This window comes from Calonectris borealis, chromosome 3, assembly GCF_964195595.1.
Source record: "Calonectris borealis chromosome 3, bCalBor7.hap1.2, whole genome shotgun sequence".
NCBI lineage: Eukaryota > Metazoa > Chordata > Aves > Procellariiformes > Procellariidae > Calonectris > Calonectris borealis.
Window position 1 is genome coordinate 99,399,608 of NC_134314.1, and position 144,179 is coordinate 99,543,786.

At 39.8% G+C, this 144,179-nt stretch overlaps 4 protein-coding genes across 39 annotated transcripts in view; 1 reads left to right on the forward strand and 3 right to left on the reverse strand.

The window, feature by feature from the left end:
* CAMKMT (calmodulin-lysine N-methyltransferase) overlaps positions 1 to 3,417 on the reverse strand; it is a 226,806-nt gene extending 223,389 nt beyond the window's left edge. Inside the window, exon 1 of the mRNA XM_075146891.1 lies at positions 3,176 to 3,417. Coding sequence (XP_075002992.1) covers positions 3,176 to 3,274 — 99 coding nt within the window. The 5' untranslated portion in view covers positions 3,275 to 3,417. The remainder of the gene's footprint in view (positions 1 to 3,175) is intronic.
* Positions 3,411 to 27,281, forward strand: PREPL (prolyl endopeptidase like). 10 transcript variants are annotated; one of them, XM_075146881.1, is made up of 15 exons: positions 3,411 to 3,806; positions 4,427 to 4,669; positions 7,359 to 7,553; positions 8,079 to 8,145; positions 8,809 to 9,015; positions 11,102 to 11,225; positions 13,531 to 13,747; positions 14,320 to 14,505; positions 15,963 to 16,166; positions 16,913 to 17,088; positions 18,536 to 18,752; positions 18,943 to 19,092; positions 20,052 to 20,178; positions 21,212 to 21,318; positions 22,229 to 23,871. In XM_075146881.1, exons 2-15 carry the CDS (start codon positions 4,451 to 4,453, stop codon positions 22,307 to 22,309), a joined length of 2,277 nt encoding a protein of 758 aa, XP_075002982.1. In that variant the 5' UTR covers positions 3,411 to 3,806; positions 4,427 to 4,450; the 3' UTR covers positions 22,310 to 23,871. The 10 variants fall into 10 exon arrangements, with proteins under 10 accessions (XP_075002982.1, XP_075002988.1, XP_075002990.1 ...); XM_075146887.1 differs by having other exon boundaries at positions 7,362 to 7,553; positions 21,236 to 21,318; XM_075146880.1 differs by lacking the exon at positions 3,411 to 3,806 and adding an exon at positions 26,411 to 27,281 and having other exon boundaries at positions 3,821 to 4,669; positions 22,229 to 22,343.
* On the reverse strand, positions 23,895 to 46,784 carry SLC3A1 (solute carrier family 3 member 1). Its single transcript, XM_075146890.1, has 11 exons — positions 41,311 to 46,784; positions 38,764 to 39,250; positions 37,362 to 37,541; positions 36,063 to 36,217; positions 34,907 to 35,032; positions 31,526 to 31,645; positions 30,380 to 30,504; positions 28,860 to 29,058; positions 27,907 to 28,053; positions 25,331 to 25,447; positions 23,895 to 24,490 (listed from the first exon to the last, which is right to left on the reverse strand). The coding sequence occupies exons 2-11, from the start codon at positions 39,188 to 39,190 to the stop codon at positions 24,050 to 24,052; spliced, it is 2,037 nt and encodes a 678-aa protein (XP_075002991.1). The 5' UTR covers positions 39,191 to 39,250; positions 41,311 to 46,784; the 3' UTR covers positions 23,895 to 24,049.
* A 7,814-nt stretch (positions 46,785 to 54,598) lies between these two features.
* PPM1B (protein phosphatase, Mg2+/Mn2+ dependent 1B) lies at positions 54,599 to 116,625 on the reverse strand. Of its 27 annotated transcripts, XM_075146898.1 has the most exons (11): positions 101,468 to 101,743; positions 100,658 to 100,773; positions 98,328 to 98,425; positions 90,364 to 90,508; positions 89,802 to 89,894; positions 89,241 to 89,350; positions 78,069 to 78,932; positions 76,017 to 76,134; positions 68,499 to 68,610; positions 64,391 to 64,448; positions 57,229 to 58,312 (listed from the first exon to the last, which is right to left on the reverse strand). In XM_075146898.1, exons 7-11 carry the CDS (start codon positions 78,912 to 78,914, stop codon positions 58,007 to 58,009), a joined length of 1,440 nt encoding a protein of 479 aa, XP_075002999.1. In that variant the 5' UTR covers positions 78,915 to 78,932; positions 89,241 to 89,350; positions 89,802 to 89,894; positions 90,364 to 90,508; positions 98,328 to 98,425; positions 100,658 to 100,773; positions 101,468 to 101,743; the 3' UTR covers positions 57,229 to 58,006. The 27 variants fall into 27 exon arrangements, with proteins under 27 accessions (XP_075003010.1, XP_075003011.1, XP_075003007.1 ...); XM_075146899.1 differs by lacking the exon at positions 89,802 to 89,894; XM_075146896.1 differs by lacking the exon at positions 89,241 to 89,350 and having other exon boundaries at positions 101,468 to 101,742.
* Between the last annotated feature and the right edge of the window lie 27,554 nt (positions 116,626 to 144,179).

Genomic DNA, 144,179 nt, shown 5'->3' on the forward strand with positions numbered 1-144,179 from the left:
AATATTTTAGGTTCTGTAATAAAAGATTCTCTTCCAAAAATTAGGTTCCTTGAAAGAAAAAAACACCAAGAACAATAACAAAAAAAACCCCAAACAATGCAAGCTTACATTTTTACCTTGTGGTTTTCCCTCTCTCAAACTTGCATCATCTTTCCTCTCTAACTTCACCTAGAAATATAGAATTCTAAGGCAATTCTTTCTTCATTAACACACAAGACATTAAAAAAAAAGCATCACCAAACTCTCTCTTGTTTTAGAAAGATTCTAGTAAAATATTACCACAGATCTCAATTGCAGGGCCCTTGGTATTTAATGACAATATTAGGACCATATTTAGGACTCCCTATAAAACTTAAAGATGTTTGATATCTCTTAAACAAACAAACAGACAAAGAAACCTATGGAGAAAGGCAGTCACCTGAAATTCCCTGTATTTCTTTGTGTATCTCATTGTGTATGGTCTAGCTGCTCTAAAAGCAAATTCAGTAACAGCTGATAGTCTACAAACCTCCGCTCAGTTCTATGGCACTGACTGGAACACGGTATTTTGTACACACAAGAAAGTTTCTACATATTCAGCTATCAGCATAATCTATAACAACACCATCTCTAAATATCATCAGTAGGACTGTGCGTTATTTATTTTTACAAATAGTTTATTTACCAAATTGTTTTATTCAACTGTAAATAATTTACAAACTCAAGACTAACAAAACCATGGAAAAAGATCTGAAGCATAGGCACCCTTCACAGAGAGAGGAGCAGGAAAAGAAGAAAAATTGTTTTAGAAGTTGTTCTGTTCAGGAAAAAAAAAAAAAAGTCACTTCCCTATCCTCACTTTAGCTTTTATTTTTCAATTCTGGGAGCTAAAGCACATTGGCAGGTGAGCAAGGCTTCTGTGAGAAGAGGAGCAAAAGGAAGGTAACAGGCAGGATAAACATAGAAAGCTTACGGGTTTCAGGAAAGTTTTCATTAAACTTTCTACAGGGAGCAACTGTACATACAGGGAGCAATGTCTATTCCTCTAACTTCCCTGCTAAACACTATGGACTGGATAATGCCATCAATTGCATAGACTGGCAGAGCTCAAAACACAGCCTTAGAGAATTTACTCTAGTCATTTATAAATGCACACTACATATGAAACTTACCTTAGCTTATTTTTTTTAAGCAAAAAATATTTTCCTTGATTTTGACAAGGTAAGTTTAAAAATATTGCCAAACTTCAAACTCAGTACATACATAAACATTTTAGTGATAAAGAACACATAGGTAATAATGCAAACCCCTGGTTCTTTATGCTAGTTTCATAGGATACCTGATAAAAGAGCTTTTTTCCTAATTAAATCAGCGAGCACGCACTCAAGCATCCTTACCATAGCAAATCAATTTGTGTGAGCATTGAATGAAAGCAAATTCAATATATAAACACACCACAAAACTGATTTCACGTAAGGTGTTATTATAAGCAGTATGAAAAGCGTTTTTAAAAGCACTGTAAGAAACACTTTGACAGTGCTCCTTTAAAGATGGATATAAAGGAAGGTTGATACCTTCTCCCAATCCATAGATAGATCTGAGCATCACTGTAGTAAAGAGTACAGAAGTGATTTTTACTTCAGATGTACCAGTAAGATTAAATTGATCCTTGTTCATCGTACCATATAAAAATCAACAGAAAAGCTAAAGAACATGGAAAAACCCAGGGAATCTGCAGAAGAAAAGGTCACAGATACATGTAGTTTGAGGAAGAAACAGAAGCCTTCTCCCCAAATACCTACACGCACCCCTCATACCCCCATTCAATGGTTATGAAAAGTTCCTTATGATTTTAAGAGACAGGGATATGCCAAACGCAGTATGTTGAAAAAAAATAACAGCTAGTATTGCCGCAGAGCGCAGCTTGCGTAGTCTGCTAGAACAGAAACCTACAAAGACAACCCTGATATTCCTACCAACAACTTTGACATTTCCTGCTTTAGAGTATAATAAAACAGAAGTTCGTCTCATTGAACAGGACTGGCAAATTTACAAACCAAAACCACAAAGAAACACACAAAGAAAAGGTCAATATTAACCTCCCCACACCTCCCCCTCTGTTACCCGACTGCAGCCAGGTGCCCCTTTCAACCCAGCTGCCACCATCGGACCCACTGCCACCACTCTGCCTTCTCGGGGAGAGCTCGCGATGGGCAGCTCCAGGCATCTATTTGCACAAAACTAAACATTTCAGTTGGGGCTGTAAATATCACGTCTGATAACAATAACAACTAATGAAACTGATTCGGGTTTTTAAGCCTTTACACATATGCTCATCTGCAGAGGAATCCTTTCCAACCTTGCACCGCTCCTAAGGGGTCCAAAAAAACTATGGAAGGCCAGAGCTGACAAGCTGTTGTTCAGCCGGAGCGCAGGTGTAACCACTTGCTGCTTCTTCCTCCTCACCCTCGTCCAGGCACGGCCCCACCGCTCACCAGACCGCCAGCAGCTGCAGGTGAAGCGCAGTTTTCACTGCCAGGTGAGCGGGGTCTCGCCCCAGCTCCCCATGAAAGGCAGTGTGGAGGGGATCAAAGCATCTACGATAACCAACTCCAGCGACATCGACAGAAGGTGTCAAACCACAGCCTGGAAATGCCAAGCTAGTGCCCTCAGGCTGCAGGGTGCCAAGGGGGTGCTGGCCCTCCTCCCGTAAACACTGCTTGTAAGACTACAGGCTGCTTTGGGGATCTATTGAAGGCACACTTTAAAAAGCCGTGTGTGTGTATATATAGGTATATATTTTTATTATTACTATTTTTTCCTGGAGGAGGACTGCAAACCTCTTTGCAAGCCCTGGCGTACTATTCTTCGCAATCCTCCTGTCAGGGGTGCGGGCAGCTCTTCGCAGCTCGGCTTTCCGCACGCCTCCAGCGCCGGCAGGATTCCCCGCCGCCCCCGGCACCGGCACCCCCACCCGGGCGAGCTACCGACCACACAGACCCGCGACCGCCCGCCGCCCCCGGGGACGCGGCAGCCCAGCGCGGAGGGGCGGGAAGGGACACGAACCGCCCCGGCCCAAGGCGCCGCCGCGTCAGGGGACGGGAACGCCGTTCAGCAGACACACGCTCCCCTGAAGCTGCGCCGCCGGCCCGCCCCGCCGGCCCGGCAGCCCCTCCCGCCCGCGGGCTCCCCCTACCTGTCCGAGCAGCCGCCAGCGGGCTCTCGCCGCCCCCGCACCGCTCGTCTCGCACCTGCCCGCGGCGGGGCGGCGCGGAGAGCCGGCAGCCTCGGCCATGCGGCGGCGCGGAGCACCTGGAGCTGAAGCGGCGGGAGCGCGCAGACCCCCTCTCCGCGCGCGGGACTTGCCGCCGAGCCTCCAGCGGCTGCCAGGACCGGCCGGGCTAGGGCTTGAGGGGGAGGAAGTGGGTGGCCATCTTTGCTAAGGGCAGCGCTGAGGAGACGAGGAGCACGCTGCCGATGCATTATGCCCGGCTCTTCAGGCGCACCGGAGGGGCGGGAGCGCGCCTCAAAACGGGTCGCCTGTGGCCTCTGCGCCCGGGGGCGAAACTGTGTGTGAAACGGGAGCGACTTTAAGAAGTCCGCGCCGGGCACCGTGCCAGCCCGCCCGGCATGCGGCCGCCCGCCGCGGCTCCGCGCCCCGGCGCTGACATCAGCGGTGCTCGCCCGCCGCGGGCGGCTGAAGCGCCTTGCCGCCATCTTGGCTACGGGCAGTCCCGCGAGGGAGCCGGGAGCTGCTCGTGCTCGCCTGCCATTTTATCCCGGGCAGCCCTGCCGGAGGGAGAGCGGGTCCAGCCCCGCCTGCGACGGCGAGTCCTTGCGCGGGCCGCGGGCGCTGCCCGGCGTTGGCACGGCCTTGCCGCGGCCGTGAGGGGCAGGGCTGGCGGGGAGCGGGGCCGGGTTGGGGCCAGGCCGGCTTCTCTGGCCCTCGCCCGGGTGGGACGGGGGAACGGGACCGCGGGCGGTGAAACACGTGGGGCCTTTCCCCCCCGCAGAGCTGCAAACCTGTCAGTTTTCCTGCGAGCGGGGTTTAGCTTTTGCTGTCAAGTTACCCTTTTGAGATAAAGTGATTTTATTGTTACATGATACTTCTAAAGAGGGGGAAGACTTCCCAGAACCTTCCCGGTTTTTGGTTCGTCAACATTTAAACATGCACAGTTGCAGCTTCCTTTCTCTTCATTGATAGTTTCGCTAGAGTTAAACTTTCAACGCCAGGAACCACGTTTTGGGGTAATGTAGCAGGTTAATATGCAAGCTAAGCTGTGTGTGCCAGTTCTTAAGAAACAGCTTAAGTTTTACTGTTTCTTCTCATCTGATTTACCTAATGAATCAGTCTCATTTCTTTGAAAGAGAAGAAGTTTTACCTTCAGTTTGTGTTATGTATATTTCACATATACAGTGTGAATGATCAGCAGTTTGGGATTTTCAGAAATTTCAAGTTGACTGTCAAGAAATGAAGGTTAGGACGTCATGTGTTGCGCTGCGAAATCTTCTCCAAGGGCTGAGCTTCAGTGTCAGATACTACTCTAAGCATAACCATATTCAGACAACGTGTCTTTATAGTAAAATAAAACCAAAAAAATGCCACATGCTGGACTGTTCAGAAGGTACATGCACACACAAGACTCTGCCATCTGGAAGCATCCTGCCATGGAGATTCTTTTCCTGCAAGGTATGCTGCTTAAGTATAGACTTAATGTCAACAGTCATCTTGGCCCATCTGTTAAGCAAGCCAGCCATATTTTTCAAATGTCGAGGAAACTAAAGGGTTTGAAGCAGGGGGATAAATACTAGGATTTCAGTTGTGTTCAAAGTCATCTACCGTTGTTCAACTTTCCTATGCTGTTTTGATGTAAAGCTGCATTTTGGTTGATTTTCCTGCTGTAGCAATTTTTTAAAAATTGGTATTTTCCGGAAAGATTCAGATAAAGTGTCAGGGGAAAGCTGCAGGGAGAGATCAGCTAGAGTAGAGGCGAAGTGTCCAAACTGATGATGCCAGACTTAACCACTGTGAGCTGGCTCAACAAAACTTGACCTTTTCTGTGCTGACCAGCAAGTCGTGGTTTGCACCATATTAAATACTAAAATATTCTATTGACTTCTCATAATTGTATTCGCATGTGATAAACTATACTTTAAAAGGTACTTGGATTTATTTCTGTAAGTATTGTATAAATTGGTGGCAATGTATCATGCACAGAGTCAGAAAGTAGTCTGAAATAATTTCAGGTCTTCTGTTCCTGTGTTTCTAATACAGAGTTTGCTAAAGCTATTATAAAAGCTTACTGCAGTATGACAGCCTGTAAACCAATTTATACGCATAATGCATAAATACTGTTTAAAAAGATTGGTGTTTTGGTTTATTTTATCTTAAACATGTTTTCAGATGGATGTGTGGTTGTTCTAAAATTGACAGTGTTTCTTCAAAGGTGACCCAAACATCATCTTGTTGTAACCCTCTTATTTCTAACCATAATGTAAACAGTTCCTAAGTCTGTGTCTGAAATGTAAACAAATGTTTCAAGGAGAACATAGGAAATCTTGATGGATGAGAATGTGTTGTTCTGTTTATTCATTGGCAGTTCACTAACATGGTTAGAAAAGCTGGTCTATGACGCTGGTTCCAGGATACAAACAAGTGGTTTTCACCTGAAAGCAAGCTGTGCCTGTTTGCTTTGGAGCAAATGTTTGCAAACTGATTGTCAATGCGATCCTCAAAATCTTTCTAGATGCTCTTCTAGATGACTTGTTTTTCCCTGGGCAGGGAGGTGTACAGTAACTGTAATATATACCTACACTATGGCCACCAGTTCTATGTAATGTTTCCAAATAAATACAGTGGGAACCGTTGAAAACAAAAGGAGGGGAATCGTCGAAAGATTCAGTAAGTGTGGCGGTTGCCAAAATAAGTTGTGGATGCTAAAATTTTACATAGGTACAAGGGGAGATGATACATGTACATGAAAGAGACTTTTTAAATATCCAGAAACCATATTCAGCTCAGGAAATTCCTGAGCTAAAATCGTTGAAGGCTGGGGGAATACCTGTTGGGGAATATCATCTGTGCTTGTCCCATTCTTATGCTTCCCTAAGTATGCATTTGTGGCCACTGTGGGGTTTTTGTTTGCTTGCTTCTGGTTTGAGGAATGGTGTTTTCTTACAGCAATTTTTCCAGTGACTGTGGTACTACTCACACATCCTGCAATTTCTTTACCTTGACCAATTACATGGTTGCTCCAGAGCTTCTCTAAGGGCTTTCACGGTTTCTTTGACTTGTGCTGCTGATTTGATATACTAGGCTAGAAGGACTGTTGGTCTGAACCAGTAACGAACAGTAGTATGCTCTCATGAATGATGTGGTTTATGTTCATAGGGAGTTTGGTAACTGGAGCAGATAGTTTCTCCTCCTTTCGAAGTCTACTCATAACATTCACATTTTAGATCGCATGCGTTTGTGAAGACAAACTAGGAATAAACCACCAGTTCTTGATGCAAAGTGAGGATGGGGTAAAAAGTATATGCTGCTTTTTAAGTTTAGACGCATTCACATAATACATTGAATGTTATAAAATGCTACTTTATGTGATCTGTGCAATATTATGTACTGTAATATATGTTGTTAAGCTTATCTGATCAAACGATTTTACAGCAAGCAGAAAGGAGTAGCATTGTGCTAGCAATTTTAACACATTTCTAACATTTTTAAAAGAGAAGACAGCTTTGTTGGCACTGAGATAGCAATAGTCTGCTCATGGATCATGGAAAATCAGATCCTTAGGCTTATTCCTGATAAAATTGTTGCAGAACCCATATCAGTTTACTGCTTCACTTCATTCTGCGCCTTATGAACGTTTATACTAACACTTTTGAGGAGGTGGAGCAAGAACCTGAACAAACTGCTAGGACTCCTAGGTACAGGGACAGAGGTGTGGGCAGCATCGTTGTCTAGGAAAGGAAATGAGAAATGATACTCTTAAGATAGGAAAATTATGAGAAAACACATCTGAAGAAGGAAAAATAACAGAATTCCATAAAAATTAACTAAAAACTAGTTCTAGAACAAGAACAAACATATTTACATATAATCAATTAAGAGCATACATTAATAGTACCCTAAATTTTGAAGAGAAGACTTAAATAAATGTGTCAAGGACAGTACATTTGACAATGCCTCCCTAAAAGATCAGGAAGAATTGAAAAGAAAAACTTATTGCAGCTGTGGTTTTTCTTTTTAATGGCACATACAGTTGTAATAACGCAAAGTTGGTTTTGGGTCTGTAGCTCAGGAATTACTGCCTCAATATGTTCATATTGGCATACAGAGTGCTGGCTTGTAGCCATTGTTGTCTTTCCTTACTTAGCAGGAAGGAACAAAAATCCCTTCCAAAAGGAAGCAAAATACATCCATAGTATCAGAGCTTTTGTACAAGAATCTTCTGAAATCAGAGCAAGAAAACTGGAAAGACATTTCAGCAAGGTACAAACCTATGACAAAAAGAATCAAGGAAAAATTAGAAGAATTGCACAAGTATACATTCAGTTCGGGAAACCCAAGGGTAAGTGGCAAAAAATACAAACATTTCTCATCACTGAGTGCAAATAAAAGGCAGTGAAGCCATTTCTGCCACAAAATGCTGTTCTACTGATTATTTTATGGTGGTAGTTTTCAGTTTTGAATATTTTAATAATTGTGGATAGTAACAGTATGGTTTAGAACCGCTTATACCTGTTACGATAGTGTATTTACGTTAATTTCTCCATAGGCAAAAGCAAGTAAAGATACAATAATCATCTGACTTTTTGATAAAGAATACAAGACATTGTAAGTTACAAGAGCAACTGCAGGTGGTCTGAGCCTTTTGTTAAATTTAGAGCAGACATAGGTATCTTAAGTACCCTAACTTTGAAAGAACCTTTCTGATGCGTGCAATTCCTTCCTTAGTATCAAATGTATGTGCTATATTCTGTCATTTGTGTATGTTACAATTGTGTTGTACAGAACAATGATTGAATATATGGATTCTAAAGAAATAGTCTAACTATACGTTGGACTTGAAACATGTTTGTTTTGTATTTAACAGATCAGGTTTGGAGAGAATGTGTACTTTGAAAAGAATGGCTGCATATTTCTTTCAAAAGCAGATGATGGTAAGGGATTTCTCTTCCTAAGTGGTACGATTGTTAAAAAAGTTGTGCATGTATCACTTAGTGTACTTTTCTTACATTAAAGCTTAATTGCTCTGTTTCTTAAAATAACTAAACTAAAAATACTTTTATAAAATTCTTTAATGATTGATTAATAATTCTAGAAGCCTGAATCTGAAAAGATGAGGTGAAGAGAGTTAGGGAATAGTATATATTGATACTAAGGCAAGTTTCTGGAAAGCAGAGAGAGAAGTCACTTCTTTTCAGAACCCTAACTTAACATTGTGAAAAAGGAAAAGCACATTCATGCTTTTTTATTTCTGAGAGGGTGGAAAAAAATTACTAATTGTATTTAGTAAAAACAACTGTGCTTTATCTGAACTTTAAAATGTAATACATTTACTAGAAGCCAAGATCCATCCTTTTAAAATATTTTTAATAGTAACTACAAGACTTTTTTTTTTCCTGGAACTGTAATTTTTTCTTTATTTTTACAAAGTGCATTTACAAATATCTTGCAAGGCAAATATTTGGTGTTAATAAATTCCAGTAGTATGCTTGTGAATACTGCAGGCAGACTTGTTAAATACAGGTATTAACAACCACTGTTCATTTTGACAGTGCCTTAATTACAAGATTTTTTTGCTATCTCTTTTTTTTATGTAGTAAATGAAGGAAATGTTGATATTTTATTCAGTACTGAAGATCTTGGCTTTTTTGATGCCTTTATTCAACGGATCAGAATTTCACCAGATCAGAGATACATGGCTATCAGCTTAAAAAGTGAAAATTCTGAAGAGGCAACCTGCGTTATTATGAAACTTGGTCATTTTCCTGTTGTGCAAAAAGTAATTCCAAATGTATTTAGTTTTGGTAAGTTGTTTATAAATATCCTGTGGATCACACCAGCTTTCAACACAACATTTTTGTTAGTTTACAAATAATATTTAATAAATTACAAATGGTATTTAATTAAAAAAAAGGAAGCAATATTTTTAGATTTAATCCTTATAGCTGTTAAATTGTTTCTTATTTAAGATTTCTTCCACACTGCACAAGTACAAGTTATCTGATGTGGATGAAAGTGACTGCTTTCATGACACAAGTTTTCCTTCATTGTAAAAGCAAGCATTTATACATGTTTGAACAGTCATGCATATCATTCTTTTTATTTAATTCAATACGCTGCTTTAAAAATTTACTGACATAACTGTTTGCAATATAAAGATCTTTTTGAGAAATGTTCTGGTTATTAAACCCTTACAGCTACTACTGAAGTCACTGATAGCTGAAGGTACTTAGCTTCGCTGAAAAGTGTGTAGGTGCTACCTACTATTAAGTACTGGCTGGAACTTCAGCTGGACTCTAGGATGCGGGTCACAATTCAGAACCCAAATAAGTCAGCCAGGCCTTGAGTCAATTCTTTCAGAATAGATTACAGAGCTTTATATTGCTGTTAAAATAAGCAGAGGTAAACTGAAGTGAATGGGAAATCTTTTTTTTTTTTAATAGTATGTTAAAGAATATAGCAAAAAAGAGTGCAATAGCATGTATACAATGTTCCACATCTTGTATTTTGGATTATATTGTTAGATGTCGTCAAGTATATACAGTGCAGTAAGCAGTTTACCTGGGGAGGGCAAGAATGTAAAACTCTAGGTAAAACTTCCTAGTTACAAAAATGAATAGTAGCAAGAATTTAATGTTGTAAGTGTTTGCACAATTTAAGTTTATAATGCCTGTTGAAAACCGGGCCTGAAAACTTGCCAGGGACATTTTTCACTATACTTGATTTGAACATGTATCTAGGTTTGTCTGGAAGAATCAGTACATTTAGGAAACCAACTCCCCGTTGCCTACATAGGTGCGACAGATTGTGGCAGATAATAACAAAAAATGACTATCAGAATGACAGAGATTACACCCATTTTGTAAACTTAGGTGTAAGTGAGGTACAGCGGTATCATGAAGTACAGAGGTACCTCAATTATGACCAAGAGAATTAGGTCTTATGACCACTTGCAAAGTATATGCTTGTATTGCATGATATGCAATAGCAGGCAGACAAATGAAAGTTCTTGAAAATTTACATCTGTGTTTTTTTAAATGCTAGGCTACAGAAGAACTTGCATTTCCCTTCTCAAGGCTTGTCTTCATCGTGAACCCTCGTCTACTTGTGCACTTTAGAGCCACATTGCTGTTCACATAGCAAATTGTTTGCTTTACTTCAGTGTGGTACTTCCTCGGATTTTGTACTGAAAATTAGTATTTATTCATAAGACAGCATACAATAACGTTTTAAAGTATATGTACTAAATATTATTCTGGTGGCTGTAGGAGCAGCAGAGAGAGCAGTAATTTGGCTGGATCAGTCAGATTATTAAACTTCAGAATAGCAAGGTTCCTATATTTACACGTTTCTAATGTTGGAGAACACATGTACCAGCAAAGAAACCTGGAGAATTTTTATCCCAGCAGTACCCATGGGGCACATGCATCATCTCTTTTCTCTAAATGGTTTGCATGCAGTCACATGCAGTGGTGCACAGCTCATTCATACCCTTTTTATTATCTTGCTGACTCCATGTAAACCTCTATTTCTCTGCTCAGTTTTAAACAGCCACACATCATCTATTTTCCTGTTACCTCCAGAACCCCCCCCAGGGTCAAGAGCTTCCTCTTCCTGGGCCCTGGAATATTGTCCTCTGCCTTTTTTTTTTTTTCTTTCTTTTTTTTTAAAATATATTATGAGATTCTTGTTCTGTGGGATTCAGAGAAAACACGGAAAAATCTTTTTGTGGCTTACCCCAGCCTCTGGCATGTAGAAGTGCTGTCCTCAGTTCCATGTCAGCTGCAACCCACCTTTTTCAGCAGTGGGTGCAGTGTTCATGGAGCTCCATTTTCTCTCAGTAATAGTATATACTGTTCCAAATTTGATATGCATTTGTCTTTTTTCCAGAATGGGCTACAAATGATGTTCTGTATTACACAAGTCAGAAGAACCTTAAATGCCAGAATGTGTTTATGACCACTTTCACTAATCAGAAACATACTAAGTTAGTTTATACAGAACAAGATGCAAGGTAATGCTTACCTAAAATATAACAAGTCCTTTACATACGCTAGAGTATTTTATATGTAAAATATAACTGGTTTGTAAAACAAATTCTTTCATATCATATTCCAAATGGTAAAAGGCATTTTAAAGTTGTGTTCTGCTGTCAGTAGTGCCTTATGCAGTCTGCGAATGTGCTCTGTTCTTCTCTTGATATGTGATCAACAGAGATTTAACTTTACTCTCTTACCTCACGAGTTCAGCTGAGTTTATAAATGTCAAGGTCAGTCTCAGGTCAGGGTGTCCTTTAATAAATGTGTGACAGTTTCATACAGGGTAAATCAGACTGTGGATTTCGTTTTCTCTGCTATTGATGTCTGATACATCTTCTAAAAAACATAGAAGTTCAGGCTAATCCTTGCTCTGGGTAATGGATGAGCAAAATCATTACAGCGTTCCCAGAGATAGAACTATTGTGACTGAATACCCTCTCAATAACCTTTCTTTAAGCAGTGGTTTAGGAAGACAAGAAGGCTCTTGCTAAATTGAGTGCAGAACTAGTTTTTCAGCCATGTAGCATGTGGTAGACATATACAGCATTCCATAAATTCCATTAATTCAAGTTACATATTCAGTAAAGAAATTCAATTATACTTTCATCTAAAAAGACGAGAAAAAAATCTGCAATTGAAATGGAGTAAATAAGATCCTTTGAACAAAAGGATCATGCATACTTTTGGAAAATCAAGTTGCACTGACCTGACACTTCCCCACAGGGAAACTGTTGGCATAATTCTGAAGGTCATAGTCATTACAGTAAATCTACTAGAAACTTACTTAAAGGTTCATGTGCTATTGCAGCTCATAACTGAACTCACTTGTTCATCAGAGATGGCAAGACATTCTTTTGTATTGCCATTGAGCAGTTCCATTCTACATCTCACCAGCTCTTTTAGGTGCAATCAAATATTTTTTTTAGAAGCTGAAAATTTCTTCACTTCCTTAAAAAAAAAGCTACAAAGACAAAAAGAAATTGTAATATTAAGGTCAGAGTCCTTGGAGAGAAGTGTAACCTGCATTTCAGCTTGACTCTCTTAGAGGTAAGGTCCGCAGAGCTGAACTGTTGGAATCTCTACTGAATGCAGTGCCACGCTCTTGCCAAATTCGTGTGTATTAGAGAGGCAGGAGGCTGATTCCTCGCAGACTTTAGGTCCCCTGCTGTGCCAGCGCTCCTAAAGATGTCAAGCGGGTGCAATTAGAAAAAACAATAGTACCAAAAAAATTTGAGTTCCTCTACTTGCAAATAATGAAAGGCATTGAAAATGCTATCTAAAGCATCCTTTCCTTCACTGGTCAAATATTTTGAAGTCTAGAGGGATCATTATTGCAGTCGTGTATCTGATCTGTATAATGTAGATTACGGTACTCAACCCTGCAATTTCTTGATGAAATCTTCTGGATCTTTGTGTTGGACAGTTTTGCTTTTAGAGGCATAAAGTCTTAAAGATTCAAAATGGCAAAGAAACTGCTATGTCCTGAGATGTGACATTTCAACTAATTAGGATGACTTACAGAAATTTGAATCTGAATTTCAGCCTGAACTTCTCTAATATTAGCATCCACCCACTGGTTATCATTCTGTTTTCTATTTCTAGATTTTAGAAGCATTTAAAACCAGTAGGTAGTTCCTAGTTTCTTAGATAGTTCCAAAACCAGTTCCTAATTTCCAGCTTTATCACTGCAACCTCTCAGTCTTGTCTCATATAGGCTTCTCTACTTTTTAAAAAAATAGTCTTTTTTGTCTTACTTGCTTCAGACAAAGTTAGGTCAGAAACACTTAGGCTTTTTATCAATTTATCTTTATAATAGCTCCTACTTTTCTTTTGTTATTGCTGTTCCCATATGATGTCCTTTATTAATTTCAATTTAAGTATCCGTTACTACTTTTTTTTTTTTAAAAATAGGATTATGAGTTCAATAAAAAGTTCTACATTTTGCCTGAATTTTAAAGCCTATATACATCAGTGAGCTTCCAGTCTATCTCAGTGATGCAAAAACCCGGATTCAGTTGGGCAACAACTGAACTGCTTTCCTTGCAGATTTCAGGTTCCACACACAAGATTGTGGGTTTTTGAATCCCAGGATAAATGCAGCAGAAGTGGGTTTGGGAACCAAGTAGTCTGGAATTCCTCCAGCCTACATACAGGCATGCTGTTCCTTACCTTGCAGATGGAAGCCCATGATTCTGAAACAACTGATGTATTTTAAAATACTAATCAAGTTTAAGCTTTTTTTTTCTTTTTTCTTTTTTTTTTTTTAATTATTCCTTACAGATTCTTTGTGGACATACATTGCACAAAAGATAGGCGTTTTCTCACTATCAACAGCAACAGCAAGACAACCTCGGAAGTTTGGCTGGTTGACTGTAGATATCCTTTTAAGTTACCTGCTCTTGTACAAGCAAGAATAAAAGGGGTCATTTACCACATTGAGCACAGAAATGACGAATTATATATTCTTACTACATACGGAGAACCTGCAGAATATAAGGTAATTTTAACTGATAATAAGATTAATAAGATTCATACAGATACCTGTTGCAGATCATAGAGGAATAGTAAGGCTGGCTTTTAATTCTGTGTTTCACAACTTACTGAAATAATTTAAGAGAATTACGTAGAGCGCTGCATGGATTTAAAGACTGATAGTAGTACATGGAGTCTCGCCTGTAGGATGCCAATCTCATTCTAACTCCTTTGGCAACATCAAGAAATGAGTATGCTTTAACAGTCATTTCCTCTTTATTAAAATTTAAGTTAGTGATGTCAATCTATATAACCAAACTACCTACAGTTCTACTGGCTGCACTGAAAGCACTTATTGCATGAAAATCTTCTATAGATTAATCTATGAGAATTGAACTTACTTTTTCAAATGTTACTGAATTTTGCCCAAGTAAAGGGAGTTTAAAACCCTCAAGTTTTAGTCAGGCAAAACTCCCCAATGCAAACCAATAATTTTTGGCAATAAAAATGTTGCATGAGATCACTTATATGTCTGTACATCTCATTTGTAACTCTTACTACATCTTAGTAATGCAAGGTTGTTTTTTGTTGTTACAGTTGATGAAGGCGCCAGTAGCGTCCAGTGGCATGGAGAACTGGCAGTTAGTTTATGCACTGGAGGAGAAGACCAAGCTAGTAGACTTGGAGATGTTCAGTGATCACTGTATTATGTTCCTGAAGAATGCTGGTCATCTTTACTTAAGTGTGATTTCTTTTGTTTCACATTCAGTTCAGTCAATAAAGGTATGTTTTAGCTTGGCTTAAGCAGCATAATATTTTTTCAGCAGTATTTCTTTTTTTTTAACATAACATTATAATGGAAGCAAAGATAAATTCCAAGACCAGAAGTGGTCTTGGAAACTATAATACTGCCAAGTTTGTCATTATGACTAATTGTATTACCTGTGGCTGTTCTTCAGGATTTCATGTGGTGGCTTATTTTAGCACTTAGAAAATTAGAGAGCAGCTATCCTATGAGTCAGTTCTTTCTTCAACTTATTACTGTCAGGTTCTTTACAGTACAGCTGATTTCTAATGTAAAATAGGACTTGATTCCTTAAACACTCTACTTAGTTTTACTGGGCCTGTTTTTGGTTACACTCATCAGTGTAGGCAAGGAAATAAGTCTGGCCCTCCCACAGAAGAAAGATTAGAACATTCAGAAGACAAATATGAACACTGTCCCATAATTAATAGGAAGAGTTGATATTGCAGTACAATTTGTGCAAAGTATTTCTTCCCTTCTCTAGTTGTTGCTAAATACTTGTGGATTAAAAGCAAGGAGACTCAATTCAAAACCATGATTTCTGGAGACCATTCAGACAAAATATTTAATTGATTTGTTTGCCTGAAAAATATAACCTGAACTACTCGCAAGTTTATTGCGATAAGCTACCACTGCTGCATTCTATAAAACTGCTACAGAAAAAGGCTTTCAACAAAGTACGCTGTATGGTCTCCGAAACCTTCATTTTTGAAAATGGTTTTAGTTTATTTATTCAGAAAGGGTCTGTAGTTACTTGGACTTTTGCTGCCATTTCAGAAGTCTCTAGCAACCTAACCCAAGTAAGCAGTGGCCTGGCAGAGGGTTTGACTATGTCCCTGCTGCTCTCAAAGAATGAATCTTGATTTCTTTTATTCTTAGCAGAGTTAAAAGTCTTAAATATAATAGCAGTAAGTGTCTGAGGGTGAACGTGCCAGGAAAAGGTTTTGTTCTTCACAATGGCTGGCACTAGGAACAAAGTTAAGAGGCAGGGGTTTTCAGTGGCTTAGCATTACTGAGCTAACTCACAGCAAAAGCATAACAACTGACATGGACTTGGCTGTATAACATGTTGAAGTAGGACTGGAAGTCAGAGGGGAAATAGGATCTAAAAAATAAAAACAATGCAGAATAATTTCAAAGAATGTTTTAATTTGAAAAAAAAAAAACCTGCACTAATGCCCATTTTAAAATGAATTTGGATTTATTTTTCTTTTTTATTTCATAGTTGAACTTGATCCAGTGGCCTTAGGGGAAAAGTTTGCCAAATTCTTTCACTTTTTGACTGTTTCATTACCGAATTTAAAAGAAATACAGATTGTGCTACATACAAACAGAAGATAATTAGTTTGATATTCAATCTTTTCCTCTGAAGGACACACTAGGCCAAATTTACAGAAGCAGTGTAAGGGTCTCACTTGAAATGCTGTTTTCTCAGCTACCTACGTGGGCCTGTGAATTTGAATTGGAATCTCATCCTGAACATACCACCAGCACTTGCTATTTTCAGCTCACCTCCCCAGTACACCCCCCTAAGCGTTTTGCATATTCATTTAAAGAAAATAATCTCATTGAACAAGCTGTGCAAGAGGTACCAATTATTACGAATTGTCACACTACACGTTTACTAGCTAAAAGCAAGGTAAGCTTTTTTTCAGTCCTTTTCCCATTCCCTTTATTCTTCCCTTCCTCCCCACCCATTTAAAGAAAATGCATTTGGCAGGTAATAGAGATTAAAAAATGTAAAGAGCAGTTGGTGCTATAGTTACTAAACAGTGGGTGTTTTCTTCAGTGCTACAGAGAAGAACAAGAAAGAGTCATGATAAGATTTTTTTTCCATTAACCTGGGTATGCTAGAGGAGATAACAGGACACGATGAGTCAAGAATCTTGGTATAGTGTAACTCAGAATTGCTAGTTGATGTATGGTATCATACTCTCCATGGTAAATGAAAAAGATGTCAGCTGTTGAAAAGAACACCCCACAACCAGCTGCACACTATAGATCAAGAAAGGAAGGTTTTAACAGCCGGAGTCTAAAAAATTGGAGATGTTAATAAAGAGTTTGGGCTGTTGTAAGTGTTAAACTATTTTGTTAATAATAGATATTCTTGGTGTTAAAGCGGGAAGGAAGACTTGGGTGCTTTGCTAGTTTAAAAACTCCTCAGGTGTTGCACTTAAATGAATTTTATACTCTGCATCCATAAGCCTACACAGCAGAGGTTCAGTCTCTTGCTTTATTTTTCAAGAGTGCTTTGTACATTCTAAGTGAAAAAAATTACTGTAATCAAAAAAACACATTTTAAAATAAATAATTGAAGTTTTCATTGCCATGTGTCATTGAGATTTCTGAAATGTCCTTTATTGTAAAATACTCCTTCATTTCCAGGATGAAACTTTGGTGCCAATAACAGTTTTTCATAATATGAATTCTAAAGAGCTACACAGGAAACCACTTCTAGTTCATGTATATGGAGCTTATGGCATAGATTTGAACATGAGCTTTAAAGAAGAAAACCTGATGTTAATTGAAGAGGGTTGGATATTAGCATATTGCCATGTTAGGTAAGTCAAATATAAAATGGAATTAAGATTTTGATCTGTGGGATATACAGATATTTCTTGATATGCAAGTGAAGAGGTAGAGAAATAATTTTTTTCATGTAGCTATACCTAATTTTTCATGCTTTTCACTTCCATCTCTTTTTAGTTTTTTTTTTAAAGTAGTTTTTAACAAAAAAATGAATTTACCTCAGGAAAAAAAAATTAGACTTTCAAGACCACATATTAAATCAGTGGGATGGTTGTATGTAACTTTTAATCTTTTGAAGTCTCATTACTTCTCATCTCATCTTTGCTCAAGAAAAATTTTGATAACATGTTCAAATTGCAATGACATGCTATCTCCCTCTCTTTCTGAGGGCATTGTATACTAATGTTCAGTCTGCGTCTTCTGAAAACCGTTTGCCTTTTACAGCAACAACTAAGCATTTAACGTGCATCTCTTGTTCTTTTATTGGCTAAATCCTCTGTCTCCAGTTTAGCTACAAATCTACTGGTTTTATAAAACCACTATGTACAATGGGCTTCACATTTTCATTGAGATAATAATTCAGTAGGTAAAGAAGATAACAAAAGAATCACTGTAGGGAGGGGAAGGAAGGGGGAGGATGAGCAATTGTTTGAAATACCAGTTCCAAAACAAATTCAGCATACAAATATATTCAGTCTGCTATATTCAGTGGCATGCATTGTGCTGTTCTTCCTCCCACTCCTCTAAGTATCTTAAGATGGAAGTCAGTCCTAGATGAAGATGGATTCTTCATACAAAGATTAATTTTGGCAGACAGACTAGTTAATTCATTTTAAACTTGAAACCTGAATAAGGAAACTTCAGCTGGCTTAGAACAAAACTTATGGTTGCATAGAAAGGAACATAAATAAATTTAAAAATTCTATACTACAAAATATAACATTTCAAGTAGTATTTGAAATTCACAAACTAGGAAAAAAAACCTAAGTCTCAGAATAAGCTATGCAGAAGACAAATCCTGAGAGTCTCAGTGTGGAGCTGACGAATACTATTTTACTGTTTTTAATAAATGCTAGTGTTAGTGATACAAGTATTGAAAATGTTTTAGATATTTTAATAGTTTCCTGTATAAAAAGATAATATTAGTCTCTGATTTTGTATTGCCTACAACGACAGTGTCATTTCCTAAAGTGGTGCTTTTCCTGTGAGTTCCAGGACACAAGCACACAAGGGCACGGAGTGCCCTTATGCAGTTAGGATTTTCACCAGTCATCATGCATGGACTTTTTTTGTTTGCATGTTGTGTATTTTAGCCATAAAGGAGGGTAAAGACAAGAATAGAGAAAGGAGGAGTTAATTGGGAAGGAAAACTATGGTTTTGCAATTCTGTGGCGGCTGCTGTCCTTTCCTTAATCTGAAGCTTTGCTGTGTAGTGTTTTGCAAAGAGACAATTCCAACTTGAATTGCTTTAAATTTCAGGGGTGGAGGAGAGCTAGGCCTTAGCTGGCACAAAGATGGATGTCAGCATAATAAACTCAAAGGTCTCCATGACCTTAAGGCTTGCATCATGCTGCTGCACAAACTAGGATTTTCTCAGCCAAAATACACAGCACTAGCAGCTGCCAGTGCTGGAGGAGTTCTTGCGGGAGCCCTGTGCAACACTGATCCAGAACTTATCAGAGCCATGGTTTTACAGGTGAGGTGCTGCAGACCTCTTATGGCTTATGATGTTAAACTGTATTTTCTGTTTCATTCTACCACTTTCAGAATTAGAAACATTCCAATTCAGAATTCACTTTCCTCGTTTGTTTGAGAAAACCTTGACCTAGGCATTTGAAGTCCTGTGTCCTATTTGCCAACTTTTTTTTTTTCTAATAACTTCTAAGGCTCCTTTCGTAGATGTTCTAAATACAATGATGAAAACTCATCTCCCACTGACAATTGAAGAACAGGAAGAATGGGGAAATCCATTAGCAGATGAAAAATGTATGAAGTATATCAAAAGCTATTGTCCATACCAGAATATTAAGACACAGGTAAAACTATACTTTCTGTGTGGAATACTACAGTAATAAAGTGTAGCAGTTTATAAGAAAACAAAAAGCGGATAACTGGAATTTTAAAAAAAAAGTCTATTTTACCTTTTCAGTGCTTTAAACCCCAGTATTTTAGAATTGTCTTAGCTGCTGCTTTGTGTTGAAATGAATCATCAATACAAATACAAACTATTTCAGTAATAGTCTTAGCAATATTTGGAGTCAGAAGTGACTACTGAAATTAACCAAACACCTTCTCATAAATAATCAATCTATTTCAAAAACTGTTTTTGTTATAGGACTGCCAGGAAGTAACAGATTATTCTATCGTATAACAAACCTCAACATGTAAAATATTTTCTCCTTTTGTGGGGGGTTTCTCTTGTTCTGCTGGGTTTTGCAGAGTCTGTCACAGGAGGAAGGAGGTATTTTCCACGGATTAAATACCTTTTCAGAGGCAAACAATGAAATGGGAAAGGAGCTTTAGCGTTGACATTGTCATCTAAGAGGAAATCTTTCTTTATTTGAAGTAATGTGTTAGCTGTGTTGCATAGCTTCATTAAGTAAAATCTTACTATATAAAACCAACTACTTTTTGTGTGTAGAAAGAATGCAAAAGTAAACCTTAACTACTGTTCTAAGGCGAACCATTCCATGATTATTACTCCCCTTTTTTTGTAATCATCAGCAAGCAGACAGATCTTGACCAGTGGAGAGAGGATGTTTTTTATTACCTTTTGCAAGTAGATGATCCCCTAATACGAAGTAATTTTTCAGACAAAAATACTTTTTGCAGTTAGAGTGATAAAAGTGCTTTTTTAAGAGCAGGAGATTATGTAATGGATGTGTTTTTAGATAAACCCTAACAAATAGTACAGTTAAATAGAGAAGAATTTGTTAGTCCTTTATGAGAAAAATCAGTTGTCAAGTATTTAACTGGTTTTGTTTTTTAATCTCAGTATTATCCTTCAGTTTTTATCACGGCATATGAAAACGATCAACGAATACCACTAACAGGAGTTTTGCGGTATGTTCAGAAACTTAGGAAGGCTGCACTAGATCATGCCAGCAGAACAAGAAAGAAAGGTAAGAATAAGAATATTACAGATACATGGAGTTAACTAAACTAGAATATTAGTAGTCATGTAATTAAACATCATAGAGATTGACTCCTCCTTAAATGCATTCATTTGTACTATACAAGTATCTAAAGCTCTGAAGTAATTTCCATTATCTGCAAAGATGAGATGTGCAGTCATACTGACAAATAGATAAACCTCAGCTTCTAAGATGCACTCTCCAGAGCCTTAAGAGGGACCAGATATCTCTGTATTGTAGACCTGCCTGAAAATAGTTAAACTCATATGTGTTAAATATAGTGACAAACCACAACAGGCTCAGGAAACCCTCTGAGATGAAAAAAAATGAAGAGTAGGAGAATATGAGTTGGGCTCAGTCTTCCCTAGGCTTCAACACACGGCGACTGTTGGACAGGGCTAGGTGAACCCATACTGTCTAGCCCAGCTATTGATACAGTCAGACTGCAGTTCTCCACAACACGTGGATAAAAATATTTTTGCTGCTCTGTAAAAACCTACTTTTCCCAGTTTACTAAAACTGCAGGTGTTAGTCCAAGGTAGAATGACTACAATGCCAAGGCATAGGCGCTTTTATACCTGAAACTTAACACTAGCTTTGGGACTGTTTCCAGCAAAAGGTGCATTCAAGCCTTTTTATTTTCTAGTACCATCTAATCTGGGGAGAGGCTTTTACCATCAGTACCAAAATAGATCTTGAATTTTCTAAATTTCATTATGCCCCTTCTCTGCTGGCAGCACAACTGCAATGGTTGAGAGAGGATAGCAGATGCTGCAATTGCTGTTGCAGTCTTTGCTCAGAAAGAAAAAAGCCCATCTTTCCAAAAAGACTCAGAAAGAGAACATGCTAAATATATAAACATTTTTCAAATATGTAGTTAATAGAAATACAAATAGTTCATCCAGCAAGCCCCTATATGATTCTTTTTTTTTTCTTAAGGAACAACAGAAATTCTGTCAGATAATTCTTATTTATCCCTAAACAATTAACTTACCTTTTTCCTCGTTCATTCAATGTCAAGTGATCGCTAGCTTCATTGTTCCAGGAAATTGGATCCCTAATATCATCTTAGACATCCAGGCAAATGGCAGTCATTGTGAATCATCTTGGGAGGATTCACTGAATGAGGTATGTTCCCTTTATTGCACACGTCCATAACATGTTGGAGGGAGGTGTCCCCTCGACTGATACTTCAACCTTAGTAGTTCATGCAGTCACTGAATGTATGTTTGAAGTATTAAAAGAAAAAAACAAAACCTACTGGAATTAAGGTTGCTTTTGCAACCTTTTACACATATTGCAAGAGCAACTGCTGGTTTTATATATATATAAAAACCAGCAGGTTTTATATATATAAAATTTTATATATATATCTCTCGACATATATATATATTTTTTAATATATATGTGTATATAAAACCAGCCAGTGACAGAGCCAGATTATTGAACCTCATTGTGCCTTCAGCCTCAAAATAGTATCAAACTCCCACTGTAATGTGCTGAGAGCTTTGAATGAAAGGTTCCAAGTTGTGCAAAACCATTGTTCCAGCAGGAAGAATCTTGCATTGTAGAGTATTAAGTGCTTAAAATTGTCATACTGGCTATTTTCTTCCATCTTCTTCATGAGTAAAACATATATGATGGGTTTGATCTTTACATTTTGAAATGCATGATCTGTACTATCGAAGGACACTACTACAATTAGGTTTCAACATTTTGCACTTTGTACAAGCGTGCACACTAAAAGCAACATACTGCCAAGATCTGCCATATTGTTACTGGTGTCTTAGACTATCACAGTTGGATACAAATTTTATTACTGTTAATTTTAACAAATCCTAGCAAATGTTATTTGGTTGTTGTGGCAGTTACTCACAAAATGAATTCTTTCAGGGAAGGCCTCATTCTGTCTTAGGGAAAGATATTGCTTAGCGTTAGCATGGGAAAAGACAAAGATGAGAATAGCTGAGCAAGAACCTGAAGGTTTATAGTGTGAAGAATTTTTTTATTTTGTAATAAAATACTTTCATTATTTTAGGTTGCAAGACACCTTGCTTTTCTGAACAAAGAATTTGAGGAAGTATGCCATCTTCAACATCATATGAAATCCTGCAAATAGCTAATAAACACATTGATCACCTGAAGAACTTCAGGTCAGATTTTTATTTGTATGAAAAGTGAACACCTTCTCCAGAGGATCTCTCCTCTTGGATCCTTGCTTTAATGGGCATAAGCAGACAAGAAATTCAAGGTCGGGTGTGGCATTGGCTTATAAACATACAAACTAAGAGCTGAAGTTTTCCCCTGCCAGATAGTACAGGAGTAGCTGCCTGCAGTAATCAATTTGTTCAGTACAGTTCTGTTCACATAAGTAAGCAGTGCAGCACTGTCAAGCAGAGCTGAAGCACAACAGTTGGTGCTTAAAGCCTAACATGTGAAGACAGGTACTTTGTACAGGCAACCTTTCCAGTTTAAGACCTCTCTACCAAGACCACATTTAAACAATGCAGTAAAACCCCCAAGAAGTATTTAATTTAAAAGTCTCACTAGGGTCTTCTAAAACTAATTCCCATACATAAGTTATGATAACTATTGCCCTTCCTAGCTACACAGCAGCAATAGTGTACTGATCATATGGTGGGATTGAACAAACTGCAAAGAAGAAAAGGACTCTCAAGAACAGGAATTTCAGCAGAACTCTTTCATTTGAGTAGATTCAAAATCTTGTAGTTACCTTAACTAGCATGGTAATCTTAAAAAGGAGGTGCCAAAGTGCCTCTGGAAGACAAGACAAACACCCCAGAAGGAGATGCCAGAGTGTGTCCAGAGGATAAAACAAAAAGAACATCCCCCACTAAAGCAGCCTGATTTGTAGCTTAGCTGACCTCTGAGCAAGGCACAAAAATGCTACACATTGCTTCTTAAGACAGATGCATGGTGCACACTTAGGAACAGCAACTGGTACAAGCAGTTGGTGGAGAATACATTATGTGGCCATAAGGTCCTCAAACCAAAACGGAGTTCCCCAGATCATCCCCCGAGTCCAAAACAGACTGGACCAAAAAGTCAAATGCTTATCCTTCCTTTGTATCACATAAGCCACTGTAGGTGCACCAAATGCAAATCAAAGCATGTGAACAAGTGTGACATTCAGTAGAGTTGTTTCAGTTGCCTACTCTGAACTAACATATACACACCTCACCTCAGCCTTAGGGTAGAAAAAGAAATAAGAGAATGCAAATGTATTCTAACTCGGGGTGGGGGGGGGTGGGGGGGGGGAAGGGGGGGGAACGGATTAATGGGAAATACAGTCCTGAGTGTAGAATTAAATATATTAGCTATCTTCTGTAACTTTGAGGATAATTGGAGCTGTTAGAGTTGAGAGAAGAGCTAAGACACCACAACTTTATATATTAGTCTTGCTTGCTTTTACCTATGTTAACAAATATAGGGCCACCCCTTTAGAATAAGTTTTACAAATCTACAGACTTCTAAAAAGTTGCTATGAACTGCCACAGGCTTTGGATTCAGGAGCTCTTAATGACTAGCAACTGTAAGGGGCAGCACCCAGAAAGCAACTGTTCTCTCTCCTCACAAAAATACACACACTTAAACAGGACAGTTTTTTATGACAGGTTTACTTTTCTTCTCCACAGACCCTAAGGGACAGTTTATACCATGCTTTTTCCATTTCATCACCAATACAAATGCAAGACAATTAGGTATCTGTTTTATTTTTCAGGATGTTTATTTTCTACACAGAATTTTAAAAGCCAAAGAAAACTGAAAATCTTTAGCATTTCCCTGAAACCAACATTTTCTAAATTAACATGACAGCTGGGTTATTCTACTCCTGCACTTAACAGTTTACATAAAATAAATTGAAGACACTGGAATAACAAGCTTTTTCTGCCACAAAACAGTTTCCTTGAAAAGCTTCCATAGTATGAACAGGCTTTGCTGTTTTATATTCGAGGACCAGGCCTTCTCCCATTTCAGTTTTAATTAGTTTGGTATTGACAGCTTTACCAGCATTATTAAAATTAGTGCTTAGTCTTATAATGGCTTCAGATGGAAGGCCAGGAACTATAGCTTTCAGGTCTACTGTCGATTCCTGCCCAAAATTGAGAACCATCATAAAGACTCTGTTTAACCCATCCAATTCCCTCACATACACAAAAACATTACTGTCATTCCAGATGTAACACATCCACCCCCGATGAATGGGTAGCTCATTGTTGCGAAGTAAAGCTAGCTCTCTGTACAAATTCAGGGTTGAGTTGGACCAGGTCATCTGGATCTGCAACAGTCAGTATTAACAGGGTCATTTCTTTGCACTGAATGTAGGAAATACTACTTACCTCTCACACCCACGCAGTCTGATGAGAACACACCTATTAGAATTCCATTTTGACTATTATCTCTCCTCAAATTTGTCTGCAAATTCCAGTGAAAAACTGCTTTTTCTCATGCACTTCCTTGGCGCTTGTGGACAGAGGCTATTAGGCAGGACACAATTTCCCCAGCACTGACACTATTTCTTCCTCCCACAGTGATCTTACAGTTCTATATACTCAGGGAAAGCCACAGCCATTCAAAGCTTGATACTGAACTTTTTTCACTGAGTCTAATCTACTGAAGTCACAGAGTTTGTTTTGTGTTTTATTTTTCCTGTCTTCGATTTATTTTTTTCTGTCTTCAATTCTGGTCAGCACTGTAGATCAGCAAAATCTGTTTGATTCACTGCTCAACTACCTTGAAAAAAAATTTTATTTTCTTATGTTAGAAAAGGTCTGTTAAGTTCTTGTTACAAGGCCAGTGCTTTCTATAGTAATAGAAGTGAAAAAAGACCAGATTTCAAATTTAAAATTATTAAAAGGATGTTAAAGAATCAAATTGCCACATCTACATTATAATTGCAGTTGCCTTGCTTAAATGAATATAGATGAATTAGACTGCTTGCTCATGCAAGGATTTCCTTTTTTAATAAAATTTATTAGGATTCAGTGCCTTTTTATTTTCCGCCCTTGAGTTTGTTCTTACTAGTTACACTACCAATTCCCACTAAGTAAAAGAAGTCAGAGCAAAATAGATACATTAAAATATTTTTAAACCATTAGTCACACATATAGATACCTACTTCAACATTTACACTTTGATAGTCAGAGTTAACGGGTAACCAGCTACTGTTGCCTTCAGTAAAACCAGCATTAACTTTGCCATCCCACTGCATGGGGGATTTCTCTGGAAAGGTCACCTAGAAAATAAAGTGATGTCAGAGCCATTACCAAGTAGTTACTTGTTTTGACTAGTATATTAAAAAGTTATCCCTTGAGTAGCATGTTTTCACATCTTCCAAATGGTCACCATTTAAGTATTGCTTTCTTTGGTTTAAGTTAAAATTTAATAAGGAGGATGTAATCCTGCTCCAAATCTAAAGAGAAAATAAGAGTCAAGATAGTTCCTGAAATGGAGAATGGATGGTCTCATGGATACAGCATCACCGGGTAAAATGTGGACTTCCCAAATGACTCTACCAGAGTTGCCTCCCCTTCCAACAGATAGTTGGATAAAAGTTTACTAATGACAGCTAGGATATTCTGATAAATATCTAGACATGCAGTGAGTGAATATGTGAGGTCATGAGTCCTAAGAAGAGATGCTGTTAAAAAACAGTAAACAACTAGTAAATGCTAGTCAGTGTCTGGTCTTTTGTAACTATCACACTTCTCACCTGAGAACTCTTTAAACTTACATTTGCAAGGGGTACAATTTGGACAGGATTGTTTGTGTGAGAAAGATAAAATTATTTCCAAGTGCAAAAAATTTATTGAAAACCAGCTTTTGGCTGATTAAAAAGTGTCAATGTAAAAAGTCTGAAGTTCTCATTTTGAAGAATTCAGAAAAATTCTGAAAAAGCTTCCTCATTGTTATTGAAGAGCTTGCCAAAAGATCTGACACTTAAATTTAATGATATAAGAGGGCATAAAATATTTTGCACATACTTTGAGTGTTTGTTTTCCATGAAAACTGTTTTTCATATAAAGGGCACTTTTCAATACAATCTGTCAGAACAGCAGCTCAACAAAGGAAATTGTCACTTTGCTTTGTGACATTATAAATAACGGGTTTCTCCTTTTAGCATGTTCTGAAAAGCAGGGGAAAAAAATCCTAAGTTTTCAGCACTGGTAACACTCCCTTTCATCTTTACCTATTTCAGCTTCTCCTGAAGTGTTTCAAATGCTGGGGCTAAAAGCTATACCCTGAGCAAATACTTTCTATCTTTTTAAGACATCCATTAATCAGGGATTCTTCCTCTCCAGACTGAATGAAGAGTGGTTTTGTGTTGTTACAAAGCCGTGAGCCACAGGGTGGCCACTAAAAGAGAGTAAACCGTGAGGAGCCAAGGGCAAGCCACTTTTCTGAAGAATATCATTCTGTCAGCAGTAATCAGCAGCAGGAGGAAAATGCAGGAGGTATTTTGACCTAGGTGTTTCTCAGGGGAAATGAGATTTCCTTTTAAATCAGAGAATAATTTCCTCATATCTGAATCAGACAAACCTGGAGATGATCCCGTGCTTCTTCAAGTATCTCTTTCCCTTTGGTACAAAACTAGCCAACACCATTGGTAACATCATCAGAGGCTGTCTCATTCCCTAACAGAGGCTTTCCACAGTGAAACCAGCGTCTGCCATAGGACCATGTTCTCATGGTGCTCAAATATGGTCATGAGAGGCAGAGCTGATCTATTCCCTTTTGGGCATGACTTTTTCCAGTCATGCCCATACATCTTGGGGAACAAGACACAACAGAAGTCAGGTATGATCACAGAAGAGACAAGAAATTACAGGGGCTGAACGTGAAAGCTTTTAAGTTATGCAGGTCAGCACAGTGTGAAAGGCACAGACACTTTGTTTTAATCCCTTGGCCTTGAATAACTTACTTCCAAAAATTTCTGTAATCTAACAAACACCCTGTCATGTATTACTTGTAGCTATGATCAAGTGAGCTAGGTATCTGGTTCCCAGGCTCAGGTACCTAAATCCTTTATAGAAAGGGATCTAAAAGACACATCAAAAAACCCTGCGTGACAAGCAGTGGCAAAAGCCACTTCTTCCCTTTCTGGAGATCCCTTCTTCAGAGCTTGGGCACACTGTAGAGGGCTGTGGCTTAGACAGGTGCCTTGGCATAGTCAGAGCAAAGCAGTCTGCAGGAAATGATGGCTGTAGCTACGGTCTCTCACGAACTCTGATTTCCTTTAAATAGCAGCCAGGAAATAATGGACTTTGACATAGCGATTAGGGTACTTCTGTGGGAGGAAGGAGATAGCGACTCGGTTCTTCTTGCCTCAGATGACTGCAACACACCTCTTCTAACCACTAGCCCAGGCCCGGTGTTGGCACTTGCTGCCCTTTCTGTTGAAGCAAAGCAAAGCCACACCACTGCAAACCATGCAAGACTCATCTGGCAGAGGACAGAAATCAGGGACCATGATGGCAGTCTAGCAGCTCAGACACACATCAAGGCCTTGGTTCTGGTCTCTGTCCTGGCCATTTCCATGTCCTGTCCAATGGTTTTGCCATGGGGAACACAGAAAACCATCTAAACAGTGAGAAGGAGTGGGTTTGGTAAATAAGACAAAAGTTCTTGTATTTTTGAAAGTTCTGTTACTCAGAACTGAACAACAGGATCAGAGTTTATACGTTCTTCACTTACATCTTCTGATGCAATGTTCTCCATGCCTATTTCTTCACCATAGTAAGTTACAGGGGTACCAGGGAGGGTTAAAAGCAGCATGTTCATAACATTGACATACTCCTTCCCTATCCGAGATGAAATCCGAGCAGCATTAGGGCTTCCAATCTGAAAAAAACATCATTCTCTTAAACACACATTATAAAATTCCATGCATATGTGAAATTGGTGAACTAATTTAACAAGGTAGTAGGTTTTTTTTTTTCCTTTTTCTGTTTCCCCTCCAGGCCTGTGAGGGCAATTATCTTTTTAATCTTGGTGCCAGTACAAACTTCTGCCCCAAATAATTTAGCACACAGGAGTCCTGCCAGCAGCACATGAGGCAGAAGTGAGGAGAGATGACAAATAACAACCCTCCACGATTGCAATTCCCTCAGATTCCTGCCATTTTCTCTGCTGTGTGAAGGTGGTGCTTGTTTTGAAAACATCTCTTGCACATCCCAAACATGCTTCATAGCAAAGACCAGGTTTTAAGTTAACTGCCCTCAAGCTGCCTGCTGTGTTCTTCCCTGGCCCTGGGAGGTTTCCAGAATCCATTGCATTGAGTCAGTTTATGGCCAAGGATAATTGTACCAATCCCGTCCCCAGTGGTGGTTTATTTAAGCCAATGCCCCATACTACATTGGAGACACCGCGGGAGAGGCATGATGATAAATTCCCTTCTGTGACCCTTGCACAGGGAGTGTAACTGTTATCGAAGGGCAGGACAGCCACGACTGTGGCCACAGCAGCTGAGAGTTTCACCTGGATAGGTACCATACCTCAGCCATAGGCTCAGGCTGCTGCTGATCCCACTGAAATCAGTGTGTACGTGTGGAGGAGCTTTCTATCACCATATGAGGAACTATCACCTATAGGTTTCTATCACCTATAGAAACAAGCCCTTCCTATAAGAGTTGGTCTAAAACTCTTACCGCCCAGTTTGGCCATTTTCCTGCAGGCATGTTTTTCATCCACAAGTTGACAGCTTCAAAAATACTGTCGCCCGATAGATTTTTCATGTTAATTAGGTTGAAATTGAAGGGAAAATCTGCTTCTTGGATAAAAGTTGTTCCATAATACATCATTGTTGCTTCAATCTCTTCCTTTTTATCACCACCAGAACCCATAAACCTACAAAGAAGTACACAAGTACCTTTTTTGACTCATTCTTGATTTGCACAGAGTGGAAGGAAGCTAGGAATGGTGTTGGACATACTTAGAAAATAACACAGCGTTAAGAATTATGTTCGCTTCCCTCCTCCCCATCAAAAAAGATTAATACAGAGAAACAATATTTTGTAAGGCAGACAGGGAGACAAGGAGAAATATTTCTTGGAAATTTCTGGAGAAAAATGTACAAGAGTCAACAAAAGGCTGTAAGTATCTGACTGAAGTCTTACCTTTCTGAATCCACATCCACATAACTCCATTGCAGCAATTTCCATGCTTTCCTTTACAGAAAAGGACCAGGAGGTCCCCCAAGTTGAACATGAGCCAGCAATGTGCCCTTGCAGCAAAAAAGGCTAACGGTATCCTGGGCTGCATTAGGAGTGTTGTCAGCAGGTCAAGGGAGGTGATCCTTCTCCTCTGCTCAGCACTGGTGAGGCCACACCTGGAGTGTGGTGTCCAGTTCTGAGCTCCCCAGTACAAGAGAGACATGGACATACTGGAGGGAGTCCAGCAAAAGACCACTAAGACCATTAAGGGACTGGAGCATCCTTCCTATGAGGAGAGGCTGAGAGAGGTGGGACTGGAGAAGAGAAGTCTCAGGGAAGGAATCTCATCAACGTATATGAATACCTGAAGGGAGGGTGCAAAGACAACTGAGCCAGGTTCTTTTCAGTGGTACCCAGTGCCAGGACCAGAGGCAATGGGCACAGATGGAAACACAGGAAGTTCCCTCTAAACATCAGGAAGCACTTTTTTACTGTGAGGATGACTGGGCGCTGGAACAGGTTGCCCAGGAAGGTTGTGGAGTCTCTATCCTTGGAGATGTTCAAAAGCCATCTGGACCGGGTCCTGAGCAACCAGCTTTAGGTGGCCCTGATGAGCAGGGGGGTCAGACCAGATGACCTCCAGAGGTCCATTCCAAACTCAACCATTCTGTGATTTTAACAATCTCTGGCTATGTTTCTGACATGAACAGTACTATTAATACTAGACAATAAATCAGCCACAGGGCTGATTAATCACAGCGTCTCTGTGGTCCGAATGGTTGCCCGTTCTGCCTACTTTTGTACAGTGCATAGATACAGCAGAACTACCAAGGCCAATTCATTTCCTTTCCCTCACACATTGGGGAAGAGGTAATACAGCCTATGCACCTCTATTTGCATTTGAGGAGGGAAACTTTTTATGGCATATTATGTTATTAAAAAAAGAAAAACATTTTATTGCTAGCAAGGGGGTGACAAATATTAGAGAAAAATTCCCTAGGTGTAATAATGATTACCTGTATCGGCCAGGTTCACTGCTGAACTGATTCATGGTTTGACGGAAGCTACGGATGATATCATGCATACCAACTTGCGTGGTTGTGTAGTCATGGTAGAGCTGGGAATAGGCTGTGATACTCTCCTTAAAGAAGAATGCAATATTTCCCACTAGTTCACCAGTATTTTAGATTTCAGAACTCTCCAAACTTCCCATCCTTTCCTGAGACAATGCACAAGTCCAGATAAATTTTAACTGAAATGAGTTTAGCATACTAACACTAACAGTGCAGAGCTGAACTGCATTTGGGGAACTCTAAAGATACGATCGCAGAGGGCTGAGTATTTTGGATCCCGTCCTTCAAGAGGGAGAGTCCACCTGCAGCACTAACCAACGGAGCCCATCTGCAGCAGCGAGCACAGCAGGTGCTGTGGCCACACACCAGGCTGGAAAGATACACAACATTGTTGTCATAACTTACAAAGGCAATGATACTTGTGGAGCTGACAAGTTTTATGCGATCCCCAACTCCGCAGGGGAACAGTGTCTTAGTGCTACCTGGGAACATCACCAAGTTCCCTATCTCAGCAAAAGCAAATAGCATAAGTAACAGGGTGCATGCTTCTGAATGTGTCCGGCCACCTCTCACTGTGACATACTGCCAATATGAGGGGTTTTTTTTTGTTTTACTCTGATTCCTACTAGCAACGTAGAAGAAATATGTGCTAGTGACTGCTACGGGATCCCAACTGGGCAAGAGCTCTGAGCTTACCTCCTGTAGCGGGCTCCCCAAAGACAAGCAATCAACTATTAAAATCACAAGACTCGTCTTTTTAGAATATAAATTGAAACGCAAATTATTTTAAACAGAAAATTCAAAGCAACAGTGTCAGAACAGAACTATGAAGTGTATATGGACAATTCTCTTCCCACCCACAGCGCTCCTGCTTGCAGGTATCTCACTGACCTACACCCTCAGCCCAGGGGCTTCTTTCTTCTATGTGCTCCTTCTGCAGAGCGCCCAGGAGCCACCTGCCTTCCAAGGGACACAACTGACTCAGTCTTCCTAAAGCCATAGTCAAGACCCAAAAGAGTAAAAACATACACTCTCTTGCCCCAGTGGGAAATACAGGGGAAAAAAGCAAAGACAGAACATATACGTTACTGGATTCTGGGACTTGTTCACTTGAGGCTCATCTCGGAGATGTGTTGCTTCTAAAAGAAATTTAACAGCGCTGAAACTAAATCCATCGATTCCTTTGCTGAGCCAAAATTTGATAATATCCTAAACAAAGGTAAAAGTTGAGAATTCCAAGTGAGCCCATCCTGTTCAAAATAGTACATACTTAAGAAGAAAACTAAACCTGTTAGTAGGTATTAATATGTAATAATTTATTTTTTTATTTGTACTTGAAATTTTACTAAAAGTTAAAGTGAATCATGTCCATCTAAGGTCAAACTAAGATCTAAATAGGGCACGTCTTCTTATTTCACCCAGTATAGTAAAGAAAAAGACTGGTCTGTAACTTCTCCCGTAATTCACGAGACCAAAGCCAGGGCATGCCTCGCTAAAAGCTGTTTCTAATCTCATCCATCAAAACAATTGAGCTCATGCTAAGCGCTGTTGTTGGTGAACACCCATCATGGCTGCACACAATTAGAATACATTGATTCAAATATGCAAAAATATGTTGTTCTGCACAGACCTTGTGCCACTAATTTTCTTTTTATACAACAGAGCTCTTAAAACATTTGTTCTCTTTTATTTGACTGATGTGAACTTTTTTATTTTATTCTCAGGCTTATTTGTTGATTTTGCAGGAACATGAAAAATTATTATCCAAGTTAACTGCTATTGATTTGTAATTTCACTATCAAATTCAAAGGTTAGTCACTATTAGTAAAATTATATCCTACTTCAGTAGCTATTATATTACTAGTTTTAATTGCTCTAGTTTTAACAAACAGCTCTAAAGTTCAGTCCTTCTTGAGTGTTTTCTGCAAACATTCTTTTAGATCAGATGCTTTTTTTCATCTGAGGACAAAAACTTTTTTTAAGACAGCTATTGAATTACCTTTTTTTTAAATGTATGAAGTACACTTGCCTGAATAGGCTGGAATAGAACTAGTCCATGCTCAAGCTTTACAGATTTTTGTTTGGCAAATAAAGACTCCACCTTACCGAGTTGTACTTTCTTGTAGAGCCATTTTGAAAGCAGCAGCTCTCAATATGGTGTCTGTCCAATACTGACTCCACCAAAAATTAATTTGTGTTTATGCACGGGCTCATCGCAAAAGCAACACCAGGTATCAGCAGTACAAATACCAAGCACTGATGTGGTACTCACTGAGGCAAGAAAGCTACAGCACAATGGCTGTTAAGTTTCATTGCTCCCACATACCCTTTGGCTAAACTAAAGACTTGAGCTTCTCTGGAAGAGTAAGTTTGCTTCCTGCTCAGTCCCACAGCCCTAACCTTCTGAAACAGGATTTTGAATTAAAATATTAGACAAAGATTATTCTTTTACATGCTGGAGCAATTAATGATGCTCATAAGTATTTACCAAAGGTTGGTGTTATCAGGCCAAACTTACTAATTTCATTTCTTGCATAGGAAATGCAGCGTCTGTTTGCTACTGGAGCTTCAGTAATGTATCGGGTACCATTAAAAAAAATTAGCCAGGACCATTGAAAAGTATGTGCAATGCTAGGAAAAAAGATGTGAGTGGAAAGACATGGTGTTAAGGGAAGTACCAAGATGTAAAGAAGTTACTAGTGGAGTTCTTCAAGGATCAGTCTCAAGAGCGGTCTCATTTCATGCTTTAGTTAAAAAGTATGACCAAAAGTGTTTTGTTTCTTCATGCACATGCAGTACCCATGGTGAGGGGAGAGGCCCCAGAGAGACAGTGAGATGTTCCCAGTACAATTGGGCAGCTGTGAATACTACCGTCAAAGAAATGCACCAAAATTCAACAGCACAAAGTAGCAAACAATTAAGGACTAAATCAAAACACTTGAGGTAGCTGATGGGGTATAACTTAAAGAAAAAAAAAAGAAAAAAAAAGAAAAAAAAAAGAAAAAAGCAGCGATTGTCAGACTCCCCATGTTCAGGCCCACTTCCCCATATTTTAATGAATTCTACACTGTCTGCTGGGAGACGTGATGCAGACAGGCATGAGGTTTCATCAGAGCACCACCTTGCCTTGGTGAAGCACTCTCGCTGTGAGGGCTGTCCATCCCTCCCCCCAGTAAAGTCATCAGAGATGTAGACAGGTCAAAACTCACTATCTCCCCCTTATCCACAAGCCCAGGCATTCCTTGAAATTCAAATCGGCATTGCCTCACTTCCTTGAAAATCCAAACATCTTTTTGCTAAAACAACATGCCATCCCCACATTTGACTGGCTAATTAACAGCTCCTTGTATCAACAGAGATAAAAAATTCTCTCCACTTGAGTGATTTAGCTCTGTTTCAGCATAGGCTTCAGTGCAAGACCCCCTTTACCTTCCAGTCAATCCTTCCATTAATTGTCCTTGATAGAACATCCAAAGGGGGCTAAGTGCCTTCATCCTTGGCTCTTGATGGAGACTAGAGCAGTTAACTGCTTCCAGGCAGCAGTCATGTTGGCTTATTAGACTACTAACACCAACTTCAAAGCAAGTAACAGCAATCTTAGGACACAGAGGGAGAAGTACCTATACCACTGTAAAAGATTCTGCCCAGATATCTTTTCTGTTAAATTTGTTTAATTCTGGCCATCTGCATTTGAGAAAAACCTCAGGCTGGAAGTGCTGCGAGGAATAAGTGGCAGCTAAACAAAGGGATGGAGAGTCTCTCACTTCAGGGAAGATTGGAAAAGCTCACCCCATTTAATCTAGCTTAACAAAAGCTGAAGAGGGATGTTGTCAGAGCTGAAAAAACAAATAAGCATAAACAAGGGTGGGGAAAGCTATTTCAGCTGAAGGACAGGTTTGGTTCATAGAGAGCTAAGTATAAACACTTCGCGAATAAGGTTAGGCTGAAAAGTAGAGGGCTCCTGAAGCATCAAAGCAATTTTAAGATAGCCTTTAGTGGGAAGAGAAAGGGAAAGGGAGCTCCTTTTAAAGTGCAATAGCCTGTTCCAAAAACTCATCAAGATCTTGCCAGGCACTTGTGAGAGCAGGGGACTTAAGCCAGCAAAAAAAGCAATAGTCATACCTTCTTAAAATCCAGAGGACTGCAATACCACCCGCTGCCAGTACTTCCACTCAAGGACAATTTTTTGGATTTTTGTTTTTTTTTTTTTGGTTGCTTGTTTGCTTTTAAATTGGAAAGACTTGAAGAAACGTAGCTCCGATACTGGAAGCATTACAGCATCAAGCTTGAATTTTGCTTATAAACTTAATGTTTGTCTAGACACCTTTTTGTTTCAATTGTTTACATATGCTGCAACCCTTGAATTACTTCCAACTAGATTGTAAATTGTGCAGCACAAATAATCAGAGAAATTAAGTGTAGAAATAGCTGCTTTGCTGTTGGCTCAGCAGCAGGAGGTTACATACTTACATGGATTTCTTGTTGGACAGCAAGGTTGTGAAAATTTAAGTCTGGCTGTTCTTTCCCAAACTGATGCAAATAACACTGCTTTCTCACGTCGTCAAACTGCCAGCTGGAATTCCCAAAGACACTCACCTGCCCATGTACAGGAGGGGGGAAATAATCAGAACTCTTAATTTAACAAACATTTACGCCTATACATACTTTAAGATGTGGTGCATTACAAGCATATAGTAAAGCCCTAAATGCCTAATCAATGGACTAAATTTTGAGTAATTTTTGTACTTGTGTTTTACATTTCCTTCTCCTGCTAGTTGCTCTCCGTTTAGCCATGCTTTGCCACGTGTATTTCTTTTTCAATGTTCTGTTTCATTTTTTTTTCCCAAGTAGATTTTCACTGGGAATTATTCAGAATAGAGGGGAAAACATGGGTGGGAGCATTTCTTTTGGAATTGTTTTTCTTAAAACTTACTAAAAATAGCTTTAGTTAACTTAGAGCTTTCTGCAGCCTGGTATTATCCCTTTGAAGCATCAAAAACAGCGTGTTAAAATGTTAAGTTTATAATCTCTGTAATAAAAGATTCCAAAAGCTAAGATATCTCTTAAGACTTTAAGTTTAAAGAGAAATGACACTAGCTGGTACAAAATATTAATTCCACCTGGAGTTTTTAGAATACACACGTTCCTAATCATGCACCCATCAGTTCAAATTTCAAATAAATATATTTGAAATAGGTGACCCACTTTCTGGCCTGATCACCTTCCAGAAAAAGGGAAAAAAAACCCCAAGAACACTGTTTTGTTTCCCTCCCCACCATCTATGATTTCAGAGGAGCTGAGATGAAGTTTCTAGAGCAGAGTCCTCAGACACCAAAGGGGGCGAGTGTGAACAACTTGTGCACCACTATCCCTTTTTTGTTTGTTTAATGAGTGAAGATATAACACTGAGGGAAAGAAGCAAAAGTAATTTTTTAAGTTCTGTCTGAAGTAGGAACCCCTCCACCCTGAGCTGGTTTAAAGCTTGATCTGCACTAGCTCATTCAATAACACCTCGGAACAGGCATTTATAACCCAGTGTACATTGGGACAACTGTTACAGCTGCTTTTGCTACATGGCAGCCTGCATCCAGCTTGGGTTTTGCACGTGTCCCCTTCCCGTGTTTACCCAGTTGTTTGGAGGAATGATGGAACCAGCAGCCTGCGTGCAGTCCTGCCAGATGTAGTAGTCTGTGTACTTCCCGGTCCGATTGCGACTCAGCTGAAACCATCGGTGTTTGTCACTTGTGTGGTTTGGTATTAAATCCATTATCACTTTTAACCCTTACAGAAAAAAATTCAAACCATAAAAAAAAAAATATTAAATTCAACATTTTTAAGACAAAGCTCACATTTTTTCTTAATGCAGTGTCAGAAGTGTTTGGGCTTCTTCCTTCCCACAGGTCTGGCAAAAGAGAAAGGCTCTTGCTGGAAGGATTTAGGCTCAAGGGACTGGTGAACACATTACATTTTGAGCCGGCACAGCCCCGTTGGCTGCTGATATGGGAATGCACAAGCACAAACAAAAAGGCTCAGACTACTGATGCAGTTAGTCTAACGAGAATCTGCAAGTAGCTGCAACACATTGTTCTGGTGCTGCTCCCCCCCGCCCATTGCTGGGGAGGGGAAGGAGGGGGAAGAAAAATCAGAACAGATTTCTGCTGTTATGAACCACTTCCACTAACTCTGACTTCAACATCTGTCTCCCACCTCCCAGGTGGGGAAGGCACTTCACCAGGCTAGCACCAGTGAACACATATTCTTCCTCACCCTTCTTAAAGACTAGACGTTTTTTGAAATCCCAAATGATTTTGGGACTGGCAAACCATTTTCCATTCAGCCCAACAGCTGTAAGGGGAAACACCTGAGCAAACATTTGGTCTAAGGCATAAACACACCAACCAAGGATGCAATGGCAGGAAGGAAGCGTATGTTCCCTCCCAGCATCATAATTGTTTTCCTGCTTTCTCCAGAAAGCAGCCATCAGTCATAAAATTCAAAGGCAGAAACAACTGTATCTCAGCCTTGATCCCATTGGACTATTGATGCCCACAGCCATATGCACCAGGCAGCGCAGACAGTATGTCAGCCCTACCACCCACAAACGTCCTTGGAGGGGACCATGCCTTGCAGAGGATGAACCGCAGCCTGATGCTGCCGTTGTAACTCCCCGCACCTTCGGTCCCGCTCCCAGCACTACCCCAGCGCCCAAGGGCAGGAAACAGCAATCACAGAGCGTGCGTTGCTGTGGAGCTCACACGCTCCCTTCACTGGCACCTCCACCTGCTTCTGCTCAACGCCACCACGGGGGAATTGCCAGACGCACAAATCGAAATCTCAGACCATCACCTAGCACTACAAGCTACACCTGTATAATATGAGTGAACGTCTTTTTCTTAGAGTTATTTTGCTCAGGGTCGCAGCTTACCTCTATCGTGTATGGCTGCAAGCAGATTCTCAAAATCGCTCATTGATCCAAACATGGGATCAATATCGTAGAAGTCTTCAGCTCCATATCCAAGGTCTTTTAAGGGAGACTTATAGAAAGAGGTGATCCAGATGGTTTTTATATTCAAATACGTGATATGGTCCAGTTTTTCTTGGATACCTGTTTAAAAGAAAAGGGCATCATCTGTTTAGAAAAGGCAAAATATTTCTGTTGAAATGTGTCTGCCGTGGGCTCTCAGTCAAAGATGGCACATAGGTCCCTTCGATACATAACTATCCTCTGTTTTCACTGGTCTCAGGTAGCAGGGCAATCTTGACATTTCTTCAGGGATAGCATGAGAATGGAAACCATTCAAAGCCACTTTTATAAGGAAGATAAAGCAGGAATTTCAAAAAAACATCGGATCAAAGCATATTTCTACCCTGTATTATAAAAAGATTTACAGTTCCATTTAATAAATTTAACACTCACTTCTGAAAACAAACTCCAGTATTTTCTTAAAATGCAGCAACAGCATTACTTTCCCATTTCAAGGAACATCAATTAATCCTCAGACCACCCAAAAGGAAGCACAATTTTGATGCAAGGATCCCAGGTTTTCCCTGCCATTAGGAAAAGTCTCCTATGGTTTTTTTTTTGGTTTGGTGGGGTTTTGTGTGTGTGTGTGGTTTGTTTTTTTTTTTTAACCCCAAATCTCTTCTATCTTCCTGACATGTTACTGTTGGCACGCAACTACAGAAACAGTTTCTTCTCTTGCTGGTAGAGTATATTACAGATAGTACTTCTTGTTTAGAAGTTTATTGTCCGTTATGGTGTTGAGCCTTCCCCTTCTGAAACTTAGTCTCAGCTAAGCTACTGGTAAGTGGCATTGCCTCTTAGTATCAGGTACCCCTTCTCAATCCACTCATAAGAGCTCAAAAACAGCCAGACCATGAACAAAAAGTAACACGTCTTTCTCTCCTCTTTCTCAGTTTTATTTTTCTCACTTTTCCTTATGGAGAGGCAGCCAACCTCACATGACAAAGCCCTCAGCACCACTCGTCCTCCTGATTGACCTCAGTTTTGTGGAGATATTTTACTCTGATGGCAGTTGTGCTGCTGCTCGCTCTCAGCCCCACCTCTAAAGATCTGTTCTAACTCCAGGCTTAGATTTAACAACTTGAGCAAGAAGCTCCTAGATGTATTAATGAGAATGTGATTTGCCATTAATGATTAGTCAGACAACTTTTATTCCTCTCTCCAGTAGGGTGGCTTTCTCAGTTGGGAGATTTCTCTGTGGTTTTTTAAGTATATCTACACATGTAGGTACACACTTATGTACATACACACACGGATTACTTCTACGCAGCTTTGCACATACCAAGAATGGAAATTCACCCACCTTTCAGATCCCCATTCCCATCCATGTTGCTGTCCTTGAAGGAACGAGGATAGATCTGATAAATAGGACTGGCCTGCCACCAATCAAGGCACTTTGGAGACAGCGCAATAATCGCAATCGTAGCGCACACAAGCACGACGGCAGCAGCGATTATGAGCCAGAAGAGAATCTCCCTGGTGACTCTGTACCGGGCTTGGCTGGAGAACTTCAGCAAGACTTCCTTTGGCATCCCCGCGTAGGGCTTCAACGCCAGCTCCTCCGTAGCCGCTGGGTCCACATCAACATTGCACGTTTTTGGTATTTCTTCTTGGCTACTGGTATTGGTCTCCCTGTCATCAAAAGCCTCATTTTGAACAAATCCGTTGTTCTCCACACCTCCCTTCTCACTCAGCTCCATTGGTAAGCTCTTAGCTTCCTCCTCAACCATTTTACTTCATGGGTCTTGTCCTGGAGACTCCAGCCACAGCAAGGAAGCGTGCCAACGTACCTTTGTTCAATGAAATGAGAAGCAGCGTAATTAGCATCTGGGTTTATAATCAATCCTGACCAACTGGTCAAAGTTCAAAAAGAGACAAAAAGGGCAAAGTGCTCCTGCTCTTCCACATAATAGGCATCTTCAGCAAGATAACAAAAGGCTACGGGAAAACACAGTCTTCCAGGGAGGCAAGCCTATTGCTCGTACCGGCCGAGCGGAGTTATGTTTAGTGTTGCTCTCTCCAGTATACCAAACTTCTCTTCCTTTTGATAGCAGCGAAAAACTTGGGATTTTTTACCAATAAAAGAAGTAGTAAATATGCAGCTTTCCAGATCGGTCATGGCCTCCCCCGCCTAAAGCAGTCTGAGCATTAATGAGTAATTTAAACACAGCCAGCAGGAACAAGGTGTTGACAACTTCTGGCCCAAGAATACAAACTAAGAAGTAAAGATACAACGCCCGGTTGTGCTTAGTTTTCACAGCTTAGAAACACAAAACCCCCTAAACTAACCCAACCCAGCCCACCCACAACTCTTAAGCAGTAACCACGATAAGGCACATACCGATCCTGCGATTCACAGCATGTGACAGGTTGCTACGCCCAGAGCTATCCCCAGGTCAGGACAGGGTAGCTCTGCACAGGCACAAGCAAGACTCAAGAGAGAAAAACCCACTGCCCACTATTAGAATCCCTTTTTTTTTTTTTTAAAATTTGTTTAAAGGAAAGCAACCTTTCCCTGCTCCCTCTTTCCCCTCTTTCTACCACTCTAGCCGGGAGAAAGCATTGCCCACAGCCTGCACAAGCGTGCACAGATGTATACATCTGCGTGCCCTAAGCTCCAGCTGCCCTCAAGCCAGCGAGCCTGCAGCCCCAAGGCAGCCCCTGCCCTCTGCCCAGGCATACCCCAAGCAAACACAAAGCAATATACATTTGCCAAGGAGCTGCCCTATCACACGTAAAAGCAAACACCTGCCCACAACCATAGAGTCAGGGTCCCATCGGCAACTGCAGTGGAGAAAAGGTTGGTGTTGGCCTCAGAAAAGTATTTATGATGCTTGCCTCAAACCATGAAAGAAGTTTATAAACTAATGACTGAAAAAAATCCAGCACGCAATATTCAAATGATACAAAAATATGTTATTACTTCAGCAGCTGAACTAAGAGGAGGCTTTTTTTTAATCCTTTTCTTCCCCTTGCTCTCAGCAGTGCCTGGCAGCAGCCTCAGCCTGTGCAGAGGCAGGTAGCTGCCGGAGCCTTTGAGATAGCGGCAGTAGTTTCAGTGCCCGTAATTCAGTATTGCCAGGAAATTATTTGAAACAGCCTCCCTTCTAATGACTCTGCCGTCTTAATATCATGGTATCAGGAGGTTGTAAAAGTTTCCAGGCAGGTGCGGTACACTCAGGGCATAAGCTTGTACTCGGTACCTGGTTTGAATGTGTCGGTCTGTTTGCTGTATACTTCATTCATCTTTTCCATAACACCAACCGCGCCCCCACCTTAAATCATTTTATTTCAGTGACTTAATTTCAGATTAAAATAGCAAATGTGCAAACACAGAAAATTTTTAGATTGCATCACGTGCACCTGGAGACCTTGGTACTCCCCGCCTTGCTTTTTACCCAAACTTGGAGTTTTAAACACGCCCGTGGCTTCCTTCCCAAAAGCTCCTTCAAGCACCCAAGCACAGCGGGAAGCAAAGCGAGTCAGAGGCAAGAGCCGAAATGCAGGCGCCTGCTGCGGACGCGTGGGTCAGCCGAGCCAACGGGGCTCGGGACAGTCGGGCACACAGAGGGGGCTCAGTGCCGGGGCCAGGAAGGTCCGGGAACAGACTCACAGCACCTGCAGTTGTGGGTTGTTGGGTTTTGTTTGTTTGGGGTTTTTTGGTTGTTTGTTTTGCGCCCCCCCCCCGCAGACCATAAGCATGTTTCTAAATTGTATGGCTGCAACAATACAGAATCAGAGTTGAGAATATGGATCTACATATGAATAGACATAAAAACATAGGCACGGAATATCTGTGTACACGTACCCCCAGCAATGCATACAACCCTCCAAAAACCCCATCACTCACCACAAGAACAAAGCCAAGTCTCCCAGATCACGACACTGTGCAAAACCAACACCTATAAGGTGAGGCTTGGCTCCTGCTGTGGTATTTAGAAAGAGAGGGGTAAATAGTATGTAAAAAGAGTTGAAGAAGGACATTCACTGAAAAAAGTCAACTAGGAGTAACACTGCCAAGTAGACTTACACTAGTTATCTAAATAGCCATGTTGTTTTGTTTCCTTATTTGCTTTTTGTTTATTTTTAAAATGCATTCCCAGCCACAGCATCGCATCCAACAGGAGCAGCCACCACCCTGCTCATTCCAAGTCTTTCCTACCAGACTAACAGGGACAATCTCCCTGCATTTGTAGAAAATACGAAGCATGTATTCATGCTGGAAGACAACTGCAACTTCTTTTCCTTCCTCCCTGTAACATCACGCCTGACACACGAACCCGCAGAGCCAAGGCCAGCCGTGCTGTCAGTTTGCTTGGTACCACACTGTGACTGCATCACGCAGAACTTGCCGCAAGTCACCGTCAGTGTCTCCTTTGAAGAATGCAGCCCGAGTTCGAGGATCCTCGCGTTTACCATTTTGCAGCATGGGCATACGATGAGGGATTTACACACTCCAGACAGATCAGCACTTCTGCAAGTCCCAGAAAGCATCTCTGGTACATCACTGGGACACAGACATGTAATTTATCATAACAAATAGCTGCTCAATAGGCAATGCTACATGACCACAACTTAAGATGCAGTTTGATGTCTAATTCACCAGCATTTAACGCTAATTTAATCAACTCGTATCCCTGACTGCTTGTTCCTGCCTTGCATTGCCCCCTGCCTCGTGCCAGGTGAAGTGTTTAGGCAGCTGTGCAGTGAACCACATTGGGAAACAGATTTGGCTGAAAATAAAAATAATCATTTCATTCCTCAGACAGCTCTATTCCTAATCTGCCTGGTCCTTATGAGACCACACAAATGCTTCTGCCAGCCCAGCACGGGGAAGAGGAGGAGGAGGACAGACCGGGAGAGGGGCCAGGACACAAAGCACAACTACTCGACTGACCAACTCGTCAGGCAAATCGCAGCCTTCACGTCTAACGTTGGTCTTAGCACATCCCTGCCTGTCCCTTAGAGAAAGCCAGGGAGCAAGAAGTCTCACAGCCACAAACACTGTTTGGAATCAAAAACAGGGAGAGGGTTTAAATTCTGTTAATGGCTTACCCACAATCACGCATGAAAGCTGCAGAGGATCAGGGACCTAACCCCACTTCACCCAAGTACTACACCACTGCTACCCAAAACACGGTTGAAATTCTGGTTCCAAGTCAGTATTTCAGCCCCCTCCCCCCCCCCGGCCTTTTCTTTAAGCCAGTAAACTTAATGGTGATAATTGCCTGCATGGACCTGTGCACTTGATCTAAAGATACAGGGAGGTTACCCTTCGTATGCATACTTCTAACAACTGATAAAGGCCAATTTAGTATTTCGGTAGTCGGAAGCTGCGCTGGTCTCCGCACGCGCGGTTGGGAAACCGTTACTTTCCCCTTATTCAAACGTCTCGCAGGGGCGCAAGGCCAAGGCCTGCCCTGCCAGCCCTGCCGCACCGGCACCGTGTCTTCGAAACAGCCCCTCTTGTCCTAGTGTACTCCCTAAGTAACATTAAAGGCTGATTTATGCCTTAAGTAGGACAGATCGTGTCTTAGTCGCCAAGGGTCCGGCTGAGGAGAGGATTGTGAGGAGAGACAGAGGCAGCGCGCACCAACCAGCGGCCAAGCGTAGACGCATCCGTGTGCACGCGGTACCGCAACCTCCCTCCAGCAGCTGCGGGGCACGCAAAGGTACAGGGACACCCTCAATTATTTTAAGGTTAAAACAGAACATAAACCATTCTGGAAACAACCAGGTCGCTGTCTTGGTGAACGTATGTTTTTTTTACAGGCAGACTGACCGTGCTTACAGCCAGACGTCAATCGTGTTTCAGACCGACTCCATGTCGGCACGCAAGCAGCGCTGCAGCACAGGCAGGGACCCGCGGAGCACAGGTACGCTTAGGCTGGACACCTGGACTTCGAATACTAAAAATTCTTCTAGAAAACCTGGGGCGAAAATACAGCCAAGGAGCTTAAAATAGGTCTGGACGATCACCTACCACAGACCCCGGAGAACAAGCCCAGGAATCTCGTACCTCCTCCTATATGTTTTTTTCCTCATAGACTAAAAATAAAACCACACAGGTATTTTCTTTTTATTACAGACCTATATTTTTTTCCTCTCCTCGACTTGAGGAGTTGCTCACCTTGAAATTATTTGATAAAGGGGAACTGTAAACTTCATCTTAAGAGAGGCAGATCACCAACAATTCCCACTGAGCTTTAACTTTTTCCTTTTAAAATATATTTTATGTATGCAGGCATTATGCTTCTGGCTTACTCTCAAGCAATTCTGAAACGGTTCCCTCCTGAGCAATTTTATAGTTTAGCAGGAGTAACTAGCCAATGCAACTGCATTAGCAGAACCCACTGAAAAGCATTAAATAGTCAAGAAAACACTTCACATTCTGTGCCAGTTATTCTGTTTACCTCAGGGTTAGATAGGGAAACAAAACCAATCAGTATGTGGGCAGTAATAGCTGCTATCTCCACACAGATTGCCATGGTTATTTCTATAAGATGGAGGGGTTAATTTCCACAAGTGTTTCTTATATGTAATTATTTAGATGCATGGGCTGACTAAGTAGTCTGCTGCTTGATGCTATACAAATGCCAAGTAGCTTGCCAGTTACTCGATACCATACATACTACACCGAAAACCATACAGAGGGGTGATTAAGCACCCTAATGTGCTAAGTGTAGGAAGATGTTTATTGTTAAAAAGTTCTCTTGCTTAATGCTTTTTCATTAAATGGTTTGTTACCACTGGAACTGGTCTGACATAATGCACTTTACTTCTAAATATAACCTCATTATTTACAGAATCAGGGCCAGCTTTACACCCATGTAAAGAGGCAAACACTATGGTTGTCAGTTTTGCCTCAGTGGCTCCCACAAGACTGCTGGATAATCTGACCTTTAAAGCTACTTTTCATTCATCATACAAGTCCTCCCTTGACACAGCTGCCAGCCATCAAGAGAGGGACGCTCTCGAGGAACAAGTTTCTGATGCGGTATCTTTTACCCTGGGCATCCCTGACCATGCATGAGGTTTCTGCCATCAGCCTGAAGTCCTGGAGGGTGGCAACATGTAACTGTGTGGGACGCCGTGACATGTGTTTTGGTGTTTTGTTGTTTTTGGTTTTTTTTTTTTTTTTAAATGTTCTTAGTCCACTAATGGACTATGCGATTAAAGGTTAATGGCGTTATAAACACTGTAATTAGCTACTGCTTGGCTCACGTGACATTTCAGGGGTAGGTTTCGGGGAAGGAGACACCTGGCCCCTGCCCCCCATGGGTGATCAGCATGGCTGGATTCTCCCACTATTTTTAATGAAAACAATTATCCTCTAATTCTTGCTGTTAACATAGCTGCAAGAACAGCAGCCCGCAGAGTTGACTCCTGGATGCCCTCCCCTACAGAGGGTCAAACACTGTATTGTCACACATCCATAGAAAAACTTACTGTAGAGTAAACTCCAGGTTTGTTGCCTCTCCAGGAGGAAGCTCACTCACATAACTGCACCCTTCTCAATTTACACTGTTACCACTCTTCCCTTTATGGCATTTGTCCATCACATTTCTGTCCTCGAGGATGACAACTTTCAAAGAATTTTCTTTTCCAGCCTAGTCCTTAAAAGTTTTGCCAGTGAGAGACCCAGACCTCAATTTTACCCTTGCATGAGCTGGGGATCTTCAGCACAGTATTAAACCCGGGAAGACTATTGCTGCAGCTTTGATGGCTCTACACGCAAGAGTGCCTTGGTGTTACTGAAAGACCTCTGAAACGGGAAATTGATAACAGCACAGCTAGGCAGCCCCACAGGAAGCCAAGCTCAAAAATAGAATGGCGTTGCACTGCATCACTACCGCGCCCATCCTTTGGGTTACGAAGAGACAGCACCCCATAGCAAGCTGCATCTATCCACGCTACAACTTCTCTCTTACAACAATTTACATTCATGGAATAGTAACATTCATGGAGCAAGTTTTGGTCTGTTGAGCACTAAGCACTTCCTCATGTGGAAGGATGAACGGATTTTCAGCGAGGAGCTCTCAGGCAAGGAATACTGTGTTCTGCAGGGCTGACACTGCATGACCACAACTATCCCACACTATACGAGCTGCACTGCTTTTCACAGTGCCTCAGTTTCCCCACTTGCAGGAATTACACACATAGTATCACACAGTTATATATAGCACTCCACTGAGCCTCACCAGAGCTTAGAATAGCAAGTTTACTCCTTCCCCGTTTCTATCAGTGCATATCGATAGGCCTTCCTGCAACTAATTTGCTTTTTTCACATGTATCAAATTGGTGGCAGGCATTTCACGATCAAACCTACTCAGGTTGTGCTCCCCTGAAATAATTTCCTGCTGAAAGAGCTCAGTTTAGATCAGAAACCTCCAATCTTTGCACAGAGAGCTTCACACTCTACTACTGAATTGCATCCCTGAAATTACAGGCTTTTACAATGCCTGTCTGTGACCAACAGTTCATTGACTCCACATGCGACCGTAACAGTCCAGCAACAGGAACGTGAGCGAGTGTGCAATCAATGTGACCATTGGGAGTGAAACCAAAGAACTGGAAGTACGCATTTCTGTAAAAAAACCAAAACCAACAAAAAACCACTTCTCCAACTCAGGTGGACTAACCTAGCACGCTGCACGGCAAGAGCTGGCGCACGCAAGGTTCTATATTCAAGGGAGGTGCTCTTTGGCCAGCACAAAGTAGACCTCTGCAAAGAAAGATTTCGCAACTCTAGGAAGCCATCTCCAAATAGATACACGTACCATTCAATGTAATAGGTGGCAGAACTTAATTTTAAATTTCACACCAGCCTGAACATACAAAGACTGAAATTGAAGACAATCCTTACTTTCCAGAAGTTAGAATAACTGCTAAAAAAACCCTGATTTTAAGTATTAACCTCTAAACACCACCCTACAAATCTCCCCACGGTCCCTTCTTCAGCCGCGTAGCACAACCTCCCTCCAGTTCCTACACGGGCGCGCGCTTTCCTTTTACACGTGACCACAGTACATCCACACCGCTGACTTGCAGCCTCACTGTCTTCCCTCTTGCTCCCCCACCGCCTCGCAGGCACTAACTCCAGGTTCTGTACGATGCCTCAGCTGCTCTACCTCTGCCTTCTGTACGTGTATAAAGCCCCTCTCAGTCGCACATTTATTGTACCAAAGTGCAAAACCAAAGGGAATACAAGAACCACACTTACACCACCACATTGAAAACATTGTCAATGCATGCAGTACATAAGTAGTGTTCACACGGTAAGCGTGTCGACAAGACCGCTGTTTGGAAAGCTCTAGACAGCAGCACACAAAAAACCTTCCAAGAGGCATACATGTAATCCATACATTCTAGGGTTTTACTACTATTAAAAAGTGTGTTTAGTTCATAAAAAAAGAAGTATTCTTGCAATGCAGTGACAGGCACTAGCCATACTTAGTTTTCTATATTGTCTTCTTTAGGGTTAATTTTTTGGGGGGGTTATTTTTCTTAACTATACTGTTTCTACATAGGTACTAAAAATATACAGAATTTTCTATGCTCAGCATGGCAGGGTTGTTTTTATCATACACGAGAAATGGCCTAATAAGGCACAAAACTCAGGGCCGATTCTCATTTCCACACCGATAATACTACAGTTCTCCCTAGGTCTGTCTCCCTTTACGAACAGCACCCTTCCCGCTAAACAACCCAGTCCACATCAGATGCCTCAGCCGTCCTATCACCTACATAAAGGTACTTACAGTGCGAGACAAACCATTGGACCTGACTTCATTTCGTCAAGGCCAAACTGAATCTGCAGTTGTAATGTCAGAACTGTAATCCTCTACAGCTTTCCAACACCGTCACAGAGACTACTGCACAGGAAAGAAGAGAACACCAAAATACGGGACTTTTAGTTTTAAGGTATTTCTCCTCTCACTGCATTTGGAAAGGAGGAGTACGGCACCACTCCTGATTAACAGATGGGGAATGGAAGTCCAGGAGCCAGAAACACTCATGAAAATATTCCCAAGTTTCAATTTGAAAATTGACTACACTTTCCCTGGACAATTGTATTTACTTAACCCAAGCCATACTGACTACCTCCCAACAGCTACCTTTCTCTTTGGAACTGTCTCAAAACCCATTCATATAATATCTCCTATAGCAAAGCCCCTATGAGATGAGTCTGCCTCTTCCTACGCTGGCTTAAAGGGACTCTGTTCTAAAAATAGTGATAAACAAATCTTGTCAAAGCAGGTTTTTTCAAGGGTGAGGTTTGGTTTTTGGTTTGTTTTGGGTTTGGTGTTTTGGGGTTTTTTTATTTTGTTTTGTTTTTAGATTATTGTTGATGTCAGTTTTCCTACAGCAAGAGGAATTTTAGATAGGTCTTCACCATGGTATATACCATTTAGGATTATGAACTATACTATAATCCTTTGCCTGGAAGTGAAATCTCGAAGTGAAACTAATAAGCTTTTATCTGACAACAGAGCTGTAACATTATATGCCATTTGAATGCATAAGCACCCCTAACAGTTTGCAGTTTTGTTTCAGAATCGCCTGGCATTCAAGGATCCAGTTATCAGGGTGAAAACAGCTTGGTGAAAGCTGAAGAAAGCATCGCCTGCAGCAAATACCAGGCTTTCCATTTTGAACTTAATTAATCCAATGAATTGCATGGGTTCTTCAGGTGCAATATCTCACATTATGTATCTGCATAAAATAGTTTCAGCACCTAGCTCGTCTATACTAGTGAACCAGAGAAAAACTTAATCCGACATTCAGCAAGTATTCACATAGTGCATTTAAATCCCCCCCGCCCCCGCCACTCAAATAGTGGAGTGACAACTACCACACATACCCATTTCCCCCCCATCCCCCGCACTGAGGATAATGAAAGCAAATGTCTGTCTTTCACTGTAGAGACCCATAGAATCATTTAGGTTGGAAAAGACCTGTAAGGTCATCGATGCACTCACTCAGTTCTCTTGCTTTTAGCTCTGCCATGCTGCCTAGGAGTCTGCAGTACCAAGTACAGTGGGACCCTAACCCACTCAGAACAAAACCAGTTTGCATTTCACAGATAGATCTTGAAAATATTTCAGTACTGAAGGCTGAATGGAAAGACAGACATACAACATCTTTAAGTCAGTGATAATACAATACCCATTTTGTACATTTTTTCCTCCTTTTCCTTAATTTCATCCAAAACCTTTTATTTAATGCAGTTCAAAGCATAGGGGCTATTAAGACCATATTAGAAGTTATATCTGCAAGATATAACTTTTGTTTTCTTTTCATTCAGTTCACAGAAGCAGCACTTGAAATATGGTATAACTGCATATAAAAAAAGTTGCTGCAATTACTCACACACTTGGATCTCTGCATTTTTTCCCCTCTAGTAAGTTGAGCGGGAAGTTAAATGCAGTAATTGTAATCTCTGAAGCTACAGTATGGAACTTGCTAAATGTTTTTAAGGTGAGGATGAGTAGGAATGAAGAGATGAATGTAAAATATATTTCACCATTTTAAGATTTGTCACCCAGTACAATGAAAAAAGGTGTCCATGACTAAAAGTAGAGACCGAGAAGTTGTTGTAAAGCACCACACTTCTAATCACCTCGCACATTGTTTGCATTAGCAGAGTATTTCCTACAACTATATCCTACCAAATTAAATGCAGATTTAGGAGAGCCGGAAAAAGTATGTTGGTTTGATTTCACACGTTCTCTGCTCCCAAAACTGAAACATTATTATTATTTTAAATACACTAGAAAAACACATCTGCTTTACATACCCAGGCCAAAATCCTTATTGCACCATTAAACTTAGATGTGTTTATGAACTGAAGAGAACCATTGGATAAAAGATCAAAAAAACCCAAACTCAGACCACATTCTCCAGTTTCTCCTAAGAAGAACAAATTAAATACTGTAGATTATTCGTCCAAGATTAAGCAGACGTCCACCTTTTTGCATGCAAGTAACCTGGCAAAACAAAAATAATATTCACAGAATGAATTTGGTGGGGATGGTGTTAAAGAAATTTCCTTACAAAAATAACGGGAAATATCTTTTCATTAATGCAATCAGACTTTAACATGTATGCATTTACTTCAAGGTTTCCAACTAACTTCTAAATGTAGGATATTTACTAAACTACATGTTCACTCCCCAAAAAAGTAGCTAAAATACATCAGTGCAGACAGGTTTTAGGTGTGTTTTCACCACAGTTTCTCTTTCAGTACATTTTTTAAAAATACAATTCAGATTTTCAAGGAGAAATTAATACTCTTGCAAGGAATTGGATATTAGGAGAAATTTCTTTACTGAAAGAGTGGTCAGGCCTTGGAACAGGCTGCCCAGGGAAGTGGTTGAGTCTCCATCCCTGGAAGTATTTAAAAGACGCGTAGATAAGGCCCTTAGGGACATGGTGTAGTGGGCATGGTGGCGTTGGGTTGACGGTTGGACATGATGATCTTAGAGGTCTTTTCCAATCTTTTCTATGATTCTATGAATATAACATACCCAAACATTTTTGGGTACCCTTTCTAAGTTCTGGACACGAACTCCTGAAAGTAGTTTTTTATCTCACAAGACAGAATTTTCATTCTATGAATATCTGTCCAATTTCATAGAATCATAGAATAGTTTGGGTTGGAAGGGATGTTTAAAGGTCACCTAGTCCAACCCTCCTGCCATGGCAGGGACATCTTCAACTAGATCAGGTTGCTCAGAGCCCCATCCAACCTGACCTTGAAGGTTTCCAGGGATGGGGCATCTACCACCTCTCTGGGCAACCTGTTCCAGTGTTTCACCACCCTCATCATAAAAAATTTCTTCCTTATATCTAGTCTGAATCTACCCTTTGCCCTGTCGCAACAGGCCCTGCTAAAAAGTCCATCCCCACCTTTCTTATAAGCCCCTTTAAGTACTGAAAGGCTCCAATAAGGTCTCCCCAAAGCCTTCTTTTCTGCAGGCTGAATAACCCCAACACTCTCAGCCTTTCTTCATAGAGGTGTTCCACGCCCTTAATCATTTTCATGGCCCTCCTCTGGGCCCTCTCCAACATGTCTGTCTTGTGCTGAGGGCTCCAGAGCTGGACGCAGCACTCCAGGTGGGGTCTCACCAGAGCAGAGCAGAGGGGCAGAATCACCTCCCTCGACCTGCTGGCCACACTGCTGGTGATGCAGCCCAGGACACGGTTGGCCTTCTGGGCTGCAAGAGCACATTGCCAGCTTATGTCCAGCTTTTCATCCACCAGCACCCCCAAGTCCTTCTCGGCAGGGCTGCTCTCAATCCTTCATCCCCCAGCCTGTATCGATACCAGGGGTTGCCTTGACCCAGGTGCAGGACCCTGCACTTGGCCTTGTTGAACCTCATGAGGTTCCCATGGGCCCACTCCTCGAGCTTGTCCAGGTCTCCCTGGATGGCGTCCTGTCCCTCTGGTGTGTCAACCGCACCACTCAGCTTGGTATCATCTGCGAACTCGCTGAGGGTGGACTCGATCCCACTGTCTGTGTCATCGATGAAGATACTAAACAGTACTGGTCCCAATATAGACCCCTGCGGGACACCACTCATCACCGATCTCCACCTGGACATTGAGATGTTGACCACTACGCTCTGGATGCGACCATCCAACCAATTCCTCATCCACCGGACAGTCCACCTATCAAATCCATGCCTCTCCAGTTTAGAGAGAAGGACATTGTGGGGGACCGTGTCAAAAGCCTTATAGAGCTCTAGACAGACTTTCACTTAAGCTTTGCATTTCTTTCCAAGTGATAAAAGCAGATCCCATTTGGTCATTTTCTGACATAACTTCACATAGAAGTTCTCTGAAAGATACTTGCTTGAAGACATCCCGTAACTACCAAACAGAATCCAGGAGCCGCCTGAAAAAGGCCAGAAAATTCAGTATTTCTATATTGACAGACCAGATGAACTTCCATGAGGGGACTCATGAATTGGACTGTTTCCAATTTTTTAAAGGTCAAAGGCAGGGTCCTTACAACACCAAACACTATTACAACATAGCCTCCACTTTTCCACAACTCACCTTAAATTCCAGAAGTCTGAGAAAGCAGAAAACCAGGGTAACAGTCATTTCCAAAACAGACTTGACACAAAAGGTGGGGGAATTATTTCCAAGAACACCATTTCAATTAGTTGCCACAAGTCTTCAGAATGTATCTTCCTACTACACAGTGTTGTTCTTCCTTTATTAGCAAGGACAACTGCTTTCACAGGAAGATTACCAAACTGATGGAGAATGGCAATGATTTTTTCCGCCCCCCCTACAGTAGCCCATTCCCATGACTTGAATCCCTATCGGTCTTTGGTACGTTTTAAACGCGGGTGCTGAGGCAATCATTAGTTGATGTTAATTCATAGTTGCTGATCACAGTAACAACACAGTAAAGCTTTTTCTGTTGGAAACTCCTAGTCAAGCTGCATATGGACAAATAAGCACAGCCAAGGACAGAAGCTGGAAGTTCTCAATAATCCAAAGCGTCTTTAAATCCAGGCACTGCAGCAAAGGACAGCTTTAAGAAGGAAAACTAAGGTATTTGGGAGAACATGACCTTTCAGATGTAACAAGCAAAGCACAGCAGCACTGATTAAGCATGTAACAAAGTGAATGATGGAAATGAGAGATGACCTCAAGCAGTGAGCTAAACACAAGACGGGGGTGCAGTCACGCTAAAATGCAAAAGCTACTGCTATAGCTGTGATCAACAGAGAAGCAGCTAGGTAGGAATATAAGACAGTACAAGCAAAGCATAGCTAAGTCAGATCTATACAGCAACAGTCCAAACAAACACGAGCAGGAGAAGATCAGATTAGCACACAGAGAAAGGGGTTACAAAGACGCATGAGACCCCAGGGGGTTTCAACTGCATAAACTGCATACTTACCTGGATTATACTGCAAAAGTTCAGTAACTTGGGTGCTTTCTTGTGGTTTTGTCAAATTGCCTTCATCTCTGGGAGCATCCCGTGCAGTTGCCCATCAGCACCAGTGGAGCTATCTCCCTCTGACTTTTTATTTTAGAGCTAAAAAACAGCTATAAAGAGCTAAAAGCAACATGCCTTCAGTAGACAACCCTTAAATCTAAAATTTGCTTTTTAGCCCCACAAAACCCAAATTGGCTGATAGATTAAAAACTGCTTGGCACTGTGGCTTTTTTGCCAGAATAGACCTGATACCTAGTGTTAGGCAGCATTGTTTTTTGCTTCATCTTCCAGAAGTAAAAATTGCCCACTAAAGCTTGGTTCAATGCTGTAACTAATCTTGAGTTCCTATTGATTTTGATTTCCATTATGAACTTTTAAAGTGTCAAAGAAAAATGACTGGTTTTCTGGGGCTAATTTTACTTTTTGTTTAAGATGTAAGCCAGTGATTATGTCTGACAGTATAAGAAAGCTCACAGATGAAGTGGCTGACTTAACTCCACTTTATACATGATACCAAGAAACTACCTAGCCACTAATAGCTAGTCTGTGATGTGTAAAAAGAATTGACACCTTACCTATTTCAAGTGTACAGTTTGTTTGGTTTTCCCCCCCCCCCCCACTCTTTCACCTGAATAGCAACATCAGCATCACTTCACATAAGGGGCATGAAAAGTATGGGTATTTTGACCAAGTCCTGCAAAGGTCGGCATGCAGGCTCAAATGACAATCCAGTCTATTAAGAGGAGACCTTCATTGTTAACCTCTCATACAAGCTTTTTGAGAAGGTCAGGATGACACCACTTATAATTGCATCCATTTCTCTATTCCCTATTCCATTTAACATGTTAATGAGGATCAGTAAAAAAAATCTTTACTTTGCTGAAGATTATCAAAGAACAGACTTGAGAACTGACACAGACTACTTTGTCTCTGTTACAGGAAAAGTCATAAAAATGAAGAGAAGAAAAGAATCAAGCTGCATTTGACATGTCAGAAGGACCCGAGGTGGAAGAGATACTCCCCACTCTAAGCGTTCTACAAAAGTATCTTTATGTTAGTTACTAGGTGGCAATATAATTAAGAGAACATAATTTTAAAACAGATGTTAAAATTGACAAGTTATGGCAAATACACAAATTTTATCGAACATTCAGACTTCTCACACTACAAAGTCAAAAAGCATAGGGTTTTTCCAGACTGCTGAAATCTGAACAGTATTTTGATTAAACTAAAAACATGATTAGAATTTGGAACTAGTGGATACATGAATGAAAAGTAGTGCTAATTTAGAGGAAAAAAAGAGGTCTTGATTTACATTTTGTTGTAGCTGCGCAAGCTATGGTCTTCTCTTTGAAAAACTTATGTGCATGCTTCACTTCTATACAATAAAAGCATAAACCCTTTTATTTCAGAGAGACTATCCACATGATGTAAAAAAACTACACGTAAGTGTTCATTGGACTGGAGCCTATGGAGTACAAGAACTCATACCAGTGGAACAAGATATTAAAATTGCAGTTCATGAGGAAAGCACTTGCAGGGGTTATGCTGTACAAGCAGATCCAACAAAAAAGCTCAAAGAACTTAGAGACTTACCGACTCATAGGTTGTTCATAAATACACCCATTCCACAGTAACACTAAGTATTCAGACAGGTTATTACCATGCAGTATCAATAACATGGAGGATTTCACTCTCACCCAACTAAACAACTTCATTAGTAAGTTAAAAAAAAAAAATCAGTACAAGTTTTACCATGCGAGCATTAATGTTAGAGAAATTTCTATCCAAAACACGATACAAAAGTAAAACTTTATAGGTTTAACCTCAGATCTTTAAGAAATTTCAAGAAATGAGTTGACTAAAAAAGTCAAATTTAATCTGAATTTTTAGACTTTAAATGAATGCTCACCCGTAGCTGGAATAAGACTCATTCCAGCTGAAGTTGGGATGGATTTGCCCTAGGAGCTCTAAATGTTGTTTTTACTTTTCTATGTGCCACAGAGAAGCCCACTTTGAGACTTCTGGCTTATTGTGACAAAGAGCCACATTCGCTATAGAACAAACACAAATCCATCACCAAGAGACACCTCATAAATCCTATTTAGTTATCTTTTTATATAGAACACTTGCATGTTCTTGATAAATCCTTCTCAAGAAAATATAAAGCATATCACACTGTTTTAGCAATCCTTTATTGAAGATAACAAGTTGGTTATGTTCACTGTATTGTATGAAACATCACAATATCATACTGGGAAGGTACTATCAGTACAGGGTTGGACCAGAGCGGACAGTCTGAACAATAAACCATTTTGCATTCTTCATTCCCTATCTTTTAACAACCCCAAAAAAACCAGTAAAGGGACAAATACCTGTTAACATCATCATTTAGAACACTTTAACTTACAAGGCTAAAATCTAATGAATAAATAAAATATACTGTGGCAATAATCCTCTCTAGACCAAGAAAAAAAAATCAGATACACAGTGACTCAAAATGATTGGGAAAGCTGGCCTTCGGCACCAGTATGAAAGAGCGTGTGGTTTTTACAGACTCACCATGGGGATAAAGTTACAGAAAACTACCATGAATTCCATTTCACACAAAACCAGTTGATGACTGTCATTAGCTTAAAACTACACACAAGGGCAATTACATCCTCGCTGAAACACAGTTTAAACAAATAGGAAAATGTTTACAAGGCATCCACAGCATGTAAATCATGTACAGATGGATACATTCATTGTTTCCCCTCCCCAATAGCTTTTTAGATAAATACTTTACTCTTCCCCATTTTCAGCATTTACTGGACTCATTACATGCACAACTCAAAGAAGTCAGAAAAAAAGTCAAGGTTATTGCAAAAATAGAATTAAACTAAGAATCTTCAAGTACCTTACATGACAGCCACTCTGTACCATGCCCATTGCTTATAAAATGAAAGGTCATTGAACCCATGAAAATATCTCTAATATTTTCTTAATTTAAAATAGATAATTTTAAGTGTATTTATAGTAATCTCAAAGTGATAATTTGAACTTTGAAAATAATGCAAACAATTAAAAATTATACCCATATTACACAAGACTTCTGTCTGTATCTTAAGCTGGAAAAAAAAAATCAAAAAACTATAGAAAACCACATATAGAACAAAAAAAAAAATCACAATTTACATTATAATAAAGGCAAATTTTCAGCATTTTTAAAAAACCTGCAGCTGTGAGAGATGTCAAAGCAAGTCACTACTAACTATAAATTCATCAGTTTGGTTTTAAAAGATTTTCTCTAGCAAGAGTTTAAGGGTGTGTTGTACACATGCGTAAAATTCTCACTGTTTTTAGATGCCTAGAATCTTCATATATTATTGCCAAATACACTTATCTTCAAGCAAGCAGTAGGCAACATATCACAATTTGGACACCGCAGGGAAACCTAACGGTCTGGTAATACAGGTAAAACTGGAAAATTAAAAAAAAAAAAATACACATCTGATAGCGTATTGCCCAATTGAAATTACTTCCAAGCCACAGAGCTGCAAAGCCTTCCAACTCGGTAAAGTGAAATAAGTAACGTCTCAAACAATTATTTGTACTCTCTCACGCTTGTGTGTTGCACATTTCATTTAGCCATAGTGTATCTTCAGAGTACATCTACAATCCCATGCACCTCAGGTGCATATACTGATCTGCTGAGAGAATCCTTCCTTCCTTCCTTCTTAGGGCCAAAGTTTGTTATAGATGTAATCAGTATGCCTGAGGCTGGTAAAAATACTGTAGTACAGGCAATGCTAAGAGTGGCAATATCAGAAAACACAAAAATGAACAAATGATGGAAAATTCTAATATCTTTCTGCCCATTTCACAAAATGTTGGAAATCCACCAGAATTTTTCCCTTGTATTGAAGAAAACAGATTTAAAAGGTTTTTTTCCCCCTTTCAGAATCAAAAGCATTTTAGTAGATTTGTAAGGCTACCACGGATCTTCTAGATCTCCAGCACCCTACAGGAAAAGAAGAGGAGAAATATTACTACTCACCAATACAAATGAAAACATTTTGTTGCACTTTGGATTTAAGTGGCATAATTAAATAGAATACTAGCGTAAGACAGACATAATTTTCCTTTTTTTCCATACCTGTCCACTTACACACACACACACACACTCTCTCTCTCTCTCTTCCTCAACTTCATGAGGGAATTCGCTTTTATAAAACATGAACCCAGTAAAGCTATAAGCATAAAGACTTGAAATTAAACATTATCTAAAATTGTACTAAATCATAGCTATCAATAGATACGACATCTATGGACTACAAAAAAAAAAAATCTATAAAATACTAAGGAACTCAGCTCTTCAGGTATTCCTGGTCCACAAGAAATTCCCGCAGGCTCTTTTTCATTAAGGCAGTGAAATTTGTACCTATTTTGAACAAGGATATTTTTGTGCAAGTGTTATATTATGAGCTGACCACTGACATAAGAATTCCAGATTTAATTTATTAGCAGATTAGTTACCACCACTGTAAATTCCCAGTATTATCACTGATCTACCCAAGTGCATGTACATACATGTGTCGTACACCAAAAGACACGGAAAAGATTTGGCAGAAGGTAAACTTAGGTAGAATAGCCGATTTATTCACTTATATGGCTGATGTTTAACTTGAACCTGAGAAATGTTGCCCAAATAGAGGATGATGATGAATGTGCCAAACCCCAAATTACTCAAATATTTGTAGAGACTAATGAACATCATGAGTTAGTATCAGAAGCTATGAAAAGTTTCAAGTCATGTCAGAATGATAGCATTTCAAAGGAAGTTTATTACTTGCTTAAAAGAGTCAATATGCATACAGATATTATTCCACAGCATATTCTTTATTTTCACTTAAACACAAATTCTTAGAACTTGACACTAGATACTAAATCTAAGTACATTTTCATTTCTGGGTATATGTTATGCTACAACCTGGGAAGTAATAATACAGTCATCTAGAAAATAGATATTTATGATGAACAGTGGATACAATCTAAATTGGAAAAAATCAAAACACATTTCATGAAGAATAAGTGACAACCTAAAACGTAATAGTTTTTCCTAATTTAGTTGTAATATAAACCATACACAATTCAAATACAAACATGCAGTATATGATGCTGGGGAAAAAAAGACTGAAGAATTTGTGTAATTCAATTAATTTGCACAAAAGATACAATAAAGATGTGAATTACTTTACAATTAGCAAACATATACCATCAAAATTATTATTTAAGAATGTACTTAAAAGAAAAAGTTTTAAAGTTTATTTCCGCATTAGCATGTTAGATTCCTATTGTTGGATTTAAAAAATCAAAATCTCAAATGGGAGGTTAACTGCTTGCTGCACAACATAAGATGCAATTACTATAATATGCCATAGTAGTTGAACTTCTAAGGAAAAAAGAGCTTTGTATAAACAGTCTGTACAAATAACTAAACTAAAAACAAACAGACTTCCAGGATAGATGTGACAAATGTTGAGATATAAACAAAGGAAAATATGCCAAGTGAAGCGAAGTGTTAAATCCGCTATATAAAACATTATGTCTGTTTATCACTCATCTCATTCATCCCTGAATCTTCATTTGAGCTCTGTATTTCAGCAAGGTGATTCCCAGATTCTGTGTGGGTGTCTGGTACCGGGTCACTGGGTCCAGCACGAGTATCTGAAGTAGATGCTGCAGCTGATTCAGCAGTGCACTCTTCTCCCTGCATCTTAGCTAGCCTGTAACTAGTCAGCATCTCTTCCAGAAGGTGGCGGTAGTTCCCCCTATGATTAATTCTCATTTGCCTGAGTGCTTCCACCAATTTTCCCTGTGTTCCACTTTCCTCGGCTTCGCCAGGGTCCTTTTTTTTTAAGATTCAAGACCCCAAAAAAATCAGTAGTTAAACTAGGATATTTTCTAACGACATTTAAAAAAAAAAAACAAAACCCACACAATTTTTCTGACTGAGAAAACATCAGCTTTGCTCTATTTGAATCTAAAACACCTTATGAGCAACATACATCTTAGAACAGTATCATCCATGTTTGTCCACTTTATACAACATAATAATTTAAGAAATGATACCTATTACAACAGTGTTTTTAATAATTTCAATTTATTTTGAGCCAGACAGTGTCAACATGGTACCTCATCCCAATTAATTCCATCTTGGTTCAAATTGTCTTTCAATGAATATAGCTGATATTCCCCACAACTGCCGTCAGTTGTCAGTGAAAAATTTGAAAATTTAAGCTTCTTTAGCCATCAGGTCAATATTTTTAATTGTGAATTTCTGCACAGCCAATAGCAACACAGTCCTGTGAAAAACTTACTAAGGAGAATAGATAACTCTACTGCTAGCAGTTTCGTTGAAGCATCACATCAAAATAAATGCTCAAAGTGTCTTATAAAACAATCCCTCTACATTAAAGACTAATTTTTGCATGCATGATCCTGCTATGAAAGAATCACGCAGCTACCTATCAGGACCAGAAGTGGTGGTGTTTGAACAATTATTTTTGGCAGATGCGCGTATTGGCTAGAAAAATTAACAGGTAGAACAGCTATTCAAAGTAAAATCTATCAACCTACAGCACAAAACCTGAGTAATAAGCACTGACTAAGGAATGGAGGTCTCCTCTGCAAACCACCTATTTGGCTACAAGCTTTCAGCTGAAAAAAGTTTTTGTTGCTGTTTTTTCGTTTGGTTGGTTTTTTTTTTTTTTGCAATAGACTTGAGCACCTATTACAGTGCTGAGATTGATACTAGATATTTTAACTCTCAGGTGTTAAAGCAGTACTGTTGCTTTAAGGGAATAGCACATTTTAAATTATTAATATCTAGCAAGTTATCAAGCTAGACAAATGGAACTGTATCTCTGGAAGCGGGCAGATTTTGCAATACATTAGAGGCAAAATCCAGACTGCCTTTTTCTCATGCTGACCTCATTTCATTGTCATCTAGTCCAAAAGCTTCATAAACTACAAGTATTGCAGTCACTCACTTACAAGCTTAATAGCAGCATTAAGACAATATCTTGGGTTCAGTAGGATTTTGGATGCTGTAATGTTCCTGGAATAGAAGCCCCAAGACTGATTAGCAGAATCTAAGTTAAAAAAGGGACAATTTTACCACAAAAATGTATGTTACTGCATATAATGCTATCCCTCTAAGCTTAATTTGTTGCATAAATAGACATACTTCCACTGTGGTTTGCTAGTCTTAGTTTGAGATATTTTGACTCCCATGTACTAGCGTTTTCATATTCAGACAGCTCTTCAAGATTCCATGAGGAGAAGCAAGTTAAAGGAGGTAGTTTTAATGTATGAAATGGGACTGTTTTAGTGCCTCATGAGCACAAAGTCAGTGAAAACTCAGGGCATCAAGATGAGGCTACAGATGTATCCTATTTCTTAGGTTTTGACAAAAAAAGTACTATTTATGTATTTATCTAGCTAATACTAAACAAGGCAACATAACTGAAGAATTCCAGCTTTTAAAGTTCCGAGAACATCTAAATTCCATAGTTCCTTCAGCCCATCATTTTTGCTCTGAGGTTGACATTAGCAAACATACAACCCTGAATCTCCACATTTCACTATATTCAGATCTTTAAAAATTCTTTTGGCAAATTGAAGTGAATACTTTTGTTCCCATGCAACAATGAAGAGTAAGAGCAATAAGCAATATGATAGCAGCTCTGAGACTCCTGAACAATTCAAATGCTAGTAGGAGTCAAAGCTAACAGTGCTGTTAGTGTTTGCTATTCAAACTCACATCCTGCTTTGCACCGTTTGATGGCGGGCTATTTTGTGCTTCCCTCGTCTCCCTCAGTGCTAGCAGACAAGAAACCCCACAAACAGTAGGACAGAAACTGCCTCTTTTATATACTATACACTATATACACACACTATAACACAGATTTCTCTCTAATGATGTGTGGCTAAAACAGATCCCTGAAAACTAAGATTATTGTGCAAGTTAGCATTTGTCTTCCTTCATGTTCTAATTCAACTAAGTGCTACTGACCATTAAAAAAAGAATAAATTTTTGCTAGCTATATTTAACATGAGCATTGACAATTTTTACACAAGTTCTGCTCTGTTAAATTATGTATATAAAAGGGACTCTTATGTATTAGAGACAGGATTTACAATGTTTAAGGGTGTAAGAATTTTGTCCATTTACATTTTTAAAATTATCTGTAGCAGCCCTTAATGACATATAATTTGATTTAGCAAAGTGCCAGAGTATAGTATTAGTAAAAGCAAGAGAGAAACATGACTGGTTTCAAACAAGATACTCAAACGTGGCTTTAAACAACGCCACTGAAACTATTGACAGAGCCACTGTAATTTTAACTCTTCCTTGTGTTTAAGGATACATATACACCCCAGTAGCCTAACTGGACAGTAGCCTCCTAGTCTTAGGAACATGTAAAAACAAAAATGGTCGAAGTAGAGCCATTAGAGAAAGACTAATACTTCAACATGTTAACTAGAACACCAACTCAGTGGTATTGTAACATTACAGTGGTAACAATTATTTAGCTATGAAGAAATTCTTTTAAATTCCCTTTAAAGATCTGAAAGCACCAAGCCCCAATACATAACAAATTTCTATGATTTCACTCGCACGTGTAAAGGCACAAGCCACCACATTTATAGCAGAAGTCCCTCTACTGAAACACTGGCAAAGTTGCTCTTTGTGAGCCCAATGCAGGGCTCTCTCCAGCCCTGGATGTACAAAATACTTGTACTCTACTGAGATGCCAAAAAGAAAAAAAAAAAACCAAAACCAAAACACACAACAACTTATGACTGCTTATACCCTGAAGCCACACTAGTGATCTCTGAATACTGCTGTAGTAAGGATTCTTTCACTCCTCAGCCTCTCACTCTACACAACATCTCCTTATTTAGCCTGTATGTTAAAGATGCTCAGAAAATGCAAATGCGAAGAATTGGACGAAGTTACTCGACAATCACTAGCTTGGATGACAAAAATTCTAAGCACAACACTAACTGAAATCTTTACAATGCTGAGTAAAAACAAAGCTAATCTAGAAAAAGATACCACCTTGGGTTTGATTTTGTATACTTTCTGAGAACTTATCTGCAGTTCACAGTAACTCAGGGTAACTAGTTTAAATTGTTCAACGCTAAAAAGTATAGTCTTTAGAAGGATGTCATTCTCAATTGCAGAAGTTAACTTGGTTGGTTTGGGTTATTGTTTTTGTGGGATTTGTTTTTGTGGTTTTTTGGTTTTTTTTTTTTTAAATATTTTTACTCATGTACATTAATATTTTAGCAATTAATTACATTATTATTTTGTCAAGGTAAAAAAAGTGGTTCTAGCGTTACATAAAATCATCAGATGAAGATGACTGCCACAGGCACTTTCCAGTTAGTAACAGCAGTATTCTGCGCTACGCCCACACTCTAACAGACACGAGTACACTGTTAACTACACACAGGGAAAGATTCTCAAGTGCAAGACAGTGCACCTTCGTGCTCTGCAGACTCAGCATTTGTGTCTGCAGCTCGTAATTTTTAGTATGAAGATCCGCTCTTGCTTCATACTAGTTTATAACAGGGGCATTATTAGTTAGATTTCGGTCTCACTTGGAAATGTCATCACTGGGAGGTACTGTATGTTTCCTTCCTACCTTTGCTTCCTGTTTAAATGTGAGATGTGTAGCAACATTATCACAGTGTGTAGACATTGTGGAGAGTCTGATGTTGAGTAACTGAACAGCTTCCTTCCCTTTTACCCCCCTGCCCTGCACTAGAGTATTCAGTTCAACAGACTGAGAGATCACCACATATATACCTGGAACTGAGTAAGACTAGCAAGGAAGTCATGTTTTCATCACCTCAGAGATGAGGCCACTAAATTCATCCACTTCCAAGTATAGTAAGATAACAATTCCTACTTGCTGGTAAAGCGCAAACAGGAATTGCATCCTTCACCCAGTGGCGCATCCTCCTCCCAAACTGCTCTGGGTCAGAATCACTTAGGATGGAAAGAAGAAAAGGTACTGACTGGCAAATGACATCTTACCAAAAGATCAAACTAAAATTTAATCCAGCATATTTAAAACACATAATCCAAATCACTATCGAGATTTGCACTAAATACCAACTGAAGGCAAAGTTTATACTGTTCACATTTCATATCAAAGAAGCCAAATTAGAAGGATGCAAAACAACTATCCAGGGATTCCAATTGCAATAAAGGTCAAAGCTATTAATGGTAATAAGGGTTAAAGCTATATTCTTTTATGAGTAATTTGCATATTTAGTTCAGTTACCTCATTTTATTAAATTATAATAGATGATGTACAAATATTTCCTGGAACTAGCCAATACACAAAAGGATGCTGTAGTATATGTTAGGACTTTCAGCAAGTTTGCATGGCTACTGAAAAGTAAATTTGGACTTAGAAAAGATTCATCATAAATGCAACTATAGCGTATGATATTTCTAGAAAGTTATCATGAGACAAACTTTCTTCTTAAAAAACCCAACCAACTTATAAAACCTATGACATAATTTTCAAATAAACAGCTTTCACCAGTAACTTTACCCCAAAAGCAGGAACAAAATTATGGCTAAATATGAAAAGTAGTAGCAGGCTGATAGAGGTGCAGAGTTTCCTGAAGGACTAAAGAAGCTGAAAAGAGGAAAATTTTGTCTAGCTTGTTTTGGGGTATTGTTGCATAATTTGTTGAAAGGTAAATGAAAAAATGTATGGTCTATCACTTTCAAACTAAAAAAAAAAAAAAAAGAACAAATCCTAAAAAATAAAAGTTAGAGATTTCTTCTCTATTTGTACTCTAACAGAATAGTGGCCCCTTCCACCTACACAAGCTTACTAACTTCAGAGAAAAAACCAAATATAGGTAGCCAAGAGAAGATGACAGTGGGAAAAACACAATAATAATTGTGGTGAGCCTGCATATTCACAATCTCAAGGCACACAATTGATCATTTCAAAGTACTTAAAATAAAAGTTGACATGTCCCCAACACCATTCATTGTAATGACTACCTGACTGAGGACCTTGCGGTCATCTCAGAAGAGAAAAAAATATGATGAAGGATTTACTAGAAGATGAATGGTACCTTCACAGATTAGTTCACATAAACCGTACAGGAAATGACAACATATGTACAAGCAGTGATGTTTTTTATCAGTTCTTCAGTTTTCCAAACATTTTTTTAAACAAATTTAACCACAACTAATATGAACACCAGTTATTACTCTTTATATTAATATTAAGAACCGCCTAATAATCAGGTTTAAAGTTACAGTAAACCGTATTTCATACTATTTAAAATTCAATTTAGTAGGAACTGGACAGAGGAATGTAAGCCATTTTAGAAATCAGAACTGAAGTAAACTAAAATCACTTTACACTTTCCTTAGACCCCTGCACATGGGATATTGAAAGATGGTGTAAACTCTAAAAAAGTAGTCAATATTAGTCTCGTTGTCTTTTATATTCAGTGTACCAAGGTCTTCCACACTTACAGAAGACAATAGGAAGTGTGTTTGCCCCCTCTTCGACTAGATTTCTGGACAGTAGACATAATGCCTAGTTAAGTAATGAATACACTGACTGTAATTTTTGATAATAATAAACTATAATTTAGAAAAACCCTGCATTGTTGCCTCACAGGTTTGAATGAAAAAGCAGTAGTCAATTAAATGTTTAAAAAGTCTTTCAGAATTGGGTGTCAGTTTGATGTCTTTTTGAGGATGAAGTTCTATATCAGATCCATCCAAAACAAGGTCAAAGTGAACGTTATGCTACAATATGTATTTTGTGTTTATAATACTTTATTGGCAGTGATGTACACTTTTGCTTAATGTATGACACTACTTTGATGTTCTCATTAACAAAGAGGTGTAGCAATCAAAATAGGAACTTACCCCCTCATTTTCTCTGTGTGGATTCAGCCTACTATACACAGCTTCAATAATATTACGCCTAAAAAGAGAAGTTTTAAAAAATTAAGCACAACAAAGGATTTCAAAACATTGAGAACTTAAAAAGTTTGAGCACAGTAATAATTTCAAAGTGTTTAAGAAGTTTTGCCTTTAACCTGCCTCTTAGAAAGATGAAGCCCACTCTCAGTGTCTTTACTCACTTTCAATATGTTGTTTGGGGATTTAGCAGTAAGTCAGGATTTGTAAAGACTAAGCAAGGCAAAACATTTTCTTACCTTACCATGCCATGGTCTACCCCTTTACATCTTTAGAATTTCCAGCTGCACAGTCAGATTTTGCCAAGAGTAACATTTAAATCCATATTTTGCTTATTATAACAAAATTCTTCATTTGCTGTTTTTCTTGCCTTATTTCTGGATGTGGAACTTGAAGACAGTTGGGTTTTTCCCCATTTTATTACATATACACAGGTTACTAGTTTTGAAGTGTGGTGCCCAGAGTATACAACCTCCGAGATGTGTTGTCCAGTGTCTGTTCACACTGTAGAAATTAAAACCCAAATGCCACTAGCCAGACTTTATTCTGGCAGTGCCATATAAGGCCACACCTTCACAGGCAGGCAAAATAAGCACATAAAGCTTCTCAAAAAATAAAACCCAAAGTATAAACAGACTTCTGAGAGGAAAAAGGTTATGTCCCCACATCTTCAAATCACAGTAAGAACTGGGAAATGTTCAGACAAGTATAATAAATATGATCAAAGTTATTGACAGCTTCAACAAAAAAAGAACTGCTACATGAACTGAGACTCTCAAGTCTGGAAGTGGCCAAGAACTATAAAAATGATGTCTTACAGAATGCAGATAAGCACTGACTGTTAACTCTTCCAAACAAAGGGCATCAAATGAAGACAGCTGCAAATGTGTCAAAAATACACAGTGATGGCTCTTGATGCAACAGAACTTTCTGCCCCAGAATACTGAGGATGCCGAAAGTTTGATGAGGCTCCTTCTGAACATTTTTAACTTCATGGAAGAGAAATTCTAAGTCACTAAGTACATAAACTATCTCAAGATCAGGAAGCACCTCAGCTGTAAGAAGCTGAAAACCGAAATAATAATGATAGGCGAAGTATTTTACATATTTCCCTGGTTTTATATTCTTCCCTAGGCATCTACTTTCAGCTATCCTGTGGACAGGACACAGAGCTAGAACGATGCTTGGTCTCATCTAGTATGACGAGATTCTTATGTTCACACCATGGAAGCAAAAGCACATTCTTTTGAATGAAGAGTTCGGTTTTTGAATGGAATGTTCCAAGTATGTCGACTTCTGAGACAAAGCAATAAATGAGGTAATCTCAATCTCTAGTGTCCAGCATCAGAATATGTTTTCGCAGTCATGATCCAGCATTTGAAACAGTACCTACTAAAATACTCAGAACTCTGGGAGATGGTTTGCAGGCCACTGAATGCAAGGGAGAGTGCACCAAATCTCAGGATGACCACTAACCTACAACACTGAAAAGACATCGTGCTATCATGTGTTCAGAGGCCATATATGTTGATGATGACATCAGCATTTATCTAGACACACCACACCAAGACAAGCAGAGGGCAGGCACAACAAATACACCTGACAACTCAAAGCCTCAAGACATTGGTGTATATGCAATTTGTGCTTCTTCACACACCATTTTGGGCTGTGTCTGAATGAGCTCCAGGAAAGAAGTTCAGAATTAAATTGATAGTGGCACTTTCAAAAATTATGTCTGATATGAAAAAGTCCATTGAAGAACACAACTTCTCCAAGGGCACATCAGTTAAAGTCAATGCTTTAAGAATTCTGGAAGGGTTGCAGGGCTGAGCTAGCATGGGATCCATCAGCACTGACGAAATATTTTCCTAGAGAAAAGAAACTGAATCTTTATGCAGATGATACAGGAAAGGGTTCTCTCCATTTAGTTCCACGTTTAGTAATGGAATAGTACAGACATTTGGTCATAATTGTGCCACAGAGAGCAATGGTACCTCTGAAAACTCCTAGACAGTCCAAGCAAGGCTGCCATGGAAGCAGCAGATAACCATTGCAGAGGGTTTGAATCAGACTTAAAACTCAAGCCTTTGGAAATTTTCCTATCTTTGCAATTCACTTTTCTTTCTTTGAACAGCATATTTCTTTGTACTTTCCTTTGAAGGGAAAATTCAGGAACAAGATGTTGAGTGGAAGTACTAATGCCCAAGTGACAGGGTGGCTCAAAACTTTTGTTTTCTTCAGCAACAAGCGACCATTCTTTTGGCAGCATTTGAAGTTACAGGGGGATCCAAGTCAAGCCAGGAACCAGCCTTTGAAGAGTAAGGATAAAACACCACCATTAAGTGACCACAGCAGAGTTGACACGTTTAGATCTCCTGTCTCAAAGAATGAGCCAGTACAGACTTCTACACAAGTGAGATGCTTGAAGGAAGTATACAATGCCAGTAGAAGTGGAGCTACTTCAAAGGTTCCTAAGGTTTGCAAACATAGTCTAGTCAAGGTAACATTGCATTGCGTTTCTCCAGCTCAGACGTACTAAAAACCAGGAGCAACTATAACTAGTGCTAAAACCAAGGATGTCAGCCACAAACAAGCTCTTCCTGCAACCTGTTTGAGCCAGGTCTTGGAAGTTCAAACAGAAGGACAAAGTGTGAACTCTTCATGACCTGGTAACATCACAGGATAAGGATCTCAAGATCTATTAGAACAAAAGTTTTAAGCTACACGGTATGTGGTTTTGAGTTGTGTAGTCATACTTTTTCAAAGCTTCCATTCAGGAGCTCCATCCTGTAAGTAAAGTTAACTAAATATGTCACTGCCTGTCTTTGTCCTAAGTTTGAAGGCCAAGAAAGAGTTCCTCAATACGTATGATATCCTCTTAAAAGAAGCTGCAGGTACACCTCCTGAAGTCAGTTTTCTGTAATGCAGGACTTTAAAAGTCAAAATGGAGAGAGAGGCATCAAAAGGCAAATCCTGAACCTAAGCCCATTAAAAATGTAACCTAGGTCACAACAAATTAAAATAGAATTTGGATGCAAAGGTTCCAGAATAATGAAGTAGTACATGATGCAGTTATTAATGAGCAAAACAACAAAACACACCAACTCATTCAGCAGTTGGGAGGCACTGAGAAGAATAGGCACACCACAACTTCTCTGAATGCCTGGAATGCACACAAGTGGAGAAAGAGGCCCACAACTTACAAGTACTTTCAAGGCTAGAAAAAAAATAATCATGGCAAACAGTGCTCATTAATAAGTACACGCAATGAAAATAGATGTATACACAAATGGTCAGAGGACAAGACTTCATATTTTGAAAAAATACAAAGATTCCAGAAGCAACATGGCTTCTGAATGTCCAGAAGCTGACCTATGCCAAGGAGTAATAACAGGTCCCACTGCTTGCGGAATTCTAGATTAACAATTGTTTATGCAATCCTAAATTCTGTTCGTTAAAATCCTTAAGTTATAGGTTGTTAGAACATCACCATTAGCCTCCTCAGAAAACCAATGTCATTTCTGAATATTTATTCCAATTAAGTTTTAAAATGCATATTCTAGTTCAATATTCTTGCTTATCCAACATTCAGTTTAAGACTAAAAGAAAAACAAGTTGCTTATGAGAATGTTTGCTGAGCAAACAAGCATTGACCTAAACTTATAATGGACACTAGGTGGTGGAGGGAACATGACATCAGGAAAACTGAAGTGGTATTTTGATATTCTGGTTACATTATTGATAGTTCTTAACAAATGTAAACCAGTAAAAAGCCAAGAATAAATATTTTTTATTTTTTAAAATGGCCATATGGAAATAGTAAAGTAGTATGTTATGTACCAGAATATGATCAATCTGTTTCCTCTTACCATTCTGGAATGGGAACAGTGACACAAATGTTTATGTAGTGCAAAAGGTAAACTAGCTTAAAATATAAAACCCCAACATTTTCTTTGAGTATAGCTATTACAATAGAAGAAGCTTTAAAACATTTAACTAGAAGTATTTGTTTCAGCGAACTAAACAGTTCAAGAAATTCTAGTACCGTACTCACTTGCCAGCTAAACCACCTCCTGGTGGTAAATTAGGGATATTCTCCGCAGTTAAAATACGAATAACATGAGCAAGATCAGGCATTCCTTCTTCACCCGATTTTTCCATAATTTCTGATTTAAAAACAGAAGAAGTCCTTAGATTACTGAATTAACACCACCCATTCCTTAAGATACTAAAATACAAGTTACGATCACTTTTTAACAGAGACATTATGAAAAAGTTACATGTAACCAGGAAAACATTCTTTACATTTTAGGTAAACAGTCTTTGCATGGTGGAACAGAGCTATTCAAATCAATAGCCTGCCTTTCCAGTGTGCTTCTAGCCATTCTCTCTGAGAAACTCAGAAGCAGACTGTGAACTGGATGAAATATCCTGGAGACAGCAGCCTGTTCTCTTTCAAAAAGACAACAGCTGGGAGTCTGTTTCAGTTACCTTCTCGTTGCATTGCAACACATACTCAGAAGTTACGTGCCATAAAGCCAATGCTTCCCAGGAATTCAGTCATACTTCATTGTGAGTAACATGTTGAATACCCAAAGGCCTGAATCTCTGGTGCATAAACACTAAGACCATCATGCAATAAAGAGGCATATATAATGGCCCATTATCACTCAAGTGACCAAAACAGAATATAGAACTGATGACGAATAATTAGTAATATGTTATTCCATTTTCAAAGCAGAAGTATCACACAAGTCCAGTGCTATCAAGTTCTTCTGCCTTGGAAAAGAACTGCCTAAACTGAAGTAATCTTCACATGTTCTTATTCATCAAAGCTGCTGTAATGCAAACGTGGAATAGCTGTGTATACATTCACATAGGCGTAACGCTACCAGCTTCCAGTCGTCAGCCTCTAGTCATTGAACTACTACTATGGCAGAAAAAGGTTCACTAAGTTATCTACAAACTGTAGTTGCATGCATGTGTCATTTTTAAAGAAGAATTTTTTCTGAAAATCAACTAAATTAAGGAATGGAGTGCCATTTCCTAGAGACATTGTTCTAGATAAAAATTCTTTGTTTGAGCCACAAAATAAAAGAATTAAGAAGAACGGATCTTCTCAAATATCATCCCAAAAAAAAAAAACTTCAGTCAGTCTATATCTGGCTACTATCCAAAGATAAACAAATCACTGAATTTCTTACAAACAATTGATTATATTCTGATTTGGAGCCTGCAACTAAAGCCAGAAGCAGCTACAATTTGAGTTTCTGAAGTTAGCAGAAAAGCACATCCTTTACCTACTTTAATCACTGCATCCCAAGTTCCTTGGTATTTAAACCTCTCGACATCTATCACCTATCTCTCAGGACTACTAAAAACAACAAAGTGCTTGGAAGGTACTCGCTTACTCTGTATCAGGGAGATCTATAGAAAAGTCCCCCCCAAAGCAATTCTACTTTTAGAATAGTTTTACTACCCTGTAACAAATAAGGCACTATGCTTCTAAACCCCAATTTTAAGTCAGCACCATACAATCTCTGCAATGAGTAAGCTAGGTATACTACTACTAGAAGTGATTAAACATTCTTCCATGAAACTTGATGTATATTATCACACATCCATCCTTAAGAATGAATCATGGCTAGTAAAGGAAATGACAGCTGAACATGTAGGCTTCAATCTTAGCATTCTGATCACTTCTTACATACACATTCACACAAATCAGCCACAAGTCCTCTACTACTTTACTCCTAAAACACTTTTCACTAAAAGCCTAACATTTAACTCCGAGATAAGTATTTTGAAATTTCAGACAAAATTTTATTTCAATTTTATATAATGTAAGTCCCCCACCGGACAGCGTTACAAGTTTTCTGTGTTCCTGCATCTCTTTTGATTTCCAGCTAAATGATTATGACAAATCAGTGTTATATACAGTATATATTCCACATATGCAAAATGCATATGTAAAAACCAAGTCACTGTATTAACTGAGTATTCATCTACTATTAAGACTGTTTAAGCCTACATACAGCACATGCCCCTATTTATTATTTGGGGGGTTAGTGTGTTTGGGGTTTTTTTTTTTTTAACTGCATGTCTGATACACCCTTTCAAATAAACTGAAACACATCAGATAATTGAATTGACTTCTGTGCCTAGTTTTCTCTTCCTCTGATCAAACTTCAGATCTCAAAAAAAACAGAGGAAAAACAGAACAGAAAGTAGCATTTGAAAGAGGCAGTAAGAAAAGACTGACCTAGCATAACTTAACTACTATCCAACACCTGCATTACCTTGGAAATTAACCAATTAAGTGACTCAAAACAGAAGCACAGCTATGCTCACCATCATAAATGACTCAATCACAAGCTACAATCTCATAAGTATTTCAGAATACTCTTGAATGGGCAGAGCTTTGGAATGCAGTTATTCATATTCTGTCAACCTCAAGACCCAAACTAGTAAAAGAGCTTTGGTATACAGTTCTCCCACTAGAACTCTCTGTAAACTATCACTTGCTGAGTTCGTTTTATTAACAACCCTGTTAAAACAAAAACTCTGTTTTGGTATTAGAAAAATAATTCTCTTTTATTTTAATAACTCTGGGAAGATCTTGTGGAACTACTAACTCAACCTATTGAGTTAGTATGGTACAAATACACAGGATCTCAGCATTCTACTTAGGAATGTACAAAGACAGACTACAAATGTTACACGTGTAAGTATTAAACTGCTTTTGAACACAGATTTTTAAATTTTTTTAAAACAAACAAAAGCATGCCTCAAACGATGCCTTTCTCTCCAAGCCAGAGCTTAAAATGCCCAAGCATAGCAGTGAAAAAAACTGATGTCTAAAACTTTTGATGAGTTAGTCCAGTCAGCTTGAAATTTAAGGTCCACAAGAGAACAGAAAAATATTCCATATGGAACAGTGTACATTCATTAAGAACAAATACCACTGATCAAACTAAAATTGCTTCAGGAAGTTCCAAGAGATTTTATACTAAGTGCCAATGTTGCCCTGATTTAAATTAGTCACTTACTGAAAGACGAGTATCTAGGAGAACTCATAGCTTGTATTTTTGACATCTCCATCTTTGCAGCTTAGTAGTTCTAAGACAAGCTGATTTTTTGCAGAATGTTTTCACTACAGGTATAAATAAAATTGTTATTGGCTATCAACGAACTGCACATAACTTGTGAGCTGTTAGTTCTTTAACAGATAAAGAAACATTGTTGCACACAATAATTTAACATGAACAAAGTCCATTATTTGCCTTTTGAAAGGAACAGTCATCATCTACTCTGGTATTTTAAACATTAGTAAATCTACTACAGATTCTCACTATATATACAATCACTTGCTGTAACTGAACATAGATTCTTGGACTTAGCTGCCTAGTTTACCATGTTCAGAGCCTCAAAACACATCAGAACTACAAATAAATTACAACTGAAGACGACTATCCTAAGGTGTAAACTATACTTAGAATACATCTAAAGAAATACAATTTCTGTCTTTTGAAAATAGCTAGAAGAGATGATCAAATCCATATTATTAACATCACAACTTATCTACCAAGCTTTAAGTTTTTAGAATTAAAGGCAGTTTAAGGCACAGCTCTTTTATGCACTGTTTTCCAGACTACACTTAGTCTAAAGATGAATGCAGAACCCCTTATGGCAGTTGTCCTTTCCTGATTAAACAGATGTTCCCACCTTCCAAAACTTCTCCTTACTACTCCAACACCTGAGATCATACTCCCTCTCCCCTTTTTTTTAAAAAAGCATTTCTGCTCACTACTTAAACCTTTAAATTGAAGTACTTTTTTAAAGAATCCAACATCTTTCCAAACAATTCTCCCCATGCTGCTTAGTGGTTTGAAACATTTTGTTACATCTTCTCTGTGTAATTTCTGAACTAATAATACTCAAGGCACAAATGTAAGGTAAAAATTGCAGTCCAACAACTCTCTTTAAATTAAAGAGACTGTGTCAAAATGACACTCTCATAGAATTTATTATGAATGCAAAAATTTGTTAGAAAACAGGTAAATATTTCAAGTTGTTCTGAAGTCTGTTTCCTTTATTTTCTCCACTTCTTGACAGAATTTCCTCAAATATGCTAACTATCATTCCTTGCTAAACACTTGACATTTAAGGGCCCTGTGCTCTGTCCAATTAGCAGAACACAGATCGACACAGGGAACTCATGCAGAAAAAAAAAATATCAAGAAGAGCTGAAGCAACAGAAATCGAAGCTTTGAAGCAACTCAATTCTCCAGAGAACTTAAGCTTAACAATCATTTTGAGTTACATTCGGAACGGCTCTGCATCAGTTCAGACAACAAAATCTCCACTTGTTTCTGGTGTGTGTAGTATTTGTTAAATATGACAATATAGCTAAAATACATTTCTGCTAAGAAGTTATTTTGATACGTTAAAGTAGTAACTCAATTATGCTACAACACTGTGTTCTTACTAGCAAACAGTGCTTCCTACGTCATTCTCAGTTAATCCAGTCACTCTGGATCAGAAGTGATTTGACAGCTTTTCCATTAATCTTCTTAACATTCTCTGATGAAAGCAGTAAAATACACTGCAGTTCCACACGTTTTTCACCTATTTGCTAATTGAGAGAGGAGCCCCTGAGAAGCTGGGAATACTAACCAGTAACCACTGTGTGCACACCTGACTGCTGTCAGTGAAGGTAACTGCTCCTGGCTCTCTCCCAGAGCCTATTAACAGCTCGTGTACTTTACTCAGACATGGGAAGATAATAGGTATTTATCTTAACTAGTGTCATCTAGGAAGCCTGGGATGCAAGCCAACTTCTGAGAAACATGCCTAGAGTTAGCATTTGAAGTGACCATTAGCTCTCTAATCTCAACAGAAACTACAAATATGCAAGCCATTTCAATTTAGATTCCATTTAAACAAGAAGGAAAGACACCACACACAAGGCCAGTGCATTCAGAGATAACTTGTTTCGTGGCCTGAAGGCCTTCTTATATATATTTAAAAATTAAGGTTTGTTACATCAACTATCTAGATTACTGGGCCACTGACGCAAACAAAAAAACTTCTAGGTTTACCTCATTTGCTTAAGTAAGAATGCAATAAAAAAAGATATCTAGACAAAGAACATGAGTAATTTTCACAGCTGTTTCACACAAATGAAAAATTAAATGATAAAATATCTACAGTAAGTGCCACTTCTAGCATTAAAATAAGTTTAAGAATTTTTAATACGGAAGTGGCAAAACTAACAGTTGTTCACAGCAACCAGGTTACAGTGGCAGCATGAACATTTCCATGTCACTGTTGCATTTTACACTGAATTAGTGTTAAGAAAAGTTACGAATGGTTAGCTGTGGGATTTTTGCTGTTGTACACTCTCAGCAGACTCCTGATCTCCTCAGATCTACAGATTACTTCTCATTTATATCTAATGCTACTTATTTGGATATGAATTACTTTCTAATAAAAGCACATCCAATCAATCCTTTCAGTATCCACTACAGCATGTTAAAAAGCCAGTGGGTGTCTCAGATATTCAAATAAACCAAAACCAACAAGAAAAACAGAAGTGGCATCTATCTCATTTGTGGTAGTGCTGTATAGGATGACATCCTGTATAGGATCATGTCCTGGTTAGCAATTCTCATCAAATAGTCATAAGAAAGGAAATTAAGCATTTTACCTCTACAGATTACACACACCATGCTTGAGTGCCTGTAAAGTTTCCAGGTCCATGTTGAGAAAATTTGGTCAGTCACACCTTCTTTCATAAAAAATGCTCAAGCTCAGGCAGTCAGTGGCCAGAGCTATTGTTAATGTTAATGTTATTGAGACCTTGTTACAGTCTCAAGATGGTGGCTTCATGCTGGTTCTGACCTGCAAAGTCCCAAACGCCCTGGCACGCAAATTTAAAGTTACTTTCATGGAACTCTGCTGAACAGTCCTGTAGACTGCCAAGATCACATTTTTCAACATGAACACAGAAAAGTACCATCAGGACAGCAATACTGTAGTATAAAGCTAAACCACTGGTCTCAGCACCTGGAACAAATACATCTAAGAAAGCTACACAACTCATTATCCATCTACGAAGGGACTACCTCTTCCTGAAGCACAATTGAACTTGGATCTAGTGATCAGAATATTTTAGTCCAGGCCTGAAACAAGTCAAGAAAGGGTACAAGCTGCCCCAGCCAGCTTTCTCTTCAGTAAACCCTTTCCTTCCTTGAATACTGTTTGCTATAACTGATAGCTCCAACAAATGGGTTAGTAAGTTGCATCACCATAAGTGGGTGACAGTGCTTCAGTACTCTTCTGATGAGATTACGGAAGTTTAAAGAATCGTAACAACAAGGTTTTCAAAACCTCTGATGACTGCTTCTCTTCAATGATGCTACTTCACAGTATTATCCTAGCAACATTTGTAACAAGACAAACTGTTCCAAGAACTCAGTTATTTTCATGCCTGGGTTGCTTCCGCAAAAACCTGTGCCAACGTAAGAACAGTATTATAAAAAAGGCAAACTTTCAATATCAGCCCTGAACTTCATTTAGTTCTACCAAAACTGAGCTATACCTGGATTACTAGAATAATTGAGAAGATTGAAGAAACCAGGAGGCCGCTACATATAGCTGTCAATCAGACCTTAGAACAGCCTTAACCAGTGATAAAAGATTTTAAATTAGAAGCAACAGTTTGAAAGCCTGCTTCAAATGTCAGTTTTTCTGACATTAAGAATGCTGTAGAAAAGCAATAAATACACAAGGGCAAGTCTTTCATTTTTAGTCAAGCTAACTTTCCTTTCACTGTTTCCACTTAAGGGAAGAAGTTGCATTCAACCTTTTGGATAAGTAAAGTGTGTTATAAAATCAGTGACTAAATTAAACTGGTTAGGAATTAAGTTTAGTCCTCCATGAAAGTTCTAGATGATTATATGGTTTTTATTCACACATACACAGACACTTGGTAAGCATTCAGAATCCAAAGGGATGATGTAAGGCTCTTGTATTCATAGGTATTTTGATCATTTATGCTCTGTTAAGTTTTCGCAAAAGTGCATTTAAAAAAGTTCTCAGTGTGAAAAATAACTCACAGCTGCGTTAAATAGAAGCAGTTAAAAAAGCTTGGATAATTAGATGACTAAGTTGTCCCTTCATGAAAACCCAATACAGCTTTTTCTTCTTGTCAAAAACTTTAACAAGAAAAGGGAGCAAGTATCACAAGTATCCCTTCTAATGACGTTTTATAAGCAAGATATTAACAATATCACAATTTACTTAGTTGCTATAACACACTGCAAGGTCAGCGTTTGCATTTTGACCTGTAAAGATAGAAGTAAAAACCTAAAGTTCACATTAAGAAAACATATGTGGAATACCAGGATAAACTAACCACATGGCTTAAAACATTTTTCCTGACACACAAAAATTGAGTTGTAAAGGCCTGAAGTGGACCCAACATATAGTGGCATCATGGCTTTCAGGGTTTTTATTTTCATCCTCAAGGTTATGACAGCATTTCTAATGAACAAAACAGATTTCTTACCTTCAACCCGTGATTCCAAGTACTTATCCAATTCAGCATCTTTTTTCACCGCCTCATCTGAGACCTTAGGAGCATTTGAAAAACAAACTAGTACAATACTCATGTTATCACGACTCCCCTGTATGACAAAGAAAAAAAGAAGAGTTAGGACCTTTAGTCTTATTTTTCATTTTTTTATTCTAGTCACATTATTACTTGTTCCAAATACAGTACTAAAGATGTACCTGGGAAAAAAGAAACCTTGCAATAAAATTGTATTTTGATTAATAAGAACCTCCAAGTTTCCCAACTAAACTACTCACTAGAATTCATTTTACTGATTTTTATTGTACATTTAGTCTTAAATTTTAAAATATTTAACAGACTTACTTACATGTCAACCTTTAAAAATACTATCAAGAAAACAGGTCAGAAATTAGAGAGTCATTTAACGTTACCTTAAGCCAAGTTAAAAAACAACTTATGTTGCAAAATGAAATGCAGAATACTTATCCTAGACTACTAGAATAGCTAGCTCCAGCTACTAATTTATTTCAGTTTAAGAGCATTCATGAAGACATTACATTCATTACAAATCTGTTTATCAGAATGCACCTGTGTCACACATAGCAACTTGAAGAAAATAAGTACAAAATATGAATTCATTTAGTATGGCCAAGCTGACCTTACAGACTATCATGTGCTCAGCAACATCAGCCAACAGTGTTTTCAGATACTAACTTTAATGCCAGTTCTTCAGCAGTAAGCTCTGATACCACTTTCCTGCTCATATTTAATTTTCAAAATTATAATCCACAGTCAAATTTAAAAACACAGTGTCTAAGTCTGTAAGGAGACTACAGGAAATCTACAAGGAGATCCAGTAGAACCATAATTTAAACTCCTGGTTTGAAATCAAGATCTTATTTTTTTCTTTTTTTTGATAGAAATTTAAGTGCGATTAGTCACTGCATATTGTTGTAAACCCAACCTACCAGATAGTTCCTATCATCTGTCACAACTTATTCTCCTGAAGAAATTAAGCAGGAATCTGACATTAGAATAAATTCCTTCAGAAGTACTCAGGAGTTATTCTACGTTCCCTTTCATACCAAGCATATGGGGACACCTATCTTTTACACCAGTTAATATTATGTGGTACAACTCACATCCTGAACACAGAAAACACCATTCTAATATCATTCCAAAAATGCAGAGATCCAGGATCTGACTTTATAAAACAAACACGAGGTCAGGGCTTAGTTTTATTGAAAGTATACCAGAGTGACCATCCTTTAACAAGGCTGGTCAGGTGCTTGGTCAGAAAAGCCACGGCATTTAAACCAATCATACATGTATGGTATATCCTGGAATACAACCCCGTTTCTGAAAAAAATTACTTACCCTTTAGTGTTAGAATTCTGAAGTTTAATATTTCCCTCAAAATTGCATGTTTGGTCTGTGGCCTAACGAAGGAACTCTACTTGCACTAGTAGGAGTTGCACTTTTCAGGGAATGCTGGAAATGGTATACCTATGAAACATCTGCAGAGCGACCTGTAGTTACTCCGAACAAACTCTAAATCTGAGGAGTACAAGCAAGCTCACATGCAAAAGTAGTGCTTCTCCATCTAAGCTACAACAATGAGCTGAGGACACCACTTCAGATGACAGACAAATCATACCTTGAAGAAGAGATGGTGCAAACACTGGTTTTATGCAAAGGATACGAACACTGCCCAACTTGAAAGAACAAAAAAAAAAAAAAAAACAAAACAAAATACCTTGCACAGAATTTATTAATTTTAAAAATTTTGTATTTGGAGCTGGAATTATATGCAAATGCTATTTGAGAAAATAATAAACCTTTATTTTTGCAATTGTTATCACCTCTCCAGGCACAAAGGATAAGGTTGTATATTCTTCAGCAAGGATATGTAGTCAAATGGGTACAGAAGTTTGAGGGAAGGAAGAGGGAGAAGGGGAAGAGTAGGCCAGGGACTGCTGTTAACACTGTACCCATCTAAACAGAAGATCATTTTAGAACAGCTGCTTGGAGAAAACAGTTACATACCTTATGTAAACAAGTGTCCACTACCCAATTGCACACTTTTTCCAGGTCATCTGATACTTCAAGTCTAGACTTAACAAATTCACAGAGCTCTTCATTGCTCATTACATCCCAGATTCCATCACAAGCCAAGATGATAAACTCATCTTCTTCTGCCCTCAACATTTCACAAACCTCAGGCTCTGGAGAAACAAGTTGTTCTGTAGGGCCTTTACCGTCAACACATTTGTAGTCATAGTCCCCCAGAGCTCGAGAAACTGCCAATGAACCATTAACACGCTGAATCATTACACTGCCTCCTGCATTCTGGATTCGCTCTTTCTCCCTTGGGTTGCAAGGTTTGTGATCCTGTGTTGAAAAACAGACTTGTCCATTCCTATAGAGAACAGCACGTGAATCACCACAATTGATAAAGTATACATGCTCAGGTGAAATCATAACTCCCACTGCTGTTGAGCCACTTCTGTCCATCCCATTTCTGAGGTCTGAGAAATTGCGCATATACTCATCAATTTTCAAAAAGCCAGTTCTGATTCCACTCTTGACATTTTCCACTGAAGGTTCAAGAGCAGATCCAGGTTTTTCTGTCGCCCTAAAGTCTTCATTGTTAGTGATGTGTTCTAATAAGTGCGTGGAGCAATAATTTGCAACACGAGATCCCGCGTGACCATCATAGACAGCAAAAAAGGACCAGTCCTCTAAGCCATGGGGAATACCTACAACAGCTGTGTGAGCATCTTCCATTTCCACTCTCCATCCCTGCATACTGCTGAGGCCATAACGCAAGCCATTCCCTGCACCATGAGCATTATGTTTTTCAGTTTTTGGTTTATCCAAAAATGCACCCATGTTTATGCAATATTGAATCTGGAAAACAGAGAAGAAAAGTCTTATTTATAAAACCACCACTCCATATAAACTTTGTTCCCCCTTTCCTGTGTTTCTTCTTTATAAAACAAGTGATAAAGCATGCACATGTGAAGACGTCAACAACTATAATGGGAGGGGAAAAGTAATTAATAAATGACATGAATTAAGTGTGAACTTACAGACTCCTGTTTGCATTTTCGGTGAGTTTTTTTGGTGGGATGATGTGTCTTTTTAAAGAGCTACTTCATCAAAATTAAAGGCTCTCCATATGAAGGCAGAGTAGTTCACATACCTTTGTAGCCCTGCCAATTTTGTCATTCTCTGCAGAAACTAATTCATGCTGCAAAAGTAACAACCATATGATTCCTATTCTCTTTCCAGTTTTATTGTGGCGTGAAGAAAAGCTAATACTTCATAAATAAGAACTGACTGGTCTCACTAGCTTTGCACGTACTGTGCTACTTCTGTATTCTTGTAAAGCATGGCAAAAAATATTGACATCTGCCAACGGAAACAAGGCGGCAAATCCCACTTCAATCCAAGAAAACTTCTCACAGGATTCTCTTAATAAATTATACTAAGTCCTTTGTAAAACAACATTTCCATTTTTACAATCCCTAAAAGACGTTCATGTGTTTACATGTGATTTTAAGTTTAAAGATGCATTGATCTTGATTTTAAAATGTATCCAGTTACAAGAGATATGAGCTATCTAAGGGAAGAAAATAATCCACAGAAAGTTAGTAGTTCTTCACTACTTCAAAATATATGAGAAAGAACTATCGCCAGAGAGCAAGCTTGCAGGTAAAATGTGCGTAATCCATGTTGAAGCTTTAGAGGACTTCTGACTTCCTCTCCTGTACTAAACTACCTTGCACTTTATGAAGCAGCAGAGAGTACATTCTTTAACCCACAGATCCCATTGTACTTTTCTGAGAACTTCAGAAACTCAGCTACCACAACCTCTGATCATGCTAAAAATGACTGCCCCATGAAACCCTTAGTGACTGGATGTAAAAATTATGGCAACCTTCATGCAAAAAGAATTTGAGAGAATTCTGCCATGACTCATCCTGAGCAGTCAGTCACCAGGTCTCTGACACACTAGTACCCACCAAGCCTGCAGAGTCATGATGATTTAGTTCTGGTTTAAGGATTTGTTACCAGGTCAGAAAAAGAGGTTAAGAAATCCTTACTTCTGCCATTCCCCTCATCTAAACACATTTTCAGCACACACAGCTTACTCTGACAGGAGAGATAAAAAGAATCATATGATGCAATGAGAAGAAGATTACAGTTAGATTCTGCACCCCACTTCCCTTTTTAGGGTAAACTTTAGGACTTTCCTCCAGATAATCCAAACTTCTGCTATAGTGACCTCCATGAAGTGCCGAGGATCTCCAATATTCCACAGACCCCAACAGCTTGCCCACCAGTTATGCCTCTTTTGAAATGTAATCTCTCACTCTCACTTTAATACAAGTTTAGACAAACTTCCCCAAATACTGCAGCAACTCTATCTGGTTTACTTTTTAGTCTAGTTTTACTGCCTGTCTTAATTCAGGTTTAATGGCCTTTGATTCAGATGCTACTAACATTATGCAAAAGGAGCAATGTGGTTCTGTAAGACACTGAACATCATATAACTTGATGTACTTTTTCTTAAAAAAAAAAATAGAGAAAGCACCTGGCTAAATCAACTGAGAAATGCCAGAATTTAAACAGCTCTTATGTTCAAGTACTATGCTATGTTCTAATTACAAGTCTTCAAATTATCTGTTCTGACATGGAATAAAACACTAATGAGACTCCAGGTTTAGAAAGATTTGCTAGAGAAGATGATTTCTTAAACATTCAGCTAGAAATTGAGGTTTTTGCATGGACAGTATAAATGCTAACACTGTGCAATTACCCCCTGTAGTTTGGCTATAAGATACTACCATGATTTTTGATCATTTCTCATTTGTTAGGGAACTCTACACTTGCATAACAGTTAGGTGTCTCTACGTACCGATCTTCTGCTATCAAGAAGTCTGATGTTATAACGCAAGTTTGTACTTAGTAAATTGTCTTGGGTAGCCATTTAAAAAAAATAAAAAAAAGGAATTGTGTGACATCAAAAAAAAGTGTCCTGAGCCTTTTATGCTCTCCAAAATGGGCATTCCATGTACAAGGTACACATCCTTAGCTGCGGAATCTATAGTAAAACCAAATTATTAAGAGAACATGCTCAAAGGTTGTTGCAATTTGATTTTACTCCATATAAACATAAAAATAGTCCTCAAACTGGACTTTATAAAGCAAAACCAGAAGTACCAATTTCACAGATAATGGCACATCTAACACAAAAAAGCAAGTTACAGAATGACTTCAAACCCACATCTAACGTTCTCAAAATACTTTCTGTACTTTTAACAGCTTGAAAAGTCATGAAGCCCTTTCAAACACAAACTATCCATCCTAAACCTCACCCACCTTCCCAATCAGTTCAGTTTTATGATATTATCTAAAGAATTTCACGCACAAGAAACCACAAATATTATCTTTATTCTTTATCTCTGTAGTCACCATCCACTGGCCTCTAATTACATTACCTGGGATAGCAAAGATAAAATGACTACACAACCTTATGTTATGCATTGTAAGCTTCACACTGTATGTAATTTGAAAGTGAAAGTAGTAAGTTACATTTTGCTCACAGTTATTTGCATCATTGTTTTTTCTCCTTTATCTAGAAAGAATATTTGCAACACTGCGAATCAGTGGAAGCAACACACAGCAACAGAAATGAGGTATTCATTACTTAGATACACAGCCAAAATGCTTTTCACAAACCTTGCTCTTGAAAGATCTGATTTTGCTTTGAAAAAAAACAAACAAAAAAGAATCGGTGTCAAATGGTGTCATAAAAGCAAGGCAAGGCAGTGCTACACACCACCACAGCTCTTAGTGCTCTCAGCAACTGATGCTCTCGGTTAAGAGAGTTGAACAAGTTCCACATAGTTTAATAGTTCAACTAACATTAGTAAAGGAGATTCGTGAAAGAATTTTAATAGCTGATGACCACTCATTCACAAGTTACACACAATATAATGCTATTTTAAAAGCACACAAAAACATTCTATCAGTAAAATGTAATATACGACTGAAATGCTGCCAAAATGACAGAAGTCCTCCAACACTTCAGACCTTGTATGAGATTCCTTTAATTGAGTTAAGTATGTCCTTAAATTCTTAAAAATCAAAAGTGTGGAAGAAATCATATGACTGAGTAATGAAAAAGATCAAAACCTATCTAACTGCAAAAGCCTGTGAGCTAGCCTGTGAGTTCAGTAATGTGTTTTATATATATAAAATAAAAAATATGGTTTAAAAAAAAAACACAAGAAGCACATGTTCCACAACTTAGCTTTACCTAAGTAGCTTCACTTCTTACAAGCACAAAGGAGTGAGAAACTGTAAAGAAAGATGATACTATTCAAGATTATATTCTTGATATTCTAATTATCCTATTTAATATTACAAATCTTTAATAAAGGATGCAGAGATTGGCAATCAGTAAGAAAACACTAAGTTTAGGAATCAATTTATGGCTAAGTCCTATAAAAGACACCAAACACGTAGAAGAGGAAATCTTTCTGTCACTGTGTATATTATGTAGACTACATAAGGCAACAACTGGTTTGAAGACAAGCTGAAAAAGTCAAGCCATTTCAGTGAGCATGGAAGAAAGAAACCGTGATTTCACTGACTCATTGAAACTTGGGTCTTCAATCAAAATTATCAGTGATAGTGAGGCACAAAGAAGACTTAAAATGGATGAACACCTGTTCTGTTAAAAGCTACATTTTTAACAGTAACAACTTTTAGCATTTTAAAAATACTAGGAGGTTACAGAAAATAACAAGCAAATGACATGGCATACAGGTGAGTGCAGTATATTCCTATCAGATGTTATGCACAAATGTAATTTGAACTTCACATCTACAGTGCCAACACACACAACTATCTCTAGCCGTAAACTCAGCTATGTATTTACCTATGTACAAACTAGTTAAGTCAATCAGAGATATTTTAATGAAATTTGTGGAATAACACCAAACTTTACTTTTATTAGCAAAGCAGTTTTAAAAGAAAAACAGAACCCACCAAAAAACCCCCAAACAAAACACAACAAAATGCTATTTATTTTCTCCAAAATGAAAGGTTACGAGAAGAAAAACAGTACCCTGGTACTCACATCTAGTTTTGTCCCTCTTTTAACATCTCGGGCTAAATCAGTAAACAGACTTGAGCACCTAAAAATGGGACTCAGCCAAACTGACCGGCAAAAATCCTACAGAAGGCAAAGCCTACCACAGGTCTAACCTGGTGTCTCCATCTCTTCTTTTAAGCACACTAGGCTAGATACAAGTCAACCTTGACACAAGCACCTAGACAACGTTTAAGTCAGGTCAGAATTCACAAATTACAGAATCATAAAACGATTCATGTTGGAAGAGACCTCTAGAGCTTATCTAGTCCAAACCCCTGTTCAGAGTTCAATCAATATGATATCCAACACAAAGATGGCTCAGGCTGTTAGATCCTTGTCAAGTTTTGAACATCTCCAAGGACGGAGATTCCACAGCCTCTGAGCAACCAGTTCACATCTGACCACATTCATAATGAAAACAGAACTCCCATCAGTGCAATTTGTGTCCTTTGCCTCTTAGTCTTTCACTGCACCTCTCTGGGAAGAGCATAGCTCTACCTTCTCTATACCCTCCCATTACATAGTTGGAAGACAGCAACTGGATCCACCCCTTGGCCTAAGAAAACAATTCAATTTCCTTCGGGTGAAAATATTTACCCCACATAAGATTATTAGCTGAAACTTTCAAAATCTGCAAGACCATGTCTACTGTAATTCCCAAAACTTCCTTGGAAATGGAGAAGGCCTTAGTTCTCATGTATGCTCCACAGACTATTCTCTGAAACAGTATATATTCTTCAGATCAAGAATGGAAACCTAGGATTCCCTTCTTCCAGTAGTCTTCCCATCTCCGGGAAAAACAAAAGAATAAGAATAATAATTAAAAAAGATCAATCACCTGGTAAGTGCTAATAATCACCAAGGCTCAAAGGCTTTTGGAAGGCCTTTAGAGGAAGGAAATACTGGCCTTTCCCCCTCTCTGGCAATGGAAGAAACTGAATCTGAGCAATACATTGCTAAAGCAGCAGCTCTAGCTACCGCTTTACTGTACACTCTTCATCTCTAGTTTTGAATCAATAGCTAAGCCATTTCCAAGAAAGTTCAGAGCTGTGAATCTCTAACAAAAGCTGACATCCCTTTCCCAGGGCAAAAACTTAACCCAAGGCTTACTTCTCTGAAGTCCCAACATATATTTTTCTCTGATGTTTCCTACCCGATACAAATCCTACATGAGGTCCTTACCTCATATACAGGGAACATATGCAATAATTCAGGCTCAGGAAACCAAAGACATCTACCCTTTTGAGGTATGGAAGTATGAAGACAAAAGCCATGTCCTCTGACATGCAAGAAAAATTCGTGGTAAGTATCCTTTTCCCCACAGCTACAGAGTGAAGACTTTCTTTGGTATTAGATCTGCCATATAGTAAAGGGTCTTAAAATCATGTCTGTGCCTAAGTTTGGATTTCTCTGTTTAAAAGAAAAACAACTACACCCACTGATTTTCTCCCAAGATATGAAATGGCAAATGGTTCTTGCGTAGTTACAGATATCCATGATTTTCTACTACATCATGAAGGGGAAATAGGCAGCTACTTTAAAGGAAAAGCACGCTCCTTTCGATACAGATTTATATTCAACAGGTAGAAATATTTACTTGCTGGTTGTCATGAAGGCAGCCAAAATGTAATTAGATTATAAAAGTCTAAAAGCAATAATCAAAGTTTTTATAGATACTATAAAATAATTTTCAGATCACATGTCAGTTTCAAAGAGAACATCAGGACTAGACTAATACCTTGATGGCCAACAATCCTAAAGGCAATAACGTATCTTTTCATATAATGAGAACGGTCCAACATCAATCTTTTGGGCTTAGGTCATAAAAGTGTACTGTAAAATGTCTCTTCTTCAGAAGGATTCACTCAACAGGCCAGTCATTTTTAATGTCAGTGCTGTGGAAAAGAAACAGTGCCAGAGTTTCCTGTTACAAAACACATGTGCTCCTGCTATAAAAAAAGAATGACGTTTCAACAGAGAAAATGCTGCACTAGATATTAAAGATAAGTGATGAATAAATAATCAAAATATCTGTGACAAACAATTTCAAAACTTACTGAAAGTGCAGGAAGAAGTAATTTTTCTGGTTTAAGTAAAAAATTCAAACTTAGCCTTGGTAGAAAGCTCCTCTGTCTCCATCCTACATTCTCTCTCTAGTGTGTATGTATGTGCATATACACACTCTATGCGTTACATGTGTCTACACACACTGTAGATAGTTTTGACATTCATAAAGATTCCCTGTACCCTTCATTTTACACAAGAAATAGTGTCAGAATATTCTAAGTAATCTTTTACTAATCTTGTGTTTACTTACAATATACTATCACCATAGTTACATTATACTATCTATTTATACTATATGTATACTAAATAGAAGTTCACTTGATGAATGAAACCAGCTTTAAAGATCTTTATTTTTGATCCCAGAAAACCTGGGATCAGTTTTGACTTGCTGTCCTTAAAAATGCTGGCACTACATAAATTTACATTAGGCAAATAGTTATTGAATTTTTGAGCAAGAGCCCTCGTTGAAGCTTGGCTGTAACAGCTACTCTATCTACATAGCCACAAGTACTGGCAGAGGCAAACAGCAATTATTGGAACCTAAGAATGAGATCTGCGTATTTTACTTTCACTTAAAAATGAACTACATAAAAGGACCGTGATTATCATTCATGTCCACTCACTATGGGATTTATTTGTTTTGAGGGCGTTTTTTTTGTTTGTTTTTAAATAATCTGTGGCCATAGGAGTCACCATCAGAAAGGATCTCAGCTGACCAATGATACTGACACAAAAAAATTAAGTATCAATACAAATCTTAAATATAGAGCCTACGATCAAAAACTTTTCCTCCCAGGATGAAAAGAAAGAAGCCCAACACGCTTTTAAACCAGGAATTTCAAAAATTTTGCAAGTTATCCCCATCACCAGGTAGAATACATGCTTAGGAGCTACAGCTGTAACTTTGAAATGAATTTCTGCATCTCCATTGTTACAACAGTTGGGGGGAAAGAAGTAACAACAAAACCAAAACACACAACATCCCCCCACCTCACTACTTTTAAACCAGCAAGTTAAAAATGAGATGAATATTTGAGAATGTGCTTCAGCTGGTCTGGAGGTACAAACCAATCACAAGCATAATTTAACACTGTGGATTCACATCTATTTTCAATGTCAGCAGCAATACCTGAAAATATTATCACTTCTGCTCTGCCTCAGCTATTCACCACTACATTGTGCCAGCAATTTCTTTTCTTTCAGATCTGCTGGCTGAGACATTTTTGCCCTTATTCTTTGGACTGTTTCTCTGAAGAGGTGCAAAGTTAGCTTTAGCATTTTGAAACTTTGTGACCCACTGGCTACAGTGGCTTTAGAAGCCAGCAGCTTAGACAGCAGATCCAAGGGGGCAGTAACCTTCAACAGAGAAGATAGTGGGAAAAAAATAGAAAGGAGCACCAGGAGCTAGGTTAAGAGCTATAACCTTTCTGGCTATTTTATTAACACCAGAAAACATATATGCTTGTGGTTCATTTCATATTCTGCTTTCTTGCATTAAAACATGGATGAAGCTAGGTAACTGCAGATCTTCAAACTCAGCTTATATGGCAACTGTCTGTCTCTCATGGACAAGTTGCACACTTCTATGCTAAGGTTTCTTATTTCTCTGGAATGCAGTTCGGTAGGTGCAAAGTTAGAGATCATACCTCAGATATTAAAGATGAACTTCACAGAAAACTTTGAAGTGGACTCTGAATCTAGCTCTGCAATCACAGCATGTAGTACAAAGCCATCAGTGCCCAGGCTGATGCATTTTTACTGTCACCAAGCCTTTATCATGCAGCTTCACCCTTACATAAGTTGCAGAAGTCAACTTCACGCAGTTTTGTGGCCAAATGAAAGCTTAAAAACAAAAAATATGCAGTGTTCTTCCAAGTTAGCTACACATCATTCTGTGCTTACCAGTGTGACTTCTGACAGCAAGCAGCCCTTAGTTCACTTTGGCACCATGGCTAGGGACTTACTGAAGAAGAGGAATGCAGTGTAATTCTCAGTAAGAAACACACTATTGTAGTCAACCATCTTAGTTTTCCAGGTAACAACTTCAGGTTTTCTTTATCAAGATTTCCTCCAAACACTACAAAGTCTGGGAAATTCAATCCCCTTTGTTATCTGCAAACAGTTTATCTGAGTTACAGGTTAACCATACAAAAAGGTGGCACGTAAGATACATAAATATCCAGGCTGGTTCACCAAGTACAACAATATTGGGCCCAGACAGTGCAAAGCAAACAGACTATTGCTTCTAGCACCTCCATGGGAACAGAATGAAGGCTAAAGTCTGTAAGAGCCAAGATAGCTCTGCGTAAGCCAGTATTCATGCTCTTGTACCACTTTCTTGAAGTACGAGTTTGGTGCACTGGCACCCGAGTGAAATGGGCCTACTTGGTTAAACCAGGTATTACCTGTTCGGGCTTATTAACCCTGAAGTAACATTTTGTCCTGTCCTGGTTCCAGCTGGGACAGGGTTAACTTTCTTCCCAGTAGCTTGGGGGGTGTGCTGTGTTTTGGGTTCGGTGTGAAAGGAGCATTGATGGCCCATTGATGCTTTGACTGTTGCTGGGTGATGCTTGCACCGGGAGGGGGGAGCACAGCCGGGGTGGTGGACCCAGCTGGCCAATGGGGTATTCTATACCATGTGACATCATGCTCAGTATAAAAACCAGGTGTTTGGGGGGGCTCGCCCCCCGTTCGTGACACGCGGTCGGCGGTCGGTGAGCGGTTCTGTTGTGCATTGCCTGCTTTGTGTATTCTGTTATTGTTGTTGTTCTCACTGTTATTATTACTGTTCTACTTAGTTTTATTTCAATTATTAAACTGTTTTTATCTCAACCCCGGGAGCTTTCCTACTTGTGCCCTCCCAATTCTCTCCCCCATCCCACCGGGGGGGGGGGGGGTGATCGAGCGGCTGCGTGGCGTTTATTTTTGCTGGCTGGGGTTAAACCACGACATGTCCTTAACTCAAACCCTGCAACGAGGTGTGGCTTTATTATACCACCTGGAGGACAGCACTGTACTCGTTTATCCCTACTGACCGTACTATAACAAGATTTATATCCCATGACATTAACTGAAATTCCTTTTGTTCGCCTGTATCCGCTCATACTTCCTGTAGCCAATAAGCATGTTCTCACTTCTTTACTGGGCTATTCAAAACAGATGCACATGTGGCACTTGGATACTACAAAGCGATGATTCTTTCCTAATAAATTTTATAGTTATTTCTATGCAGAATCATTTTTTTTGTTCTCTAAATTCAGTAAGAGCAACTATTTTGAGTTAAATTTAGTTTGCTCCTTTTCAATCATCAATCTAACCATCACCAGCCAGGTTTTTATTAAGAAATAGCACCTAAGATTTTGAAGAAAGAGAGCCAATATTTAGCCAATGCACTGTTGGTATTAAAATTGAAGAATTTTTTTTTTACTCATTAGCATGAAGCAGTATGTCACTAAAAATGAGTTGTCCCTTATTCTAAATTTAGGCATTTAAGACAACTTCTTTCCTTAACTTTTTCAATGCTTGTTTACCAAAAGCTTCAGACGCATTTTTGTGAGAACAGGGCAGCAATGAATCACCAATTCCTATAATCAATAAATTGTTCCTAAACAGGTCTGAAAGACCAGAATAAGTGTTCTGCAGCAGGTCAGCAGAACCACAGTATAACACTAAACCATTAATTTACATAATTGAGGGGTGACTTGTTGATTCACACACAAATCTGAGGAAGTCAGACACAAGGGTTGGGCTAGATGAGTGCTAGAGGTCCATTCCAACATAAATTAGTCTATGACTTGCACAGTATAAGAAGAGTTGTTTCTTTTTTCAACCTGTTACATCACTGCAAATTAAGTACAAACATTCAATCAAGACGACAGTAACAAAAAAAACCCACAAAACACAAAACACATTTGAACCCTTCTTTCAATGTAGCAGCAGACAGACAATCAATGCCACCTCCTCAGCACAAACCTGTCACTGACCTATGCATCATCCAACTTCAGAGTAAGATGTATTAGACTGCTTGATACCAACAGTCCAGACTCTTGTCCTGCCACTATTGACAAGTGCAGCCTAAGGCAAGCAGCAACTCCTGTCAAAGACACCAAAACATGAAATCAAGACTGAAAGGCCTTAACTTGATCATAAATCTGCAGATTCAGCATATGCATAAAACTATTTCATGGATAGTCTTCAAAATGCATACTCCCTGTTTAAAAACAGAAATAAATTATTCAGAAACATACAAACAAAGATATGCAATCTCTATGACAGGTATTTGTGGTGGTGTGGTTTTGTTGTTGTTTTTTTGTTGTTGTTGGTACGGGGTTTTGGTTTTGTTTTTTTTTTTTACTTAATGTAGTTTTGTAGCATTTAATTTATCTTTTTTTTTTTAAAAAGAAGTCAAAGTAGAAGAACATTGACTTTTAGTTCCCTACACATGATTTTAGAAGATAGTGATTGAGTAGTGAGACAAGAGTTATCGCCATCATTGTCAGATATAGTTACGATACAAAACCAGCAGCCAAAACATTTTCACTGACCTGGAAGACGACATCAACCTTTACACTTGAAAAGGTGGTTCAAGAGTTGAAGCTACAGTGGACTCGTAACAAAAATTTAGAGATTTTCTGTAACTGATTAAAAAAGGTAACTTAAGCGTACTGCTACTATTAGCACATTTAAGGAAATTCAGACCTTGAGGGGTAAAAAGTCACACACAGACAGTAAGCTGATCTCAACACACACTTTATGACTTTTACTGATTGACACTGTACAGTCTTTTGTGTGAGAAAATACCTTCCTCAAAATCTGGGTCAGCACATTTAGGTGTTGAAAAATCACTTCCCCCCCTCCCCTCCTCAATTTATTAACAGTGCTTTGTACTATAGCAGAGAGAAGCTATACTTTCAATTTCCTCCCTATTAAAAATAAGCTTAAGCAAAATTCAAATGTATTTAAAGAAGAAAAAACACATTCTTTTCTCCAATCTGTTCTGAAATTTGTTAAATTCTTGGTCAATTACAAATTGCAAATTAAAACACAGTCAAAGTAAAAGGGATTATACTTTCCCATAAATTTCCAGGTGGCAGAATTTGTTCTTACCTGCAATTGCAACCTTGTCAAGGTTCTAGTTCAGTGCTGAAAGAATTAGTTTACATTCCTGCTGCCAAGAAGCACATAACAGAATGACTTGCAAAACCTTGAGATAACAGCACAGGACACAACATCTGCTTTATTTTGGTATTTCCTAGAAAGAAACAAAGAAAGTAGTTAGCTAACTCCCAATGGTTTACAGATTTGTACATTTTTCTTTTCATTAATACAACTTTTTTCTAAATAGAAGTGCTTGAATTAAAGCTACACTTGGATGTCAAAAGACCTTTCAGTACACTCTCTAAACACCATATTAAAGATTCATGCTAACAAAGAATCAGATTTTTTTTTTCCTATTTCCTCCACCAGCACAGACTAGCACTTAAAAAGTCATCTAGCCTATTACCTGGCATTCAAGTCCCTAAATTCACTAACAGAAGGAAAAGCTTTTGCATGCCTGCTAACATAACAGTGCTATTTGCTTAATTTTATTCACCTGCTCAAATGACAGAGTACCCTCCTTGAGCATTTGACAAGACTTAAACCCACCAAGCGCAGCATGTATAATTTGTAAGCTCTTTATTCTGCTTGCTTAGATGTAAAAATGCACAACAGTTTAAAACAAAGCAATAAGCTTTAGTTGCAAAAGTGTTTCAGCTCCTCTGAAATAAGAATCATTACATTTCTTTAAAATTATTAACCATAAATTCAGCTTAAAACGTAAAAGTAGTAGATAAGTAACAATTCAGATGTGTGTATCTACAAAAGCATCTAGGCATCTACCCATCATTTTGAACAGGATGCAAATTCCCAAATTCCTTCATGGATCAGGGACTACATATTTTATCCTATAAACGACTGCATCTTACAAAAGTTACCATGACAGTACACTGGCAGAAGGAACTACCACAGGAAGAATTCTGGATAACAGCCAGCTTTGTCTGGGGCATGAGGGAAATACAAGCCTTATTGTAACACTGATGATTTTAAACTGATTACAGCACTCTGGTGAGCTGAATGAGTGATAAAGGGGACATACTGCAGACCTTAACTTTAAGCCCACTGATCTAAGAACGGAGCTCTGACAACATTTCATTATGGCTTGCCTCTTCCAAACACTAAATAGTGCTTTTCAACTACCAAAAAGTGTCACAAGCAAGAAATTGCTTAAAAGAAGGAATACTACTGTTTGAAGAAGAATTGTAGGGCTTCAGTAAGTTTTATGCCTGTAATGTTACACTGCTGCAAGCCCTGTATTTTCCCCAACATTCTCTCTTCTTAGGCACCACAACAGGATAGATGGTTCAAGGAATCAAACTAAGCCAGAAAAAGTCAATTATTTCCTGCCACTTGAGCCTTCTGAACCAGCTTAGGAAACACAGGATCAGGCAAGTGCCAATGCCAGAAGCTGAGAACCAGCAGCTGCTGCCGATTCAGATTTGCTCAGATATTGTGAAACTACACCTAAAGCAGCATCCACTAAATCATTAATGAACTCTGAAAAAGTATTTTGCAAGAACTAGAGAGCAAGTATCCTAAAGCATTGTATTGGACTACCTGGCAAAAGCCCTCCCAAAAAAGCTAAAAAGTTTATCAGTAAAAAAAGGTGTTTCCACATCCAAGAACTTCAGGAAAAAAAACACAACACAAGCAGCGCAGATTCACAAAGTTGCACAAAATAGCTTAATTCCCTCTTTTTAAATACACCAGTGACCGGGGCATGAACACAGAATGCATGACCAGAACACAACTCCCTTCAAGCACTGTCTCCCACCTTCAGAAGATCCCCTTAACTATGAAGGTACAGGGTGCTTGCATGATGAAGTGCTCAAAAGCCTCAGTTCTTCTGATGCTACTCCAGTAGCCTTTAGAAGGGACTGACTCACAAAAGCAGACTGGAAGACAAGCATTATGCTTCCCAGAAGCAAGAGGCTTGACCCCTCCCAAATTCTTCTACTCTACAGAGGATATGAGAACATTCATTAGACACCGGTGACTTTCAGCCCAGAGACAGGTTGCTTACAGTAGGGCAGATTCAAAGGTAGATATTTGGGCTAAAAGCATCTTACCCCAGAATATGCTCCTATTCACCCAAATTCTATCTACACTAATTCTCAGAAGTAAGAAATGCAGGTATTGTGTCTCAAAACTCAAAAATATCTTGAGATATACACTTCACCACTGAACACTGCACAAAGAGGGGACATTACTCCTACTTACTTCTGCACAGTAGTGACTCTTACTTCTCCAAATAAGCTGAACAATTTTCTTCCATAGGAAAAGACATTTAGATTCATAATACAGCTTTGGGATAACGAGCTATTATATTCAGCTCCTACTAATTTTTGTGTAGAAAATGGTCACATACACAAATGAAACTGTTTTATGCAGATTGCTAATCATAAATTACATCACAAGAATAAATCTGAATGCTTCCTGTTAAAGGTTTAATGAAATTACAAGATATATTAAGCATTTTATTTGGGGTCCTTAAATCTTTGGGGTATGTAATCAATATTTGAGTAGCACTAAGTTAGTTCAGTAAACTTTTATAATATTTTCTACTAAGACACAAGTATTCTACAGTGGAATAGTTTTTAATTGAGCACAACTTAAATATTCCTTGGCTAATAAAAAATTTGAATTTCACCACGTTTACAGTATTTTCTTCAGAAGGGAAGGACTACACAGCCAAAGCCATCATAAGTAAATTACTGCTGAAAACTAAAACCAATATTCAATAGTAAGCACATGAAAAACAATTATGCAGTCTAGAGAAATCTGAAGAACCCTACCATGTTATTTTACAGAAGGGTAGGCATCAAATGCTGATCTTCCTGATGATTAAATACATACTTAATAACCCTGGTGGCAAAGCACTAATGATCCTCAAGCTGAATCCTAATGTTTAAAACAAACAAAACCCACTACAATGTCCAGTCCTCTGCAAGTTTCCAGATTCTGGTCAGAGAAGCACCAGAAAAACACTGGTTTTATTCTGCTCCACAACCAGTTACGACTCTGACCTTTTACGGTTAACCAATTCATTGCTGCTTTAAAACAAGTAAACAAACAAACCAACCCACTCCCTGAACATCAACAGAAAGAGCTATAATCTAATATGTCATAATTGACCTTATGACATCACAATACCACCACTGCCAATATCATCTCCCAGAATTGTAAACTGGTTTACGCAGAAGATAGTAAGAGACTTTGCAGAAGTAAAAGATACTAGGAGAGAGAAGGAAAAGAGCAAAGTGTAAGCTTACCCCAGGTTAGCTAGTATACTGCAACCTCCCAACTGCATGTTCCCAATATAGGGTAAACGCAAAATAACATCCCTCTCCTAAAAGAGGCATTCATTAGGTTACCTGATTTTTCCTGGAATATACAAGCATGTACCAAGGGAGTGCACTAGTTGTGCTGCAAGTTCATGAGTAGTTCTTCCTTAGTCTACATAAATGACAAATCCCAAACTAAAACGGGAGTTAATTTCTGTGTAATTACTTGAGACAATGTACAACTTTCACCCTAAAGAGAAAGTTGTTCATCCTTTGTAATAAAAGGATCATGAATTCGCTCTGCATTTGCTAAGTGGTTCTTGGTTCTATACAAAAACATTGTGAATCAACCAAGACTGGGCAAAGCCTTGATTTGTGTTTTTGTGGGTGTGGGGTTTTTCTGTTGTTTTCTTCCCCTCTTCAAATGTGGAAGCTGCATTAAAATGTTCATTATTACAACAGTTAAAGGAAGGAAAATGAACAAAAACTCCATGAAGTAATTTAAGTGCTTTATCCTTTTTGAAGCAGTTGATCTAGTATTATGGTTTTGTAAAAAGTGCAATGGTATCTTTCCACTGCATTTTAGAAGTAACACCCAGGGTTTCTTAAAAAGGTTAATGCCTTGAAATAAATTTATTTGGGTTTCTGGTAAAAATTTAGTTCAGCAGTTTCAACTTTGCAGTTCAAACTTTTATTGCAAGTTAGTAATTTGAACTATTCAAGGCTGAATTTCCAACAGGAACACACTATTAGACTAGTATTTTACACTAGTCTAAAAGTTTGATAATATTATGGGCTTAGCATTCTAATTAGGTCCATACTTTTAAATATCACCTCACAAATGGTGCACTTAAGCTACAGCATTAGAAAGCCGCCATTTGATACATCTAGAAAGCAGTTACAAAAGCTATTCTGAATTTTTTTCCTGCAGACCTATCTTTAATACGTATTTGTAAGGCACCTCTTGAATTCCTATATTCTCTGTAATTCTCTTTTACATAAGCTTTAGATCAGTAAATTCGCATTATGTCTATGTAGATGTCTTGGCAGCAGTGGTAGCTTAAACAATATTTGCTCTCAGCAGCTCGTTCCTGTTTCCATGCTAATGTCTGTTGCTCAGTCACATAGATAGCTAGTACAAGTGAATGCCTGAAGCAGAGACTACTCATCTAGTTGATGAGTAACTCAAACTCTGTTGAATTATACAAGCAGAAGATGAAGTAATACCAAAAGCCAGCCCTACTAGAATTCAGAATGCACATATGCAATCTACATTTGCCTACTGGGAGATCGCTGGCAAGCACTTACTCCTCTGTTCTCCTGTAAGAGATCAGAGTTATGCTTAGCATAACTCAAGCACAGAAATATGGAATCATCTCTCAATCAGTTATGCTGGACAGCTTTTCAAACATCCAGTTTCAGGAATGCTGAAGAGAAAGGCCATTTAACATGCATCAGTAAAAATATCCAAGTACAAAACTTTTTCATTTTCAGTTACCTGATCTTCAGCTGAACTAAGGAGAAGAGAGTATCTTCAAGAGTTAAAGTGTACTGCATTTATGGGCTAGTGTTCTTTCGAAAAAAAAATCTCAATTAAAACTACAAAGAAGGATTGTAAGCAGAGGACTTCTACTTTGAACAAACATGTTTATTGGGGCTGCTAGGACTTTCTAGAGAAGAGCTGGCAAAAGTCTCTAACTAGCTTGTACCATATCTTACATTATGGCTATAGTGTAAGTAAAGTTCTAGATATGCCTTCCACGGCAATCCAGGAGTTGCAGACTGAGGAAGATGTGTTCATATTCTGCATGGGTTTGAGCTTCTTTTTTCTTAATGCAAAGGGCAGAGTCTGCAAACATCTATCTTCCTGATGGGGATTCAAAATTCCAGCTCAGACACACCGGAGTGATTTGCACGGGCAACATAAGATCATGTTTACTATTACTGAAGTGCCTATCTTTTGAGCACATTCCTATGGTATTTCCCCATAAGGTAAATTTATTATCATCTTACTAGCTAGAACACCTAGGTAGCAATAGCGAATGAGTCAGTTTGCAACCATCTGTCCATTTGTTGCCTCTGAACATCTGGCCTTCAAATCAATGTTTCAAAAAACTACATTCACTCCAGGTGTATTACTTACATTTTGTAAATATCCATCTGCTTAAAACAAGCAGAAGTCACAGCCTGAGCACTGGTTAAATGTTCTGAGAAAGAATCCACCACACCCGTCATCTGATAACATTACAGGGCACATCTACTCAGAATTCCTCTGGGCCAAAACAGCATGTCCCTAAACCACACCTCACTTCACACAGAAGTGAACTGTCTCATGCACTCTAGCTACTATAGCAGTGTTAAAGAGCATCTGGAGTTTGTCATTCCTTTCCCCAGGAAAAAAGCAAGGTGTTAGCAAACTATGGTATTATTCAAATTCAGAATTCAAATTATTCAAATAAAAGCTTTCTCTGTTGATTATGCAGTAGAAAGGACTTAGCCCTTTCTTGCTAAGCCTTTCAAGAAAACGTCTTAAGTGTAAGACCACAAAGAACTCTTACAGAAGCAGTTGTCAGGAAAATCAGGGAAAGCAATAGATTTCAGATTGGTTAATTCTGTAGCAAGTATATGCATTTGGATAATAAAGAAACTCCATTGTTACAGACTTCAAAACATTGTAGGACAGAGGTAAGAAACCTGACATAGTCGTCTACTTTCATTGCTAAGACAGCAAAGGTGACTGAACTCCAAAATTTTTAGATGCTCTAGCTGCAGGATTTAAGTCAGGAAGTTTGATAGTTTTCAAAGGACTGATATCATTGTAAGTCTCTTGTAGGAAATGCTCACAAAGGGGAAGAACAGATTCTCCACAGAAGGCTATCTTGACTAATTCTTCTCTGAACAGTGTTCAGTAATTTTTAAGCCAGCTAAAAGCTAGAGTTCCCAAAATTTAATTTTTATCTGGGTGGAGAATCTCACCTGAGCATCTAGTGGCTCGCAACGCAGTTAGAACAAGTCAGCTTTTGAATGAAGTCTTGCTACTACCATTGAAGCCCATAAGGAGTTTTTTATCTTCAATAGCACCTCTTGTATTTTTGCCGCTCCTGACAGAAAAGAGCTTAAGCCCTGTTTCTAGAACATGTCTTTCTGTACAGATCCTGTATTTAAAGCAAATATCCCACGCAGGATTCTCAAAGGCACAATAGCATCCCATGTTGTCTAACAGGGGAATTAAGCCATTACAATATACGCATGTCAACTAAACACATTTTTCCTTATCTTACATGTATAATACACACAACCCTAAGTGGGACCACGAGTATATCCAAAATTTAGAAGGAATTTAAACTCCACAAAGTGGAGTGAAAAATGAACAAGAAGATCAAAATTACAGTATTTCAGTTAGCACCAGGTAGAGAAAATACAGTAAGAATTCCCTAACGTTGATATGTTTGACAATGACAGAAATCAAGTTTTATCAAGTTTGTAAGGGATAGCAAAAGTGGTTTTTTATTTCTTTATATATGACATGGATGATTAGGGGAAGGACTTCCCCTCTCTCCAACAATGCAAATAAGGTTCTTATTCTTCCCTCATCTTCTAAGCGTAAGTCTTCAGATACAAATGAACTAAAACTGAGCCATCACAGCAGATTAAAAAAAAAAACTGGACATTGCTGATGTACCTCTGCAGACAGTTATAGGAGGCATAAATTCTCTGCCACACTGCTTAACCACTTGGATCTATTTGTGGCTTTTTTAGCCATGTTACCACTTGCTAGGTTTACACACAGAAGGAGTGTATAAACAAAAGGTCAAAAAAGGCAAAAAAAGGTCATTCAACATCATACTAAGATCATCAGCACATTCAAATCAGTAACATAAGAACATCAGTACTACAAGCTGCCAAATATTAACACTTACTATGCTATTGGCATTTTAATGTTTACTGCAAAGCACACAACTTGGAAAGAGATAATTCAAGCATCTGTTATGTCAACTAACAGCCTACAGACACGCGATCTTCCAAAAGAACTAATTTAAATAATACAGGACCTGAAGCCTCCAAATAGGAATTGTTAAAGTACATAGTTATTTTTATACCTCAATTACAGTTTTAGACATCTTTTTTCTTAGTCTCTTCCATGTTAAGAATTTTTTTCTACCTATTACCAGTAACAGTATGTATTAGTATGAAGAGAATCAGCACTTAGAAATGTAAAGACATCTTAAAAATTTCTAAGAGGGTCTATTTGTTTAGAAAGTTGCTCTGTTATTGCTAACACAGATTTATCATCTTCCTAAATCCAGCTGAACTGATCTGGTTCATTTCAAATAAGGCATATCTCAAAGAATTTTAAGGCAGTTATAAACAAATGCTAAAGAGAAGCAGCTGATCCTACATGATATGTAATGATATACTGCCATACTGTAACAGGATCAATATATCTGTAATCACATGATACATACTATTCAATCCACAGTATGTCACAGAAAGTTAGGTTTCAGATCACAGATGGCTTGTCAGACTACTTCAGAGAACACAGTAGTCCTCCCTGCACTTTTATAGCGTGTTCTACTTTTCCATCAGGCTAGAGAAACTTTTTAAGAAACTTTTTTAAGAAAAAGTCTGAAGTTTAATTAAAAAAATTACTATTTCTAGGAACTGCAGAGCGAAGCAAATTTCCATTACCTTTTTTTCTGGCAGCAGTCTCCAGTATCGTTGCCTGGACACATGGAATCTTTTTCAGGTGTCTGCATTGAGGCTATCTGAACTGCTTCACTTGTCATCTAAACAGAGGAGTACTTGGCAAGAAGCAGCCATTTGGCAACTTGCAAGCTTAAATACTCAAAGTTTTGTCCAATTAGTACTGCAACTTCAGTTTCACAATAAATTAGTTTGATCACTTTTAATCAATACAGTTTAAACTCTCTTGATTTGCAATATATATTTCAATGCTGAAGTTTCAAATATATCTATTGAGTAAAAACTGTTTTAAATTTTGCCACTATGCAAGTATCACAATACGTGTCGAATTATACCTGCAAAAATTCAAAGGGCAATTTTATCAATAAGAATGTTAAAAACTAACATGCAAGACGACCATGCCAGTTTTCAAGAGATCAATATTAGAGAGGGTGCTTAAGGGCATTACAGGCAGTCAATGCAGTAATGATAGGTCTACATGGACTTGACAGCAAAAAGGATTCCGGGAAGCAAGCATGTTAATAATTCAACATTCATTTTATGCTATTCATCAGGTCAGACATCAGCTGCAGGCAAATTTGGATAACACAGATTAAGACACCAGCTCTAACTCCACCAAAGGTTACTGCTCCTATACACTGTTGGCTGCAAGACATGCCCTGGCTGGACTGAATGGTGATGGAAACATCTTAGCACAAAGACGCATAAAAGAACACATTAATTGTAACAAGGGGGCAGACACCCTACTCTGTCATCCCATTTACAGAGGGCAGCATGTCAAGATATTTTAAAACGATTTATATATTCCAAAGCTCGCATCTCAGTCTTACCACTTTACTACATGTAAAGCTTAACCTGCATGTATTCTATACTAGGCTTAACAGACTGCCTGGATTAAATTACGTATCCATAACAAAAAGGAAAAACAAACAAACAAAAAAATCAAGGCTCACAAAGGAATACTCAAGTATTCACGTTTTTGCAGAATGACAACTGAAAGAATCTGATTAATTTAGCAGCTTAAAAAGAAAAGTAGATATTCAGCTTGGGGATTACACAGATAATTCAGTAAAACCTACTACATAAAAAAACAGAACCACACAGTCACAACAAATCAGAAATAGGTACATGAATAGAAGACTGCTGATCTGAGCCTTCAAATAGGTGCTGAACTCAGCACAATGACTGCCCATTTTAGTAGGTCTCCACCCCCCAGAACTGAAGAGCTAGCATTAGGCAACCAGCTGCCTACACTAAGTGCTACTTGTACTTTCCAGTCCCCAAAACATCTCATACGTCCTTCTGAGTGACTCCCTGTGAATGCCTCCACCCTCTGTTCGATGGCTGGATACTATGGCCTCGTATTCCCCTTCTTACACAAACTACCATCTCTGCAAGGGATAGCTATGTGCCTCTCCATTCTTCTGAATCACTTTTTCAGTTCCTAGCTTTGAGTGTCATGAACATGATGCTAGCCCAGTCAACAGGACAGTCCATCAACATTCTCCCCAAGACTGGTCCCACTGGAGGGAATTCCACTTTGTCTGCTACACGCTTTATCCCCCTAGTCCTTGTTATATCCTCCACTCTTCCCTGGGGGTGGTGTGGGAACGAAACAACAAACGTTATTGAACATTTTGTTAAACCGTGCATGGAAGCTGAAGGCAATCATTCATCATCTGCTCAATGACATCAATGGCTCCTACCACTTAATCGGCGCTCTAACTTGCAGACAGATGACAACTGTATAGGTGCTTGAAGCTATGGCTTTATTGAAAGAAATGCATCTACCATTCCTTCCAAAATGCAGCAAACCTGCGCTCTGACTTGCAATTATTTCCTGATATTTTGAAATTGACTGGAAAAGTCACTCAAGAGCTATCATATTGCATTCCCAGAGAAATTACAAGCAGCTCAGCACAGGACCTTGAAGTAAGCCAAAAAGAGTTACCAAGACACTGCCAATTTAGTAAGACATTCCATTTTATATCATGCAGCTTAGCGTATCAGTTTTAGAAGTGGGAACACGTATGCTACCCAAAAGACAGCTTTGCATAGTAAACATTAGTTACATGTAGCAATCTACTTAACTGTTTTAGTTAAAGAACACAGCCACAGCTAGCTTATATGCCTCTAATCATTAGTGTATGTCCATAGAATTATGCAGAAGTATTTAATACTTAATAAATATTCATAATATTCTGTAGGAATAGTATAATATGCAAGAAGCCAAGAACTCGGAAATAGTACCATTTTGCAAGCCTCAGCATTCATGCTTTTTGTCATCTGATCATGGACAATTTTGAAAGTCTTACCTTGAATGTAGTACAAAAGTCAAATTTCTTCCAGATCTTTGTCCTTCTGATAAAGATTCACTTTAGAGACTCTTCCTTGTATATTAGGGGTGAATAAAACAGAAGAGCCTGTGAGTCTGAAAGTAGTAAGATGGCAGAATTGACTGATTTCTCTCCTAGTTCAACACAATACTCAATAAAACGTATAGCTCAAGAACTGCTTACTAGCAACTTCTAGACTGGAACTAATAAAATACATGAAAAACTGGAAGTGGCCAAGTTAGTCAAGGAGTTCCTGCTTGTCTAAGGTAATGCAGCAAAAGATCATGTGAATGCCTTTCACTTGTTAGAGATGAAAGTATGAAGTGATCTAAGCTACACCATTCAATGGCCACTACTTGCCAGAAACCTCCCACTGCCAATGTGTACCACCTTCACAGAGGTGTAAGCAAATTCATTCCCAAACCAGGAATATGTACAACCATGTAACAGAGAGCGAGCCTGCATAAAAACATGCATGCAAACATATAAGTAAGTGGAGAGAGGATGGAAAAGTCTGGCACATTAACCCAATCGTTTACAAGAATATATCCAGATCCTGGACTCAAAGGAAAAGAAAGACTAAAATTTGAGATTCAAACTTACTCTAAAGCACAGAAACCATGACAAAGCAGTCAGTTACTAGCCGCTACAGCTGTCTTTAAAAGCAAATGCAGAAATACACCTGACTATTCACCAAAATTATCTTGGTTACAAGAAAGAAACAAAGCTGCTTTTTGCACAAACGCACAAGAAGGGCTACCCCAGTTAAACCCAGCATGCCTAGATTACCAGTATGTAATTTCTGCAGCATGAATCTGACTAAAGCCTTCTCCGTTTTGGAGACGTCTACATGTAGCATCCAGGATAACAGCTGCTTTTCATAGGCCTGGGCAAAGAGGGAAGTGAACCAATCTCAGAGAAACTGAGATTTATTTTGCTTTTCCAGTATCTTTCCTTCCCCCCAGTAACTTCAAACAACAAATGCTCTACAAATTGCTTTACTACAAGGTTCAGAATAATGGCTGAAGGCAAGTGAGAGACGACATATTGATCACTATGAAGTTTTAAAACTTCTTTTTCAACACCAAGAAAGAATATTTCTCCTTTCTTCCTTAGATGTAATGAGCTTATTCAATGCTTACACAATAGGTAGATTTCAAGTAACTAATGCTCAATATCAAAAACAGTCAACAAGAGTAAATGATTATGTTCAAGCTATTTTATTTAGCAGCACTAGAAATAAATGCCACTCACACAAGGAACTAAGTTTCCAAATAAAATTGATTATTTTGGCTACTTAGGTCCCTGCCATGGGTAGGGATCTTCAAAGAATGATTCAGAATGGAGGGGACCTATGAGGTCATTCAGTTCAATTTCCTTATCAAAGTGTAGTCAATGTTGAACTCAGTCCCAATTGCTTAGGACTTTATCCACTCGGGTCTTGAAAACCTCCACAGAGGCTTACAGGGTTACATCCTATAACCTCTTAACAATCGTCCTTACAGTAAAAATTTTTCAACATATATCCACTCATTTCAATTTATGACCATGGTCTCTTGTTTTCCCACTGTGCATCTCAGTAAAGAGACTGGCTCCATCTTCTTGGTATCCATCCTTGTATATACCACATGGTTGCTATTGGGTCCCTCCTAAGCATCTCTTCTCCAAGGTAAACAAGACCACGAAAGGGTCTCAGCATGCCCTCACAGGTCGCATATTCCAGCTCCCTGACCATCTTGGCGGACTTGCCCTAAGTTTATCGGTGTTGTTCTTGCTGGGGATAGGGAGAATGGGAGCAAAACTGGACACAGCAAAATGGATGCAGTCTGGGAACATCTGGTACAAATGCCAGCTAAAGGGGAATAAAGCTGTTTGTTTTCATCATTACCAGGGTGAACTGCTGAGTTGTATTCAGCCTACTGTTCACCAGAACCAGATCCTTCTCAGTAGAGCTACAATCCAACCAGTCTGTAGCACTGCAGGAGGGTTACTGATCCTGGAAGCAGGACTCGGCATGCGCCCTTGTTGAACTTTGTAAGATTCCTATGGGCCCACTCCTCTAGCCTTTCCAAGTACTTCGCAATGGCCACCCTGCCTTTGAGTGACCCAGTTCTGTGTCTACCACATACCTGATGAAGGTGCATTCCATCTCCTCCTCCAGGTCATTGATAAAGACATTAAAAAAAAAAAAAGAGTAGGTCACAGCAGACCCTGCAGGAGCTCCAGTTGTAACTGCTGTCCAGGCAGAGTATGAACCTCAGCCAACCTTTGAGATGACTCTTCAACCAGTTTTCACTTGTCTAGTCATCCTCCCAGTCAGGCTGTAAATAGGCGTATGCTGTGGGACACTAAAAAGCCTTGCTACGGTCAAAGTATAAAAACATCCACTGCTCTCCCTTCAGCTGAAGACCTGGTCATTTGATAGAAGTCAGTCAGGTTGGTCAAGTATGACTGATCTTTAGTAGAGCCATGCTGACTACTTCCAGTCACCTTCTTTTTCAAGGGCCCCAGAAATGTTTTGCTACAGGTTGATATAAACTACTTATTGATAGTGCAATCCAAGTAAAGCAGTATTTAATGTTTTTAGCAAGTGAAATAGAAAGCTTTCTTTATGATACAACATAGCAAGGATGCCTGAAACAGGAACCATCTCCAGGCTTCAACAATTTGCAGAATTCAAATGTTCCAAAGCCTAACTAAAAGAACTCTGTGCATAAAAACAAGCAGGTCTCAACAAGTGAACACAGCCATCAAATAATTGACTTTCTGGCTAATTTTCAAGGTATCCGGCAACAAGGCAGTAATAGCAGAGGTTACAAAAGGAAAAACTTGGTGTTCATAACTCTACCTAAAATTTATTATAGAAACTGGTAGCAGAGAAGGGGATGAGAAAGGAGTGGAAAAGAATAGCAAATGGCCAAGAAAACTTAAACATGTTTCATTATGCGCATTAGAGAGAATTTCTGAAATTCAGATTGCTTACATCTTTTCAGATGGTTTGATTTTCTCCAGCACTGTATTGAAAAAAAATCCACTTTATTGAGACCTCTGAACTTGAACAAATTCAGGAACTCCTGGACACAAAACCAGTCAGTGCCTGACAAACAATCACAAATTCTAGTCTCTACCAGTGACGAGATTACTCATGTTTCACCCAAATACTTCAGTCCCTTTGCAGTTCCCCAAAACTTATGCTTGAAGCATGGAGTGGGTAAGTCACCCTAGCTCCACATTAAGCAGTGAACAATGCCAACAGCGGATGAGCAGAGGCAGTCCTCTTATCCCCTAAGGAAATTTGCACGTGACAAAAAGCACAGAAAAACAGCTTGACTCGCTCAGGAACTTTCTGACAAACTCCTTACCATGACCTTTGCTATGTAAAGTTTTGGTTTCTGCTGTATTCTCATGTGCCTACAGAATAAAGATATTCTTGTCAGCAAGTGCCGATATTTAATTAAACCGGAATGACTGCTGTGAAGGGAGTCATATCAACATCTGTAGCAGGCTATGCATTTGGGGAAAATCCAAAAGGAAGACATGGGCATTTTTAATTTAGTTATAATAGAGGTTTTAACATCAACATTTAATTGGATGTTCTTTTACTTTAGGATTGCAACATGGCTGGTGACACTGCTATACTGTCACAGTTATGTGACTTCCAGTATGGTCTTCTCTTCATCAGCAGTAACATTCCAAGTAAATTTAGTTTTTAAACACCTGCAAAGAAATAACAACAGTGCCTGGCTGACAAACGAAGCGGATGTATCTAGCATCCAGCACTCTCACTGAGGTAGCATAGGATTTAGTGACTAGAAACCAACACAGAAGAAATTCAGAATTAAAAACTCAGCTTCAACTGTGCTACTTCTTTAACTGTGCTGAGTTAAAGACCTTTGTCCTGTCTCCAGGGTTTTGAAGGCACTACCCTTTGGCAGTTGAACCAAACAAGCTTTACGGCTTTTTCCCTCTTAATGGAAAAATCAGCCCACTCTAATTTTCCTTTCCTTCTCTGAACATGGCAGTTTAGTCCAAGTACATCCTTTCAGTCACCCAAAGACCTTCTAGGAATCTTTGCTTCCTCAGTGACAGTGATGCAAGTCTATCAATTCCTTGACACCTTAAATCCATAATAAGAATAGATCATGCCATCCATGAAGTTTTCCTCTATCTGCAGGAGTTTTTACACAGTTCAGGGTGAAAAAAAAAAAAAAAAATCTTTTACACAATTCAGCAAAAAGCACTATAGACTAAAGCTTCTCCCATTCCCCCCCAACCCTTCTCAAGAACGGACACAACAGGAGAAAATGAGCTCAAAGAAACCACACATCAACAAAAATAAGGAGAATGAAGACTAATAGAAAGAAGCTCCTCCCCATCTCACCCAGCAATACAGATGTCAGTAGTCAACGTATACTTGGTTTTTACCCACGCCAGTATCAAAGAGTCATGATACCCCGAAAGGCAAATAATTCCAGTAGGCTAATGGCAGACAACAGAACTTGGTAATAAAATGTTGCATATCGGCTTGATAAAAATCTTTCACATGATGAACAGACGAATGAACAGAAAACAGAACCCCGTGATAAGAGAATAAGAAAGAATACTCTGCAATGAATAATGTCCTCTGCCTACTCAAGTATTCTCTGGATTAGCTTAAGTTCTCAGTGAATTTAGAACTTCAGTTCTTTAGAAAGCATTGTAGTTTTCTTCTTCACCAAGAGCACTACTTTTATTTTCCTCTCCTGCCTCATTTCAGTTTCTCTCCTGCAGTAACAGTAACAGACTTTGACCCAAGGAAAGGAGAGAATAAACACTAAATGGAAAGAATCAACAGTTCTGAAATTGGAACATAATAAACTGTGCAGAAGAAAGTTTGCTCACAGGTAGTCCAGGTTCACCGATTCTTTTTGTACTAGTGATAATTTAAGATGATTACTAAAAAGAAGATAAATAGCAGAAAAGTATGATGAAGATTCCAATACAGTGTTCTAAGACCATTACTTACTTCAGAAAGGCTTCAAGCACAAATCTGACAATTCACAACAGATCTAAGCTGTCATGTTGTTTTGTATGCAAGAGTTTCTGTTTTAATCAGTGCTTCAATAAACAAACAAGATCTGTGGAGGAAGGGACAATATGAAGAGACATATTAAGAAGTTTTCCACATTAGCTTCGTATTCTTTGAGAAACTGACAACAGGTTTCAAGTCTGGACAAAAAGACACCTTTCAAAAAAATGAGTTACTTAAGTTATGGAATTGCTACCCCAAGTTTTTGGTGGTTTTTTTTTTTAATACAAAACACATTTGAACCTGGTAACCCTGAACAAAACAAAACAAAAGCGAAAAAAGATCACTTCAAGTAGTAACAGACCAGTACTTTTCCTATATGGAGCCCTACTTTCCCTCTGTACAGATTCATAAATATGGAAAACTTTAGATTGAAAATAGCATGGTCATTAAATATATCCGAGAATATAGAGTATTTTTCAAGGAAAATATTTTCCAAATATAAATTAATAAAGGGTTTAAAAAATACAATTTCAGAGTACTTTCCCCAGTGACAGTTTTCTGACCATGTTAAATTCTATTCCCTGCCATTGGCAACAGCAGCGCACAAGCTCATTTCAAGAATCCTGAACTATACTGGAATTTTATTTCTTCCCCTTACTCTGTAAGACAAGCCCCACTTTACTTCATCTTAAAAAAAAAAGATCAGAAATTGTTTTGATAGTCTGTAACCTTATCCCCTTCCCTCCAAAAGTCAGATATTCAAACCTGACAGCATTCCTTTTTTTTCTTTAAATTAAAAACAATACTGCAGCAATAGTCAAAACCACATAGTAAGCTGTTATAGTTAACAACAGCTACTATTTTGAGTTCATTAAATATTTTAGAGAAGTTCTTCTCTGGCCTAGAATTGCTTGTGTTTGGTGCATTCTAGTTAAGAAAGTGAGAAGTCACCCTATTGGATTTAATGTTACAAGCTAGATATTGATCTTCAACAGCTCTTAACCTCCATCACACTTACACTTAAATACAGTAATAAAACATATAGAAGCATGACATGGTTCAGCATAAGGCAAACCAAAGGGGAAACAGAAGTGAAATAAATTCTATTGTTTACTATGATATAAAAGTAGGATACAAAACACCAATGTCACTATGGCAGAGCCCTAACAATGCTTTTCTTCCACATCACACACAAGCCTCATTATTATTTCAATTTTAAAACATAGGAAAAAGTTAAACTATAGCTTTCACTTTTTATAAAAAACAGATGAGCTCTCAAGGCCTGCCTGCAGAGGAGACTGCACAGATATTTGACTGTAGCAAACACTGTGAAATATTCTCGTTCCAACATAATCGTCCGCAAAGGTGGTATGCTTGTCTTTTCCCTGATCCCACAGATGACTATTAAGAGAGGGAGTCACCTTAAGCTGCTTCCAGTTTCTTTACATTGTAAGGGATACACAGAATCTAAAGGAAGGTTGATTGGAAAACCTCCCACAAAACAAGCAATTGCTATTATTAAAGCATCTTTTAAATGACTGAATGCCTAGGAACTTCTAGGTTATCTTTTAAACAGCAGTTCAATTGTGATGCACTTATGAAGGATTTACAGAACAAGTTTCACACACCCCCTTTCCCCCAGTATTAGCTCTAGCTGTTGTTTTCACCACACTGTTTTCATTTTACTTATGTATAAAACCCCTATTTGAAGTTTTGTGCACAACCTTCTACTAGTTTAGAAAAAGTGCTCCTCAGAAACATGATCAACCACAACCTAGATTTTGGATGATTACAATAAATTCATCCACCAGCCAAAGCAATCAGTAAGGGAAAGAGCAGGAAATAACAAATCCAGATCAAGTACTGGATATTTTAATATTATCATTAGTAGTACAATAGTATTTAATGTTCTTTCCATAAAAGAACATTAAAAAAAGACATCATCTCAGAGAAAGGGAAAACTGAAACAAAAAATCCCTTGCTGTAATGTGTCGCCTGGAAAAATGGTGAAGACGCAGAAAACATGACAAGCTAGCAAATGGATAAACATCACATCTGAGGAGTCAGTTTGAAACACCTATAGGTAGTAGCCCCACAATTACTGGTTAACACTCACTAAAGATGCCTGTAAATCCCACCTGTAATTAGACATTGTTAATAACTTCCTTAGGAGGTGTCACTTCAGTTTTTACTGACGACACCCAAAGTGAGACATTCTTGAGTCTTAATAGACTGTATTGTGCACTCGGGCTCTAATGAGATAGATGGAGCTTCTTTGCCTTCTAAGATGCAGGACTGATCACTCACTAGAGGAGTCAACGGACTGCCTCTGTTAGGTCTGGATTCAAGTTTTACAACAGCTGAAGTAAGAAAAGCACTTCATGTTTGTCTTGAATACACACACTAAAGAAGAGTACCCTCCTCTTTAAAAATCAGCTATAAACAATTCTTCTCAAATGCCCCAGAGAGAATCAAACTTAATGTTAGACAATAGAAACCAGTGCCTGCAACTAGTACCATATCTGAAGGGAGATCTTGTGCACAAACTGGTATGCAGAGTACCTTTTGACCAGGATGAGATTTTCCTGTTGGGAATTAGAATAAATAAAACAAGTATTTTATTACTATACTAGGGAAATGGAGAGCGGAAGCAGAAAGGACGCAGAGAGAAACTAAGTAACATCTGTGCTAGATTCACCTCTCATACCTTTACAGACGCTCTCTGAAGTCCGTGCTTTGAGTATAGGCCCACTTAAAATAGAAGCAAAAGGAACAATTTCTGTAGTTTTATACACTGAAGACAGAACTCTCAGAACTCAGCCTGCAGTATCACATAGCTGCAGTACAGTACTTCTCATCTGAAAAGTTTCAAAGCACATTAGAGTTTCAGCAGCTTTTCAAGGTCACAAGGGCAATCACAAACACAAATCCCTGCTCCCTCCAATTCCTAATCCACCACCCTCAAAATCCAATATAGCTATACTCCAGAGACTTCAGTACATCATCCATTTTCAAAACTTCATTCACTTCTCTCCTAGAATCATGGTCCAAACTACTGTATGTGGTACCAGTGCATATTACAAAAGGCTACAATATACATCAAAGGCAACTTTGGACCTCTCTATATTTATTTGGAGATGGCTTAATAAGCATGTTGGATACTCTCAAGAATTTTATCTATCTTACAGAGAAGAGATTTTTAGCATCCCTTAAGAAGTTGCTGTTAGGAACATAACTTCCTACTTCTAAATATGTTGCCTGAAATATTAGGGGGGGGAAATACTTTTAAGTCTCCTGGAAGAAATTTGAAATAGTGGTAAATACAAGACGACAGTAAAACAAGAGGTAGCATTAGTGGAAAATAAATAAAATACAACCTTAGGAAGCCAAGCTATGGTGTGTGTCGTTTCCCGCCCATCCCCTTCAAGTTTTATTGAAACTGGCCACAATTCAGAAGTTAACACAAGGGTAAGTACTTCAGAGATAATCAGGTCCTATGAGTTTTGTGGAAATAAACAGTCAGATCAAGAAGAGACATCCAAACTAGTGCCCCTTGAGGACAAGTGCAGCAGGAGCTCAGCTATGTTACCAAAAACAACTCCCCATACAGGACAGATAGTGCTCCAAACACATGAAAATACTTTCAGAGCACAATACAGTATACCCAGAAAAATCCAACCACAAGACACAAAGCCACAGGAAGTCGGGCTTCATAACCTGTTGCTCACACAGCTAGTTTCATTCTTGATTAACTGAAGTAAATCCATGAAAGAACTACTAATTTATTGTCGTTTTAACACCAGTCATTTTCACGCACAATTTCAAAACTAGGGACAATAATTTGGGAACAGAGATTCAGTTACCAGTCAAGATGAACAAACAACCCTTAACTCAGAGAGCAGCAGGACAACTTCTGCAGTCCTGACAACTGCACTTAGGAGGCAGGAGAAGGCAGAATCCAGTCCCCCACATAGCTCAACACTCTCTGCAATGCTCCAAGGTGCCTTTCAGAGACCCAGTCGGTACATCTATATTAGCACTTTAGTTCGGATCAGGAGTGCACTTTTGAAGTAAACCTGAGTCACACCACTTCTGTGCTTTGGTTCACATCTCAAAGAAGTTTCTGAACACATGATGTGGACATCTCTCAGCTTAACCTAAACCAAAACTCTGGGAAAACACCTAATACCCAGTAACGTTTGGAGTATACTCAGACCACGGAACCAGACTACAGATAGTCTAAAATAAAGCCCCATGAAGTACACACGCCGTGGACACTGGGCGTGTCCTAACCTATTGCCTCACTCTACAATCTTCTCCAATTGCAGCATACTGCTTGCTAATGTAAATATAATCAATGTGGCAGATACTGCCCATTCATTTAAGAGAGCCTCAAGCAAAAGTAACTAAACCCAGACTTAAGCTGCCAACGCACACCTCATCAGCCCTAAAAAGGAGGGCTGCACTGTGAATTTGAGTGTTCCTTTTCCTGGAGTAGCTATAGCAGCAGTGTCTCACCACTCATCCACTTTTGCTTCCACCCCTTTACAGTTAGGAATATCAAAAGCTAGTGGGATACATCTAGGAAAGTTCTCTGAATAAAGTTAAAAACCCCCCAAGATCAACACACTTCATGCATCACCTACATTTACTGTTTTATAAAACTTTTTAAATAACACTGAAAACACAGCCCAATAACCCACACCAATGGCTCCACTGTAGCTGGTGATAGGAAAGGAAAAGCAGCATGTGCTTGATACTGCTTTATATTACTCGCACATCAGCTTAACCAACAAAGCTGCCCGGAAAAGAGGTTTTTTTGTTTTTGAATAAGCTGACCAACATAATATTCATTGTTTCAGGTTTCCACTTGAATCAATACATCAGTTCTTTACAAATAGTTCCATCATTTGAGATTTGTTCTCTCCAGTCACCAATTTTTCTTTTGCTATACAAAATTTTAAATACAAGATCATGAGTTTTGAACAAACAATACCTGGCTTTAGCAGGACAGATGAGCTGGTGAGAACAGGCCAAAGCAGTATTGTATGACTAAATTACAATAAAGTGTTACCTCCTCTACTCAACAAATCATCATCTTACTTCATTACCTCCTTGATAAAAACAATTAATTCATATACTAACAATGCAGAGCCATGTTTGCTCTACACTCAGTAAAGGTCAACTTCCTACACTGAGGTGCAAACACAGAAGTAGGATTATTGAAGACAACATTTTCTGTTAACACACTAATCCCCTGAAAACTGCGAAGACAGACCAATGCTCTCCTTTGTGACTTAACTGGAAGTTTGTAGTCATTGACTTGTCATTATCATACACACTAAAGAGCCACGTTAAGCTCTCCAGTAGCCAAAGTCTGAAACATCCTTAAGTGATGTTTTTCTGAGCTGAACTTCTGTTAACTCTTGTGAAAAAAGACTTAAGCATCTAGTTGTACTATTTATTTGAAAGAAAACTCAATGAAAAGGTTACTTCCCATCAAGGATGTAGAGAACCTATGCCATGAGACAGTAATGTAGTAACATCATAAAATGACGCATTGAAGTAATGTTAATGAGAAACTAATGGTGCATGGGGAAAAAGAGTTCTGGATGACTTATTTTTCCTAGCAGAACAATACCTGGGCCTGAATAATTTCCTCTGAAATTAGAAGAAAGGCTGTTGTCCACTGAGATATAGGGTTTTCCCTTCTATAATTTTCTACATTAAAACATCTTTGTGCCTTCTCTCCCAACGTAGGTTTTTCTAAGAGCCAGAAGACTAATTTAACCTACACTCACTGGCAACCCTTATGTTTCATCATGCCAATAATATCTCAAGAAGTTGAGATGAGCTGAACTGCTCATCTCAAGAAACTGAAGATGAACTACACCAGCTCAGTAATTTCTTACCATCTCATGCAAAGCTTTTCAGACCAGTTTTCTTTTGGAGTGACACTCATTAATTCTTCAGAATTTTTATTTGGCTTATAGCACATGATACAGATATAAATCTGTACAAGATTTATTTGCCAAATTTTAAGCAGTTTGACCAAAGTTTCCCATGCTAGATATCTACCCACAACTGAAAGGCGTCAGCCAAATAGTTGAGAAGTTTGCAAGGTTGTCTGTTAAAGAAAAACAGTTTTGATGATCTTTTTGGAAACTCAACATCCTTGTTCTTGCATCAGGGACACATCTTTCATTGTCCATGCAAACAATTTCTCTTTTCTGGGCTTTTATACTCTGATGTTATTTGAATTTGGGTGACTTTTTTTTTTTTAATTAAGAACCTGCAATGACTTGTCCAGATTTTGAAATTAAATTTCCTGAAGATTATATGCATACTAGATATGCTGAAGATCAGGGCTAAACCAGAGCCCTCTTGAAGTTTCATAAAACATTTATCCTGCATTCACACTGCTAACAGACACTGAGAAGGAAAAGCCACAGTTCACACCCTGTACATCTATAAGTCAAACCTTGAAGATGATCAAGCATAAACAATTGAAGCACAGAACGAAAAAAGTGACAAATAGGGAAGGAGCCAAGCGAACAAAAATTTTCACTTTAACAGTTTTCCAAAGAAATCACCATTGCTCTCCTCCAATTTACTGAGAGTACCAATATTCAGATCAAATCACTTGGGTTGCTAAAAGGCCCAAGATCTGAAGGATGCTTCTTCATTTTCACAAAGAAGTGAAGAGAAACACTAGTGCAGAACTGAATTCAAGGATGAGAAAACTTGTCGGACAAGCTGGCAAGAATCAAAAAAAAAAAAAACAACAAAACAAAAAAACAAAAACAAACCCCCAAAAAAACCCAAAATAGAGCATACTTGATGCAATTAAGGTGGTGGGCAGAAAAATCGATATTAGATAAAAAACCAACTACGGACACAAAGATAGGCATGAACTGTTACAGTAATCACTCTCCACAATCCAAGCTCTAGACTCCATGTGTGGATTCTTTCATCAAAGCCTTCCCATTCACTTGGAAGAGACTGTGCTTGCAAAAACCAATGGTTAGCTAGCTATTTGCCAGTGCTAACGAGAAAAGAACAGCTATTCACCACTTACTAAGCTACAGCAGTAAACCTATGTGGCAGATTTAAGCATTCCTACTGGACTGATGATCCAAGACATTACCAAATGTTCAATTTCAATTTTCAGAGGTTTTGGGGAAAAAACACAAAAAAAAACACAAAAAAAACCCTCACCCCTAGGAACATTATGGTAGCATTTAGCAAGGTGTGCTGCAGTTTGCTTCATTCAAGATGGACAGTACTCTCTGAACATTATTCTACATACAACCCCATCCCTTCCTGCAGTCTAAATAAACCCTGCTCCAAAGAGTGATATTCATTATTATAATACAAATACTTCACATACACAGATTTTTACAGGCGCGCTGCACACTCCAATATTAAGAGTGATTTTTTACTGCCTTTCCCTTTTTGTAATATGGAGGCAACACATTCAGGTAAGAAATACTCACTACTCTCAGTCGCCCCCTCCAAGAGCAGTAGTTCTTGATACTGAGCACCTTAAAAGACCATGTTCAACACACAGATTTCACAAGCTTTAATTTCAGTTGTGATAGGTTTATATTTCTGCAAGACCGGGTCTCAAGTTTAGTAAGTCTGAAGCACACACTGGTGATCACTAATGGAAAAGTTTAAGTGAACAATGACAATTCCACACCAGAGCAAGAAGGGAACTGGATTATCCAGGATAACTACTATGAGACTACTCTTTTCTTTCTCTAGTTCCCTACCTCACCAGCTGACCACCTCACAGCTACTGCAATAAAACAAAAATGAGTTCTATGCACTCTCTGTACAGCCCTCTCCATACTACATTAATTCCATTTCCCTCATCTTGATGTTATGTGCCTTAACTAAATCACTATCCTATAAACCAACCTCCTCTAAATATCTGTGCAGAGTAGGAGACAAGGGGCTGTGTAAACAAATAATACACACCATCACAAACCCACAGAACATGGGATACACATGTACAATTTTTCCTCATTTCCACCTGAGCCAAACAGCTTTCCATTCTAAATGGATCATCTTTTCACAGATCTCTGACCCTCAAATGTTTATGCACTAACCCTCTTCAAACACAAGCATATGTCCAGTACAAAGGACTTCATACCTTCTGGACACGTGCACTCAGTTAAAGTGTTAACGTATACATAATGCACATAAGAAATATATATAATAGACACATTTGAGCCCCTGAGCCCACACATACATGGGGCTTGTCTACACTACATTAAGTGCTCTTAGTTAGCTGCTGACCTGACAACACCATTATGAGTGCTAGTTTCAGCAAAAGTTTACCCTTAAAGTTAATGGACAATTTACCAGTGGAACAAACAGAACAAAATAAACAAAAAAACCACCGTTAACAGAAACCCCTTGACTATTCTGTAGTCTCCTTTAACCTGATAATATTCATAACAGTCACAAATTGGCTCATCTTCATTCACTTTTTTAGGTTCCACTGGCTGTCACAACTATAAAATACTTCTCTCCATACCAAGAGGAGCAAAGAACCCCCACAGCCTCCCACCTGCTCAGGACACACCTGGGACCCCGGACCCAGTTCATCATCCCTCCCCCACACCATTCCAACTTTTCATAGCCTCAGCCAAAAATGCCTGCCTCCTCTCTCCATACACAGACTAGAGTTCCCACTAACTCAGCAATACGAAAACTCCAGTTTCCCTTTTGCACAAATACCATTCCCCTGATACACACATGTATACACAGCCTAATATAATCTTCACCCTGTATATGCATAATTCCCACAAATTCATCCTACCCCCCGTTTTCAGAAGTACACAAAACTTTCCAAGACTCCACCATTCATTTCTACTTCTAAGTACCTACCTAAGTCCCCCCACTTTCTTATAATCCATGGTAATCCCTGGAAATTTACCCAGAAGAAGGGTGCACTGATCCCCTTACAGACAAAAATTTACACTGCCCGACACCTGTCACAAATATAGATACTTACAGTTCTACAACTCCCCAGGACATGCACAGACTTTTCTCCAAACAGCACTATCATGACCCCAACACGTGGCATTTGCTACATGTTTTCCAATTTGTATTCCTCAGCTCAAACAACAAATATCCAGCCTTTTAATTTCATCACAGGAAAGACACCAATTCACAGCTCCTCTGTGTTCCCAGGACGCAGACCACGTTGCTTGCTGCCCTCATCCATCTCAACACACAAGAAACAGGGCTTGCTGAGCTGGTGACAGCCAGGCATCACTCTCAGCTCTCAGTGTGAGCACCAGACAAACCAACTTACACGCAGTAAGAACATGCATGCCTTTCTGTCCACATACCATCTCATATTACACACGAAGGTCTCGCACATTAAGTCTAACCACACTGGCCACCAAAGAAAACAAGTTCAGAACCTTGTAGCAACCTGTTACCACTGTGCCTGTAAGTTGTACATAGGCTTACCACCCAAAGCTTCCCTTCTCCACAACACTTAGAAGCCAGCCAACTTATCACCTTACTTCTCACAACACACAGAGGACTGTTTACTAATCACTCCGAAATTCATATGCCCTCATGAACCACCATTCCTAAATACACGTGGTTTCACCCACCATCTGCATCCCCACGGTATAAACATACTCCTCAACCTACCACAGCCCACAAAACAACACGCATACAGATCTTTCCAGCTGCCTCCAGTCCATCAAAATGTCGGGAGAGAGGGAGTCAGGCTACAAATTATAGTAAAAATATATCCACATTTATATCCACTGGGTTCGCAGAGCCAGCAAGCTCCAAACTACAAGCGAGAGGCGGCCTTCAACTTCTTTGCCCTTCCACGCTAAAGGCACCCAGGCATTGCCCATCTGCCCGTGACTTCATCCCCTCCGCACACCACCAGCTCGTCACAAGCACCCAGGCCTCACGACAGCTTCTCCCTCCAACACCACGGTCTTACCGCAGCTCGCCACCTCCCCACCCCGTCGGTAAACACCGGGCCCCGCCGGCCCCCGGCCCGCCACTCCCCCGGCCCCAGCCAATGCACGTGCACAGCCCCGGCCCGCCGGCCGCCCCCTAGTCCCGCTCCGCACGCAGCAACCGACACGCCGGCCGCCTTCGGACCCTTCCCCGCCCCGCAGGCAGCGCTACCCACACGGGGCCCGGCTCGCCGGCTCCCCCACCCCACACGCAGCGGCCGGCGTGCGGGGCCTAGGCCGTCAGCCCCCCTGCCGCCGCCCCGGCCCGCCCCACCGTGGCGCACAGAGAGGGCGGGCCCGCCGGCCCCCGTCCCCAGCTACACCGGGGGGCTTGGCTTCCCCGCCACTTCCTCGCCGTCCCTCCCCCGTGCGCCTGCCCCGGCAGCCCCGGCTCCCCCGCCGGGAGGCCGTGTCAGTGCGGCCCCCGGCCCTCTTTTCTCCCCCGGCGGGAAGAGGCGGAGGCCGGGCCTGCGCGGCGCCTGCCCGCTCCCCGGGGACGCACACGCAGCAGGCCTTGCCCGCCGCCCCTCCGGCCCCACGGAGCAGGCCGGCGCTGCCTGCCCCCGCTTCCCACGGCACGCGCGCAGGCCCTGCCGCTCGGTAACACGCGCGCCCAGGCCCGGCCCGGCCTCTTCGCCCTCTCTGTCCGCCTCGGCGCGGCCACGACCCGCTCACCCGTGCCCTGCGACCGGCCCTAACCCCTCTACCTGTCGGCGGACGAGCGCCGGCGTCCCCCGGCGTCCGGGCCCCAGGCGGCCCAGCAGGGCCCAGCCGGGGTGGGGGGGGCTGCCTCGGCCTCAGGCGCGGGCCGCCCCGCGCTGGCCGCCGCCGGCCGCAGTCGCTGCCCGCTCGCGCACTCTGAGCGCCGCCAGCAGCGCGGACATGTTGGGAGCCCCTGTCCCAAAGGCCGCCGCTAGGCCCGCCCTCCCCACCGCCCACGTCAGAGCGCTCCGGGAAGGGCGGGCGGGGCACGGCCCACGGCCCCGCCCCCATGGCACCGCCCCCACAGCACCGCCGCCGTTCCCGGCCGGGCCGCCCCGCGTCTTTCCCGGCTTACTGGCTGCTGCTGCCGTCGCTCATCCCGTCCCACCCCTTGCGGGTGGCAATTGGCCGCCCGACCTGCCGGCTCTACCCTTCATCAGTGTCATTGGTCGATCTGTTCGCCGCTCACCCGCCAGCCCCGCCCAAGAGCTCTTTCCTGATTGGGCTTTTCCCCTCTGCTTTGGTAGCTATTGGCTGCGGCTCTTGTCAATCAAGGCGCTAGCGCACGGACTGTGTCTTTCTCCGCACTTTTTTTGATCCGGCCTTGTAGCCTGGGCAGGACTGACGCAAACGGCTGTCAGCGAGCGCCCTTGCCCCTCCCAGCCTCCCTCCCCCCCGCCACATCCTTTCCCTCCCGGCGCGGTTTGCCTGCAGGCCATTGGCTCTCAGCGCCGCCAGTCCCGCAGCCTCTCTCGCCCCGGCCGCCGCTTCGCGAAATGGGCGTGAATCGGGAGGTGGATGCCTTCTCCTGACTGGCCGTCGCCCCTGCCAATAAAGCGGGGCCGGCGGGCGCCGGGGAAGAGCCGGCGGGCCCCGGCGGAGCCGCAGAGCACGTCCCGGCCCGCGCACCGCTCAGTACGGCGATTGGTCGCAGGGCGGGCGGGGAGGGGGAGAGGTGCGCGGCCTCCCCCTCGTCCCACGGGGGGCGGCAAGGAGTACCCGTATGTTCGCGCGATTACATCACCGCCAGCCAATCAGGGAGCGTGGGGCCCGTCTCCTGGTCGCGGGAGGGCGGGGCCTCGCGCCCGCCTGCATGAGCCGTTGCGCCTTGCGCCCTGGGGGCTGAGGCGGGAGGTTGCGCGGCCGTCGCCGCCGGCTCCCGGCTCGGTGGGCGGAGCCGCCATTTTTCCATTTTCACCACAGTAAAGAATGAGGCTGGAGGTGTCTCGGTCCTCGGCATTCCCTTCCGCCGGCGGGGCTCGAGCGCCGTGGCCCGCCTCGGTTCGGCTGGGCACACCTCAGGGGTGCCCGAGGGAGGCTTCTCGGGGCGGCCCTTTCTGCCGCCGGGCCCGGGTGCATCCGTGGGCTCGGGGGTGGGAACCGATTATCGCACCGGGGCCGCTGACCACGCGCCGCTTGAAAAGTAACGGCAGTTCGGGGAGGGCGCGAGTGGCAGCTGCTCTCGGCCGTCGGCCCCTCCGGCTCCAGCGAGAGCCTCCGCGTGGGAGGCTATAATTAACCCCCCGCGTGGGCTCGCCTAGCTTTTAACTTCTTTCTCGCCCCAAACCAAAAATGTTTATTCAGAAAGGAACATGAAAATCTGCCTGATGCCTCATAGTCCCTTGCTCTTCCCATCTTTCTCAACCAACGGGCTGAAGCGAGCTGGGGTTTCTCTCTCTGGAGAGGGACCCAACTCCTGCCTTGCTCTGCAGCCCTATACGGCAGTTCCGCTGGCTGCAGTTCGACACTAAAGTCTTTCCTCGTAAGCTAACTGGCATAGAAGCGATGTCCTTGCCTTACACTCCCAAGTGCCTGAAGTTTAATGTACTGTCCATACAAATGGTGTACAAATTGCCACACAATAGTCTATGGATGCCCTTGTCCCCTTACATTGAGGTGTTTCCTCCTCACATGCTATATACACCAGTGTGAATGAACACTTGTTATGCAGGATTTGAGATCATGGGTTGAAACACAGTTTATGTAGCATTTTTATTTATCCATCTGTCTCTTCTGGAGTGTTTGCAAAGGAGCTGGCTCTGAAAAAGATGGGAACTTTCCCTTCTGAAGTTGGCATTCTCTCCCAGCCTTCCACATAGGCACACTATGGGATTATTTTTCCAGGCTCTGTAGAGTCATGTCCACAGTACAGAAAATACTATGGAGCTTTAAGGACATCAGCACCACCACTCACATTAGAAAATCCTTGCACAGAGCTCTGGAGGCATTTTGAGCTCAGGTAACTGATGCAACTGCAGCTCCAAGTTAGAGCTGAAGCTTTGCTTTCTGTGGGTTCAAGGGCATCTACCCCACAACGAGAAGATACGAAAGGTCACTCCAGCGTGACAGTGCTGCTTCCCACAGCTCTCTACCAGTTGATAGAGTTGGTTGAGAATGAAAGCTAGATTGCCTCCGCACAGGGAGCAAGTGAGCAAGTTCAGAAACGGTCGGAACACTAAGACTGCGGTTAGCCCTCTGCCATACAAAACTTGCTCAGAGACAAGCTAATTTGAGTGCCCAGACCCAGCTGCCAATCAACCTAGTTAACTTTGCAGCATCCACATGATCTGGGACTCAAGGCACTTTTACATATCTAGCTAGGTTTTTTTTTTTTTCCCTCCTTTCCTCAGGCTTATATCTAGTAGTCATTTAAACACAATTCATGTATTATTAAAGTGATGACAAATCTGGCTAAAAATTGCTATATCTTCAGGTTGATGAATGTAAAATTCAGTCAGCCTAGATACTTCTTGGACTTTTGAAATAGTTTTTATTTCAAGTGATTCACCAGGAATTTTTTGAGAGCCTGTCACTGTTTAAAGTAATGGTTGCACAGATTTCAGCAGGTACAGAACTGCGCTGTGATTTTATCAGGTCTCTGTTTACACCCTCTACTTTGCTTCTTGGTTACCTGCCAGAGGGATACCGTGGGTAGCATTGGATGATTTTGCTCAGTATGACCAAGGTATACTCAGCTGCTACTGACTCTTCCATCTAATTTACTGTAGCAGCCATTCTTTCTACAGTGACTACTAAAACAAAACCGTACAGAAATACAGAAGGAAATCACGAGTTAGTCTTTCAGTTGTCATTCAAACCTTCTGACCCTGCCTTTCTCCTTGCTTCTAGGTTTGACACTTTTGTTCTTATCCCCTTCATTTCACCTTCAGCTCTAACCGCATATATAATTTTATAACAAATTTAGATAAAATACTTCCTTATCATATCACCTCAATACCAGTACAACCTTTACAGAATTGACTTCCCAAAATAATAAATATCGTACGTTATCTCTAATGTAATAAATCATATCCTCATTGCTTCTCAAACATGACCTGCTTAAATGTTAGAGATTAACTAAAAATCTACATCCTGCACATGAGTCCTTAACCCAGCGTAAACAGCACATTCCTAATCACTAGAAAATGTGCATATCTGGCTGGTTTATGTGGGCTAAAACTAAGCACTGGCATTGCTCAAGAGGTGTGTGTGGCAAGAGGCAAGTAGCACAGTGACAGGCAGCAGGGGCAGTGGGTGAAGTAATAAGTAGGTGAAATAATGGTTGTATGTGGCAATGTGGAGTTAATGGCTAATCTAGGATTTTGTGCCTTTTCGTGGCTGGCCCCAGTTAAGCTTCGTGTAAGATTACTAACGCAGGATATTTGTTTGTGAGAATGTATGTGTGTTTGATCTATGGTAACATGTGCATGTCTGAAAGTGTGTGCATTTTTTAATATATGCAATGTCCATCTGATTCTTAGTGCTGATGAAAATAACTATGAACTATAGAAATGTTAACCAATAAATGGGAAATAGATTGTACAGGATAAAGGTAATTTGCAAACAACTTTATTTGATACTGCACTTAAGAGGAATGAAAGTGAGTTCTTGCCATACAGAATTTTTAAAACTCCAATTTTTTTATGTTATATTGTTATTGGTGAACAGATTTGTCCTTTTAGGAGTAGCTGTTGATGAATCTTAAGAATTAAATGTTTCATGTTCAAATGAATGAGCTGTCAAACAGGTCTTGACAAAATAACAGTATATTTGGGAAGGTACTCTGACAGTGTTTTTACATTGTTATCTCAACTTTTACCTCTGTTTTTGAGCTTTTCATCTGAAGCATGTATCCATGTAGTGTTTTAACTGGCCTTCACACTGGCTTGACCACAAGTGGCAACTGCTCTAGTTTCACAAGAAAGCATTCTCAGACACTGAGGATATTCATGGTACATGAATATTTTTTATCTGCAAAGCAAACAAGCTCTTTCATTTTCAGCTGAGTAACTTCCTATGGAAATTAATTCACTAAACAACAGTAGTTAAGTTCTTGACCACTTCCCTGCGTACCCCTTCTAGATTACACCATCTGTGAAGAAAGGAAGGAAGTCGCCACAGATAATAAGGTCATCTTCATATTAAGAAATGAGTAGAGAAAATTTGGAAAGATTCATGTAATATTTCACCTTGGTTTCGCTCAACAAGAGGAATGCTAATACAGTAGTGGGGAATAGGAAGAATGTAGGATGGATAGCAAAGAAAAAGGCACAGATACAGACGAAGGCAAAAACCAAGTAACATTAATGTGTCCAAACGAAAGAACTGAGAAGTGGATATACCATTTCCAGCATTTGGGGAAAAAATGGAGGAATTTCATAAAACAGTTCAGGACACCCACCTTATGATAAAAGAAAACTCATGGAGTTCCTAACTGGAACACGTGGATTAGAGGGGATTTGCAGTTGAGGAAACGCAGAAGTAAAAATAAAGATGGGTAGTAACATTCCATGTTAGGGAAGTAATGTTCTGCAAATAAAACATAGGGAATATAACAGCTCATAATTTAATTCCAATTTATTTTTGGAAAAGATTGTTACAGAGAGTATTGAGAGGAGAGGGCTGCGAGATCATTACGACCCCTGGGTGGAATTTTTTGGAGGTAGCTAGAAAACTCCGTATTATTAAAGAAATGGGACTGACTGGATGCAAAGAACCAGTCAGTGAGATTTCAAATTGCCAGTTAATAGTTTGGGGAATACATGCTACTCATTATTGGGGCCAGATATTCTGGACTGTGGTAGTCAATGAACGCCTCCTCCAAACTGTCACTGAGCCTGTAAGTAGTAAAGCTTTTGGATGGTTCCAGAATATGCCCTCAAAGGCCTGACTGTAGATAATAACCCTGGAGTAGGGGATCACAACTTGTGTCATGAAAGGTAGGGGTGAAAGAAAGTAGAACATTCTCAATTTCAGAAAGGCAAACTGTGATAAATGAAGGTACCTGGCAATAAAATCAGCTTGTATAATGAAATTAGAAATTTGAATGTGGAAGAAGCCTTAGGTGTCTTAAAACCAAAATTGCTAATTCCTTTGGGATTCTGTATCTCACACAGGGCAAAAAGGTTTACAGGTAGAGGCTTCAAGGCATAACTGGAAGAGAAGTGGCATCAAGAGGGAAGTAAGAATTATAAGCAGAGAACATATAATAAAACAGAAAAGAGGTCTGGTTCAAGAAAGATCTCAAACATCAATAAATGTGAGAATGAAAGCAGAATTTATCTGGAAAATCAAGTTAATTTAGACCTTGCATATGATATCTGGAAAACCAGCAAGTTATCCAGCTGTAACATAATATTGTAAGAAAGAAGTGATGTCACTTTCCAGTGAAGAAGAAATGGGGATCAGAGATAGTCTACATCTGATTCTAAAACTAAATGCATATTTTGTCTCAGTTTTCAGTAAAGATGGTGATGCTGAACGCAGGATTAGAGGGCAGGATGGCTAATAGCTAAGAGGGAAAGGAAATTGCTAGTATCACGTATAAGATGAAAATAAGACACAGTCTACAGCCTCTGGATAGATAATGCCCGTTCCAGAAGTCAGAAAACAGCATCAAATGAAATCACTCGTCTCATAGTAAGCTTTTTAAAGTAAGTATAGCAGAAAATGATAAAGAGTAATGTTTGTTTACAAAAGGTGGTCCTTACCAGATTATCTTTCTTTGATAGTATCATTCAACTTCTAGATGAAGGAGGAGGTGGTAGGAATTAGCAAAGCAGTATCAGAGAGTAATGGAGGTGATAGACTATCCATAGAGGGTAAAGCAAAATCTAATGATCAGAGGTGAAGTATCTGAGCAAAGGTTGTTCTCTTTTCTTTTCTCCCCTACCCCCAAAGATCAGTTCTGGGCTTAAACGTATTAGATATCATTCTTAATGATACTGACACAAGAAGGTGGCAGGAAATAAATTTGTAAATGACCCAGTGCTCGGAGAAACCACCACGAAGGAGAACTAGGAAACCATACACAATTAAACTGATGGAGAAATAGAAATGCAGTTAACTTCAAGAGTATAAAAGCAAGACCATTTGGGACTAATATCAGAAATTTCCTCTAGCAGTCGGGAGCTCATCACTTCAAAAAGATCACGAAGAAGGACAGAATATTCTAGTTTATCACAGCATGATATGAAATACCATTCAGTTTCAGCATTAGAACGACAAATGCAATCTTAAGCATGGCTGGGCAACAGGTTAAGTGCCTTCACACAGGCACCTAATTGGCAGTGTGGAAGTACTTTTTCAGAGCTCCACACAGGCAGCCATGAGCTGGCTTTGAGATATAACAAACTTACGGGGTTGATGTGCCATGAGTATTTCTGTTGCCTTCATTTGAGCTTTGTTCATGTTGTTAAATTGTGTAGGGACAAACAGCCACAAGCTGTCAAGCCAGTTTGTAATTAAGCCATGACTTAGCATGGCTTAATAAGTTACTACTCCACAGACAAGCTGTAATAACTGCCTGTGTGCATGCTCCCAGCTCGTCCAGCTGCTGAAGTAAAATGTGTTATTTTAAGCTACTATACACTGCTATAGCATCCTAGCTGATTAACAATAATTTGCCTTGGTAACCCAATCACTTGTGAGCATATGTTCATGCTTTTCCTCCGCACTACTGGGAAGCTCAGAACTCAATGCAGTATTGTAGGTAGCACGGGAGATAGACTAGAAGTGTTAGTTTTGTTAACTTCTTGCTATCTCCTTTTGCAGTCTAAAATCTTGCTAAACATTTTACTTCTATGTTAGAATGCCAATTTTTGTTTAGACTACTCTTACCCGTCATCCCTAACGCGTCTTCATCATTATTACTGCCCTGGTTTGTTCTTCACTGACTATCTGGACTTTAGATTACTTTTTCTACCCTTTGACTGAAGTATTTTAAGAGAGCTTAAAATGGTTTTAAGAGAGCTTAAAATGCTTTAAGAGAGTTCAAAAGCTTACGCATAATCAACTGTAAAGTACTTATGTTCTTATCTTTTAAGCTTATGTTAGTGAAGAAGTCAATCAAGTTTGGCTAGCAAGCTTGCTTTTAGGCTCCATAAAGTAGATGAATTCTGGTAACCATATCCTCTCAATTTTCAAACATCTTTCAAATGTTGTATAGATACAATGTCAGACCATTCTAATAAAAATTCAAAAATAAGCATGAGATTCAAAAAGAAAAAAAATAAATCTGAAGAGATTATAATTGAAAAATGCAGCTTTTAACTGAGATACATTACTGTCGATGCAATTCCATTGCTACCTTTTCCTGCCCACTTACACTTCTGTCCTAAGCATGCCTCTAATAGTAATCTAATGACGGGTTAACAGCTTCCTACTTAATCTTTGAGATATTTTCCTAATTCATATGGAATCACCATTACTGTTAATTCACTGTTTTACCCTTCCTTACTGTAACTATGAGAAATAATTGCCTGGGAGAGTGGCAAAGGTTGCTTCATAAAATCAGCGACACTTCAAAAATACTCTCCCACATTGCCATTCACCATCATCTTTTTCTTCTCCCCATTGTTGAGGGAGAACAACAGCTTGAGAGTCCCAGTGAGAGAGGGGGCTTGTAACACACGCTGTTCTCATCTACCCATGGGTAAGAGAAGCTGCCTAGAATGGGGCAACACATCAGGCAGAAGCAATCTGATCTATGCCAGTGGTTTGTATTATTCGACGACATTTCTGGTGAGGGCATTCTGTTAAGATCAGCCGAGCTGTTAAACTCGAATGGATGTGACTCACCATCCTTCTGAGGGGAAAGCCACCAGCAACCAAACTGTGCACAAGTGTGAAGGGTTGCCCTAACACACTCTTGAAATATTAACAATGAGCAAAGCAGGTCTTGAGAAGTTTTAAATTTTTTTTTTTTTAAAAGACCGAGGGGGGGCGGGAAAAATGTCGTCTTCTGACAGAAACTTCATGCGTGTCCAGTAGGTCACTGGACCTTTTCCTAAAGAACTGAACTGCAGCAGGGGCTGTTGAGTAATTTATAGATGCATGCAACTGGTGAGTACCAGTTTAAGTGGAAGGAAGGGTGGCAAGAAATCAAGCAAACCAAGAAAAGTAAGCCCACAGCAAGGGAAGGGCCTCTGTTTCTCTGAAATCTTGTACTGTCTAAGCAGTGCTCTCTGGTATCCATCCCCAGTGGTGCACAACCCCGGGAGAAGTGGCCCAGCAGGCCAGAGCTGCAGACGTGACTGGTTGTGAACTTGCTAATGGAAACACTTGGTGGTGACTCAGTTAGAGAGAGTCACCAACAGCAAACCCATCCAGTAAGATCAACAGGCTGCGCACCAGCTTGCTGGGAGGCAAAGCTAATTAGCATGACTGGCAAGAGGGATAACACTGACCCCGGATGGAGCCCCTCCCTAAGTTCTTACAAAAGAGAGTTAATTTTTCCTTTTCTGCATTTCTGTAGGGTGGTTTGGTAGGTGCTATCCCTGACCATCAAAGTGGCCCGTGTCAGACACTTTGTCACACTGCGGCCATTTCAATTCTGAGCTCTGAGCAAAGAGCTTAGCCTTCTGCATGCTGAATCCAGGTACATCCCCTGCATTGTCTCACAGTATCCACAATTCAAAAATTAACATATTTAATGTTAAAACATATAAGCGTATAATGAATCTTCACAAAGAAAAGCAAAGCAGAATGTAGGCCAGGCTCCATGTTGTTATTTATTAATATTTTTTTCAATTAACAGTGTGTGGGGGTTCCCAATTATATACTAATAGACAGAACAACTGTCTTAAGGTAAGTATGTTGTATTTAGTTTTGAAAGTATTGTTAACTCCTCCTTTGTCTAGTTATTAAATCCTTCCTTAAAAAGAAAATGTGTGTATTTCTTACTAGCATATCCACATGGAGATTATTCATGACAAGGGTATTAATTTATGTAAGCTATTCTTCTGGCTTCTAGAAATTATATTAGTGTCTGGACAGAAAAAAAAAAAAACCAACCACTCAGGTACATTTCTCACCATAGTGACCTACGAGAGAACTGTCACAACAGAAGCTGCTGTTGCCACTACAATTTCCAGAGCTCCTGCTGTTTGTGTTGTTGCTGAAGAGAAAATCCACTGCCCTTCGCTGCACTTAAAGCTCAGTAAGATCAGATTGCAGCTTAAAGATAATGTTCACCCTTTACTGTACATCATTATCAAAGAGAAAATGAGATGATCAAAATATGCCAACCATAATAATAGTGACAACGTTAAGTATGCTGTGTATTTCCTTCGAGGTACCGAGCACTTTGACTCCCTCCTGTTTCAGCAAAGGGAAACTAGCAGCATGATCACAGCCTTTGGGTTCAGCTCTGCTCAAGCCAGAGTGACACTAATCTTGGTAAGAATACAAGCCAGGTAAGAAGTAGAGGATTGTTCCCCCTCAAAGGAAAAATAAAATCTAGTGGTGTTTTTGAAACACAAAAATAAATTAGTAGTTGCAGTTATCAAAGAGAAAATATAAAATAAGAATAGGCATGTTGTCTCTCTGCATGGTGAATGTTATGAACTCTGTTCCCACACTCTACCAAAGGACTGCCAGTTAAAATAAGCGTGTTGCAAACATGCCTTTTTGCCAACAGGGCAACTAAGTCATTGAAATGTGTAAAGCATACCTTCTTAACAGGCTACCTGTTGCCCAACTAATTAAGTGTATTTCAAACAATTAGAAAAGATTTTCTAACTTCGAAGATAATCTAAAGCTAGTGACAAGAGAACATCGGATTTTTAAATGTGACTGTTCAACTCCAGAGAAATTAGCAGTTTCATGAATTTCACACTCTGCAGTACAAAAATGAAACAAACCCAATAAAGTCTTGGTGATAGGACTTGACATTTTAAAAGCAGTATTTCTGGAAGTGAAAGGGCCCCCAGAAGACCTCTGATTAGCCTGCTCACTATCAAGAAACTCTGGAATAAATAACTCTGCGAGAAACTGCTGGGATATCTATAATTAACTATGGCTAAGGGAATTAGAGTTGAAAGTTACTATGATAGTTGTAAAGCCTTAGACGTGACAAGTAAGGAAGTAAGAGGAATGAAAATTATTTGAGAAAATGCTCCAAACCCTAAACTGATGAGATGTCACTAATAATGATGATATGTGAACCGTATGAATAAAGGAAACAATTTTTCACAAGCTGCAAGGTTAGGGTCTGATGTACAGTTGATAGTTTTATTATATGTAATTTATAAGATCTTAAAAAGCCATGAAAAAAAGGTTCATAATAGAAGTTATGCTGTCTGGGAAATGGAGACCCAAATCAAATTATAATTCAACTAACTTTCTAAGCAGGAAGGTAAATCTAACTTTGGAAATCAGTGTGTCAAAGGATCACTGCGTATCAGAGATGATTCAGTTTGAGACAAGCGTAAACAGATTTCATTTGCATTCATCTAAATAGCTCAGGCTGATCAAAACTGCCATAGAATATATTAGAATTTTCTCTGTGAGGTTTACCCTCCCTTGCAGCGAGGGAAGTCCCTCATACTTTAGGCAGAGGCAGGCAAAAACTCAACAGAAGTACATCCTGAAGTGCAGTTGTACTGGCTCCTTGGCTCCCGGAGGCAAGCTGTGAGTGACTGCCAGAACAAAGTACATATTGAAATTGGATTTTCTTGTTTCCATGCTTTTTATTTGTGTGTTTAAGTTTGTTTCCATTTTGTAATCAGAAACTTAACCCTTTGCTAGTATGATCTTTTTTTCTTCATTTAGCTTTACCTGGTAATAACAGTGATTTCAAGTAACTGTGGCAAGCACAAGGCACATTATTTCTGAAGCAGCATCAAGTCCAAATAAATGACTTGGCACACATGCTGTTAGGATACCCACAACCTGGGAGAAATTTGAGAAACCAAGGCATTTCTTAACAAATAGCAAGAGTCAGTGTTACACTATGGGGAGAAGTCTTTCCAGTGAGACATTCACTGAACACATGAGATTGCACAATTGCAGGTGCCCAACTGAGTTTAAATCTTTTGGAGGTTACACAGTGCTCTGGCACTATGGAGGATGCAACGTATCGCAGGGAAGGAGGGGTGAGGCAGAAGAATAGGTGGAACTCCAAGACAGTCAAGCGAGAGTGCCGCAGGGAACCGCAAAGTGTATGACTGCCAGGATAAGCCAAGTGAATATCTTGCATCTAGAAACAGATTCAAGAAATGTAAATATTACATTCCATTGCAAAAGGGTATAAGAACAGCAAAATTCCGAAAGCTGGAAAAGAAGGAATGACAACAGACACGGGAGAGCACTACTGTGCAAAGCTCTTCAATGGTAACAAGCTCAGCTTTTTCATACAGTGTTTGAAAAAAAAAAAAGTTGAGAGGTTCCACAAGTGAAATGCAGTGAGTGCAAAAGTGAGCACATAGTGGACACTGCCAAACACACTGCTGGCACTGTCATATTACGTAGGATACTTAAAACTGGATGCCAGCAGTGTATAAGCTACAGATACAGAAAACCTCAGTGCCAGTTTATTCAGATAGAGAGGGACCTTTGGATACAGGCTTTGGAATGGTGTTTGTTTATCTAAGATAGGGCAGTGTTAGCTGAAACACCATAAACTGCTTATTTGCATTGCTAGATGGGGCTTGGGAATTTTCACTCCTTGAAAAAAATGTTACTTTTTTTCAATTACTAGCACAACACTATTGCATTATCTTTACATTTTTTGCAAATCAGGAGTAAAAGAAAGGAGGATGTATTTGCAGAGATATTGGAAAGAGCAGGGGCATTCGGTTTGCAATGGCTATGACTTCCAGGTTTGTTTATTCAGCCTGTGACCCTCTGGAATAGGCTGTAGGCAAGATGACTAGCTCTGGTAGTGGCAGTAGCCTACTCCTTACCACCATTCCTTCCGGAAGCCCTTTCCCTGCCCAGCAATAAAACACGGGAATGACCAGAGCCCCTTGAGAAAGAAGGCTTTTAGAAATAAGCTACTGTCAGAACAATTAATCCATAATCACTCTTTTCTCCTCACAGGTCTGTGGCATCGCTTGGAGAAAAGGAGACCAACAGTGAGCTGTCTAAATTACTTGGCAATACTAATCTACTCTCAGCTGCTATATTTCTCAGGCACTCATCTCTTCCGTGTGGGAAACTTGCTGCAAGCAACCTGTTGTATATATTCAGTAAGTATGGCACTTTCAGGAAATTGCCGTGTCCTGCAGCAAAGGATGGACCACAGTATATGGCCCTTTCCTGCCACTAGAGAAAGGCGTAGCATCTCAAAAGTGGGCATCTCTACTACAGAGCACCTGGCAAGAGTTCAGCGGAGTGGAGTCCTTTGTGCATGCCTGTTTAAAAGAAATCATGGATGGTCTCAAAATGTAGACTGCGACTGGCAGCCCAACAGCAAGAGAAGGAACGTTAATAGGCAGAACATACAGGGACTGAGCTAGAAACACATATTTCAACTTGTATTCAAACCTTGTCATACAGCTGTGTGGTTCTCCTTGTATAATGCCCCATTACATACAGAATCTTAATGACCGCTGAGGGTTGAAGTAACAAAAAGAAGAAGTTATACTCTATTTTCAAGCACATTTAACTCAAACCACAAAACCAACAACTTCTGAATTCTAGTGACAGAATTACAAGAAAGCCCTGTGTGAACAAGGGTGCGGGCAGGAAGGTGTGACTGAAGACTTGAAGTCTGGGATTTTTGTTTTCCAAAAGCAAAACAAAGGACTGAATACCCAAAGTACAAGGAAGTCAGTGAAGCAGACACCACGGGGGATGAAGTGTCCACTCATCCAGTACTTTCAGATTTAGAGGAAAGGGCAATTTAGTGAATCCCAGAGATGAGGAGACAGAATAATAGACAAACTCATGCAGATTAGGAATCATGCCTGACTGACTGCAGGAGCAAGAGAAGTAAAACACACAGCCCTGAAACACTGTCAAAGCTGATACACTTTTGAGAAGTGACATAAATTCCCAGAGAAAGAGGGAAAGGCATGTGGCTTGGGGGCATCAACTGTTCTTTCAGAATATTGGAAAGGTGGAGAAAAGTCTAGAGATCTCAATCAATTTGCTGAAGCATCTGATCGTGTTGCTTTTCGGGGAAGATACATGCATCTCATTTTCTGTTGCTTGAACATTCATTAGTCATTTGTCAGAAGAGTTTAAAAAGCAAATCATGCAGAAGTAGTCCAAACAAAATATTTTCTCTCTCCCTTAGTCTTTGTGTGGAGGGGAAAGAATCCTGGGGCGAGGATGAGACTATCATAAATCCTGATTTAACAAATATATGAGTCAGTATCAAAGAATATGAGGCTGAAGAGAAGCATTTATTTGGTTCCAAGAGAGAATCTCACTGGCATTCATCTCTTCAGTCACTGCAGCTTGTACTGTAACAACAATAATTACTTTTTAGGCTGCTACATCACATCAGATTTTAACCAGAACTCAGAGAGAGACAAGTAATTGGACGGATCATGTTCCCATTAAAGTCTGCCATATAATTCCTATTTATTTCAGAAAAAGCAAAATCAGTCTGAAGATATTTGTAGTAGCATTTAAAGAATCCCTTTCACACCTAGTTTTATACCATTTAATTCTGTTGACTTCAGTGGAGTAATATATGATTTTCAGTCTTAAAAATAAAACCAGAATTAGGTCAATTTGTCTTTTTGTTAATTATTCATTGCCCAAGCCTAGGGACTTATCGCAGTTGAGGCCCATACACACTGCTGCTAAAGCCATAGCAAAAAGGCAGTGATTATGTATTAGGCCTTTAGGTCCATAGCATCAGTAAATTATCACTGCTTCTATATACCTGCAATGTTTTCAGACAGACCTTCGTATTTGGAAAGTACAATTGCGCTTATCCACATTATTTTAAAAATTGATTTCAAAGGATTCTGCAAAACATAATCTGAACACACATTTAATAAGACATAAATACAAATCAAGGCAACCATTGAAGAAGTGTATCTGTCTCTGTAGTTAAAGCCTACTAAATTAAATTTTAAAGAATTCACTCAGACTGGAAATCATATCACTGTGTGTGGGCACAGAAGAAGGCTCAGTAAATTCTGGCTCAGTGGGTGAGTCAGCATGAGTCATCAGCAGACATACCATCCTACGGTTATATGAATCCGCAAGGTACATTTAGAAACATTTCACAGTAACAAAATAATGCCATCCTCCTGCTTTTTGTCTAGATGACATTAATGACAGCCCCAACTTTCCTAAAATATTGTAGGTGTTCTCAGCTCAACATGGGAGGTTAAAAAAAAATCCCTCTTTATTTTGGTATTTTCATTAAGCAAAGCTAACACAAATATGAAAAACCATTAGGAAAGCCGCAGGTTGTAAATAAAATAATTTACATAGTTGCATTACACTGACAGACAACTGAGCAACATCTACTTTTCAGGTGGGTTTCTGATTACTGGATTGAAACATAAGGAGTTTCTTTTTCTCTCTTCCATTTTTAATTGTTTCCATCACTCAAAATTTCAAATGGGTAATAAGATGCTATGGCAAATGAAGTTATTTCGCTGACATCACCAACTGTGTCATAAGCAAAATAGTGTCAATTTTGTTCGGAAAGACTTTTTTAATTGTGGCATCTTATTGAAAGACTCTGAATGCAATACAGATAAGCATTTGTAAAGCTGAAACAATTCCTGCTTTCTCCTCTTCCACTTTTCTTAATTTCCATGGAAAAGTTAAATTGTTTACTTTTTATATTTCATTTTCCTCTAAAACAGATTTCATTCTCTTCCAGCATGTCATTCCGTATACGATATACAATTACCCAGCATAGCCTGATTTGTGCAGCTACATAGGAAATGCATTTTTCACTCCTTCTCATATTAATTTTGGGAGCTGATATTTACTTTTTCTTTAGTTTTGCTAAAGATTAGGGAAATTTCACAAGTAATATTGCTGCGCTTACAATCTAATGAACGGACTAGGACTGTTCGTGGGCATATACGTACACAGCTATTTGGCCAACTGACCACCTCACAGCCCCGTCTGGAAACCAAATCCACTGCCACGATTAGTCATCTGCTTGGATCCCACTTACTACAGTGATGCCACACAGATGCAGCCAGGTCCACATCAGCTAATCTAGTTACAAAACAGAGGCCCGGGTTCTATCAGATATGTTGAAATCTGTGTAAATAGAAATGGCTTAACCTTTTATTTTAGGCCGCAGACTCTTGTTTCCCGCTCACCCAATAGCTTGGCAAATGCATTCTAAATTTGTTCTCTCATTATTCTCAAGGGGAGGATGTTTCCTGGATTTACTCCTAACTATTATGTTTTGGTTTACTAACTAATTCCTTTCCTGGGTAAGTTGTCTCTATATCACCTAGTTAGTATTTCAGGCAATTAATATTGCCCTTCATTTGTTATTGCTATGTGCTAGCAGTCTTAATAAAAAACTTGTGGGTTTTTTTTATTCTGTGAATTATATATTAACGCTTCTACACCGAGTAAAGAGGGTACACTTGCTTGTGCTGCTGCCTCTGCCTATTTTTGTAAGGCATTAACCATAGTTGGAACTTGACTACTGGATGGGGCCCTTTGGCTGGATAAGGAAACACCAATTTTGTGAATCTTGATGAATTTAGGAGTGAACTACTGTCATTAGGACAGGTAGCCTTTGGCACACCGTGCAGAAGAGCATAGGCCCCTTGAAGGCTTTGCAAGAAGCTCTGAGGGCAAAGTGTTTTGCAAGCATCAGAGGCACCTTAATGCTGGATTTGGGCTTCCAGTCTTCAAGTGTAACCACAAGGACAAACTCAAAGCCACATTTACCTAACGTCTATGCTGTTTACTCACTGAGCGATCAGGGTTGCCAACTCCCCACACACAGCCCAAAGATTTCAGCGCTTAACCCAGGTTGTGAATAAAATCAGTTAGCAACATGTCTGCTTCTAAAAGCTAGCATCTGGCAAAAAAAGCACACAAAGAAAACCAGAAATACTTTTCTTCAACCATGTTCACTCAATAATACTATTCAGTAATAGTTTTAGTTCAAATATTTTACTCAAAGTCATATCTTGTAGGACATTGCTGCTTTTGGCTGTAAACAGTGCTGACTAGAAAACATTTTTTTGTATATTTTAAGCTGTGTTTTATACAAAAATGTAAAGTAGTGTCTATTTTAGTAAACTCACTATCAAATGTTGCTGGAAGCAACACTCAGTCTTGTGATACATTGCTCTTTCTTCAGCATTCCCTACAATTAAAGTGGGTTGGTGAACACTAATTTAAATTATCAGAAGTGAGGCAAATTCCTTATTTCCTTATGCTTTTTATCAGCTACTGAATTTCACATTTTCTGTAATTCTGGAAGAGTTTATTTCCAGTCTTGCTATAAGTAGGGAGAATCCACTCTGGTAACCATACAACAGGTTCAGAACAAAGGATTTATCAAAGATAATTTAATATCTGGCTGCAGCAGATGACATAATGAAAATAATTCTTGAGTTACCTTTGAGGGAGGATCCCTTTTCCAGCAGAGGCCATCAGAGCCTGGAAGAGGTGTATGGAATTTTCTTTTATTTTGCCACAAGTCCTCCCAGAAGAAACCTCAAAATAGAAGTTCACAGACTCACACCTAAAAACTTCCAGTCAGACATCCAGAGATGGAGACCTTGTGAGGAATCCAGCAAGTAAGCCTACAAAAGGGAAAACCACAGGTGTATTTACCTCCTTTCCTCCCTTAAATGCTTTCAGGTGCATTTAAAAGGCAATTCCTCTGCCATGTAAAAGACCCACAGCCCCTGCCTGGGCAGTGGAAGCTGGAGGCTCCTGAGTGCTCTGGCAGTTTCTGCTCACTCCCATTCAGGCTGTCTGACACTGTGGGATGGGTTTATGTTCAGGTCTTTGGTATATCTTGGGGTTGAGGCAAAAAAGCATTTAGGTACCTCAGTCCACTTGAGACCTCATCAGGACTCTGAATAAGGAAAGTCCAGCCCCTATGACTGGGTAACGCGACGATATCGTAAGTCTTCAGGTGGACTTACTCCAAGGGTTTGTGACACTTACTCTTAAAATTCTGTATAGCTCCTGTAGAATTTTACATAGTGCCAATTTTCTGATTTAAGTAATTCCTGAATGCACTTATAATAGCGCTCTCTGTCTAAATAGACAGTGGATGAATCCAGCTAAGGAAATATGCCGTTGTTCTGTATCCTTGTATTCTGTGCCCTTGCTGGAAAAGGACTAGTAAAGGCTTTTTCTATTCTAGCAACAGCAGGATCTCCTAAGATGAAATTGCTGAGTAATCTTGGTCATTTTCCAGTACACTGCTTCATTTAATGTAATTTAGAGCATCATTTTCATGCCTGTAGCATTTAGGTAATCGTTAGCTAAGAGTTGCTGATAGTATTAAACATTCAGCTCTGCCACGCAGACCTACTGCTACATTTTCCGTCTTTGATAAATTGTATGTCAAGATCAGGTAAAATGTTGATGTTTCAAACAAAAAAAGAGAGAAAGTGGGAGAGAGAATGAATGAAAGAGGGAAAGGAAGGCATGAAGGAAGCAAGCAAGCTCTGGAGAAAAAGACTAAAGTTTTTCATTAATTAATTTGTTATGTAAAATAGCCGTTTTAACACACACAAATATGTTAAATTATTTTTCAGCATCCTTTAGTTTTCCTACTCATTTGATAAAATGTCAAATAAAATTTCTAAAAGTAAAAATGAAGCATGACAGAATCAAACTAAGCTTGTTCAGTGACCCTTATACTTTGGCAATATTTAATATCACTTCAAGTTTTTTTGCACAAATATAGTGACTATACAAAATGCAGGGCAGTGGAGAATCTGACAGTATTTTACAGGTCTATATGTATTTGCGGACTGTATGCATATACATATATTTGTGTAATTCTGATAAAAAATAAACATCATAGCTTTGACTTAAAACTAGCCAATGCTACCTGAGTTAATTCACTTGCATAATTTTCCCCCATAAACCTATGAAAGCAGCCACTGCTTAGCTCGGGCTACTACAGCAACAGGCAGAGAGAGTGGAGGGCTGGAGTTGGCAGGGCACTGGGGACATGGGCATGAGAGACAGAAAGGCTGGAGATGCGTGGGTGGTGATGAGGTCCATAGAGCATAGCTGTAAATAAAAAATAGCTAAATAAGTGCCAGTTGTTTCATTTTCTCTTTTTACACACCAATATGTTTATGTAGACTGACTGTGGGCAGTGCTAGTGTCTGACAAAAAAATTATGCAAGTAGCTGAGCTAGCTCTTACTGGGTGGGAAAGTGGGAGGCAATGAGGAAGCAGCGGCAGAAATTGCAGATTTTATGTACTTAGGAAAAAAACGTGTCAAACATGAGCGTGTAAAAGCTGCTGGCTGTCACAGTGCATAGTGCTGAGCCAATGTTCTGCTCTCTGAACTGCTTGATGAGCAGATCTGACGTCTAGCAATGCCAGTCATGGCACACAGCGAGCAATTTTGGAGCAAAAAAATCCAGTGGGGACAGGGGAAGAGGAATACTGTCAAAGCCACATCTTTGGTCTTTTCCCAGTGAGTCTGACATAGAATTGCTCTGTGGTATAAGCACCATCCTTCCTTAGATGTTACTAATGGTGCAAACCAGTTAATGACAGGCTTGTGTGTGCTGCAATTTTTGTGCAGAGAGTGCGAGGGCACGGGAAAGCGGAGGAAGAGGATGTTTGTGCTGCTTGTGGGCAATGGGTAGATTGGGACAATGAGGTGCGTAGGATGGCAGAACTGCTTGCAGGACTGTCCTGCACGGCGCTGCTGGGGCTGAGCAACCCTGAGCTTCCCCGGAGCGTGCCCATCCACATGCTCTCCTGCTGACAGCTGCTTTGCTTCGAGGCCAGGACGGGGTGGGCAGCCATGGAGCGGACCTGGGGATAAGGACTCTTAAGGAAGTGCTGCCAGAAGACGGTGCAGTGGAAACCAATGCATGTAAAACTGCTTAATTATACAGTGCTTAATTATATATATTATATCTAAATGTAGAGGACAATGAGTAGGAGTAGCCCATATAAGTTAGTTGCCTGCAAAGTAAAAAATTCCCTAGGTACTGCAGTTGGGTAAGTGAATTTAATATCTTACACGTTTTTTTCTTCTTTTTGCTTTTTTTTGGAAATCCAGAAAGCTTCTTTTGTAAATTTGCAGAGCTGTCGACTTGCTGAGGGTAATGCCACTAACTATGTTGCCGAGAGAAGTCCTCCCAAAAGACTAAAACCTGTGGGCTTTATTTCTTTTCACATCACTAATTCATCGCTCGCTCTCCTCCCTCAAGTTTTACAGTACGTCAGGACCTGACTGGAGGAGCTGTCTGTCATACTTCCAGTTAATCAATGACCTACTTTATTATTACATTTAAAGCATGGGCTCAAAGAGGGGCTTTTTGCATCGAGTGAAGGTCTGTTCAATAACTGGCATGAAGGACACGGCAGGGAACAGGGCTGTGAAGGAGTGAATAGTTTTTGTTAAATGTCATTTCACGACATCTCCCCTTGGAAGTCCAGTCTATTTTAGGTACAACAGGATGTCATCGTTCCAGTTACTCTTTCAAATACAGATGTGCAGATTGTGGAAATATCCTGAGCACTGAACTGGAAGCCTTTCATATAAATATTAGCACATCAGAAGGAAACAAAACGAATTTTATTTTCATTCTCCGTCATTTAATTGTATGCATATTCTTCCATATAATGGCAAGTACAATCCATCTCAGCCGGCCTCAGAAAGTGAAGTGGAACAGTGTGCCGAAAAAAATTATTTTCTACTGGACTAACAAAGGGCAACCTTGTTATGAAACTTACTTTGTAAGACTGCTACTGTTTTTGGGGACACACCTGTTCCTTTGTGTCTTCTGTATCACAAACACTTAATTTCTTTACAAAAGTAACCACTTGTTACTTTTACGCACCTCTGCAAAACTGCCATGAGTAGGAGAGAAATGAATTGGGTTCTCCTTTGTCTCATGTATCACCATGAGGATTACTATTATGTTTCTATTACTTATACTATATATAACTTTTATATACATATATACGGTTATGCTTCCGCAACCTCAGTTAGCCAGTAGAGTCAGTGGATTTATAATGGTCTCACCAAAGACCAAAACCACCCATGCACAGGCACAGCTGAAGAATGATTTGGCAGAGTCTCTGTTGTCACTGCCAGGACAAGAGTTGGAAAGATCTTGCGTTTGAGATCTGGGCTGAGTTTGGATGTTTCGCAAGTGAATAATGTCTTAGGTCTGGATTCATCTCACCTAGCTGTAGGCAAATGTTTGACTCGATCAGAAGGGTAAGCAGTAACCCTCATGTCTGCGTAGGGTTAGTCATGAGTGACGGACTGCGTCAGTCCACCTAAGGTCTGATGCATTTTCTAAAGGTGTCTGTCTTTCTCCATGAGTCAACACAGGAGGCCCAGTGAGACCCTGTTATCGGTCAAGGCCTTCACACGCTCAAGGAATGGTCCTGACCTGGGAGGAGAGGACTGATAGATCCTCTCTCGGTTGTAAGAAAAATGGGAATTCCCTAAAATCCTGTGCTACTAGTAACTTCCCCCGCGATTCTGAAAAAACCCAAACTCTTACACCTGAAATGTGTGGGTTTTTCAAGAGACAAAGCCGGTTCCAGCAGTAACCCCTTTCCAATGATAGCAAACACTATTCAGGAGAATGGAATCTTGTGGAGCCAGAAGAGGTACATGCTAATGAAATTGGGATGAAACCGTGTTGCTCTTACGATTTTGGTTCCTGCCCATCTTTGCATAAAAGGAGGAGTTCCAATGCTTGCAATTTATATTCTCTGCAGTGCAAAACCTCTTTACATCGTCTACCTGACCTGTTACGCTGCAGCTTGGAGTAAAGCAGACATTCAGAAGTGCTACAGAAGTCAGACATCCACTCCTCCTTCGACAAAGTCAGAGTAGTTTTGGGATAGGTGAAAGGATGAAAAGGAGCTAAAAATACCCAGCATCTCCCGCTCTTTCCTCCTAATATCAATATTTAGGCAGGGTAACATGCAATCCTATCACAGGTGACAGAAAAATACAGGTAATACCTTTAAAATAGGGCTTTAATAAGAGTAAGGTCAGGACTGCTGTCTCTGCTCTTTGGATTCATTATATGGAGAGAAGAATTGCTGTCAAGGCATCAAAAGCTTTGTATATTAAGACAAATGCCAATACCTGAAGCTAAATGCCTAAATAAGCGTCTCAGTTTCAGCTTCTTGCCAACCACGTGGCTTTGGCATTTTGCAAAATAATATTTCATAAAAGTGTACTGGTATATAAGCAAACCATGGTTTTAAAATGCCACATTAAGCTAAGGGGTAACAGCAAAACACAGGAGTACAGTGGTGGAGTGGTTAAAATGGGTTGCTAGGATGTTACAAGGATGACTTTGAGATTGTTCCAAAGAGTGTCTCCTCTCAGAACTGTAAACACACAGTTGGGCTGAGGAGTCAAAAGCAGATAAATTAGATGTTGGTTACATGGCTCTCTGACGTGCCAGAAGTTGGTGTATCTTGACTGTTGTAGCTCAAAGGGCTCCAAAGATCAGACAGGCCATGAATGCTGATTATTATGAAATTTGTGTGATAAGATTATGCAGAAGGAAAGCCCATTTATTTAGTTGCAAGCTGAATAATTAGATATGGAAATTAGTAGCCATGGGTCACATAATGCCATCATTTTGAGAATAACCTCATTGTAAGACCAGATCTAAACTGAAAAACACAAGGAACAACTGAACAGAACATAACACATTTAACAAAGCAATAAAATGATAGTGAAATGACCGCATTCCAGGGAAATGAAAATCTGCTCCCAAACTCTGACTATATTTGTTCAGAGTCTCATATGCTAAATCTCCTTGAAGGGTGATTTTTCTTGGACAGCTCAGGCAGACGCACTTCCATATTGCAAGCCCCTCTCCTATCACTGCTGCACAGAGCAGAGCTACTGATGGTCTGCTTCACCCCGAGTGTGGAGAGACTTGCCAGGAATACATGGTCCCTTCCAAAGAAAGCAAACTTATTAGTTGGTTGCTCGGTTAAATGCAATCTACCAGGCCTTTTGGCCCCCTTATTGTTCCTTCTACAACTATTCTGTAAATGAGATGTTTTGCCCCTGAAGTCATGCAAGTAATAAAAAGGGTGATGTGGTGTTTCCTGTACCTATTCCCTATCTCAGCATGACACAGACCCTGCGTGCTCCAAGCACCTCCGAAGCCTTTCAGTCTGATGTTGGTAGAGCATGGCGTCCAGCAGGCTGTGGTATAAGGTGTCCCTGAATCTCAACCTCCTCCCTTTTGCACTTCTTGCTCTTTAAATCATTCTCACCTCTGCAAGCAAAAAAAGAGCATGTGCCTGAAAGTCCTGTATTAGCGACTGAACCTTCAAGTTTCTAACAGCTCCTAAAGTGCTGAGTACCCTGAGCACTCACTGGAAATTTAAGCCTCTCCACATTTTCCAAAGCTAGCACCAGTGAGCACCGTAGGGAACCGAGATCTACGCCTCACTGTACCCATGCAGAAGAGGGAGGAACGGAGCTGCCTTCTGCACTGCTGGTGGCTCAGGCCAGCATTTCTTAGCTTCCTCAGACCCAGATGGCCTCCCCTTCATGATTAGTCCACAGTAGGGTTTGTGCAGCCTCTGGATAACTCACCTGTGCACAGAAAACAGCAAGAACAGGTAGCCCTGGAGCAATGGGGAAAACATCCCAGCAGGGTGAGGAGTATGAGGTGTTTCTGGACTGCTGTTCACATTCTTGGGGTATCTCACAGCACTCTTCTGGACCAAGGCATCCAGAATCCCACACCAGAGATGTGGCCACAGCTGCCCTGGTCCAAGTTGCAAACCTGTCAAAAAATTAGGAAAGACACCATCTTTTCTCAGTGTTTGTATCAGATTCTGCATGAACCAAGGGCTAAATCCCTGAGGGTTTATCTCCATTTTCCATGGCAGTGATGTTAATCCAAGTGGTTACTTGGATTTACACAGAGCTTCTGAGTTACTCTGTCATAGTGTTAAGCAAAAAGATCCACTGGAAATGCACCAATAAAAATTACAACAAAGGCCAACCAGGTTCTTTTTTCTCTGACTTATTCACACAAAGAACGCTTTAAAAGGTGAATTGCTGACTGAGGCACCACTCCAGTTGGGATGAGGATAATTTGGGGTTGGTAACTAATAGCTTCTAAGTGAAATTCATTTGCTGCCAGTAGTGCAGCTTTAACTGATTTTCATCTACACTTTTAATAAAGCAAATACAAAACGTAGTCTCCGGTATGTGAAAGTCTCCAAAGCTGGGACAGAAATTAGTAACGTAATAGGGTAAGGTACCTAGGGTCTGGATAAAGTGTCCTGGAATTAAAAATGCTAATGGCTTGTCTCGCAGATAACTGGGTTGGTATAACAGTGGGCACAGTTATACAGCCTGCCACAAAGCCCGCTCTGCACTTAAGTCACTCCAGAGCCTGGGAGACGGCTCTGCCGCACGTCCAGGTCTGCCCAGCACCACTCACACCTTTACAGAAATGCCAGAAGAAGGACTGCTGCAGCCATTTCACAGCACTGATACTCCTGATATATCTCACCAAAAAGACTAGGGTTGTGATAAGGAAAATCTTTTCTGCCCGCTTTTGAAAGGATTTGTTGATTCAGGACTAGACCTAACATTTGTGCGGAGAATTCCAGTGTCTCAGAAAGGCTGAAAAATCTGATTACAGTTGAGATGAATGGAGGAAGATTTCATAGAATCATAGAATCATAGAATCATTAAGGTTGGAAAAGACCTCTAAGATCATCGAGTCCAACCGTCAACCCAACACACCATGCCCACTACACCATGTCCCTAAAAAGCCTTGCAAATTTCAGGACTGTTCTGTTGATCAGAAAGAGCTATTTTGGCAGGCCACAATTCCACACAAGATACTCATTTATAAGGAGGAGGAATATGTCAGAAGGAAGGCATAAGTGAATTGTCACTTAGGAAGTCTCCACTGTGACTAAATCTTTCTAATGAGATCTTTAACTTGACTTCTAATAAACTTAAGTTCTTGGACTACCCTTCCACTGTTTCAAAGAACATGCATTCACTTAGAAATACTGGGCAAGTCTTTTAATTTTGCTGTGCTACAGAGTACTTATTTGTACAAGCATCCTACTTGCCTTACATGAAGTTTGCAACTAAACCCACCAGTGTTTGCGGAGCATTTAAAATACTTGGATGTCAGTGAGTCAGACATTAAGAGCATTTGGTATCAGTTATTTGCTATGTTCTTTCTCCACATATTTTAGTCATATAATATACATGTAAAAGCATAAAAGCAACTAGCATTGCTTTCCTTAAGACAAGTAAGTCTTCCTCCTAGCAGCTCACAATCTGGCCCTGCAGCTTTGGCTGTCTGCCAGACAAGGTAGTGCTGGTATCATGTAGGCTAATGTAACTCTTGAATCACTTGACTAAATTTAGACACTTGCCTCAGAGTTGCCTCCAAACATTTAAATAGACCTCACAAAGATGCTTTTCAGGTTTTGTGGGGTTTTGTTCTTTAAATCAGACACACGCTTTTAATTTGGCTTTTTTTATCTCTTCAGTAAAAATAAGTTATTATTCAGAGTTACTCATTCAAAAATATTAATTCTAAAGAGTTGAGAGGTGCTTTCCTAGCATGGCGTGCGTTCAGCAGTGCCGGATGCCCGAGTGCCTAGGCGCAGGAGCAAGGTGCAGAGCGGCTGGTTTGTTTTCCCCTCTGGCAGCCCCCGGGAGAAGCGCGCGGGGCGAAAACTGTGCACCCTAGCCTGATAGAACCCAAAACACAACGGCTGGGACGGAATTGTCTTTTCAGGGCTCGTGCCCGGAGATACTCACTGGGAGAGTGACTTCAGACCTAAGGGAAATCGAGGGGACCCTTCTGGTTTATCTCCCCGCTATCCTTCCCTCCCTGAAGGTGCGGGAGGTGCGGGAAGGGGGAAGAGTCCAGCGCAGCAGGTTTGCAATCGCCTCACCCTTTGATGGACCCCACACTTCGTCTTTGAGCTGCCTTTCTGACCAGTGGGTGGTATGGTTACATTATGACGAACTGTAACTGTGGGCAGTGTAAAATCCAGCAAGTTAGCCGTTATGAGCGGATCCCTGGCAGACACGCGCCAATTCACTTTTGGGTGGCCCTTAGGCCCAGTGACATGTCTGAGGAGCAGTCAGAGACTGAAGCTTGGTCGGCACGACCCACTCTCCGGTGTGGAACTGTAAGCTCACAGAAAGTCCCACGGACTCACGTGAACCACCGGGGAAAAGGCGTGACTCCAGGGCGTTTCTGAGCCCCTGGGAAGGAAACCTCGTTTTCTGAGCTAAGCCTCATACCATCACTTTTTCTTTAAGGAATATTAAAACAAAGCCGGCCAACAGAGGATAAGCTCATGGATGTTTTGGAGCTCGTTATACACTGTACGTATTTATCTGGTTGTCAGTGCATAGAAACTTCCCTGCTGCAGAGTTTCAGAAACCGAAAGCAAAGGCCGTAACTGGCGTGTTTGAGAAACACCACAGAGAAGAATTGGGTAAGCGACCAGCAGAACGAGATTTATGAGAATGTATGTGAACTCTTCAGTTATAAACAGCTAGCTATACCATGACCACGCAGAGACAAACAACCCTGCAGTTTAATTAGTGACAGGGGTGTGCAGTCCCTGCTGCCGTACTGAGGCAAATGGTACGTCAGTGTGCGAAGCAGAAGCAGAAAGTTCGGAGTGAGCTGGAGACTGTGTTGACCTCCTCAAACTCCATACGTCACTCAGGGTGGTAACAGCTGACTCCACTCAGGTCTTGTGTTCTTACAATGCATGGTTAATATTCACTCACTAACTGTGGCAGCTACGTTTGGTTTATTCTGTATAATTAACGAGTTTATTCCAGAAATACGTACCATAGCATCCCTTACATTTTTCTCTGAAGCATCTGATATTGGCCAGGGTCAGATCCTAGATTTTTTTAGACCAGCTTGGAAATTCTTCCTTGTTTTATTAAACAAAGTCATTACATTTTACTTACACATGGCAAATAGCCACACTTGAAGCTTAGAAAGCGGCAGGTTAGCAGCATTTACCCCAGAAGAATCTGAACAAGCTGTAACATATATTTATACATATACACACAGCTGTATACGTACATAAATATATATGTATATGTACATAGATATATATCTATAGGAAGCACTGTCTGAAATACCGCCCTCCCTAAGGAAAAGCATAGCAATCGGCTGGTGCTGAACTCACCCCATAGCAGCAGAAGGAAGGGGAATTTTGGCCCGTGTCTACAAAGGCGAACTCCTACAAAAGCAGCGTTCACATTGGTAGCGTTCATGCACAGCATCTCTCCTGCGTCGGGCCTCGGCCGAGAGCGTGCGGCACCCCACAGGGCAGCACTCCTAAGCGAGTGCCTTGGAGCTGAGAAAGACTGAATTTGCACCAAAAGACTGAAGTGTTCACTGATCGCCAGAAGCCACAGAAAGCTTGCAGCGGAAGGCGTAGCTAGAGAAGCAAGGAGTTAGTGAGTACAAAAGGACAAATCTTGGCCCAGAGATGCCCGAGAAACTGATCTCTCAAGTCTGCTGATGTCCATCAGTGCAGCGCCTGGGCGTTCTGGGTAGTGAGAAAGTCTCAGTGATGTGGTATGTTTGGGGAAAGAGAGGTGAAATGGATTATTCAGGATAAAATACTGGGTTTGTCAGTGACCAGAGGCTTCAAGCATGTTGCCTGAAAACATCCAGAACTTCAAAGACAATCACAGTCATTGGTTTTCTCTGTTTAACTCTATTAATTCTTTAATTACATAATTCATTAAACTTCCTCCTTTCAAGAAGAGAAGGTAGAGTGTTTAGCTAGAGATAAATGTGGACTTGGACCTCATTTTGAACACACACGTTTTACTGAAAAGTGTTAATTTCAATTTGGATCTGAATTTTACTTCTGATCACCTTTCGCATTTAAAAATACTTAGACAGCTGGAAGAAAGACCTTTACGACTGGCAATGTTTACATGTGGATCTGAATTTAAAACATGAACCCATAGTCTATGCATACACTATACAATTACACTTTCAGGGATTAGACTTTCATTTCCCCATGTGGTCTGTGGCCCAGACTACAACATAGTGTTTTCCACAGGCCAGAGCTGAATTGTCAGCTTTAATAGTAATTTCACCAGCAAAGTCATCGAACTGGCCAGTGTCATTCGTGGTTACTTTCTATCATGAGATTCTGTCTCAGATTGAATTTGATTACCTAAAGCTTTATTGCCAAAGCGAAACAAATCACTCTAATTAATACTGCAAGCTGAATGCTAGCTGAAGCATGGTCATTTTTTGTTCTTTCAGTAAAGCTTATCTCGTTCAGTACCATAAATATCTGTATAGCATGGTTTGAGATCATCTATATCAGCTGAAGTCACTATTAAAATTATCCTTTA

Excerpts from the sequence above, each read along its gene's own strand:
- PREPL (XM_075146881.1), top strand. The coding sequence starts at position 4,451 with ATGAAGGTTAGGACGTCATGTGTTGCGCTGCGAAATCTTCTCCAAGGG. Across the intron at positions 4,670-7,358 it reads GGAGATTCTTTTCCTGCAAG|CAGGAAGGAACAAAAATCCC; the intron begins GTATGCTGCTTA and ends TTCCTTACTTAG. Across the intron at positions 20,179-21,211 it reads CAGCAGAACAAGAAAGAAAG|TGATCGCTAGCTTCATTGTT; the intron begins GTAAGAATAAGA and ends TTCAATGTCAAG.
- SLC3A1 (XM_075146890.1), bottom strand. The coding sequence starts at position 39,190 with ATGGTTGAGGAGGAAGCTAAGAGCTTACCAATGGAGCTGAGTGAGAAG. Across the intron at positions 37,542-38,763 it reads TGGGAATGGGGATCTGAAAG|GTATCCAAGAAAAACTGGAC; the intron begins GTGGGTGAATTT and ends TCTTTTAAACAG. Across the intron at positions 25,448-27,906 it reads AGAACATTGCATCAGAAGAT|GTGACCTTTCCAGAGAAATC; the intron begins GTAAGTGAAGAA and ends TTTATTTTCTAG.
- PPM1B (XM_075146892.1), bottom strand. The coding sequence starts at position 81,018 with ATGGCTACCCAAGACAATTTACTAAGTACAAACTTGCGTTATAACATC. Across the intron at positions 78,933-80,946 it reads TTCTTGATAGCAGAAGATCG|ATTCAATATTGCATAAACAT; the intron begins GTACGTAGAGAC and ends TCTGTTTTCCAG. Across the intron at positions 58,313-64,390 it reads CACACAGAGAAAATGAGGGG|GACCCTGGCGAAGCCGAGGA; the intron begins GTAAGTTCCTAT and ends TTAAAAAAAAAG.